At 43.7% G+C, this 144,179-nt stretch overlaps 1 protein-coding gene and 2 non-coding genes across 3 annotated transcripts; 2 read left to right on the forward strand and 1 right to left on the reverse strand.

The window, feature by feature from the left end:
* Positions 1-22,890: 22,890 nt before the first annotated feature.
* Positions 22,891-90,112, reverse strand: wnt11 (wingless-type MMTV integration site family, member 11). The gene is made up of 6 exons (XM_059963268.1): positions 89,945-90,112; positions 46,568-46,749; positions 42,377-42,612; positions 40,236-40,513; positions 37,062-37,354; positions 22,891-23,855 (listed from the first exon to the last, which is right to left on the reverse strand). The coding sequence occupies exons 2-6, from the start codon at positions 46,648-46,650 to the stop codon at positions 23,681-23,683; spliced, it is 1,065 nt and encodes a 354-aa protein (XP_059819251.1). The 5' UTR covers positions 46,651-46,749; positions 89,945-90,112; the 3' UTR covers positions 22,891-23,680.
* Positions 90,113-108,736: 18,624 nt separating this feature from the next.
* On the forward strand, positions 108,737-108,808 carry trnap-agg (transfer RNA proline (anticodon AGG)). The gene has a single exon. It is a non-coding gene; the product is annotated as a tRNA-Pro (tRNA).
* An 11,676-nt stretch (positions 108,809-120,484) lies between these two features.
* trnap-agg (transfer RNA proline (anticodon AGG)) lies at positions 120,485-120,556 on the forward strand. Its single transcript has one exon. It is a non-coding gene; the product is annotated as a tRNA-Pro (tRNA).
* Positions 120,557-144,179: the final 23,623 nt, after the last annotated feature.

Below are 144,179 nucleotides of genomic sequence, written 5' to 3' on the forward strand. Positions count from 1 at the left end.
TTGCCAAGATGGGAAAACAACTCAACCCAGTCTTAAGGAAACTCTGTTCCAATACCATCTCAATGTCTTAATTTCTCATTGGCTGAGAATCACTATATTACAAATGCTTCTTGGGTTAATTGGCAAAATGTTGCAAATTGGTAAATTAGTTTGTTATTGTCACATGTACGAGGTACAATGATACCCATTTTTTGTGTACTATCTGTACAGGTCATATCATCATATCAGAGCACTGAGGTAATACATGGGTAAACAATAACAGAATGCAGAATATATATTCTGTTTATTAGGGACACCTGTACACCTGCTCATTAATACAAGTATCTAATCAGCCAATCATGTGGCAACAACTCACATGACAGGCATGCAGACCAGGTATACAAAATATTGGGGGTATAGATAGGGTAAATACAAGCTGACTTTGGGTGGGGCCACAAGCAGGGGTCATGGGTTAAATGTGAAAGGTGAGATGTTCAAAGGGATCATGAGGGGAAACTTCTACATTTAGAGGGTGGTGAGAGGGTGAAATGAGCTGCCAGCACAAGAAGTTCATGCAAGCTCAATTTCAATGTTTAGGAGAATTTGGGAGAGGTACGTGGATGGAAGGGGTATAGAGGGCTATGATCCCGGTGCAGGTCAATGGGAGTAAGCTGTTTAACTGGCTTTGGCACGGACTAGATGGGCTGAAGGTCCTGTTTCTGTGCTGTATGACTCAGTGACTCTTTGGTCAAGAGACTCAGTTGTTGTTCAGATCAAACATCAGAACAAGGAAGAAATGTGACCTAAGTGAATTTGACCATGGAGCGATTGTTGGTGCCAGAAGGGGTGGTTTGAGTATCTCAGAAACTGTGATTTTCTGGGATTTTCAGGCACAACAGTCTCTAGAGTTTACAGAGAATGCTGTGAGAAACAAAAAAAATTCAGTGAGTGACAGTCTGTGGGTGCAAATGCCTTGTTAATGAGAGAGGTCAGAGGAGAATGGCCAGACTGGTTCATGCTGACAGGAAGGCAGCAGTAAATCCAGTAACCACATGTTATGGCAGTGATGCTTCTCTGAACACATGACACGTCCTTGAAGTGGACGGTCTGCAGCAGCACAGGGGTTAACGAATAAAGAGTCCCCCAAGCCCAGCATTGTAGTTACAGAGAAAGTGCAGTGTAGGCTGACAAGAAGGTGCCGGCGTAGATTGTGAGGTCAAGAGTTAGGTGGTTAACAAAAAATTATCAAAAATACATAATAAAAGACCAAGAGGTTCAAGATGATAAATACAAAAAATTCCAAGGGAAACCAGAAGCAATCCAACACTTTACAGGATCCTGCAGCAATTTAACTCAATCTGATTATTTAGGCACATTCAATTGACAAACATCATTCACCAATATCTTGCTTTAAAATACAAACTCATAAAAGACACCATTCCTTATGATAAATACAAGCCTGATCCAGTTTTGGAGTCAGATTCAGTATTACAACTGATCTATTAAAAATAATGAGTTCATCTTATTGTCTCATAACAAGATAGAAGCTGTCCTTGAACCTTGTGGTACGTGCTTTATGTTGGGTACTTTGGAAACATATTTAATTGCTGTAGAAACCACAAGAATGAAGGTATTATTCCTGCCAGTACATGTTTCTTGTTTGAAACACACACACGAGCTTGGGATATTCTTTGTTGCCATTAGAACTGCTTGTCATGTAAAAGCACAGACCCAGGGCTAATAAATGCCAGCACATTCCTTCCGATACATCCTAGAAATCCGGTGAAGTAATTTCCAGAGGTTTGAGAAGTGGTGATGTTGAGATTCACCAGTGTGCTGGGCAGGTTTCAGCTGTGACTGTGGATAATCTTCCTGGCCTCCCAATCAGGAGACCTTCAGTTCGACAGCACACAACAGTTGCTTCACAGGGCCAACCTTCATCGTCTTCTGCTCAATACCGGCTGATACCTGTAAGGAGTTTGTTCTCCCTGTTCCTCCATCTGCTCCATTTTTCTCCCACACTCCAAAGACGTATGGTTAGGGTTACATTGGCACTGGAAACTTGGCAACACTTGCCCAGTTCAATCCTCGCTGATTTGACCTGAAAACATCCCCATGAGCCTCTTCTGCACTCCTTCCAGTTTCAAAAGCTACCGTTACTCCTGCCCACCATAAATCCATTGGATTATCACAGTACTCAATCCTTTTCAGAATCAGAATCAGGTTTCTGATCACTGACATACAGTACTGCAAAAAAGTCTTAGGCATATTTCCAGTACGTAGCTAGGCTGCCTAAGACTTCTTGCACAGTACAGTACTGTATTTGTGAACATGGAGTGGAGAGCAAGTTTTAAAATTTAGCGGGAACAAAGGGTGTTTGGAATAGTGAGGGATGTGGGAGAAGGAGTGCCAAGGGTGGGATACAACCCAGGTGCAGATACACCAAACCCTGAGACACCAAGCAAGGCCATTTGATTCCAAACAATTGGTTTATTGATCATTACAGTATGTCTTTCGGGTGCTTCCCACACCCTCCCCTCTCCCTTCCCCTTTTCCCAACCATGATTCCCCTCTCCCTGCCCCCTTCCCACTCTCAGCTCACAATAGAGACCCAGATCAGAATCAGGTTTATTATCACTCACTGTCAGCATCTCCAGTTGAACCTTTTGTGTGTTTCCCCCTAGCTGTCAGTCTGTGGTTTTGTATTGCCATGTGCCCCTGTCCCCGCTCCTGCTCTACTCCGGCTCCTGTATCACTGAGTACTCCGTCTCTCATCTGTTTCTCATTATTACCTGTTTTCCTGCCTCTTCTATCTCATTGTGCTCCACCTATCATCTGCCTCTCTGGTTATTTCTCAGTGTATTTCAGTCCTGTGTTTTCACCTGTTTGTTGCCAGATTGTGCCAGTGAGTTTTCCTGAGTCTTTCCAGCATTTGTATCTGTTCTCTGTCTGTCTGAATATCGACTCTGCCTGTTCCCCGATTCTGGTTTTTGGATTTTTCTGGATGTTTTGATCTCTGCCTGAACTTTGATGCTGACTTTGCTCACACCCTGGGATTTGTTACTCAATTAATATCACTGTGTGCACAGGACTGGGTCTGTGATTGAATCCCTGCTCCAGTGTCCTGACACTCACATATGTCATGAAAATAGTTTTTTTTTGTGGTAGTAGTACAGTACAATACATAAAAGTACTACAGCACTGTGCACAAGTCTTATGTACTCTAGCTATATATATATATATCTATAGTGCCCAAAACTTTTGCACAGTACTGCAATGCATTGAAATGTGTTGTTTTTGCAGCAACAGTACAGAACAAAGATGTAAGATTGCTATACTTTACAAAATTATTAAATATTGTGGAAGAAAGAATAAGAAGGTACTGTTCATACACTCCTGGATCATTGGATAGTCTGATGGTGGAAGTGCCTAAGACAGTTTCCCTAAGTCTGTTTTTGAATGATAGTGTGTGTTTTCAGGTTTCGGTATCTCTTCCCTAGTAGTTGTAATGCGAAGATGGCACGTACCTTCAAGATGCCACACTGCACTGGAGCCCCCATAGCAGGTGGTGATGCAACCAAGCTGAATGCTCTCCGTAGTATATCTATAGAATATTGTCAGAGTCTTTGGTGATATGCCATGCTTCCTCATACTCTAAAGAGGTAGGGGAGTTCCTCAGGGTTCTTTTTACATTTTATGTCAATGATTTGGATGACAGAATTGATGGCTTTGTGGCCAAGCTTGCAGACGATAGGTGGAAGGCCGGGAGAATGGGCACAGAAGTGGCTGATGGAATACAGTGTTGGGAAGTGTATGGTCATGTACTTTTGTAGAAGAAATAAAAGCATGGACTATTTTCTAAATGGAAGAAAATTCAAAAAGTTGTAGTGGCACGGTCGTGTGGTGGTTAGCACAAAGCTTTACGGAACAAGTGACCCTGGTTCAATTGCCACCACTGTCTGTAAGGAGTTTCTATGTTCTCCCCGTTACTGTGTGGGTATCCTCTGGGTGTTCGGATTTCCTCCCACAGTCCAAAAGACGTGCCAGTTAGTTGGTTAATTGGTCATTGTAAATTGTCCTGTGATTAGGCTAGGGTTAAATCAGGGGTTTACTGTGCAGCACATCTCAAAGGGCCCAAAGGGCCTGTGTTGCGTTGTATCCCAATAAATAAATGGTCGGGTACAGTTGGAGTACAGGAAAGAATTGGTATTGGTTTGTATTAGTGTTGGTTTAACCCTAAAGGTAATTTGCATGTTGAATTGATGTGCATAAGGCAAATGTGATGTTTGCACTCATTTCCAGAAGTCTAGAAAATAAAAGTAAAGATGTAATGCTGAGGCTTTATAAGTCAGTGCTGAGGCCTCACTTGGAGTTCTGTGAGCAGTTTCATGACCCTCATCTAAAAATGGATATGTTGACATTGGAGAGGGTTTAAAGGATGAGGAAAAACTTCCACACAGAGTGGTGAATGACGAGGAAAAACTTCTTCACACAGAGAGTGGTGAATCTGTGGAATTCTCTGCCACAGGAAACAGTTGAGGCTGGTTCATTGGCTATATATAAGAGGGAGTTAGATATGGCCCTTGTGGCTAAAGGGATCAGGGGGTATGGAGAGAAAGCAGGTACAGGGTTCTGTGTTGGATGATCAGCCATGATTATACTGAATGGCGGTGCAGGCTTGAAGGGCCGTATGGCCTACTCCTGCACCTATTTTCTATGTTTCTATGTTAAAGGAGGTTTGCAGGAATGATTCTGGGATTGCAAGGTTTGTCATATGATGGCTCTGGTCCTGTACTCATTGGAATTTAGAAGAATGAGGGGGTCTCATTGAAATCTATCAAATGTTGAAAGGCCTAGAAAGAGTGAATGTGGAGAGGATGTTTCCTACAGGAGGGGAGTCTAGGACTGGGGGGGGGGAACAGCCTCAAATTAGAGGAACATCCATTTAAAATGGAGATGAGGAGGAATTTTTTTAACCATATGGTGGTGAATCTGTGGAACATGTTGCCACATGTGGTTGTGGAGGCCAAGTCATTGAGTGTATTTAAAGCAGAGATTGATAGATCCTTGATAAATTGGGGCTTGAAAGGTTAGAGAGAGAAGGCAGGAGACTGGTGTTGAGAGGGAAATGGATCAGCGATGATCAAATAGCAAAGTAGACTCAATGGCCTATTTCTGCTCCAATATCCCATAGTCTTATGACCTTCTAAAGCCCCTGCCATCTGCCTGATGGTATAAATGTGTTGGGTGCAGGACAGATCTTCTGAGATCTTCCTTGAAGGTGCTCACCCTTTCCACTGCTGACCTCTCAATAAGGACTAGTGTGTGTTCTCCAGACATTCCCTTCCTGAAGTCCAACCACATTGATATGGTAGCATAGTGGTTAGCATAATGCCTTACTGTGCCAGCGACCCAGGTTCACTACCATCTGTATGGAGTTTGTACAATCTCCCCGTGACCACATGGATTTCCTCCCACATTCCAAAGACATATAGACGGTAGGTTAATTGGTCATACGGGTATATTTGGGTGACATAGGATCTTTGGGCTGGAAGAAGTTGTTACCGTGCTGTGTCTCTGCCTGGGTTGGCCTATTGTCTCTGCCTGCTCCTGCCCCACTGAACTCATGTCCTTGTATCTCAATTCCAATCTATCCCCATTGGTTCAGTCCCTTCCCACCCATATCCACGATGCTTCTTATGCCCTTGATCTTCCCAGTAACTTTCAACTCCATGGCTGTGACCGCCTCACCTTCACCATGGATGTTCAGTCCTTATCCACTTCTATCCCCCATCAGGAAGGCCTTAAAGTTCTCCTCTTCTTTCCTAACAGAAGAACCAACCAATCCCCCTCCACCATCACCCTCCTTTGTCTGGTGAAACTGATTATCACGCTGAACAATTTTTCCTTTGGGTCCTCCCACTTTCTCTACTCCCAAGGGGCAGCCAGGGGCAGTCACATGGGCCCATGCTGTACCTGCCTCTTTGTTGGCTATGTAGAACAGTCTGTTTGACAGTCTGGCCTGGTTATATTCCCCAGTTCTTCCTCTGCCACATTGAGGACTACATTGGCACTGTTTCATGAACCCATGCTGAGCTCGTCAATTTTATCAACTTTGTCTCTAACTTCAACCCTACCCTTAAATTCACTTGGTCTTTCATTGACACCTCCCTTCCCTTTCTTAATCTCTCGGTCTCCTTCTTTGGAGACAAACTGTCAACTGACATCTTTTATAAATCCACTGATGCCCAAAGTTATCTCAATCTTAGCTCTTCCCACCCTATCTCCTGCAAAAAATCTATTCTCTCTTCTCAGTTTCCTCACCTCCACAGCATCTGTTCCTAGGATGCAGTTTCCGTTCCAGGACATCAGAAGTGTCTACCTTCTTTAAAGAAGTGGATTTCCCTCCCTCCACTGATGATGATGCTGCCCTCACCTGCATTTCCTCCATTTCCTGTACAGCTGTGCTCTCCCCATTTTCCCACTATTAAATATTGATAGAGTCCCTCTTGTCCTTAACTACCATCCCATCAGCCAACATAACCAACACGTTATCATCCGCAACTTCTGCCATCTCCAAAGGGATCCTACCACTAAACACGTCTTTACCTCCCCCCCCCCCCCACCGGCTTTCCATTGGATTCACTCCCTTCGCAAGTCCCTTGTCCAGTCGTCCCTCCCCACTAATCTCCCTCACGTCGCTTATCCTTGCAAGTGGCCCAAGTGCTACACCTGCCCGTTCACCTCCACTCAGGGCCCCAAACAGTCCTCCCAGGTGAGGCAACACTTCACCTGCAAATCTGCTGCGGTCACTTTATCAAGCACCGACATACCATCTGCCTCAAGCATGACTTCCCGGTGACCAAACATTTTAATTCTGAATCCCATTCTCATTTTAACATGTTGTTCCATAGCCTTCTCTTGAGCCAAAATGAGGCCACCCTCAGGGTGGAGGAGCAACACCTTATATTCCATCTGGGTACCCTCCAACCTGATGGTATTAATATCTAATTATCCTTCCAGTGAAAAAAATTCTGCCCCCACCCTTCCCTTATTCCCCTTTCTGACCATTTACTTCTCTCACTTGCCTATTACTTCTCCCTGGGTCTCCTCCTTCCTTTCCCTTTCCCCTATTGCCCACTCTCCTCTCCTTTCAGATTCTTTGTTCTTCAGTCCTTGACCTTTCCCACTCACCTGGCCTCACCTATCACCCTCCTGCTAACCTCTTTCCCCTCCCCTCACCTTTTAATTCTCCCCCCTTCCCTCTCAGTCCTGATGAAGGGTCTCAGCCTGAAACATCGACTGTTCACCCTTGAACTTCAATTTGAAATTGAATTGACTTTATTTCTCACATCCTTCAAATACATGAGGAGCAAAAATCTTCACATTATGTCTCTGTTCAAATGTGCAATTACAATAATTTATAATAAATGTTATGTACAACAGGATAGTCAATATACAGTTGCATCAGCATGAATTAAGCAGTCTGATGGCCTGGTGGAAGAAGCTGTCCCGGAGCCTGTTGGTCCTGGCTTTTATGCTGCAATACAGTTTCCCGATGGTAACAATTTGTGGTTGCGGTGACTCGTGTCCCTAATGATGCTTCAGGCCCTTTTTATACACCTGTCTCTGAAAACATCCTGAATAGTGGGAATTCACATCTACAGTTGTGCTGGGCTGTCCGCACCACTCTCTGCAGAGTCCTGCGATTGAGGGAAGTACAGTTCCCATACCAGGCAGTGATGCAGCCAGTCAGGACGCTCTCAATCGTGCTCCTATAGAAAGTTCTTAGAATCTGGGGGTCATACCAAACTTCTTCAACTGTCTGAGGTGAAAGTGGCATTGTTGTACCTTTTTCATAGAAGCTGCCTGACCTGCTGAGTTCCTCCTGCATGTTGTGTGTCCTGCATAAATAATTAATGTTTAATGAACAAAATCAATTCATTTATCAGCAGGGTATGTATATATATAAAACTATATTCACGTGGCACGTGGCCAAGTGGTTAAGGCTTTGGGCTGGTAATCTGAAGGTCGTTAGTTCGAGCCTCAGCCGAGGCAGTGTGTGTGTCCTTGAGCAAGGCACTTCACCACACACTGCTCCTGCACGTTTATAGCCCAGTGGCGGCGGTTAGTGCAGTATGGTCAAGACAAGACTACAGATGCATTAATGTAGTTGACTAAACTGCCCTCTGAGGTTCTCTGAGAAGACAGTTCGTTTTGAGAGCAGGCTAATAGGGGAAGGACAATAGTTAGTGACATTGACAGAAACATCAATCTTTGCAAATCAAGAAAACTTTCTAATATAACTCTACGTCCCTGGCTCTCACTGCCAATTGGTTTACAGATTAAACTCTATGGGGAAATCCTCATAAATGTTCAACGATGTGTCAAAATTTCTAAGCCCTGGCTGCTCTTCCAAGCCTTTCCCAATGTGCTGGATTCTTTGCTGTGATTTCTGTTTTATGAACAAACTTCCTGCAAATAAACAGTCCCCAGCTGTGTTGTGGCCAATATGCGAGAGAGAGAGAGATTCAAAGGCACATGCAATATAAATTGACATCGCCTTGCTAATATTCATGACTGCAGTCCTTGGCACGCATTTAGTTGCCAGACATTGATGGAGAGATCCAACGACTTTCTTAACACTATTGCAAAAAAATCTCTGCATTATCCCCTCAAGACTCTAGACCACACTTGAAATATCATGTTCATTTCTGATTGCTTCATTGTAGGAAGGATGTGGAATCTTTAGAGGGGGTGCAGAGGAGATTTATCAGCATGCTGACTGGATTAGAGAGCTGTCATATGAGAGTAGGTTGAGCGAGTGAGGGGTTTTCTCTTTGGAGTGAAGGAAGATGAGAGGTAGGAGATGATAAGAGGCATATGTTGAGCATTTTTTCCCAGGGCAGAAATTGCTAATATGAGAGGGCATAATTTTAAGGTGATTGGAAGGAGATATATATGTTGTAAAGTCATAGAATCATAGAGAAATACAGCACGGGAACAGGCCTTTCAGCCCAAATACCTTGAGCTGATCTGCCTTCTGCCATCAACCTGCACTGGCACCATAACCCTCCAAACTCCTACCATCCATGTACCTATCTAAACTTCTGTTAATGCTGAAATTGAGCTCATATACACCACTTGTGCAGGCAGCTCACTTCTCACTCTCACAACCCTCTGAGTGAAGAAATTTTCCCACATCCCCCTGAAACTTTTCACCTTTCACCCTTAACCCATGAGCCTCTAGCTGTAGGCCCACCCAACCTCAGTGGAAAAAGCCTGCTTGCATTTACCCTATCTATACCCCTCATAATTTTGAATATCTCAATCAAATCTCCCCTCAGTCTTTAATGTTCATAGGAATATGGTCCTAACCTATTCAATCTTTCCTTCTAACTCAGGTCCTCCAGTCCAGCCATATCCTTGTAAATGTTCTCTGTGCTTTTTCAACCTTGTTTACATCCTTCCTGTAGATGGGCAGCCAAAACTGCAAACAATACTTCAAATTAAGCCTCACCGATATCTTATACAACTTCAACATAACATCCCATCTCCTGTACTCAGTATGAAGGCCAATGTGCCAAAAGCTTTCTGTTTGACCCTATCTACCTGTGACATCACTTTCAATGGATCTGTATTCCCAGATCCCTTTGTTTTACCGCATTCCTCAGTGCCCTACCGTTCACTGTGTAAGACCTATCCTGGTTGGTCCTACCAAAGTGCAACACCTCTCACTTTTCTGCAATAAATTCCATCTTCCATTTATCAGCCCATTTTTCCAGCTGGTTCAAATCCCTCTGCAAGCTCCGATAGTCTTCCTTGTTGTCCACTACACCCACAGTCTTGGTGTCATCCGCAAACTGCTGATCCAGTTAACCACACTTTCATCCCGATCCTTGATATAGATGACAAACAACAAAGGACCCAGCACTGATCCCTGTGGCACACCGCTAGTCAAAGGTCCCCAGTCAGAGAGGCAACTGTCTACTACCACTCTCTTGCTTCTTCCACGAAGCTGATGTTTAATCCAATTTACTACCTCATCTTGACTGAATCTTCTTGACCAATCTCCCATGTGGGACCTTGTCAGATGCCTTATTAAACCCCATGCAGATATCTACTGGCTTGCCTTCATCTATTCTGCAGGTGGGTTCTGTGGTGAACTACATATACCTGTCTGGACACTCCCCCTGCTGACTGCTCCTGTGGCTCCTCCCACTGACCCCTGTACAAAGGCAATCAGAGCCTGGGCCCGGCCTCTCAGTCTCCAGGATGTAGTATGGTGGTCACTCACTAGTTCCTTCTTCCAGTCAATAAAAGCCGATATCTCGTCTTACGTCTCAGAGTGAGTTATTGACGGTGCATCAGGTTCAGAAGCCAAGTGGTTGAAGGGAAGTACTAGCTGTTCCTGGAGCTGGTGTTGTGAGACTCCAGGCTTCTGCTTGATGGTAGCAGCAAAATAATGGCATCTGGGGAGTGGGGAATCCCTGATAACAGGTGCCACCTTCTTAGGGCAGTGCCTCCAACGAACGCTGTCAGTGGTGGGGAAGGATGTGCCTGTGATGGACTGGACTGCGTCCATTACTCTCTGCAGCCGATCTGTTGGAACTGACAATCCCGTCTAGTGACGTGGACATAGTATGAAGACTTTGCATCTAACCCATGCTAAATTTGGCTTCAATTGGCCAAATACAAAATACAGGGAGAATTTTCTACAGCTTAGGTGGCATGGCTAGCGTTACGCTTTACGGAGCTAGAGAACTGGGTTCAGTTCCTGCCACTGTCTGTAAGGAGTTTGTACATTCTGCCTCTGACCGCATGGGTTTCATCCAGGCGCTCTGACGTCCTCACACATTCTAAAGACATACTGGTTAGGATCAATAAGTAGTAGGCATGCTACGTTGGCATGGCGACACTTGCAGGCTGCCCCCAGCACATCCTTGGACTGTGCTGGATGTTGATGCAATAACACATTGCACTGTATGTTTCAATGTTTTGATGTACATGTGACAAATAAAGCTAATCTTTAAACACGAAGTGCACTGCAGATGCTGTGGTCAGATCAAGACGTACAAAAAAGCTGGATGAACTCAGCAGGTCGGGCAGCATCCGTTGAAATGAGCAGTCAACGTTTTGGGCCGAGACCCTTCATCAGGACTAAAGAAGGAGGGGGCAGGGCACTATAAAGAAGGTGGGGGAGGGTGGGAAACCAGTCAGAGGAAAGATCAAGGGGTGGGGGAGGGGAAGCAGGGAGGGGATCGGCAGGAGAGGTGAAGAAGGAATCTAAGGGGAAAGCACAATGGGTAGTAGAAGAAGGCAGAAACATGAGAGGTGATAGGCAGCTAGAAGACGAGACAGAGTGAAGGTGGGATGGGGGAAGGGAGAGGGAGGGAATTACCGGAAGTTGGAGAATTCGATGTTCATACAATGGGGCTGGAGTCTACCCAGACGGTAGATGAGATGTTGTTCCTCCAACCGAAGTTTGGCCTCATCATGGCAGTAGAGGAGGCCATGTATGGACATATCCGAATGGGAATGAGGGAGAGTTGAAGTGAGTGGCAACTGGGAGATCCTGTCTGTTGTGGCAGACGGAGCAGAGGTGCTCGATGAAGCGGTCCCCCAATCTACGTCGGGTCTCGCTGATGTAGAGGAGGCCGCACCGGGAGCACCGGATGCAATAGATGACCCCAACAGACTCACAAGTGAAGTGTTGCCTCACCTGGAAGGACTGTTTGGGGCCTTGAATGGTGGTAAGAGAGGAGGTGTGTAGCATTTACGCTTGCAGGGATAAGTACCAGGTGGGAGATCTGTGGGGAGGGACGTGTGGACCAGGGAGTCGCGGAGGGAACAATCCCTGCAAGAAGTAGAGAGGGAAAGATGTCCTTAGTGGTGGGGTCATGTTGAAGGTGGCAGAAGTTGCGGAGGATAATATGCTGGATCCGGAGGCTGGTGGGGTGATAGGTGAGGACAAGGGGGATATGGTCCCTGGTGTGGTGACGGGAGGATGGGGTGAGGGCCGAAGTACAGGAAATGGAGGAGATGCCGATAAGGGCATCATTGATGACGGCAGAAGGGAAACCACGATTCTTAAAGAACGAGGACATTTGGGAAGTCCTGGAACAGAAAGCCTCATCCTTGGAGCAGATGCGGCGGAGACGGAGGAACTGGGAGTAGGGAATAGAATTTTTGCATTGGGCAGGGTGGGAAGAGGTATAATCAAGATAGTTATGGGACTCAGTGGGTTTGTAGAAGATGTCAGTGGACAGTCTATCTCCAGAGATGGAGACCGAGAGATCAAGAAAGGGGAGAGAAGTGACCGAGATGGTCCAAGTGAATTTGAGGGCTGGGTGAAAGTTAGAGGCAAAGTCAATGAAATTGATGAGCTCAGCATGGGTGCAGGAAGCAGCACCAATGTAGTCGTCAATGTATCGAAGGAAAAGTTGGGGAGCAGTACCAGTATAGATTTGGAGCATAGACTGTTCTAAAGCTAATCTTTAGATCTTTAAATCAAGTTCATTCTTATATGCACAAGTGTGCTGAGGTACAGGTAGAATGAAAAGCTTATTTGCAACACAATCACTGGCACATAGGGACAGAAAGCACACAGAACATCAATTGTCCTGAAGTTCTACAGTACTGTGCAAAAGGTTTAGGCACCCTTGACATTTTATACAGCTTCAGATAGAATGGCCTCCACAGATCCCTGATCTCAACATCATTGAGGCTGGCTGGGATTACCTGGAGACACAGAAGCAAGTGAGTCAGCAAAAGTCTGCAGCAAATTATCCAAGATACTTGGAACAATGGGTTTGCTTATAAAACTACACAACAGTGTACATAAGAGAATTAGTGCAGTTTTAAAGGCAAATGGTAATTACATCAAATATTCATTTGATTTAGACTTTTACTGTTTACTGCTCTTTGTAGTATAATTTTTGATATTTGGAAACTTTTCATTATTTTTAAAAGCATCTTCACTTTACAGAATTTTTTACATGAGCCTAAAACTTTTGCACAGTACATTACTGTACTTGTGGGAAAATACATACGTTTTACCAGACAGTGAAGTGAAATAAGAGAATATGCAAAACAAGATATTAGTGCAAACAAAAACACAATTGTAAGCAGGTCCACAGCAGTGCAAGAGGTGGTCTGTAGGCTTCCTGTTGAGGCAGGGTTAGGGTCGTGCAGGTCTGTTCAAGAATCTGGTGGTTGTAGGAAAGCAGCTGTTCCTGAACCTGGTGAAGTGGGAATTACGACTTTTTTAAGATGAGAGGGGTTATGTTCAAAGGAGATGTGAGGGGCAACTTTTTTTTTACGCAGAGGGTTGTGAGTGCCTGGAAAGAGCTGCCTGGGGTAGTGATAGAGTCAGAAAGATAGACACATGAATGTGAGGAAAATGGAAGGATATGGACATTGCATAGGCAGAAGGGATTGGTTTAGTTGGCCGTTTGATTACTAATTCAATTGATGAAGGGCCTATTCCGGTGCTTCACTGTTCTATGTTCTATGCATGATGTGCACAGGACCAGGTGGGAGGCTGCCATTAACAACATGACTTAGCGGAGGATGTACTTCTTGTGGCCGTCGGTAAAATTCCATTCACTCCAGAAGATACTGGTGCAATTCTAGATGGCCATCACGGAGAGCAACATCACATCAGGCATTACCGTCTGGTCTGATGGAGCATCCTCTCACAATACACAGGAACCAGTGAACTGTCAGGTCAGCAGGACTGGGGCGAAGAAGCAGGCAGGAAACGTCATTGTGGACAGCAAGCTACTTTTCCTGAAAGATCCCTTCTGGGAAGCACTACAGGATATTAAAAAATTACCACACCATCACCATCTTCCTACAGGCGTTAATTTGATCAAAGTTCAAAAGTTCAAAGTTCAAGGTAAATTTTATTATTTAAAGTACATAGATGTCACCATATACAACCCTGTGATTCATTTTCTTGTGGACATGCTGAATAAGTCTATAAAATAATAACTATAATGGAATCAATGAAAGACCACCCAATGAAGGCATACAACCGGAGTGCAGAAGACAACAAACTGTGTAAATCCAAATATAAATAAATAACAGTAAATATTGAACACATGAGATGAAGAGTCCTTGAAAGTGAGTCCATTGGTTGTGGGAGCATTTCAATGATGAGGCAAGTGAAGTTATCCCATTTTGTTCAAGAGCCTGTTGATTGAGAGGTGGTACCACATTCCTGAATGTGGTGGTGTGGATCCAGAGGCTCCTGTACCTCCTCCCGATGGCAGCAGCGAGAAGAGAGCATGACCTGGGTGGTCAGATCCCTGATGATGGATGCTGCTTTCCTGTAGGTATGCTCAGTGGTTGGGGGTGCATTATCAGTGATGGACTTAGCTGAATCCACTATCTTTTGTAGGATCTTCCATTCAAGGGCATTGGTCTTTCCATACCAGGCAATGTTGTGGCCAGTCAATGTACTCTCCACCTATACATGTATAGAAATTCGTCAAAGTTTTAGCTGAATCTCTGCAAACTCCTAAGGAAGTAGAGGCACTGCTGTGCTTTCTTTGCATTTGCACGTATGTGCTGGCCCCAGGACAGGTCCTCTGAAATAGTAGTATCTATGAATTTATAGTTACTGACCCTTTCCACCTCTGACCCTCCAATGCAGACTGGCTCAAGGGCCTTTAGTTTCCGTCTCCTGGTCAATAATCCGCTCCTTGGTCTTGCTGACATTGAGTGAGAGGATGTTATTATTATACCACTCCGCCGGATTTTCAATCTCCCTCCTGTGTGCTGGTTCATTACCACCTTCGATTCTGCCCATGACAGTGATGCCATCAGCAAACTTGTATACAGCATTGGAGCTGTGCTTAGCCTCACGGTCATAAGTGTAAACCAAGTAGAACAGGGCTAAACACACAGCCTGTGCTGATGGTGATTGTGAAGGGGATGTTGTTGTCCAAATTGACCGGGGTCTACAAGTGAGGAAATCCAGGATCCAGTTGCACAAAAAGGCATTGAGGCCCAGGTCTTGGAGCTTATTGATTAGATTTGAGGGGGAGATAGCATTGAATGCTGAGCTGTAATTGCTCAAGCACATCCTGATGTTTGCATCTTTGCTGTGCAGATGTTCCAGGGTTGAGTGAAGAGCCAATGAAATGGCATCTGCTGTGGACTTGTTGCTTTGGTAGGCAAATTGGAGCAGATCCACGGTGCCTCTCAGTTAGGAGTCAATATGTTTCATCACCAACCTCTCAAAACACTTCATCACTGTGGATGTAAGTGTAACTGGGCGATAGTCATTGAGGAAGCTTACCATGCTCTTCTGGGGCATTGGTATAATTGAAGCCTACTTGAAACAGGCGGATACCACACACTGCCAAAGTGAGAGGGTAAAACTCTCAATGAAGACATCAGCCAGTTGATCAGTCTTTAGTACATGGCCAGGTATCCCATCCGGTCCAGGTGCTTTTCATGGGTTTTCCTTCCTGAAGGCAGCCTGCGTGTCGGCTTCGGAGTCTGAAATGATAGCATGATTGGGCATTGTGGGAGATTACAGTGGTTCCTCCATGTTCTGATGGTCAAAGCGTGCATAGAAGGCATTGAGCACAACTAGAAGCAAAGCCCTGCTGTCTCCTACATCTCTTGATTTAACTTAATAATCGCTTGATTTAACCATTCTGGTTCATCTCCCACGGCCCCCTCTTTCTATTTCTCCCACTGCTGCACTGTACTGTGAACACCACTTTTTATAATGCTGTTTACACTGTAAATACATGTTGGTATTTACAGATTTATTCACTTTTTATTCCAAATCTGTACTTTAACCTCTAACCTTAATTTTTTATATAATTCTTCATAATTGTTGACTGCTGTTTTTATGTTGCACGTCGCACCAACACATCACAGCAAATTCCTAATACATGTAAACGCACAGTACTGTGCAAAAGTCTTGGGCACATATACAGTGCCTATGAAAAGTATTCCCCCCCCCCCCGGAAGTTTTCATGCTTTACTGTTTTACAATATTGAATCACAGTGGGTTTAATTTGGCTTCTTTGACACTAATCAACAGAAAAAGACTAATTGTGTCAAAGTGAAAACAGATCTCTACAAAGTGATCTAAATTAATTACAAATATAAAACACAAAATTATTGATTGCATATGTATTCCCCCCTTTAATATGACACACCAAATCATCACTGGTGCAGCCAATTGGTTTTAGAAATCACATAATTGGTTAAATGGATCAACAGAAAAGATTCTTTCATGTCAAATTGGTCTAAATTTATTTGAATTATTGACACAAAATAATTGATTGCATAATTACTCACCCCCTTCAAGTCAGTATTTAGTAGATGCACCTTTGGCAGCAATTACAACCTTGAGTCTGTGTGGACAGGTCTCTATCAGCTCAGCTTTACATATCAGGACACTGCAATTGTTTCCCATTCTTCTTTTCAGAACTGTTCAAGCTCTGTCAGATTGCAATGAGATCGTGAGTGAACAGCCTTTTTCAAGTCCAGCCACAAATTCTCAATTGGATTGAGGTCTGGACTCTGACTCCCCCAGCCCTTATGGGTCATGTGTATGTGTATCTATCTTGGATTATATAAGAATTATATAAATCCCTCAATCTCGGGTCCTCTACCATAGGCCTGGGAGCTTGAGGGTTTGGCACTGTATCCTTGCCGTTCCTACTAGAGCACTCTTCTAGACCGAGTTCTCAGATGTAGGGGAATTAAGGGTTTTGGGAAAAAGGCAGATCAGATCAGCCATCATCTTATAGATCATATATATATATGTGTGTGTATGTATGAACTATATACGTAGTTCAGAGCCACCTTCTATATGACATGCTGGAAGAGCCATCAACACATTTGCCCTACCAGTCATCAGATACCTGGCCACAATAGTGCTGGCCAAGGAACGAACTGGAAACCGCTGACATCAAGACTACTGAACTATGCCTCCAAAGTCCAATGTAGAGCAAATGTACACCCTCCACAGGAGGATGGGGACTTAGAAAGGTCAAGGCCACAGTCCTGGAACAAATGTGAAATATCCATGAGTATGCCAGAAGAATACCTCAGGCAGCAGGCAGGGGATGTGGAAATGGAAGTGGGTGAAGCAGAGCCAGAGGACCAGAGGCCATGGCAGGACAGGCCATTGCACGGGATGTACCATCGACAGATATCAGACGTGGCTGGCAATAAGAAAGTCCTACCAAAGGCCATTCAGCCCATCGAGCCTGCTCCATCATTCCATCATGGCCGATCCTGGATCCCCCTCAACCCCATACACCTAACTTCTCACCATATCCTTTGATACCCTGACTGATCAGGAAATAATCAATTTCTGCCTTAAATATACCCACGGACTTGGCCTCCACTACAATCAGTGACAGAGTATTCTACAGCTCCACTGATCTCCGGCTAAAAAAATTCCTCCTTACCTCTGTTCTGACGAGTCACCTCTCAATTTTGAGGCTGTGCTGTCTGGTTCTAGATACCCCCACCACTGGAAACATCCTCTCCACATCCACCCTATCTAGTCCTTTCAACATTCGGTAGGTTTTAATGAGATCTCTCACGTTCTTCTAAATTCCAGTGAGTGCAGGTCCAAAGCTGCCAAACGCTCCTCATATGTTAACCCCTTCATTCCTGGAATCATCCTTGTGAACCTCCTCTCTATTCTCTCCAATGACAACATATCCTTTCTGAGAAATGGGGCCCTAAATCATTGACAATACTCCAAGTGCAGCATGTATGTAAATCGGTATTTGGTAAATTCGTTTATTATTGTCGCAGGTTGCCGAGGTAGAGTGAAACACCTTGGATGTTTGCTTGATATCCATGCAGATCCTTTCAAAATGGAGTTGGTGCAAAAGGAAGACCAGTAACAGAATGCAGAGGATAGTTATGGAGTCATGAATCACTACAGCATGAAAACAGAACCTTCAGCCCATCTAGTCTATCCAGGCTTGGATTCCTGCCTATTTCCATCTTCCTGTATCTGGACCATAGTCATCCATACATATTCAAACTTCTTTTAAATGTTACAATTCAACCCCACCCCCATCTACCATGTCCATTGGCAACTCATTCCACAGTCGTACCACCCTCTTAGTGAAGTAGAATTCCCTCAGATTTCCCTTCCATATTTCACCTTTCACCCTAAACCCTTTGACCTCTAGTTCTAGTCTCACCCACCCTGAGAGAAAAAAGCCTGCATGCATTCACCTATGCCCCTCATTATCTCTTTAAGATCTCCCCTCATTCTCCTGTGCTCCAGGACAGAAAGTCCTAACTCATTCAACCTTTCCTTTTGACTCAGGACCAGAGGACCCAACAACATCCTTGTAGATGTTCTTTGTATTCTTTCAATGTTATTGAAATCTGTCCTGTAGGTAGCTGACCAGAACTGGACACAATACTCCAAATTAGGCCTCACCAACGTCTTATACAACTTATTCTACCACACTCAATGCCCTAACTCTGAGGAGTATGCCCTGTCCTGGTTTGTCCTCCCAAACCACACCTCACACTTGTCTGAATTAAATTCAATCTGCCATTTTTTTTTCAATCCATTTTTCCAGCTGGTCCAGATCCCACTGCGAGTTTTGATAGCCTTCCTCACTGTCCACTATGCCCTCAATCTTGGTGTCATGTGTAAATTTGCAGATTCAGTTCACAACATTATCATCTAAATCTTTAATACAGATTATGAACAACGGACCCAGGACCAGTCCCTGAGACACACCATTAGGTCTCCAATCGGAGAACCAACTTCTACAAATAGTGTTACAGTGTTAAGTTCTGAGCAAAGCTAGCACACTAGCTATATATATGTGATTAAGACTTTTGCACAGTATTGTAAATTATACACACTTTTTACAAAAGAAGAATATCACCTGACCCAAAAAAAATCCATTCAGCGGCCACTTTATTAGATACACCTGTACACCTGCTCATTAATGCAAGTACAGTACTGTGCAAAGGCCTTGGGCTCTCTGGCTATGTCTATTGCTGAAGACTTCTGCACATTACTGCAGTCACAGAGTCAGTGCAGTGTGAATAGACAACGAGGATCATGATAAGGTAGATTGTATTGTCAAAAGTTAGATAGATAGATAGATAGATACATAGATACTTTATTCATCCCCAAGGGGAAATTCAACATTTTTCCAGTGTCCCATACACTTATTGTAGCAAAACTAATTACATACAGTATTTAACTCAATATAGATATGATATGCATCTAAAATCACCCTCCCAAAAAGCATTAATAAATAGCTTTTAAAAAGTTCTTAAATAGTTTACTGAAGTGCATTGAGTGGTAACTTAAGCTCAGTCCTAACCCCGGCACTTTAACATGTCTTGCCCCTGGTGGTTGAATTGTAGAGCCGAATGGCGTTGGGGAGTAATGATCTCTTCATCCTGTCTGAGGAGCATTGCATTGACAGCAACCTGCCGCTGAAGCTGCTTCTCTGTCTCTGGATGGTGCTGTGCAGAGGATGTTCAGGGTTTTCCATGATTGACCGTAGCCTACTCAGCGCCCTCCGCTCTGCCACCGATGTCATACTCTCCAGTTCTGTGCCCACGACAGAGCCATCTGTAACGTACAAGAGGTCTGTCTGTGTCTGACAGCAGTGGGGTAGAAGCTGTCCTTGATTCTGGTGGTATGTGTTCTCAAGCTTTTGTATCCTCGCCTGATGGGAGAGGGGAAGAGAGAATGGCCAGGGTGAGATGGGTCCTTTATTCTGCTGGCTCCTTACCCAAGGCAGCAGGAAGGGTACTCAGAGTCCACGGAGGGGAGGCTGGTTCCCATAATGAGACGAGCTGTGTCCATGGCTCTCTGCAGTTTCTTGCACTCTCCCTGTCATTGACAACATCTGCAGTCGGTACTGCCTCAAGAAGGCAGCATCGATCATCAAAGCTCCCCACCATCTTCTCAAAGCGACTGTTGGGCAGGAGGCTCTGAAGCAGAGGTCCCACACCACCAAGCTCAGGAACAACTACTTCCCTTCAACTGTTCAGCCCTTGAATTGAACTGCACAATGTTAATTGTGGCCCAGCAACAGAACGCTACGGGCCACCACCTGCACTACAGTGGACTTGTCTCTGTTTGTGTCTTCGCTTTTTGCACTGAGGTATTCAAAACACATTTATTGTCAAAGAGTGTATAAATTGTACAGCTTGAGATTGGCCTGCTTACAGGCAGCCATAAAGCAAGAAACCCAAGTAACCCAATTAAAAATCGGAAGACCAAACACCACTGTGCAGAGAAAGAGAGGAAAAAAACACTAATCATGCAAACAGAGGCAAGGCAACAGCATTCCAAACCAGAATCAGATTGTCTTTTCTCTCTTCACTGACTTGTATATGAAGGCCTCCTTGATTGGGGTCAGATGTTGCATCCAAGCTGTCCAGATATGCAAGCCAGGGCTGTACAATATGGAGAGCAAGCTGCCACTGACTTATATAATTTATGTACAATTCATATTCTGTGTGTTACCTGTCTCTAAGTGCATGCCATACTGCTGAAGTTTTTCATTGTATTGTATCTCATCGCACGTGTGCACATGACAGCAAATTAATCTTGAAAATATCCTGACCGATTGCGTCATAGTCTGGTATGGCAATTCGAATCTGCAGGAATGTCTAGGTCCTGCTCTCCTCTCATAGCTGCCATCACTGGGGTGGCCCACTGGATAGCACAACGCTTGACAGTACCAGCACCCCCGGCTGTTGTCCGTGAGGAGTCTGAATGTTCTCCTTCAGATTGCATGGGCTTCCTCCAGGTCCTCTGGTTTCCTCCCACAGTCCAAAGACTTACCAGTTGGTGGGTTAATTGGTCATTGTAAATTGTCCTGTGATTAAGCTAGGGTTAAATCGGGGGATCGCTGGGTGGCGTGGCTCGATGGGGAGGAAGGGCCTATTCCACGCTGTGTCTTAATTTTTAAAAAGTGAGCAGGAGGTACAGAAGCCTTAAGTCACACAGTGCCTGTTTCAAAAACAGCTACTTTCCTTCAACCATTCAACCGGCAAAATCCTAATCAGCACAGTTTTGCAACAGCATGACCACTTTGATCGCTTGGCACTAAAGTGGATGTCATTTCTTTTTGAGCAACACGCAAAAAGCGCTGGAGGAACTCAGCAAGTCACGCAGCACCTGTGGAGGGTGGCAATGTATCAGAGAGCACTCCTTTTACACACACACACACACCCACCCTTACTCTTGTTATCCTGCTGTCCTTTCACTGAGTGTGCGCACTTCATTGTCTTCCCCGGTATGTTCTCATAATGGGTCCTAAACCGAGCTGATGAACTTGGGTCAGCTTTATGGTTCCTTTCCCACCACACACAGCAGAATATTCCTGTTTGTTTAGTAATGGGGATGTGTAAGTGGGTACACGTTGTATGAATATGTTACTAGAACTAGGGAACATAGCCTCAAGATTTGGGGGAGTAAATTTAGGACAGAGATGAAGAGGAACTGTTTTTCCCAAGGAGTGGTGAATCTGTGCCCTACAAAGCAGTGGCGGCCACCTCAGTAAATATATTTAAGACAAGGTTGGATAGATTTTTGCATAGTAGGGGGATTAAGGGAAAAGGCAGGTAGGTGGAGATGAGTCCATGGCCAGATCAGCCATGATCTTATTGAATGGCAGAGCAGGCTGATACCAGGTAAGTATCAGCAGTTTTCTTTTCTCCAATTTTCACAAATTTTTGTAAGTTTGATTTTTGACACACCTAATAAACACTCTTGCAGGAAAATGCTAAGCGACTCCAGCTGTTTTTCCTTTGGTCATAACCCATATATATAACAGAGGGGAACTTCAGGCCAAGAAGGATCTCAATATCTCCAGCATCTGCTAAACCTCTTGTGTTCATTATATTTTGTTCTAATTCTATCCATTATTGTAAAAAGTATGTATGATTTATGTGTAATTCATATTTTCCTTGTGAACGCTGCTTATAAGATAATGTGTGCCTGCAATGCTGCCCACGTATGGTTCTCACTGTGCCTGTGCACTTGTCCATGTGACAATAAGCTGCACTTTGACTTGACTTGAGCAGAATAGAACTAAGTCATTGAACCAGAGTGGATAAATTCACTCACCCCAACACTGAACTGATTCCACAACCTATTGACTCACTTTCAAGGACTACAACTCAAGTTATAAATAATATTGAGAGCATATTAATTTATTATTACTTTGCTTTTCTTTTTGTATTTGAACTCTTTGTTGTCTTTTACACGTTGCTTGATTGTCCATCTTTGGGCAGCATGGTAGTGTAGTGGCTAGCACAACGCTTCACAGTACCAGATACCCGGGTTCAATTCCTGCTGCTGTCTATCAGGAGTTTGTATGTTCTCTCCATGACCACATGGGCTTCTTCCAGCTGTTCTGATTCCCTCCCACATCCCAAAGGCATACTAGTTAGTAGGTTAATTGTTCATTGTAAATTTTCCCGTGATTAGGACTAAATCGGTAGGTTGCTGGATGGTGTGGTTCGAGGAGTCTATTCCACATTATATCTCAATAAATGAATACATTATGTTATTTTTCACTGATTCTCTTGTGTCTCTTTGTATTTACTGTGAATGCCCACAATAAAATAAATCTCAGGGTAATACATGGTGACATAAATGTACTTTGATAATAAATTTACTTTGACTTTAGAGCTGAGTTTAGTTAGAATTTCCTCTCTGTCGAAGAGTATTCATATGGGTCTGCTACTGCAGGCCCCACTGTAATGAATAACAATGCAGAAAGATTAAAGAGAATAGGTTTGCTTATTAAAGTAAACTTTGATGCAACAATCAGTTTTAATAGGAGGAATAATGTGAGATATTTTTAAAGATTTATTTATTTAAAAGTCTTTTGAAAAAAATAGGACATTGCTTTCACAAACACTTCTGTTTTTAAAGTCTCAAAAAGTACAATTCTAAAGTTCCATAAATAGTAATTTTTTTAAGATTTTGAAAAAATTATTTTGTAGCCAGTAATACAAAAAAATATATACAGTATATTTGTCACAGGGGGTGTGGGAAATCCCAAACAACATATTGCCAAAGTCTAGAAGCTCATCAAATACCTGTTTGCGGACTTCCAATTCCTGCATTTGGGAAAGTCTCCATGGAAACAGAAGGCAGCATGGGATTAAATTCCCATTTTCCTTTTCCTGATGTCAGGCATAAGTTTGCCAATCGGGGTCAGGAATGTGTATCTCCCCCAACTTTCCCCCACGCCAATCCCAAATGTCAATAGCTTCTGTCTCTCAGCAATCAGATGCAACCACTCACTCATCTCTTCGGGAAAAGCAACAGGATTTTGGATTTTGGATCTGAAAGATGGTCTTCGCAAGAGGGTGAGTGAGTAGGCAAGTGAGGGACTCGCCACAGAAGGACAAATGATGATCAATAAAAGCCACCTCCTCTATACTTCTCTTGAAGATCCAGTGAGAAGCGCAAGTAGATGTTCGAAGGAGAGATAACCATCCTTGGAGGAGCACAAGTATCTCCACACGTGCACAAGTCGCAGAGGTGGCATTGGAAGCTGATGCACGCTGAGCCGTCAAACGTGGACCGAACGCCCTCCTTCGGTTCTCCCGGTATCGCCGAGGGTTGTTCTCAAGGGGTGGTGGGGAGTGGGGGGGGGGGGAGAGGGGAGGGGGTGTCGGATGTGGGGAGGGGGCAGGCTCACTTGCAGACGTACCTCTCCACCATCCTCTCGCATTTCTTGCAGGTCACATAGCAGCACCAGTGGTACTTGCAGTGGCAACGCTCGACCACCTTCTCTGTGTAAGGGTTGTACCCGCGGCCACAGCACATCAGGGTGCAGCTGTCACTGCCGTTCGAGGTTTTGTTGCATTGTCTGCAGAGCGGATCAAGGAGAGAATGGTTTATTAGTTTTCTCAACCCCATTCTCCAGCCTTCTCCCCATAACCTTTGACGACTTGACTGCTTTAATGATGTGACAATAAGGACCAAAAATCCCAAAAAGAACAGATAGTGCCTTGACTTCTGATTTTTAAGCTCGTCGGGTGGTGTAATGCTCACTGCATACATGCATAACATTGACACGGAGTCAGCACAGGAATACATTAACCTCTTGGTTGGTTTAATTAATCACTGAGTTTAATAAAACTCATTCAAGATTCAAGCTTGTTTAATGACATTTCCTAAACAAGTGTAAAGGAGAATGAAACAAAGGCTACACCGTATCCAATACAGCACAATAAAAATACAATAAAATAAAGAACACAATAAATATAAATACGTAAGATAGCTTATATACACAGATTGATTGTACAGTTCCTATAAAAAGTATTCACCCCCCTTGGAAGTTTTCATAGTTTATTGTTTTACAACATTGAATCACAGTGGATAAAATTTGACTTTTGTGGCACTGATCAACAGAAAAAGACTCTTTCGTGCTAAAGTGAAAACAGATCTCTACAATGCGATCTAAATTAATTACAAATATAAAACATAAAATAATTGATTGCATAAGTGTTCACCCCCTTTAATATAACACACCAATTGGCTTTAGAAGTCACATAATTAGTTAAATTGAGATCACCTGTGTGCAGTTAAGGTGATTGTAGTAAAAATACCCGTATCTGTATCCTAGCAAAAAGAGAACCATAAAGAGAAAAGAACATTTCAAGCAACTCCACAAGAGGTTATTGAAAAGCACAAGGCAGGACAAGAAAATTTCCATGTCATTGCATATCCCTTGGAATATCCTGAGTCAGTCATCAAGAAATGTAAAGAAAATGGCACAGCTGTAAATCTGACTGGAGCAGGCTGTCCTTGAAAACTGAGTGACTGTGCAAGATGGGGACTAGTGAGGGAGGCCCCAAGAGACCTATGACAACTCTGGAGAAGTTACAAGCTTGAGTAGCTGAGATGGGAGAGACTGCACATACATCAGGTGTTCACCAGTCGCAACTTTTTTGGGAGAGTGGCAAAGTGAAAGTTACTGTTGGAAAAACTCACATGAAATCTCAGCTAGAGTTTGCCAGAAGGCATGTGGGAGACTCTCAAGTCAATTGGAAGATAGTTCTATGGTCTGATGAAACCAAAATTGAGTTTTAGGTCATCAGACTAAACACTATGTTTGGCATAAACCAAACACCACACATCATCAAAAACACACCATCCCTACCGTGAAGCACGGTGGTGGCTGCATCATGCTGTGGGGATGCTTCACTGCAGCAGGCCCTTGACGGCTTGTGAAGGTAGAGGGTAAAATGAACGCAGGGAAATCCTGGAAGAAAATCCATTGCAGTCTGCAAGAGGACTGCAATTTGGGAGGAGATTTGTTTTCCAGCAAGACAATGGCCTCAAGCATAAAGCCAAAGCTACACAGGAATGGCTTAAAAACAACAAAATTAATGTCCTGGAGTGGCCAAGTCAGAGTCCAGACCTCAATCCAATTGACAATTTGTGAATGGACCTGAAAGGGGCTGTTCCCTCACGATCCCCATGCAATCTGACAGAGCTTGAGCGATTTTGTAGAGAAGAATGGGGAAAAATTGCATTGTCCAGATGTGCAAAGCTGAAAGAGACCTATCCACACAGACTCAGGGCTGTAATTGCTGCCAAAGCTGCATCCACTAAATACTGACTTGCAGGGGGTGAATACTTATGCAATGCAATCAATAAGTTAGTGTTTTATATTTGTAATTAATTTAGATCACTTTGTAGAGATCTGTTTTCACTTTGACATAAAAGAGTCTTTTCTGTTACTCCGTATCAAAAGAAGCCAAATTAAATTCACTGTGATTCAATGTTGTAAAACAAAAAACATGAAAACTTCCAAGGGGTGTTAATATTTCTTACAGGCACCTTATGTCCATAAGGTGGCCCTGTGACCCTAGGCACAGGAGAGTCTTACATATGGTGATATTAACAGGAAATGGTAAAGTAGTGGTGGTTGGGGATGTGGTTGGTTGGGTTAGTGGGTAGAGGTGTTGATCAGCCTTACTGCTTGGGGGAAGTAATTGTTTCGGAGTCTACGAAAAAATGTGCTATTTTCTATATGTGGCTAATGATCAGACAAGATGGGGTTCTTGGAGTTCTTAGTTCTTGGTATTGGCTTATTATTGTGGCATGTACTGAGATACAGTGAAAAGCTTGCCTTGCATACAGATCAGATCATTAAGCTGTGCATTAAAATAGAACAATGTAAAGGAATAACAATGCAGGATGAAGTGAAAAAGAAGACGGAGTGTGTTCACCGCCCCCTTTCTGAAGTCAATGACCCGTTTTTGTTCCCTCACATTGAAACCGTGTTGTCACGACACTGTGTCACTAAGCTCTCGCTCCTTCCTGTTCTCCAGCTCATCACTATTTGAGATAGAACACAGAGCAGCACAACACAGGATGAGGCCCTTCAGCCCACAAAGTTGTGCCTAACCAATTACATTAGTGATTAACTATACTAATCCCTCCTGCCTATGCCATGTCCATATCCTTCCACTCTCCTCATATTCATGGGTCTATCTAAACAGCGTTTAAAAGACTTAAAATCAGAATCAAAATCATATTTAATATCACCAGCATTTGTGGTGAAATTTGTCATTATGCAGCCGTAGGACAGTGCTATATATAATAAAAACTGTAAATTACAGTGAGAAATATATATAAATAAGTAGGGCACAAAATTACAAGCACCTACCACTTTCTATAGGAAAAGAAAAACAACTTGCCCCTCATCTCTTTAGAAATTCCCCCCTCTCACCTTTAATGCATGCCATCTGGTATTAGACATTTCATCCCTGGGAAAAAGATTTCACCCCTGTCTACTTCTCTATGCCTCCCATAATCTTATATGCCTCCATCAGATCTCCTCTCAGCTCTGCTGCTCCAGAGAAGACAGCCCAAGTTTCTCCAGCCTCTCGTTTATAGCACACGCTCTCTAATCCAGGAGGCAACCTGGGTACACCTCTTCTGTCCCTTCTCCAATGCCTCGACATCCTCCATATAATAGAGCAGCCAGAACTGTATGCAATACTCCAGATGCGGTCTGACCAGAGTTATATAAAGGGGCAACATATCTTCCTGACTTTTGAACTCAATGCCTTGACTAATAAAGGGTAAGCATGCCATATGCCCACCAATGACCCACATGCAGCAACACTACTGACCCAGACACAAGGGGTAGTCCTGCCAGTGTTCGTGGAGTTCAAAATAACTTCATTATCAAAGTACATAACAACGTTGTGATTCATCTTTTTGCAGGCATTCACAGAAGAACAAAGAAAGACAATAGAATCGATGAAAAACTACGCACAAAGACGGGCACACAACCAATGTGCAAAAGAAGACAATCTGTGCAAATAGAAAAATACATTAATAATCATGTATTTAAAAAATGTAAATCAATAACACTGAGAACATTAATTGTAGAGTCCTTGAAAGTGAGTCCATAAGCTGTGGAATCAGCTCAGAGATGAGGTGAGTGAAGTTGTCCACGATGGTTCACGCGCCTGATGGTTGAATAGTAATAACTATTCCTGAACTTGCTGGAGTGGGATCTAAGGCTCCTGTACCTCCTTCCTAATGGCAGCAGTAAGAAGAGAGCATGGTCTGGATGGTGGAGCCTCCCTCTTAGCCTCCAACATATGTGCTAGTGAATAGTCTCTTCACCCTATCTTCTCTTAATGTCCCCTTGGGTAGCAAGATTTCCTTGAATTGTCACCTGTAAATTCTTGATGCAGTTTTACTGTCAGAAGACCATAAGACATAGGAGAAGAACTTGGCCATTTAGCCCATCAATTTTGCTTCTCCATTTCATCATGTTTCTGTGGTGTAATATTCTATGGTTCTATCACCCCTCTCAATCCCTTTCTCATATCTTCTCCCTGTAATCTTTAACCCTCTTACTAATCAAGAACCCATCCGGCTCCACTTTAAATATACACAATAACTTGGCCTCCACAGCCATCTGTGGCAATGAATTCCACAGACTCTACCTTCTGCATAAAGAAATTCCTTCTCATCTCTGTTCTAAATAGAAGTTCCTCTACTCTGAGGCTGTGACCCCAGGTTCTAGACTTACCCAGTTTAGGAAACATCCACTCCACATCTATTCTTCCTCAGACTTTCAATATTTGATAGGTTTCAACGAGATGCCCTTTCGTTCTACTAAATTCCGGTGAGTACAGGCCCAGAGCCATCAAATACTTGTTGTACATCAACCGTTTCATTCGTGGATCATTCTTGTGAACCTCCTCTGGACCCTCTCCAATATCAGCAGATCTTTTCTTAGAAAAGGGGCCCACAGCTGCTCACAGTACTCCAAGTGTGGTCTGACCAGTGCCTTATAAGGCTTCAGCATTACATCCTTGCTTTTATAGACTAGCCCTCTCGAAATGAACTCTAACATTGTATTTGACGTCCTCACCACTGACTCAACTTGCAAGTTTACCTTTAGAGAATCCTGCACAATGACTCCCAAGTCCCTTTGCACCTCAGATTTTAGAACAGAGCTGAGGAGGAATTTGTTTAGCCAGATATAGAGTGGCAAATCTGTGGAGTTCATTGCCAGAGGCAGCTGTGGAGGTCGAGTCATTGGGTATATTTAAGGCAGAAATTGATGGATTCTTGATTAGTCAGGGCATAAAGGGATACAGTGAGAAGGCAGGGGATTGGGGCTGAGAGGGTTGAAATGAAGGAACAGACTCGATGGGCCAAATAGCCTAATTCTGCTCCTATATCTAATGGTCTAATTGTCTTATAGTCTAAAGTTTCCACTTCTTTCAGTAATGAGGTGACCAGAACTGAGTATAACCGTACCCCTGGTATATATTGGCTCTCTCTTTTTCTGTAACCTGGTCCACCTGTACAACCCTGTGAGATATCAGTGTTCCTTCAACTCTGTTCTCATACGTTCCACCACTCAGGTGCTGGAAGGGGCACCAATTTAACGTTCAACACCTGAAGGTCTGGAATTCCTTTTCTAAACCCTTCTGCCTCTCTTCCCTCAGGAAGACCCTCAAAGCCAATTTCTGGCCAAGTGTGTGATGACCGATGTGATTTAATGTGTCTCTAATTGGATCCTGTGCAGAGGAGATTCACCAGAAAGCTTTTTGGATTAGAGAGCATGCCTTATGAGGATAGGTTGAACAAATTAGGGCTTTTCTCTTGGAGTGAAGGGGTATGAGCAGTGACTTGATAGATGTGTACATGATGGTAAGAGCAAAGATCAAGTGGACAGCAATCATCTTTTCCCCAGGGTAGAAATGGCTAATACAAGGGGCATAATTTTAAGGTGATTGGAGGAAAGTATAGGGGAGACATCTGGTAAGTCTTCACACAGAGAGTAGTGAGTACATAGAATGCCCTGTCAGGGGTGGTGGTAGAGGCAGGTACACTAGGGGCATCTGAGAAACTCTTAGATAGGCATGTGGATGATAGAAAAATGTGGAGTGTTCAGTGGGAGGGAAGGGTTAGATTGATCTTGGAGTAGGTTGAAAGGTTGGCACAACATCATGGGCCAAGGGGCCTATATTGTTCAACAGTATACTCTATCTTCTATGGGGGGGGGGGGACGTTATCAGGAAGGATGCACGGTATCCAGAGCATCTTTGAGGAGTGATGACTCAAAAAAGATGCATCCATCATTAAGGATCCCCATCACCCAACACATCCCCTGTCCTCGTTGCTACCATCAGCGAAGAGGTACAGGAGCCTGAAAACACACACTCTATGTTTTAGGAACAGTTTTTTGCCCTCTGCCATCAGGTTTCTGAATGGACATTGAACCCACAAACACTACTTTGTTACTTTTTAATTTATTTTTAATTTTGCACTACTTATTTAACTATAATATATAAAACAAATTTCATGATGAATGCCGGTGATATTAAACCTGATTCTGAGAAGGTGAAATATCTAGGTGCTGAAAAGTGAAATGCTCAGTTGCTGTCAACAGACAAAGATCTGAGAGCATTTTAAAGACATACAGGTTTCTCCTCTGACAAAGTAAGGATCAGAATATCCATTAGCACTTAGAGAAGTCTCTTGTTAATCACACAAAAGCTCTAATTAATGCATTATTCCCAATGAGTGATTTAGCAGCCATTGGGTATCAATGTAAAATTACCACTAAGTGACAAAGAGTTGCTAATGGCCTCCTCACACAAAAAACCTCTCTCGCAAACTGGTTTTTCCTGCTTGCCCTCTGAGTTTATTTACAAAGATGTATACCGTTGTTCCAACAAAGAAATGAGGCCAAGAGGGTCCTGAAGATGCGTCTTGGCCTGAAATGTTGACTGTTTACTCTTTTCCAGTGATCTTTTCTAAATGATGCAGCATTTTAGAAACATAGAAAAATAGAAATCTACAGCACATTACAGGCCCTTCGGCCCACAATGTTGTGACAACCATGTAACCTACTCTAAAGACTGCCTAGAATTTCCCTAGTGTATAGCCCTCTATTTTTCTAAGCTCCATGTACCTATTTAAGTCTCTTAAAAGACCCTATTGTATCCACCTCTACCACTGTCGCTGGCAGTGCTATCTCAGGAGACATAGAGACTGCAGATACAGGAATCTGGAGCAACACACAAGATGCTGGAGGAACTTAATGGTTCAGACAACATCAGAGTCAAGGTTCAAAGTAAATTTATTATCAAAGTATAGATATGTCACCCTATATTTCCACCAGGCCATCAGACAGCTTAATTAATGCTGATTTAATTCTATGTTATATTGTCTATCCTGGTGTACATAATATTTATTATAAATTACTATAAATTGCACATTGCATATTTAGACAGCGACGTAATGTAAAGATTTTTACTCCTCATGTAAATGAAGGATATAAGTAGTAAAGTCAATTCAATTCAATACTACATTGAGATTCACTTCCCTGTGGGCATTCATAGTAAATAGAAAACACTGAAACCCTACACCACAATACAGGCCCTTCGGCCCACAAAGCTGTGCCGACCATGTCCTTACCTTAGAACTACCTAGGCTTAACCATTGCCCTCTATTTTTTTAAGCTCCATGTACCTATCCAGGAGTATCTTAATAGATCCTATTGTTTCTGCCCCCACCACCACCACCGGCAGCCCATTCCACACACTCACCACTCTCTGAGTAAAAAATTTACCCCTGACATCTCCTCTGTACCTACTTCCAGCACCTTAAAACTATGCCCTCTTGTGCTAGCCATTTCAGCCCTGGGAAAAAGCTTCTGACAAACCACACGATCAATAGAAAGAAACAAAAATATAAATAATAATAAGAATAAATAAATAAATAGATAGATGGAGATAGATAGATAGATAGATAGATAGATAGATAGATAGATAGATAGATAGATAGATAGATAGATAAATAAATACATGGATGCAATGTTGGAAAATGCATGGTCGTGCACTTTGGTAATAGAAATAAATCTGCAGACTATTTTCTAAACTGGGAAAAAAATCCAAAAATCTGAGATGCAAGAGGACTTGGGAGTCCTTGTGCAGAACACCCTGAAGGTTAACTTGCAGGTTGAGTTGGTGGTGAGGAAGGCAAATGCCATGATAGCATTCATTTCAAGAGGTCTAGAATACAAGAGCAGGGATGTGATGCTGAGGCTTTATAAGGCACTGGTGAGGCCTCACCCTGAGTATTGTGAACAGTTTTGGGCCCCTCATCTTAGAAAAGATGTTTTGGCATTGGAGAGGGTCTAGAGAAGGTTCAAAAAGATGATTCCAGGAATGAAAGGGTTACCATATGAGGAATGTTTGATGGCTGTGGGTCTGTACTTGCTGAAATTCAGAAGGATGAGAGGGGATCTTATTGAAACCTTTCGAATGTTGAAAGAGCAGATGTGGAAGGGATGTTTCTATGATGGGAGAGTCTAGGACAAGAGGGCACAGTCTCAGGGTAGAGGGGCACCCTTTCAAAACAGAGATGCAGAGAAATTTCTTTAGCCAAAGGGTGGTGAATTTGTGGAATTTGTTGCCACATGCAGCTATGGAGGCCAGGTCATTGGGTGTATTTAGGGCAGAGATTGATAGGTTCTTGATTGGAAATGGCATCAAAGGTTATGGGGAGTAGGCCAGGAACTGAGGGTGAGGAGGAGAGAAAAAAAGTATCAGCCATGATTGATTGAATGGTGGATCAGACTCAATGGGCTGGATGGCCTAATTCTGCTCCTATGTCTTATGGTCTTATGGTCTAAATAAGCAATAAATATTGAGAACATGAGATGAGAAGTGCTTGAAAGTGAGTCCATAGTTTGTCTGAAGAGTTCAGTGTTGGGGTGAGTGAAGTTATCCTATCTGAGCAAGATTCTCATGGTAATGGAGTAATAACTGTTCCTGAACCTGATGGTGAGTGGCCAGAGACCCCAGTAACTCCTTCCCTCTGGTAGCAATGAGAAGAGAGCCTATCCTGCATGCTGAAGAGAAAAGCCCATGTAAAGAAATAGACAAAGTTTTGGGATGTGATCCTTCATCTGGTCTAATGAGGGTCATCAGTTGCTGCTCCAGATATCCCTTTAAGTATAGTTTTCAGTTCCTGCCGTTGCATTATAACTTACAGTATTTAATTTATTGTCTTCTCTAATATATGTATACTTTGCATGCTCTGTGTTCTCTGAATCTATGTTTCCAAGACACGCTGCAAGTCACTTCTCTTTGCACTTGTACCTCCCTTATCTTCAAGGTCAAGGTCAAGATTGTTCAATGTCATTTCCAGTACACAAGTGTAAAGGAGAATGAAATAATTATTACTCCAGATCTGACGCAGCACAAAAAAAACGCAATAAGATAAAGAATGCAATAACAAAAAACACAATAAATATAAGTACATAAGATAGATTGATTGTATGTCCATAAAGAGACACTAGGCACAGGAGTGTCTGTACATAAGGTGACTGACAGGAAATGATAAAGTAGTGGTGGTGGTGGAGGTGTTGATCAGCTTTACTGCCTGGTGAAAGTAGCTGTTTTTGAGTCTGGTGGACCTGCCGTGGATGTTACGCAGCCTCCTCCCTGATGGGAGTGGGGCAAACAGTCTGTGGGCAGGGTGGGTGGGATCCTTCACAATGTTACTGGCCCTTTTCTGCCACCTTTCTGTCTATATGTCCTTGATGGTGGGCAGGCTGGTGCCCGAGATGCGTCGGGCAGTTTTGACTATCCAATGTAGAGCTATCCTGTCCATATGAGAGTAAACTCAATTTGACTTGGACACCCAAGAAGTGTTTAGAAGGCTTAAAGAGGCTATGAAATCTATTAACTCAGTGTAAACACAAGAGATACTGGAAATATAGAGTAACACATGCAAATTCTGGAGCAACAGGCGAGGAATAAACACTAAATATTTTGAGCCAAGTGCCTTCATAAGGACTGGAAAGGAAGAGGGAAGAGGCCAGAATAAGAAACTGGAAGGGGGCGTTGGGGGGAAGGAGTACAAGCTTGCAGGTGATAGGTGAAACCAGGTGAGGGGGAAGCAGGGTGGTTGAGAGAGGTGGGGAATAGTATTCCACCCAATAGGGCATCTGAAAGAAGGATGCTGTCCAAGTTGCATGCCATCTTGGACAATAACTCTCATCCACTCCATAATGTACTGGTTAGGCACAGGAGTACATTCAGCCAGAGACTCATTCCACCGAGATGCAACACTGAGCGTCATAGGAAGTCATTCCTGCCTGTGGCCATCAAACTTTACAACTCCTCCCTCAGAGTGTCAGACACCCTGAGCCAATAGGCTGGTCCTGGACTTATTTCCACTTGGCGTGATTAACTTATTTTTATTTAATTATTTATGGTTTTATATTGCTATATTTCTTCACTATTCTTGGTTGGTGCGGCTGTAAGGAAACCCAATTTCCCTTGGGATCAATAAAGTATTTCTGTCTGTCTGTTATTCGGACTTTTCAATATTTGATGTTTCAAAGAGATCTCCCTCATTCTTCTACACTCCACTGAGTACAGGCCCAAAGTGATCAGATGCTCCTCGTATTCCTGGGATTCCAGGGATCGTTCTTTTGACTCTCCCCTGGACAGTCTCCAATCCTAGCACATCTTTTTTTTAGAAAAGGGGCCCAAAACCACTCACAAGACAGTCTGAACAAGGCCAATAAAGCCTCAGCATCACATCCTTGCTTTTGTATTCTAGTCCTATTGAAATGAATGCTAATATTGCACTTGACTTCTTTACCACCAACTCAACCTGCAAGTTAACCTTCAGAGAATCCTGTATGAAGACTCCCAAGTCCCCCTGCCCTTTTGATTTTTGAATTTTCTCCTCACTTAGAAAATAGTCTAACCTCTATTCCTTGTGTCAAAGTGCATGGCCATGCACTTCCCTACATTATATTTCATCTGCCACTTCTTTGTTCATTTCCCCAATCTGTCTAAGTTCTTCTGCAGATTCCCTGCTTCCTCAAAACTACCTGCCCCTCCACCTATCTTCTATTCATGCTGGGACCTTTCCTGTAATACCATCTGCTTTTATCCTCATTTGGGGCACCTTGTCAAAAGCCTTTGGAGAATCCAAATAAACAGCATGCACTGACTCTCCTTAGGCTGTCCTACCTGTTATTTCCTCAAAGTATCCAAACAGATTTGACAGGCAAGGTTTCCTCCTTAAGCTAACCATGTAGACCTTGGCCAATTTTATCTTGTCCCTCCAGGTACACAAAACCTTATTTATAATAATAGATTCCAACAGCTTTCCAACCACTGAAATCAGGCCAACTAGCCTATAATTTCCTTCCTTCTGCCACAGTCTCTTCTTAAAGAGTGGAGTGACACTGCAGTTTCCCTGTCCTCCAGAACCATTCCTGAACCTAGTGATTCTTGAAAGATCACTAATAATGCCTGCTCAACCTCTTTCAGAACCCTGGGGTGTGGTCTATCTGATCCAAGTGACTTATCCACCTTCACGGTTTTCAACTTCCCAAGGACCTACTCCTTAGTAACGGAAATGACACTCACTTCTGCTCCTTGGCACGCTCACATTTCTGGCATTCTGCTAGTGTCTTCCACAGCGAAGACTAAAGCAAAATTCCTCCGCCATTTCTTTACCCACCATTATACCTCTCCAGCATCATTTTCCTGGAGTCCAATATTCACTCTCGTCCTTCTGTTGCTCTTTATATATCTGAGAAAACTTTCTGTATCCACTTTTATATTATTGGCTAGCTTACCTTCATATTTCCTCTTTTCTCTCTTTCTGGCCTTTTAAGTTGCCTTCTGGTTGGTTTTTAAAAAAACTTTCCCACTAATTTTTGCAATTTATATGCCCTCTCTTTTGCTTTTACGCTGCTTTGACTTCCTCTGTCACTCACGGTTGTATCATCCTGCCTTCAGAATGCTTTTTTTTGGGATGTATCTTTCCTGAGCCTTCTGAATTTCCCGCAGAATCTGTTCTTGCATCATCACTGCTAGTGTTCCCTTCCAATCAATTCTGGCCAGCTCGTCTCTCATGCCTCTGTAATTCCCTATACTCCACTGTAATACTGACACATTTGATTTTATCTTCTCCTTCTCAAAATGTAGGGTGAATTCTATCATATTATGATCACTGCCTCCTAAGGGTTCCTTTATCTTAAGCTTCCTAATCAAGTCTAGTTCATTATACAACACCCAAAACAAAATTGCCTTTCCTCTAGTGGGCTCAATCAAAAGCTGCTCTAAAAAGCTATCTCATAGTCATTCTTTAAATTCCCTCCCTTGGGATCCAGTACCAAACGGATTTTCCCAATCTGCCTGCAATTTGAAATCTCGCATGGCTAATGTAACGTTTCCCTTTTGTCATACATTTTCTGTCTCCCATAGTAATCTGTAGGCCACATCTTTGCTACTGTTCAGAAGTCTATATGTAACTCCCATCAGGGTATTTTTATCCTCGCAGTTTCTTAACTCTGCCCACAAGGATTCAACATCTTCCGATCCTATGCCACACCTTTACAAGGATTTAATTTCATTTTTACCAATATAGCCACTCCATCCCCTTTGCCTACCTGCCTGTCCTTTTGATACAATGTGTATTCCTGGATGTTAAGCTCCCAACTATAGCTTTCTTTCAGGCACGACTCAGAGGTGCCCACATTCCCACAGAGATACCTAGCAATCTCTAACTGCACTACTATATCATCAGCCTTATTCCGTGTACTGCGTGCATTCAAGTATAACACCTTCAGTCTTGTGATCTTCACCCTTTTTGCTTTTGGCCCCTGTTATGCTGTAACTCATCCCGTTGACTGCAGTTTTTCCCTATCACCTGCCTGTCCTTTTTCACAGTCTCGCTACACACTGCATCTAACTCTACACCAATTGTCCCATCCTCAGTCCTAACACTCCAGTTCCCGTTCCCCTGCCAAATTAGTTTAAACCCTTTCCAACAACTCTAGCAAACCTGCCCATAAGGAGATTGGTCCCCCTCAGGTTCAGGGGTAACCTATCCCTTTTGTACAGGTCAAACCTTCCCCAGAAGCCATCCATAAATCTGAACCCCTGCTGCCTGCACCATTTTCTCAGGCACACATTCACCTCCTATTCTTACCCTCACTGGCATGAGGCACAGGCAGCAATCCAGAGATTGCTACCCTGGTGGTCCTGCTTTTCAGTTTACAGCCTAACTTGTTATATTCTCTCTTCAAGACCTCCTCCCTTTTCCTCCCTATGTTGTTGGTACCAATCTGTACCAAGACATCCGACTGTTTACCTTCTCCCTTTAGAAAGCCATGGACACGATCTGAGACATCTCTGACCCTGGTACCTGGGAGGCAACATACCACCCTGCTGTCCCTTTCACGTCCACAGAATCTCCTTTCTGCTCCTTTAATTATGGAATCCCCTATCCTGCTCTCCTCCCTTCCCTTCTGAACCTCAAGCCAGACTCAGTGTCAGAGACCTAGTCACTGCAGCTTCCCCTATAGTTTGTCTGTCCCAACAGTACCCAAAACAGTGTACTTATTATTGATGAGGAGTTCTCTGCACTGGCTGCCTATTTCCCTTTCCTGATGGTTGCAGATGGGTTGCAGGGCAACGCAGCTCACTGGATCAGAAACGCCTGTCTGCGCCATATCACTTAAATAGAATTAAATTCACGGCCTCACCTCTCCTGAGTCCCGTTGGAGCCCAGCTTCACATTCTTGGTGCAGAAGTCCGGCGAGCTCTGCAGGTACACCAGCTCGTTCTCCCGGATGGGCCGTATGTCAATGTCCTTGGGGACGAGCTGCTTCCGTGTGCCCACGGGTCGGTGTACCACCCTGGTGGCCGACAGATACTTCAGCTTCAGGTCCTGGGCGATGTTGCTGAGTTCCTGCAGACCCTTCCAGCAGGTCTTAACCGAGCAGGAGCCTGAAACTCCATGACACTTGCACTTCACCTCCACTGATGCCCTGAGGGCCTGGAGGCAGCAGAATAGAAAAGATTAATAACAATAATATAACTTCAGAGCACTTTTCATACAGACAACGTAGTTCAGAGGGCTTTACAATGGGATACGGTGCAAACATGGAAGTTAAAGATAAAAAGATATTAGTTTAAAGCAAGGTTAAATAAATAGGCTTGAGCTGTCAACTGAGTCTGCATCCTTTTTAGTTTTGGATATTGAATTCCACAGTTTAGGAGTGTAGTCCAAAAAAAGCTGAGCTGCCAATTATCTTTTGAGGGCGGCTGTTTAAATTTAAGAGACCAGCGGAAGAAGACTTGAGAGCTTGAGTAAGATTATAAAACAAAAGTGATCCTGTGATGTACTCCAGTCCCAGGCCATTAAGAGCTTTAAAACAAGTAACAGAACTTTAAAATCATTCTAAAAGATACAGGAAGCCAATGAAGAGGAGCTAAGATGGAGTAATATGCTCCTTCATCCTGGTTTTGGTTAAAAGTTAAGCAGTGGCATTCTGAATGGGTTGGTTTGTCAATAAATTGCTTTGGAAGACCAGTATCAAGTGCATTTCAGTAATCTAGTCTATTCGATATAAAGGCTGAATTCATTTTTCAACATCATTACGTGACAGAAATGAACATACCTTGTAATATTTCTCAAATGTAGAAATGCTGCTCTAATCACTTCCTTTATGTGGGATTATGATTAAAGATTATCTTTACTTGTCAAAACGTGCAGTTTGGCCTCATCATGGCAGTAGAGGAGGCCATGTATGGACATACCCGAATGGCGGATGGAGCGGAGGTGCTCGACGAAGCGGTCCTCTACGGCCATGATGAGGCCAAACTCAAGTTGGAGGAGCAACACCTCATCTACCGTCTGGGTAGTCTCCAGCTCCTTGGTATGAACATTGAATTCTCCAATTTCCAGTAATTCCCTCCCTCTCCTTTCCCCCATCCCACTTTCACTCTCTCCTCTTCTAGCTGCCTATCACCTCTCTCATGATTCTGCCTTCTTCTACTACCCATAGTGCTTTCCCCTTACATTCCTTCTTCACCTCTCCTGCCGATCCCCTCCCTGCTTCCCCTCCCCCACCCCTTGATCTTTCCTCTGATTGGCTTTCCACCCTCCCCCCACCTTCTTTATAGGGTCCCTGCCCCCTCCTTCTTTAGCCCTGACGAAGGGTCTCAGCCCAAAGCGTTGACTGCTCGTTTCCACGGATGCTGCCCGACCTGCTGAGTTCCTCCAGTGTGTTGTACATGTTGACCTGATCAACTATTGCTGGTGCTATAAAGCGATTGTGCTAACTCCCTCACAGGAGGGAGAGGGGTGACCCTACAGAGATTTATATAATCATGAGGGGCATAGATTGGTTGAACAGCCAAAGTCTTTTCCCCAGGTAGGAGGTCCAAAACCAAAGGGCATGAGTGAGAGGGAAAAGATTTAAAGAGGGTGTGAGGTGCGGGTTTTTCACACAGAGGGGGCTGGGTATATGGAATGAACTGCCAGAGGGAGTGGTTATAATAAATAACATTTGGACAGATACAGGGACAGGTAAGGCTTCTAAACCTTGAAAACATGGACAGATACCATTCAGTAAAGGATCCATGGACCCCAGGTTCGGAACCCTCGCCATAAAAGAAAGGTGTTTGGCCCGTATCTGTCTAAACTTTCAAGGGCTATGAGCCCAACACTGGCAAACAGGATTGTTAAAGGCAAATTTGTTGGCATTGGTGAATCGAGATAGAGTGCTGAACCTCCCAGCTCAGTGAGGACACCACCTGGCAACCCCCCCCTATTTAATGCTAGCCTAATGACAGGACAATTTACAATGACCAATTGACCTTCTAACCAGTACATCTTTGGACTGTTGGGGGAAACTGGAGCACCCAGAGGAAACCCACGTGCTCATGGGGAAAAAGCAAATTTTCTTACATAGGGCATTGGAACTCCAATTACCTCTCCCCCCAAGCTGTAATAGTGTTGCGCTAACCACTGCATATCGTGGTGCTGTTCTGCACTGTAACTCTAAATAAAATAAATAAAAATTAATGTATCCATCATCACTTTCCAATAAGTAGGATGAATCCAGAACCAATCCCAGTGAAGGGATTGATACCCAACCCGTCCTTCATTAATTACATTGGATAACAAAGATACTGCTTTCTGAATACTTTTGGGTGTACCTTACGGATTTTGGGCTGCTGATCATGAAAATCACCACGAAATTTCCCTATCACGCACTAGTTTTTAAGTCACCTATATTTGTTATCTCAATTCATAACTCAAGTCAGAATAACTGATGCCAAGAATAAGGAAGGCACTTTTGTTGGTCCACAAATCAGTGACAGGCAATTTGAAGAACTTCTAGTGGGGCTGGAGAAAATCACCTGGAAGGCATTTTCTTGGTATCGACAGAGCACCAGATTATGTGTAACTGATTGTCAGTGTGCTTTAAGCATAAGAAACCATGAAGTGCAACATGTCACTAGAGATACATTTTCTCCATTCCCATTTTGAGTTCTCCCCTGCCAATCTTGGTGCTCTGAGTGACGAGCACGGTGAAAGGTTTCACCAGGACATTGCGGTCATGAAGAAACAGTATCAGGGCAACCGGAATCTGTCAAAGCTGGCTGATTATTGTTGGGACACTTAAATAAGAAGCCTCAAACACCAAGTACGAATGAAAATCATGAACAAAAAATTTTAGCTTTGTTGAACTATTGCAAAGCATCAGCACCGTTATGGGATTAAATGCATTATATTCTACGAAAGTTAATTCCTACGTGATACAAGTAGTCTGAAATTATGTTTGTGTTCAGCTTCAAGTGTTCTATCATAATCACAAATAATTTCTGAGAAAGCAACACTTTTGAAAAATTTTCTTGTCCAGTTTTACCTGCCGTCCAACCTCACTGTTGTGTAGGTTCATCAGCTTGTTTGCTTGTGACCTGGTTTTCTTCATTTTCATTGGCGAGTCAGAAAACTTGGATCCCAGCAGGATCCCGTAGTTGAGGTTGTCGTTGCATCCGCCCCATCGGAATCCAGGCCCCGCAGCCTCGGAAGCAACCGGCCCACAGGAGCAGCCCGGGAGGTCCCCTGAGGTACAGGCCCTGGCTATCGTGTGACTGATAGCAGCTGCGGACAAAGCATGGACGAATGCGGACTCCCTGGTACCTGGGGTGAGAAGGTCAAGGTAATCACTTATAGAGAGACAGTCACAGAGCACCACAGCACAGAAACAGGCCCTTCAGCCCATCTAGTCCATGAAACCTGATCTTCTGTCTCGTCCCATCTGGAACATGACCCTCTAAACACCTCCCATCCATGTGCCTCTGCCATTGAACTCGCGTCTACCACTGGGCAGCTCATTGCACGCTTGCATCACCCTCTGAGAGAAGGAGTTCTCCTGTTTGAACAAAGAACAAGCAGCAGCACTGGCGACCTTGGATCAACTCCTGTCACTCAGTGTAAGGAGTTTGTACGTTCTCCCGGTAACCATGCGGGCTTCCACCGAGTACTCCGATTTCCTCCCACAGTCCAAAGACGTACAGGTCGCATGCGTGTAATTGGATGGTGTGGGCTCTTTGGGCCAGAAGGGCCTGTAACTGTGCTGCGTCTCTAAATAAAGAAATAAAATAGAACAGTACAGTGCTGGAACTTGCATTCATTGATGGCTATGCTGACCATGAGATCCAAACTGGATTCTGCCTATATGTGATCTGCCTACATCCACACATTCCCTACCTGTTCGTGAGTCTAAGTGCCTCTTAAACACATGTTTGATGGCTCTAGGCTTGTACTCACTGGGATTCAGAAGAATATGGGGGAATTACATTGAAACCTATCAAATACTGAAAGGTCTAGATAGAGTGGACTTGGAGAGGATGGTTCCTATAGTGGGGGAGTCTAGGACCAGAAGGTATAGCCTGAGAAAAAGGGGACGTCCATTTAGATCTGAAATGAGAAAAATCTCAGAAAGTGGTGAATCTGAGGAACTCATTGCCACAGACAGTTGTACAGGTCAAGTCATTGGGTATACTTAAGGCAGAGGCGTATTAATCAGGGCGTCAAAGGATACAGGGTCAAGGCAGGAGCGTGGAGTTGAGATGGACAATATATCAGCCATGCAGAAGTGGTGGAGTAGGTGATGGCACGATTGGCTCTTATCTGTTAAGTAGTCTCACATAGGACACCTTGTCAAAGGCCTTCTGAAAATCCAAGTACACAGCATCCCAGTTGGCTAATTGAGGGGTTGATGAGAGGATGTTTGAAGAGTTGGTGAAGAGGTAGTGAAAAGGTGGTGGAGATGCCAGTTGGAAGGGTTAATGGTTAATGATTGACGGAGAGTTGATGTTACTGATGGATGTATTTAACAATCGGTTAATAGATGTAGCATAAAAAGGTTTATAAGGCATTGGTCAGACCGTACTTGGAGTATTGTGAGCAGTTTTGGGCCACTTATTTAAGAAAGGATGTGCTGGCATCGGAGAGGGTCAAGAGAAGGCCAATGAGAATTATCCCGGGAATGAAAGGGTTAACACATGAGGAGTGCTTGATGGCTCTGGGCCTGTGCTTGCTGGAATTTAGAAGAATGATGGGAAATATCATTGATACATATAGAATATTGAAAGACCTAGATAGAATGAATGTGCAGACAATGTTTCCAATAGTAGAGTCTACGACAAAAGGGCAGCTTCAGAATAGAAGGACGTCACCTTCTGCTGCCTCACACCTCCAGCGATCTGGGTTCAATACTAATCTCCGACGCTGTCAATGTGGAGTTTGCATGCGCTACCATTGACCATGTGGGTTTCCTCTGGGGGCTCCAGCTTCCCCCCACATCCTAAAGTTATTTGGGTTGATAGGTTAATTAACCATAATAAGCATGGGAGAATGGTAAAATCCAGGGAGAGTTGATGGGAACATGGGGAGAATAAATTGGGATTAGTATTCGATTGGCATAGATGGATGGTTGACTCTGTTCCTGTGCTGAATGATTCCACAACATCCTTCAGCTAATTCAGCAATTATTCTTACCCCTCTCCAGGTCCGGTGGGAAGTAGGGAGCCAGTTCAATGGAAGAACAGTTCCACCTCATATCGGAGAAGGTTTTCCGGCAGGTCTTCTGGACCTCTCGAGCTGCCTGAACAATACTCTGCATAAGGTCCAGGTTACTTCGGCAGAGCTGTTGCTGTGCAGAGACCAGTCCCTCCAGGTGCTTACAGTTCTGTGTCTGGTTGAAGGGAATCGAGGAGCCAGTCCTGGCCAGTGCCCTATGTGGAAATAGAACATTTAACGCAAAACACAGAACACAACACATAGAATACAATAAGACCTAGGAGCAGAATTAGGCCTTTTGGTCAACTGAATCCACTCCACCATTCCATCATGGCTGATTTCTTTTCCCTCTCAACCCCGTTCTTTTGCCTTCTCCCTGTAACTTCTGACGTCCTTAATAAGAACATAGAATAATTTAAAAAAGAACGTAGAATAGTACAGCACACGAACCGACCCTTCGACCCACAATTCACAATTTCATGAACTTCTGTCAGGTCTCTGACTCTTCAGCCTCTGACACTCCGGAGAAAATGACCCAATTTGTCCGGCTTCTCCTTCCAAAAGATGCCCTCTGATCCAGGCAGCCTCCTGAATCAGAATCAGGTTTAGTATCACTGGCATATATCATGAAATTTCCTGGCTATATATTTATTTATTAAGATACAGCATGAATAGGCCCTCCGCGCCTTTCCGCCCAGCAATACCTGCGATTTAATCATAGCCCAGTCATGGGACAATTTACAATGACCAATTAACCGACCAACCGGTATGTATGGTCTTTAGACTGCGGGAGGAAACCAGAGCACCAGGAGGAAACCCACACGGTTATGGACAGAACGTACAAACTCCTTACAAGCAGTGGCGGGGATTGAACCCGGGTTGCTGGTGCTCTCGAGCACTACACTATGCGGCAGTAGCACTGAACAAAACATTTTTAAAAATCTAGGTAGTATTCATGGGTTTATTGCCCATTCAGAAATCTAATGGCAAAGGGGAAGCTAAAATGTTGAATGTGTGGCTTCAGGCACCTCCTCCCTGATGTGGTCATGAGAAGAGGGCAAGTCCTGGCTGATGGGTGAACCTTTTCTGCACCCTTTCTAAAGCCTCAACATCTTTCCTGTAAAGGGAAGACTAGAACAGCACACAATACTCCAAGTGGGGCCCCATCAAACATTAAATACAAAACGTCTTGGCTTTATGCCAAACATTAAAGTCAAGGCCATTAATAAGTAATCATTAATAAATCCCACAGAAAACGAGATAAACATATTTATCTAGCATTATGAGCATAAGAAACTGGATAACGGAGGGATTAGTTGTGGTGAACAGCAGAGACGGATGCAAAGAGAAGACAGAAAATATGAAATGGTATACTCCATGACTACTTTATTAGTGTACCTAATAAAATGGCCACTGAGTGTACATTCGTGATCTTCTGCTGCTGTAGCCCATCCACTTTAAGGTTCGATGTGCTGTGCATTCAAAGATGCTCTTCTGCACACCACTGTTGTAACGTGTGGGGTTATTTGAGTTACTGTCACTTTCCTGTCAGCTTGAACCAGTCTGGCCGTTCTCCCCTGAACTGTCTCATTAACAAAGCACTTCTGCCCACAGAACAGCTGCTTGCTGGATTTTTTTCTCTCTCTCTATTGGATACGATAGGGTCTTTTAAGAGCCTCTTAGATAGGTACATGGAACTTAGAAAAATAGAGGGCTATGCGGTAGGGAAATTCTAGAGCAGTCTCTAGAGTAGGTTACATGGTCAGCACAACATTGTGGGCCGAAGAGCCTGTAATGTGCTGTAGATTTCCGTGTTCTATGTTCTAACTCTAGAGACTGTTGTGCATGAAATTCCCAGGAGTTCACCAGTTTCTGAAACAGTCAAACCCTGTCTGGCATCAACAATCATTCCACAGTCAAAGTCACTTAGATCACATTTCTTTCCCACTCTGATGTTTGGCCTGAACAACTGAACCTCTTGACCACGTCTGCGTGCTTTTATGCATTGAGTTGCTCTCACATGATTGGCTGATTTGATATTTGCATTAATGAGCAGGTGTACATGTGTATCTAATAGAGTGGCCACTAAGTGTATAGTGTCATAGAGCATGGAAACAGGCTATTCTGCCCACCGAGTTCATACTGACCACCAGACACTCATTTACACGATTCCCATTTTATATTCTCCATATTCCCATCAATGACCCCTTAGATTCTATACTCAGCTACACACTAGGGATCACTTACAGAGGCCAGGCCATTAACCAATCAACCTAAATCCTTTTGACATATTGGCTATCACAAATCAAAGCAACAGATTTGGAGTATTATGTTGATGCAGTGTAAGGCATTGGGTGAGGCACCTACTATCCTTTGGAAGAGCACAGAGAAATTTGCCGGACTAGGGAAAGCTTGAGTAGGTTAGCACTTTTTCCCCAGAGCGTAGGAGAACGAGGGCAGGCTTGATAAAGGTATACAAAATAATGAGGGGTATAAATGGAAGCGGGCTTTTTTTCGCTGAGCTTGGAACAGACTTGAGTTAGTGGTCATAGGTTGAGGTTGAAAGGCAAAATGTTTAAGGGGAACATGAGTGGGAATTTCTTCACTTAGCAGGTGGTGAGAGTGTGGAATGAGCTGCCAGCACAAGTGTGATTGAGGGTTCAATTTCAACATTTTGAGAAATTTGGATAGGAGCTTGGATGGGTGGGGTATGGAGGGCAATGGGCCAGGTATAGTTGCAAATCAATGATATGCCTATCTAAGAATCTCTTAAATGTCCCTAATGTATCTTCCTCTACCACCACACCCAGCAGGTTGTTCCACACACCCACCATAAACTGTGAAAAACTTAATTCTGTCATCCTCCCTATATTTCCCGCCAAACACCTTAATGGCCCCTGGTATTTGCCATTTCCACCCTGGGAAAAAGTCTCTGGCTATCCATTCGATCTATCTATGAAGTTGCCTCTCATCCTCCTTTGCTCAAACTATCCTCATAAGATGTACTATCTAGTCCAGGCAGCATCCTGGTATATCTCCCCTGCATCCTTTCGAAAACTTCCACATCCTTCCTATAATGAGTTGATAAGAACTGAACACAATACACCAAGTGTGGTCTAGGCAGGTTTTTATACAGCTGCATTACCTTGTGGCTCTTGAACTCAATCCGCCGACCGAAGAAGGGCAGCACACCATATGCCTTCTGATCCACCCTATCGACTTGCATGGCAATTTTGAAGGATCTATGAACGTGGACCCCAAGATCCCACTGTTCCTCCACACTGCCAAGAATCCTGTCATTAACCCTGTTCTCAGCCTTCAGGGTTGACCTTCCAAAGTGAATCACTTCACACTTTTCCAGGTTGAACTCCATCTGCCACTCTTAGTCCAGCTCTGCATCCTCTCAATGTCCCGTTGTAACCTACAACAACCTTCTACATCATCCGAAACTCCACCAACCTTCATATCATGACCTTCATGTCATCTGCAAACTTACTAACCTTACCCTTCTGCTTCCTCAACCAAGCTACGTATAAAACCCACTAAGAACGGGTCTCAGAACAGATCCTTGCAGAACACCATTGGTCCATCTACAATACTTCATCTATCGCTTCTCTGGGTAGAAATTGCCCCTTCTGCCTTCTATGTGCAAATACATATGACAAATAGATCTTCAAAATTTCTTTAATATATGGGTATACAAATTTATGAGGGGTAATTGCAAACAAGCTTTTTCCAATGACGTTGGGTGTGACAAGAACTAGAGGTCATAGGTAAAGGGTGATAGGTGAAATGTTTAAAGGGAACATAAGAGGGGGCTTCTTCACAGGGGGTGGTGAGAGTGTAGAACGAGCTGCCAGCATAAGTGGTGGATGCAGTTTCGATTGCAGCATAGAAGTTAGGATGGATACATGGATGGAAGAGGTATGGAGGGCTATGATCCGGGTGCAGGTCAATGGGACTAGGCAGATGAATGGTTCAGCATGGACTAGGTGGGCCAAATCACCTTTTTCTGAGATGTAGAGTTCTATGATTCTATTACTTAAGCCACAAACTAAACTAAACAATGCACACACATCATACACGTTTCATGCAGGATGTATATCTTTTGAACATACATGTTCACACATGACATATGCGAGACGCATGCAATCACACAACAATACTCACAGCCATCGAATGGCATGACAGAACCTCGAGTTGAGCAGCAGGACGCAGACGGATGCGAGGACGCAGCCAACAGCCAGTCTCATTCCTCTGATGCTGTTTGAACCAACGAACAGAAGATGAATCGTCACAGGTCTGAACCAGCCCCTTGCCCCTTGCCCAGTGCCGGAAATGACGGGATAAATCTGTGGAGGGAATGAAATAATAAGCAATCCGAGGCTGGAGGAAAGTACTCATGTGCTGTTTTAAAAAAGGATGAATTCCTGTTTTTTTTCATCTTTAAGCACAGTCCTGGTCCAATTCCATATCTCAGTGTGGAGTAGAGACGTGCACACCACAGGAACATTTCTGAGATTCACTTTATATATTCAAGCGTGAGCCACACATCAAACATACAGATATTTCAGAGACTTCAAAGGGCACATGGATGAAAGAAGAATGGCCAACACACACAAAATGCTAGAGAAGCTCAGAAAGTTAGGCAGCATCAAGGGATAAGAACGTACAGTTGATGTTTCGGGCTGAGACCATTCATCAGAAATCTGTGGAGATTTGGCATGACATCTAAAACTTTGACAAACTTCTATTGATTTGTACTGGAGAGTGTATTAACTGACTGCATCTCTGCCTGGTACGGAAACTCAAGTGCCTTTGAAAGGAAATCATACAAAAGGTAGTGGATTAGGCCCAATCCATCCAGGGTAAAGCCCTTCCCACCATTGAGCACATCTATGTGAAATGCTGTCGTAAGAAAACAGCTTCCATCATCAGAGATCCCACTGCACAGGTCATGCTCTCTTCTCAGTGCTGCCATCAAGTAGAAATACAAGAGCCTCAGTACTCACACCACTTTAGTATATATATTTATTTCTTTCCCCAAATAACCAATTATTTTATCTTTGGAGCACCTATATATTTAATCCTGTCTTTTGTAAATAAGGGCACCAAATTTTCAAAAATGTTTCATATTTATCTTAAATTATAAGTAATTTTTTCAAGTGGAATACAGCTGGAAATTTCATTCTTCCAACGATCTATACTTAAGTATGAATCCGATTTCCAAGTAACTGCAATAGCCTAAAGTTATTACGAACTCCATGGAGCAAGTGGGGATCTTCCAATATCCAGGCACTCGCTCTTACTTTCTTTTTCTTTTTTTCTATAGGGATGTTGGGGGGGAGGATATATATTTCTTTTTCTTTCTGTAATCATTTGAAAACTCAATAAAAAAAAGTTTTTAAAAAAGGACTCACATCACCAGGTTCAAGAACAGTTACTACTCCTCAACTATCAGGCTCTTGTATAAAAGGGGACAACTACACTCACTTGCCCATCCATTGAGATGTTCCCTCAACCAATGATCTCACTTTAAGGACTCCTGATCTTATTATTTCATGTTCTATTATTTATTGCTATTTATATTTACATTTCCACAGTTTGTTGTCGTCTGCACTCTGGTTGATCTTTCATTGATCCTGTTACAGTTACTCTTCTATAGATTTGCCGAGTATGCCCACAAGAAAATGAATCTTGGAGTTGTACATGGTGACATATTTGTACTTTGATAATAAAATTTACTTTGAACTGAAAGGAAGGGGGAAGAAGCCACAATAAGAAGGTGCAGGGGAGGGGTAAGAGTCCAAGCTGGCAAGTGATAGGTGAGACCAGGTGAGGGAGAAGGTGGGTGGGTGGGGGAGAGGGGATGAAATAGGAAGCTGGCATTTAATAGGTGGAGGAGGTAAAGTGCTGAAGAAGAAGGAACCAGGTAGGAGAGGAGAGTGGACTGTGGGAGAAAGGGAAGGAGGAGGGGACCCAAAGGTACGTGCTGGGCAGGAGAGAAGAGAAGAGGTAAGAGGGGAGCCAGAATGGGGAATGGAAAAAAGAGAGAAAGGGGAGGAGGGGCTATACGGGATGGAAGTGTGAGATTGATTTTGGGGTAGGTTAAGAGGCCAGCACAAAGTCATAGGCCAAAGGTCTGTAGTGTCCCATAACTGTCCTGTGTTTTATCATTTCCAAAGGTTGAACGCAAGCTCTCTGATTTGGCAAACATGATCATTTACAGCCTGAGTGATCATGATTGCCAAATCAGTGAGCTTTTGTGCAAATGCCTCTGAAGTGGGACTTGAAATCATCAGCGGTCAGTGCAAATCAGAAATAACACCTCCTCCTCACTGACGATCAACAATGACACATCTCAAGGATACACGCTTATCCCACTGCTCTACTTTCTCTACACAAGGGGTTCCCAACCATTCTCATGCCATGGACCCCTACCAGTAACTGAGGGGTTTGCGGACCCCAGGTTGGGATGCCCTACCAACAATAAGTTCACCAATGACACAACTGTTGCTAGTAGCATCTCAGGTGGCAACGATGAGGCTGACAGGATTGAAATAGATGGGCTGGCTGAGTGGTGTCTCAACGACAACAACCTCTCACTCAACATCAACAAGAAGAAAGAATTGATTGTGGACTTCAGGAAGGGAAATTCAGCGAAACTCACACACATCTGCCCTCATCAGGGGGCTAGCAGTGGAAAGGGTGAGCCGTTTCAAGTACCTGGGCATCAACTTCTCGGAGAATCTATTCTGGGTCCAACATACTGATGGGAGCATGTAAAGGAAATGCCAGTGGCTCTACTTCGTTAAGATTTTGAGGAGATTTAATATGTCACCAAAGACTAGCAAATTTCTAAGGAGGTACTGTGGAGATCCTTCCCACTGGTTGCATCACTGTCTGGAATGAAGGCTGCAGAGGGAGGGTTGCAGAATCAGCCAGCTCCATGACAGGCACATCCTCCCTATTATTAAAGACATCTTCAAGAGGTGATGCCTCAAGAAGGCAGCATCCATCAAGGACCCTCACCATCCAGGATATTTTCCCTAATCATTGCCACCGTCAGGAGCATGAAGGCCCACGCTCAACACTTTAGGACAGCTTCTTACTCTCTGCCTTTAGATGTCTGAATGGTCCATGAATCCACTAACACACCCTCATCCATCCTTTTTGCACTATTTATTTCTGTAATTTATAATAACTTTATGTCGCAAAACAACAAATGTTACACTGTGTAAGTCAGTGATAATAAGCCTGATTCTGAATCTAATGTGACATGTTGTTGGAGATCTGTCAGTTGAGACCTATCAGCAGACACTGCATTTACTTTCCTAGGCAGAAACAGAAGAATCACGACTGCTCTCGGGGAGCTAGAAATATCCCTGGTGAAAATTGCAAGAATTAAAGGCTGCAGGTGCTGGAATTCTGACATCAAAGTAGAAAACACTGCAAACACTCCACAGACCAGGCAGCAACTGTAGGGAGAGAAACAGACTTAGTGATTCCGGTCAAAGAACCTGAATTGGAACACAACCTCCCTTGGTCTTCTAAGCCATAATGTATTATTCAATTAAAAACACTTTTTTCTAATGTATTCTTGGTGATATGTAGAACAAAATAAATATATTTTTGTTCTTTACCGACCTTGTGAGCACAGGGAGTGAATATTAAACACTGATGCTTTACTGGAGGCTAGCTTTGATCAGAATCAGGTTTATTGTTGCAAAAGTCCTAGACACATATTTATGAGTAGGCTGTCTAAGAGATTGCACCGCACTGTATCTGTCAACGTGGAGCAGACAGCAAGCTTGTAAATCCGGGGGGGGGGGGGGGGGGGGGGGAGCAAAAGATGTTGGGAATGGTGAGAGTGGAGAGTGGATTGCCATGGGAGGGGTGTGGCACAGGTTGCAGAGAAGGAGTGTCGGGGCGGGGTTGCTGACGCACCCAGCCCTGAGACACCAGACAAGGTAATTTGATTCCAAGCAATTGGTTAATTTATCTTTACAGACTGTCTGTTGGTGCTTCCTGCTCCCTCTCCTCTCCATTTCCCCTTTTCCCAACCATGATTCCCCTCTCCCTGCCCCCTTCCCACTCTCAGTCCACAATAGAGACCTAGATCAGAATCAGGTTTATCATCACTCACATATATTTTGAAATTTTTTTTATGTGGCAGCAGTACAGGGCAAAACATAAAATTACTACAGTACAACGCAAAAGTCTTGGGAGCCCTAGCTACTGGTATGGTATATGTGCCCATGACTTGTGCATCATACTGTAAAGTTGTAAAATTTATTGTTCTGTGGCAGCAGTACAAAGCGGGTGTGCCAAATTATTTGTTACAATAAAAATAAATAGATAAATAGGAATAGTGAAGATAGTTCATGGTCCATTCAGACATCTGATGACAGAAGCTGATCCTAAGTTGTTGAGTATTCTTTGCCACAGGCAGCTGAGCAGGCCAAGTCTTCGTGTATATTTAAGGCAGAAGTTGGTAGATTCGTGATTGGTCAGAGCATGAAGGGCTATGGGGAGGAGGCAGGAGACTGGGGCTGAGAGGGAAATGGATCAGCCATGATGAAATGGCAGAGCAGGCTCGACAGGCCAAATGGCCTAATTCTGCTCCTATATCTTATGATCTTATGGTCCTGTGGCCTTAAATTGTCACATACTGAGATACAGTGAAAAGCTTGTCTTGCATACTATTCATACAGATCACTTTATTACACAGTGCATTGAGGTAGAACAAGATAAAACAATACTGTGTTCAATTCTGGTCACCTCATTATAGGAAGGATGTGGAAGCAGAGGAGATTTACCAGGATGTTGCCTGGTTTGGAGAACAAGTCATATGAAGCAAGGTTAGCAGAGCTGGGACTTTTCCCTTTGGAGCGTAGAAGAATGAGATGGGACTTGATAGAGGTCTACAAGATTATGAGAGGCATAGATAGGGTGGATAGTCAGTACCTGTTTCCCAGGGCACCAATAGCAAACACCAGAGGGCATATGTACAAAATTAAGGGAGGGAAGTTTAGGGGAGACATCAGGGGTAAGTTTTTTACACAGAGAGTTGAGAGTGCCTGGAATGACTTGCCAGGGATGGTGGTGGAGGCCAAAACATTAGGGGTATTTAAGAGCCTGTTGGACAGGCACATGGATGAAAGAAAAATAGAAGGTTATGGGGTAGTGTGGGTTTAGTACTTTTTTTTAAGGATTATATGGGTCGGCACAACGTGGAGGGCTGAAGGGCCTATACTGTGCTGTAGTGTTCTATGGTTCTGATTCTATAGAATGAAGTGTGCAGAATGCAGAATGAAGTGTAACAGCTATAGAGAAAGGGTAGTGCAGGTAGACAATACGGAGCAAGATCACATGTCCTGTTGGTGCTCGAAGTGTGATGACACTTGGGCTTCTCCCAGTACAATCCTCAAACTGTGTTGGCCGTTTGACGCAAAATGACAAGTTTCGATGTAGATGTGACAAATAAAACTAATTTCTATAACAGCCTTGCATGTGGACCTGAACGGTAACATTTAGCGCAATGCTATTACAGCTCGGGGCATCAGAAGTTCAGAGTTCAATTCGGACCTCATCAGTGAAGAGACTACGTCCTCTCCATGGAATGTGTGAGCTTTCTCCGGTTGATCTGGTTGCTTCCCACAATCCAAAGACGTACCAGTTAGTAGGTCTTTGTAAATTGTCCTGTGAATAGGCTAGGGGTCAAATAGAGGTTTGATGGGTAGTGTGGCTCATTGGGCTGGAAGGGCCTGTTCTGCTCCGTATCCCTAAAGAAATAAAAGTAAGCAGTTGTATGGGACAAAGGGCAGTCTAGCTGAGCGGGCTGCTCACAGTGTTTGACATTGTCCTGCTGGACATTGACAGTTGAGCTCCTTGAGGAGGTAGTAATCCTGAGGAAGATAAAACTCCCTTCTCAGCAAGAACTTGGAAAAAGCTACTACCAAAATCACAGACATAAGACTCTGCAGATGCTGGAATCTAGAGCAAAGAAAAACTACCTTATTGTTCAAAGTTCAAGGTAAGTATACATCACCATATGCTACCCTGAGATTAAGTTTCTTTCAGGCATTCACAGTAGAACAAAAAAATACAATAGAGTCAATGAAAAACTACACCCAAAGAAAGACTAACAACCAATGAATGTGCAAAATACACAAAAAAACAAACCATAATAATAATAAATAAGTAAATGAATAATACAGAGAACATGAGTTGCAGAATCTTTGAAACTGAGTCCCAAGGTTGTGGAATCAGTTCAGAGTTGAGGCGAGTGAAGTTATCCAGTCTGGTTGAGGAGCCTGATGGTTGTAGGGTAGTAACTGTTCCTGAACCTGGAGGTGTAGGACCAATGTTCCTGTACCTCCTGCCTAATGGCAGGACCAAGAAGAAGGAATGGCCTGGATGGTGGAGGTCCTTGATGATGGATGCTTCTTCCCTGTGGCAGTGCTCTGTAGATGTAGCAAGTAACGTCGATTAAACACCCTCCGAGTACAGTTAACGCCAGTGAGCAATTACTGTTTCAGTACTGTATCTGCCACAGGTGGAAGGCTCCATAGTATAAGTCAGGGATCAAGATTCAAGACTCTGAGGGCAACCATTTAAAAAAGAAAATTCTTCACACAATTGATTGTAGAAATCTTGGGCTCTTCAGCTGGATAAAATCTCGAAGATTCTGGTGTTCAGGATTGGTTTAAAAACTGATCATGTGATTGGGGAGCTTCTCATTGGGGTGTCAAAGGAGCCATCAAAATTAAGAGGGGCATAGTTAGGGTAAATGCAAGCAGGCTTTTTCCATCAAGGTTCAATAAGACTAGAACTAGCAGTAACACACACTAAATGCTGGGGGAGCTCAGCAGGCCAGGCTGTATCTAGGACCAAAATGGCAACTGCACTCTTTTTCTAGATGCTGCCTGGCCTGCTGAGTTCTTCCAGCATTTTGCGTGTGCTGCTCAGATTTCCAGAATCTGCAGATGTTCTCTTGTGTGTGACTAGAGGTTAAAGGTGAAAGGTGAAATATTTCAGGGGAGCATTGGGGGGAACTTCTTCACTCGGTGGGTGGTGAGAGCATGAAACGAGCTGCCAGTGAAAGTGGTGGATGCGGGTTTGTTTTCAATATTTAAGAGAAGCTTGGACAGGTACATGGATTTGGAGAGGTATGGATAGTTGTGGTCCAGATGAGGGTCAATAGGACTAGGCAGAATAACAGTTCAGCAGGGACTGTTTCAATGATGTATCGCCCTGGCTCAATGATCCTCACCATCCCCACCAACAGGGGTATCTTTAAAAGAGTACCCACCCCATCCAGGTCATGCCCTCTTCTCATTACTACCATCAGGGAGGAGCAACAGGAGCCTGACGATGCACATTCAACCTTTTAGAAACAGCTCCTTCTCCTCTGCCATCAAATTTATAAACAGCCTGTGAGCACTCCCTTAATATACCCCTTTGCCACTATTTACCTATTTATTGTGCTGTTGTCACCAAGCAACAAATTTCATGACGTATGTCAGTGATAATAAACCTGATTCAGATTCTGAGATGATTGTAATGAGGTGGTGTGGAGATCTCTGTCTCTGCTGTTTGTCATGCCACTGGCAGCAATGAAGGTCATCCACCTATGGTGGTGTCCAGGACTTTCTTCAACGTGTCAAAAGCTCGGATTTTACTACAGTCAGTCATGTAAGTCCCGGGCGGAGACTCAGGAATACTATCACACTCAGAAGAATTCTTCATTGCTATATCTGTATATTTGTTTTACCAATCAGGATTGTTAGCCCTAAGCTGAACCCTTGAACTTGAAGGATGGGTGGTTCACTCTGAGCTTGACCTCTACCCTTTGACCTATTTGGCATGGGTGACCCTACCAAGAGCCTAAGCACAAAGCCCTGACTCCAGCCAACAGAACTCTCTGGGTCGCTGAGGCACATGAGCCTCCATACCCTGCGACAAGATTGTGGACCTCTTGGAGGTGTGTGGAGATCAGAATGGGTCTAATCCTGTACATGTTATTTGTGGATTGTAAGACAGACAGACATACTTTATTGGTCCCGAGGGAAATTTGGTTTCGTTACAGTTGCACCAACCAAGAATAGTGTAGAAATATAGCAATATAAAACCATAAATAATTCAATAATAATAAGTAAGTTATGCCGAGTGGAAATTAGTCCAGGACCAGCCTATTGGCTCAGGGTGTCTGATACTCCGAGGGAGGAGTTGTAAAGTTTGATGGCCACAGGCAGGAATGACTTCCTATGACGCTCAAGGGACTTAAATTAATATTTTGACTTGTGTAGTAGACTGAAACCTTGAGCTCTTGGTAGTTTGACATTCAGAGGTTGGATTTTTTGCTTTATTTTAACAGCAGGTCTTCCTTAAGGTTGTTATAGCCAGGGGGAGTAGGAGATAAGCTCCCACTCCCTATTCGTTGCTCCCAATAATGTGCACCTCAAACAGCCTCTGACAACTAAGTCCAGCTCCAGCAGATTGTATGTCGCTCTAGATTTCAGCAATAGCCTTCCCTGGGATTGAATGCCGTTGCCTGGGATTGAATGCCGTTGCCTGGGATTGAATGCCGTTGCCTGGGATTGAATGCCCATTCCACTGAGGACCATTTCTACTGACAGGAGAAGGGGCAAAGGCGGATTACTGGCACCTTAAAACCACAAGACCATAAGATGTAGGAGGAGAATTAGGCCATTTGGCCCATCAAGTCTGCTCTGCCATTTCATCATGGGTGATCCAATTTTCCTCTCAGCCCCAATCTCCTGCTTTCTCCCTGTATCCCTTCATACCCTGACCAATCAAGAATCTATCAACCTCTGCCTTAAACATACACAGAAACTTGGCCTCCATAATTGCCTGTGGCAAAGAATTCCACAGACTCACCACTCTCTGCCTAAGATTTTTGCACAGTGATGTATTGTGTGCGCAGGTTCAATGAAAACCCTGCTGCAGCAGCATCACAGGTTTAGGGCATCATGTAGGGAGCATTCTCATGTAAAGCTTAAGCATAAATTATACACAATTCTTCCAATAAAAAAAACGCAATTAAAGCAAAAATGTCTATGGTCACATTGTTGCATACCTGAGGTAGTGATTGGGGTTGTGCTGGTTGGTTCAAGAACTGAACGGTTGAAGGGAAGTACCTGTTCTTGAACCTGCTGGTGTGGGACTTCAGGCTTCTGTACCTCCTGCCTGATGGTCTCTGTGAGGTGATGGCTTGGCCGAGACGTTGGGGATCTTGGGTGACAGTTTTTCGATCACTAGTATGATTCTCTCACTCAGAACAGAAGCAGTGTTATCAGCATAGACTTCCACCTAGAGTGAGTGTGTATGGGTGCCATGGCGATGAGGCAGTTAGTGAGACACTACTACAGCTCGGGTCATTGAAGTTAGGAGTTCAATTCCAGCGTCCTCTGTATGAAAGTTTGTTCGTTCTTCCTGTGTGTGCAAGTGTTTCCTCTGGGTGCTCTGGTTTCCTCCCACAATCCAAAGATGTACTCTTTAGTAGGACAATTGGTCATTGTAAACTGTATTATGATTAGGCTAGAGTTAAATCTCTGGGTTGTTGGGTAGTGCAGCTTGGTAGGAGGGAAGACCATAAGACTATAGATAGAGGAGCAGAATTAGGCATTCGACCCATTGAATCTACTCCACCATTTATTTCATCATGGGTGATCCATTTTCCCTCTCAGGCCCAATCTCCCTTCGTGCCCTGACTAGTCAAGAATCCATCAACCTTTCTTATATAAGCTCATGACTTGGCCTCTACAGCCACCTGTGGCAATGAGTTCCACAGATTCACCGCTCTCTGGCTAGAATTCCTCCTCATCTCCATTCTGAAATGTCTCCCATCCATTCTGAGGCTGTGTCTTCTGGTCAGTAGAGACCCAGAGTCATCAAACGCTCCTCGTATGATAAGCCCCGAATCATAGGATTATAGACAATTATAAAGCAGTTGCAGTCCGTGTACGTAAACCCCTCCCCCCCCAGCACCACATTAGAGAGGTATTATATAAAGTTCAATTCCATACAATAACTTCTAGTGACACAAGGGCTCAGTCTGGTTCACTGTAAAATGCAGCCAAGTTGTAAGCTCAGCCAGCTCCATCATGGACACGTCTCCCCACCACAAAGGACATCTTCAAAATGAAGTAAATCAAAAAGGTGGCATCCATCATTAAGAACCCTCACCAGGTTACCTCTACTTTGTTTTATACAACTGCACAGACCAACCATTACTCTGAGCAGGAAATTTTTACACAGCCTAAAAACTGCGGGGCACTTTAAATGTGATTTTTGTAATATGCAAGCTATGAATATTTAGAATGAAAACTGAAGAATCATGTACTTTTGATCTTATTTATTAATTGAAGGGTATAATAAAATACAGCACAATAAAGAAAATCTTTCATGTTTCATAAATTTCTTTTCATCTGCCCTTTATTCCAGACGCGTGGCTACAAAGTCTATGCGCATGGGAGCATTTCAGTTACTGCGAAGCTCCACACCCACACAGCTCAGCGGGAACTGGACCCTCACATTCCAGTGCATGCCCTTTTCTCACTGCTATCATAAAGGAAGGGGTACAGGAGCTGCTTTCCCCTTCTCCATTAAACTTCTGAACAGACTGTGGACACCTGTTCATTCGTTACGTGCTATGTCATTTGACGTGGGCAATAAGGGTCTTTCCATGACCACGACTGCTCCTGGCAAATTTTTCTGCAGAAATGGTTTGCCGTTGCCTTCTTCCGGGCAGTTACAGGATGGGTGACCCCAGCCATTATCAATACTCTTCAGAGATTGTCTGCCTGGTGTCAGTGGTCACATAACCAGGACTTGTGATCTGCACCAGTTGCTCATACGACCATCCACCACCTGCTCCCATGGCTTTACGTGACCCTGATCGGGGGGTAAGCAGGTGCTGCACCTTGCCCAAGGGTGACCTGCAGGCTAGTGGAGGGAAAGAGCACATTACACCTCCTTTGGTAGAGACGTATCTCCACCTGCCAACCAATCACTATCTCACTTTTTGTTATTGTTTTGCACTGAGTATTTTTTCATTTATTTCTTATTGTAATTATAGTAAAACAAGAAATCTCACAACATAAGGCATTTTAGTGACAATAAAGGCCAATTTATACTTCTGCGAGAAGTCAACACTGTAGGTACGGTGTAGCCAGGTATTCTACGCTGTAGCCTGATGCGTACCTCCCCAAAAATGTAACTATGCATCGTGGCGACGCAGACCGCAACAACTGTGTTTGGTCCGCTTGGTAGCAATGCATTTCCTCCTACGCTGCAATAGCTTCCCATTGGGCGACTGAAGGGCAGGGAAAGAACTCTGGCTGCAACGCTTTCCATAAAGCTTTACAGACCTCCGAAATTATGCAGGACCCTGTGCTTGGTGCCAGTTTGCAGCTAGCTGCTACAGCCTGTTGACTTCCGCCTGAAGCTAAAACTCGAATGGCGATTGCCAGTCTCTGAGTAGACTGTGCGTACACTGACGCAAAATAAATGGTTGGAGATGATGAACCAAATTGTCAAATCGACCTGCCGACATCCGAAAGTATTTGAAATGCATTTCCTCGTCCATGTCTCCCAGTGGCCAGACAAGCACAGAAGATTCACCCTCCTTCAGTTTCAGTCGCCATTGTTTGAAGTTCGAGTTTCTTCCTGTTGAGTTTCAACACAGTGGCACAGAAACCCCATCGCCAACTAGCGGTTTGGCGGTGAATTTCAGAGTGACGCAGACACAGTAACGCACAAGTATAAACGCTCACAACAACGCAGGCCACTTACGAAGGCTATTACGCAGAAGTACAAATCAGCCGTAAACCTGATTCTGATTTTGGAGTTTTGTGAGTAGTTTTGGCCCCCCTAATCTAAGAAAGGATGTGCTGACATTAGAGAGGGTTCAAAGGAGGTTCACGAGAATGATTCTGGGATTGAAAGGCTTGTCATCTGAGGAGTGTTTACTGGCTCCGTGCCTCTAGTCTCCGGAGTTCAGAAGAATGAAGGGGGATCTCATTGAAACCTATCAAATGCTGAAAGGCCTCAGAAGGGTAGATTTGGAGAGGATGATTCCTATAGTGGGGGAGCCTGAGACCAGAGGATGCAGCCTCAGTCAAATTGTCAAGTCAAGTCACTTTTATTGTCATTTCGACCATAACTGCTGGTACAGTACACAGTAAAAATGAGACAACGTTTTTTCAGGACCATGGTGTTACATGACACAGTACAAAAAACTAGACTGAACTACGTAAAAAAAACAACACAGAGAAAAAAAACACAAGCAACAACTACACTAGACTATAGACCTACCCAGGTCTGCATAAAGTGCACAAAACAGTGCAGGCATTACAATAAATAATAAACAGGACAATAGGGCAAGGTGTCAGTCCAGGCTCTGGGTATTGAGGAGTCTGATAGCTTGGGGGAAGAAGCTGTTACTTAGTCCGGCCGTGAGAGCCCGAATGCTTCGGTGCCTTTTCCCAGACGGCAGGAGGGAGCAGAGTTTGCATGAGGGGTACATGGGGTCCTTCATAATGCTGTTTCCTTTGCGGATGCAGCGTGTAGTGTAAATGTCCATGATGGCGGGAAGAGAGACCCCGATGATCTTCTGAACCAGGCAGTGATGCAGCTGCTCAGGATGCTCTCAATACAACCCCAGTAGAATGTGCTGAGGATGGGGGAATAGAGGAATGTCCATTTAGAGTGGATATGAGGAGCAATTTCTTTAGCCAAAGAATGGTGAATCTGTGGAATTTGGTACTATGTGTGGCTGTGGAGGCCAAGTCATGGGGTATATTTAAGGCAGAGGTTGATAGGTTCTTGATTAGTCAGGGCCTGAAGGGATATGGGGAGAAGGCAGGAGATTGGAGCTGAGAGGGAAATAATCAGAACCTATACCTTATGGTTTTATGTTCTATATTAACTTCTATTTAAATTGGGAAATTGGTTTATTATTGTCACATGTACCGACTTACACTGAAAAAGTTGTTTGGTGTGGCACCTATACAGATCAGTTTATCACATCAGTGCCTTGAGGTAGCACAAGGGAAAACCAATAACAGAGAGCAGAATAGAGTGTTACAGTTACTGAGAAAGTGCAATGCAGGCAGACAATAAAGTGCAAGGTCTTAAAAAGGTATGATGTGAGGTCAAGAGTCCATCGTTTCATACGAGGGGATGATAACACTAGTTAATATATAATACTTTAAAGTCAAAAGAATAGAATAAAATAAAACTTTATTGTCATTGCTCAAGACAATGAGATTGTGCCGCTGCTCCAGTCTGTACAAATCAGATGTTTACAATGCATGCGCTATGGCGTAACTTTCTAACAATCCCCATATTTCCATGCAACGGATGACTTTGATAGTCAGAGACCATTGGCAAGCTGGGGTGCAGCATTATTCAGTCCTTGGGAAGAAGCAGATTTTCAGTGTTATAACAATGGGATTGAAGCTGTCCTTGAGTATGGTGGTATGTGCTTTCAGGCTTTTGTATCTTCTAAACAAGAAATTCTGCAGATGCTGGAAATCCAGAGCAACCAGCAGGTCTGGCAGCACAGATGGAAATGAATAAACAGTTGATGCTTCGGGTCGAGACCCTTCTTCAGGTCTGGAAAGGAAGGTGGGTGATGCCTGATGGGAGAGTGGAGAAGGGAGAATGTTCTTGGATGGGAAGGAGGTCTCCGTTTACAGTGAGAGAGTTCTAACAGCCATTCTCTCCTACCAGCTACAATTCTCCAGTTCTAGGTGGATCCCCCCATATCTCGTCCATCTATATTGGAGTTGGAGGCCTAGTTTTTGGAGTCCTTTCATCGGCAAATCAAGCGTTCGAGGCCCGGATTTCGGAACCTCACTCAGGGTCCACATTCGTCATCGCCTGCATGTCCTGGGTCATTGCCGATTCTGAAATCTGCATCTGAATCTCCTCTGAACTATCTCTCTCGTGATGATATGTCCTTCCTATATGGGGTGGTTAGAGCAGCACTCAGTTTGCCATCAACTGGCATTTAATGCACACCTGGTATGACATTCCTGATCTCCTCTATTCCCCCAGACAACAGAGGCAGGTGCAGCATGTCAACCAGTTTCTCCAAGATTCTCTAATACAGAAAACTGACCTGCCCTCCTTTCCTTTTATATCATAGAACACAGAACATAGAACGCTACAGCACAGTACAGGCCCTTCAGCCATAATGCTGTTTCAGCCTTTTAACCTATTCTAAGATCAATTTAACCTTTCCCTCCCATATAGCCCTTCATTTTTCATTCATCCATGTGCCTATCTAAGAGTTTCTTAAATGCCCCTAATGTAACTACCTTTACCACCACCCCTGGTAGGATATTCCATGCACCTACTTGTGTAAAGAACTTACCTCTGACTTCCTCCCTATATTCTCCTCCAACCACCTCGTATTCGCCATTTCCACGCCGGAAAAGTTGTCCACTCAGTCTATGCCTCTTATCACCTTGTACCATTATCAAGTCGCCTCTCATCCTCCTTCACTCCAAAGAGAAAAGTCCTAGCTTGCTCAACATTTCCTCATAAGACTTACTCTCTAATCCAGGCGGTGTCCTGGTAAATCTCCTCTGCACCCTCTCAAAAGCTTCCACATCCTTCCTATAATGAGGCGACCAGCACTGAACACAATATTCCAAGTGTGCTCTAACTGGAGTTTTATGGATTTGCAATGTTACCACACAAGTTCAAATTCATATTCAAGCTTAACGTCATCTGACTGTACTATACACAGCCATGTTTGGACTGACCATGGTGCACCACGATACATGTATCACACACAGAACATAAAACAATATGTTAACAAAATATAATGCAAAATGCATGTGAATTGTGCAGCACAGATAAACAGTAAACAGTGAATAGCTTGATGTCCTTGTGATGAGACCTTGGTGGTGGTAACATTCCTAGTATGACATTCCTGATCTCATCTATTCTCTCAGCCAACAGGGGCAGGTGTGGTTTCTTAACCACCTTCTCCAAGGTTCTCTATTCCAGGAAACCCACGTTCCCTCCAACACTGTCATTTTCTTTAATATCCTTTCATTTATTATGCACTTAGTCAATGTGCTTGTCCTCCCCAAGTGCCTTTGTGCATTGATGTGCCAACTTTCTGTCCACTCTATTAATGCCGTCATTGACAAGTTGCTCCCTATTAACCATATGGCCAAGGTTGTGTCATCTGCAAGTATCATTCCCCTATCATTTGTGTCTCAATCATTGACACATTGGCTACATAAAGAGATTTGGCTTTGAGCCCTGAATCACTTGCTGACATTGCAATTTCAATTCCTCCAGAGAGGCCAATTTTGTATCCAGCTAACCAGTTTCTCCTGGGTCTGATGGTTTCTATACTTTTGCAAACTGCTTTCCATGTGTGACATTGTCAAACAGATGCTGAACTCCAATTATTCCTCCTGAAACAATTTCACTTAAACCTCCACTTTACCTCAGCAGCTTTCAAAGTTCATAAGTTCAAAGTAAATTTATTATCAAAGTACATATACGTCACCATATACAACCCTGAGATTAACTTTCTTGTCGGCCTACTCAATTAATCTATATAATAATAGCCATAACAGAATCGATGAAAGACTGCCCAACTAGGGCATTCAACCAGAGTGCAGAAGAAGACAATCAGTGCAAACACAAAAAGAAGAAATAATAATAATAAATAAATAAGTAATAAATTTCAAGAACATGAGATGAAGAGTCCTTGAAAGTGAATTAATTGGTTCTGGGATCATTTCAATAATGGGGCAAGGGAAGATGTCAATTTTCTAGAATGTATGTTAATATTTGTTAATTTATTTGTGGTAATATCACTTTGAGTTTTCCGCGTGAGTTATATGTACTGTGTTGTGTACCTTGGTCCGGGGAAACATTGCTGTGTTTGGCGTGCACGTGTATACAATTTAATGACGATAAACTGAACCTGCACTTGAACGAGTAACCTTTGATGCCCTTTCTAATCAAGAACCTGTCAATTTCCATTTTAAATAGCATTGACTTGGCCATCTGTGACAAAGAGTTCCACAGATCCACTGCTAAATTCCTCCTCCACTCTGACACTTACTTTTGTTTGTCTCGTGTACGTTGAAGCATACAGTGAAATGCGTCATTTGTGTCAAGGCCCAACACGGTGCTGGGGGCAGCCCACAAGCGTTGCCACACTTCCAGTGCCGACCTAGCATGTCCACAATTTACTAAACCTGACCTGTAAGTCTTCGGATTGGGGGGGGGGGGTACTGGGGAACCCAGAGTGCTGTTTGCTTGGAGTGGCGTCGTTTTGGAAAACACAGAACAATGCTTTGAGAAAGTTAAGGGAGTGCAAGTCTACACAAAAGAGTGAAAGATGTTGAAAAAAACGTTTTTATGAGGAAAGCGAGTTCATTGTGCGGGCGCGGGTATCAAATGCATGGACAAGTACCAGTGAAGGGGTTTTGAAGGGTACAGAAAGGGACACCTTCTTGGTGCAAGGAGAGAGAGTTTTGTCTCAGTCTAGGTCACGGCTATGAGTGGTGCTAGCAAGACAGTATGTTGTGTCAGGGTTAGACTTAGAGAGAGAAGGGTAAACATAGAAAATAGGTGCAGGAGTAGGCCATTCAGCCTTTCGAGCCTGCACCAGCACATAAAAGTCTGTCATCGTTCTGCAGATCAGCTCGTTTAGAGGATGGTAAGTATTATTTTCATTTCTGTACTGCTACTGCTTACCTCACCTCCAAGAGGACCACAACCTTGTCATAGGGTTCGGAGGCCTGCATGCCTCAATGACTCGGAGAGCCATGCTGGCTGGAGTCAGGGCCTGTGCTTTGATTCTTAATAGGGTCACGTATGCCAAGCAGGTCAAGGGGTGGAGGCCAGACTAAGAGTGGTCCACCTGTCCTCCAGGTTTGGGGGTGCAGCTCAGGGCCAACATCCCTGACTGGTAAAACAAATTTGTTATGGAAACAGCAATGAAGAGACCCAAGTGTCAGCAAAAAATGGTGTAACGGATATACCATCCAACTACCTACTGCTATAGAGAATTATTTTTGTTTCTGTGTTGTATTTGTACTGGCTATAATAATGTTTTCTTGTGGTCTTGAACTTATGTGTCTTCTCCCATGTTTAGGAATACCCTGAGCTGAACCAGGAAAGAACTGAGAGAACTGAGCTGCGAAGTGGCAGATGGAGTTCAGCCCAGGTAATTGTCAGGTGGTTCATTTTGGTAGGTCAAATATGATGGCAGAATATAGTATTAATGGTAAGACTCTTGGCAGTGTGGAGGATCAGAGGGATCTTGGGGTCCGAGTCCATAGGACACTCAAAACTGCTGCACAGGTTGACTCTGTGGTTAAGAAGGCATACAGTGTATTGGCCTTCATCAACCATGGGATTGAGTTTAAGAGCCAAGGGGTATTGTTATTGCTGTATAGGACCCTGGTCAGAACCCACTTGGAGTACTGTGCTCAGTTCTGGTCGCCTCACTACAGGAAGGATGTGGAAACTATAGAAAGGATGCAGAGGAGATTTACAAGGATGTTCAAACAACAACACACACAAAATGCTGGTGGAACACAGCAGGCCAGGCAGCATCTATAGGAAGAAGCATTGTCGACATTTCGGGCTGAGACCCTTTGTCAGGACTGTTGCCTGGATGTTGCCTGGATTGGGGAGCATGCCTAATGAGAATAGGTTGAGTGAACTTGGCCTTTTTTCCTTGGTGAAAAGAAGAGGTAACTTGACAGAGGTGTATAAGATGATAAGAGGCATTGATTGTGTGGATAGTTGGAGGCTTTTTCCCAGGGCTGAAATGGCTAACACGAGAGGGCACAGTTTTAAGGTGCTGGGATGTGGGTACAGAGGAGATGTCAGGGGCAGGTTTTTTTATGCAGAGAGTGGTGAGTGCGTGGAATGGGCTGCCGGCGGTGGTGGCGGAGGCAGATACGATAGGGTGTTTAAGAGGCTCCTGGAGAGGTACATGGAGCCTAGAAAAATAGAGGGCTATGGGTAACCCTAGGTAATTTCTAAAGTAAGTACATGTTTGGCACAGCATTGTGGGCCAAAGGGCCTGTATTGTGCTGTAGGTTTTCTATGTTTCCATAACGCACAATAAATTTTAAAATAATTCATTCACGCTTGGTAAAGCAGGCAGTATAATCGAAGACCCTACCTACCCTGGGCCTTCTCTCTTCTGAATCAGAATCCCTTTACTGCCAATGTGTGAAACATACCTGAATTGACTGTGGTTCGGTGCCAAGCATAAAACATGGGACAATACCATAACAGACAACACAATAGCAACCAACTATTTACAAGACAATAGTACAAAGAGCCAGGAGTAATCTACAATTAATCAAATGCGCAAACCTCAATAATCAAGCTGAAATAATTGTGAACTTATGAACAGGCTCAGTAATTATTCACAGAGCAAGGAGCGCAGCAAAGACCTATTTAATGGATGTTGTGCAGGCACAGTCAGGGTATTACACATGGGGGAGTTTTGTTGAGAAGCTGGACAGCTGCAGGAAAGCTGCAAAAAACGTTTGGAGATAACGTGTAGCCCTGGTGCCATTGGGCAGACAATACAGAAGCTTGAATGGACACCCACCAGGCTGGAGGACAGCATCTACCGTGCTGTTATAAAACCACAGTATAGAATGGACCTTCTGTACAATTAGGTAGAGATTTGATCTTTACCTTTGATGTGGTCTCGCACCTTACTGTCTGCCAGCACTGCAGTTTCTCTGTAACACTCTATTCTGCATTCTGTTATTGCTTTCCTTGGACAACCTAGATGAACTGATGTGATAAAATGATCTGTATAGACAACTTGTAAAGTGAAGTTTACACTGAACCTCCGTATATGTAACGATGATGTACCGATTTGTAACCAAATGGTAGGTAATCATTCATACTGCCCTGAAGAAATATATTTAATAATTTCCTGTTTTCTTCAGTATGTCAGTCCCTGGTCTCCTCTACTGCATAATGCCAATCTCAGGTTTGAGGGCAACACCTCATATTCTGTCTGAAATGCCTCACAATGATGGGATGAATATCGATTTTTCAAACTTCCAGTCATTTTCCTGCTCCTCCTCCCCTTCCCTCTTCTTCCATTCCCCTCTTACCTCCTCTCTTCTCCTCACCTGCCCATCTTCCCACTGGTGACCCTCCTCCTTCCCTTTCCCCCATGGCCCACTCTCCTCTCCTGCCAGATTCATTTTATCTTTGGCCCTTTACCTTTTCCCACCTATCAACTCCCAGCTTCACACTTCATCATCCCCTCCCATACCCACCTTCCCCCTCACCTGGCTTCACCTATCACTTTCCAACTTGTCCTCCTTCTATTCCCCCCCCCCCACCACTTTCTTATTCTGGTTTCTTCCCTCTTCATTTCCAGACCTGATGAAGGGTCTCCACCCAAAGCATTAACTGTTTATTCCTCTCCATGGATGCTATCTGACCTGTTGAGTTCCTGCAGCATTTTTTAGATGCTTCTCTGGATTTCCATCACCTGCAGGATCTCTTGTGTTGCCTGTCCCCAGTATTAGGCTGACAAGCCTGTATTTCCTTGCCCTGCCAATTCTCTACTCTCAAATAGTGCAGTTGTACCATTATATAAATGTCTCAGCTTCCAGTACACTCAGTCACATTACCAGACAGACACGACAACAGCAAAACAAACAACACACTCAAAATGTTGGGGGATCCCAGCAGGTCAGGCAGAATATGTAGAAAGGGATGAAGAGCTGATATTTTGGGCCAAGACCCTTCGTACACCATCCACCCCCATCAGGGATCACCAACCATTGTCCTTGGATCCGCCAACTGCAGTACCTGACCACGGGGATCTTTCATTATCTAAGAAAGGATGTGCTGACATTGGAGAGGGTTCAAAGGAGGTTCACAAAAATGATTCCAAGATTGAAAAGCTTATATGAGTTTGATTACTCTGGACCTGTACTCACTGGAATTCAGAAGAAGTAGGGGAAATTCGTTGAAACCTATTGAATGTTGAAAGACCTTGACAAAGTGGATGTGGAGAAGATGTTGCCTATGATGGGGAGTCTAGGGCCAGAGTACACCTAGAGTGGTGTCCTTTTAGAACGGAGATGAGGAAGAATTTCTTCAGTGGTGAATCTGTGGAATTTGATGCTCCAGGCAGCTGTGGAGGCCAATTTTTATGTATATTTAAGGAAGAAGTTTATAGATTGTTGATTAGTTAGGGCATGAATGGATATGGGGAGAAGGCAGGAGATTGGGGCTGAAAGGGAAAATTGTGTCAACCATGATGAAATGGTGGAGCAGACTCAATAGGCCAAATGGCCTCGTTCTCCTCCTATATCTTATGGTCCACTTTCTCAGCATCAACCTTAGTTCTGTGGGTCAAAATGCTTTGTTAATGAAAGAGGTCAGAGGAGAATGGCCAGACCGGTTCAAGCTAACAGGAAGACGAGAATAACTCAAGTAACCACATGTTATAACAATAGCATGTAGAAGATATCTCAGAATGCTCAAAACGTTGAACCTTGAGGTGGATGGGGACCACTGGAGCCCAATGTCCACACTTACTAACCCAAATCTATGCCTTCTAGTTTTATCTGCCTATCACAATGGAGAAAAGCTCTCAAAGTAAATGTATTGTCAAACTGCACATATGTCACCACACACAATCCTGAAATTAATTTTCTCATGGGCATACTCAATAAATCTATAGAATAATAATAATAATAATAACCATAACAGGATCAATGAAAGACTGCCAATTAGGACAATCAATCAGAGTGCAGAAGATGACAAACGGTGCATTACAAAAGAAAGGAATAATAATAATCAATAAATAAGTAATAAATATCGAGGACATAAGGTGAAGAGTCTTTGAAAGTGAGTCTATAGTTTGTGGGACCATTTTAGTGATAGTGCAAGTGAAGCTGGATGAAGTTATACCCTTTGGTTCAAAAATCTGATGGTTGAGGGGTAACAACTGTTCCTGAACTTGGTGGTGTGAGTCTTGAGTCTACTGAACCTTCTTCCTGATGGCAGCAGTGAGTAGAGGGCATGCCCTGGGTGGTGGGCGTCCCTGGTGATGGATACTGCTTCCCTGCGTCAACGTTTCATGGAGATTTGCTCAAAGGTTGGGAGGGCTTCACCAGTGATGGGCTAAGTGGGTATCTACTACTTCTTTGTCAGATTTTTCATTCAAGGGCATTGGTTTTTCCATTCCAAGTTGTGATGCAGGAAGTTAATATACTCTCCACTACACATCTATGAAAATTTTCTTGTAGAAAACAATACCTATACTCCACATATTTTAACATACCTCATTTATATCCCCTCCTAACCTCCACTCTCCAGGGAGAACAGACTAAACTGACTAATAGCAAAGAGCTGGGAGATCTCATGTGGTCAAACAACATCTGTGGAAGGAAAAGAATGAGCAACATTTCTGCATTTTGAAACATTGACTATTAACCAATGAACCCATGAACTTTTTGCTCTCTTTTTGCACGGATTATTTTTTATATAGACAGTCAGTGGCCACTTTATTAGGCACACCACGTCTTCTGCAGCTGTAGCCCATCCACCTCAAGGTTAGACACGCTGTGCTTTCAGAGATGCTCTTCTGCACATCACTGTTGTAATGCATGGTGCTTGAGTCCTGTCACCTTCCTGTCAGCTTGAACCAGTCAGGCCATTCTCCTCTGACCTCTCTCATTAACAAGGCATTTTTGCCCGCTCTTTGCACCGTTCTCTGCAAACTCTAGAGACCGTTGTGCATGAAAACCCCGGGAGGGATACTCAATCCAGTGATCATTCCATGTTCAAGGTCACTAAGATCACATTTCTTTGATCTGAACAACAACTGAACCTCTTGACCACGTTTGCGTGCTTTTCTGTCTTGAGGTGCTGCCACATGATTGGCTGATTAGATATTTGCATTAACAAGGTGCACAGATGTTGTTTATTTATTGAGATACAACGCAGAGTAGGCCCTTCGATCCATGCCACCTAGCAATCCCCCGATTTAACCTGGCACAATTTATAATCATCAATTAACCAACCAACTAGCACATCTTTGGACTGTTGGAGGAAACCTGAGCACCCAAAGGAAACCCACACAGTCACAGGGAGAACTTACAAGCTCCTTACAGACAGTGGCAGGAATTGGACCTGGGTTGCTGGTACTGTAAAGTGTCATGCGAGCCACTACAGTATCGTTCTGCCCGAGTAAAGTGGCCACAGAAAGTTGTGAACCCAGTCAGGTCCATCAGGGGCACTCGCCTCCCCAGCATCCAGGACATCTTCAAGGAGAGATGCCTCAAAAAGGTGGCATCCATCATTAAGGTCCTCCATCACCCAGGACATGCCGGACTCTCATTGCTAACATCAGGGAGGAGGTACAGGAGCCTGAAGACACACGCTCAATGATTCAGGAGTAGTTTCTTCCCCTCTGTCATCAGATTTCAAAAGGACCATTGAACCTACGAACATTATCTCACAACTTTTTCCTCTCTTTTTGCCCTGCTTGTTTAATTTAACACCCATATACTTCTTACTGTGATTTACAGTTTTTATAGTTATGTCTTGCAATGTCCCTCTGCCTCATAATAACAAATTTCACGACATGTGGCAATGATGTTAAAGCTGATTCTGATTCTGAGTGTATATTTCTTATTGTAACTTGTAGAATATTTTATGCCTCGCATTGTACTGCTGCCACGAAGCAATCAGTTTCATGACATATGCCTATGTCTGAGTTCTTCCAGCTTTTTACTGCAGGTTCCAAAACCAGAATCAGGCCATTCAGCCCATTGTGCATGGCTGATTTACTATCCCTCTCAACCCCGTTTTCATGCCTACTTCCTGTAACCTTTGACACCCTGACTAATCAAGAACCCATCACATTGGTGATATATTTACTACTATTATTTTGTATTTTTTTGCTTTTTCTGTATGCATGCAGTTTGCTGGCTTTTGCACATTGATTGTTTGTCCATCTTTGTTGTGTGCAGTCTTTCATTGATTCTATTACGTTTCTTTGTATTTACTGTGAATCTCAGGGTTGTGTACGGTGACATGTACGTATTTTGATAATAAATTTACTCAGAGCTTTGAACTTTTGAAATAGGAGTACAGGCTGCTTGCATCTCCACTAATGGTCCCATTCTCTCCTGTCCTTTTCACTATATTCATAGAGAATGCGATTGTTTGGACATTTACAAAGTCAACAATCTCTATTTCCTCTGTGCTATTTTTAACCCACTCCAACAGAAGATCCCATTCACTTTTAATGCAATCATTAACATAATCATTAATGTAAATGAGATAACAGCCTGGTAAATTAGCACAGGCTTGAATGAATGTAAACTGGTCACACTCTGTGCTAAAAATAGCAACAAAAATGATTTGAAATGAAGCCTGGTATGGGGGCTTCAATTCACTGGGTCGCAAGAGGCTGGCTGCACAGGGTTGCAGATTCTGCCAGCTTCATCAAGGCACATCCCTCCCCACCATCGAGAACATCTTCAAAAGGCCATGCCTCAGGAAGGTGGTATCCATCACAAAGTACCCTCACCACCCTTTCCTTGTTGCTTTCATCAGGGAGAAGATACAGGAACCTGAAGACCCACATTCAATGCTTTGTCCTCTCTGCCATCGGATTTCTGAACAGACTATGAACCTGTGAACACCACCTCACTGTTTATTTTAGAATTTAAAGTTATTTTCATGTCCTGGCCTAGCACTACTGCTGCAAAACAACATATTTCAAAGATTCAAAAATTCAAGATTGTTTAATATCATTTCCAGTACCTTAGTGTAAAGGAGAACAAAATAATTTGTTACTCCAGATCTACTTCAGCACAAAAAAAATCACAATAAGGTAAGGAACACAATAATAATGTTCAGAATAAAAATCAGGTTTAATATGTTGTGAAATTTGTTAACTCAGCGGCAGCAGTACAAGGCATTATATGATAAATATAGAGAAAAAATTGCAATAAGTATGCATACAGAGGCTATAAAAAGTATTCCACCATTCCCCCCCCATAAGTTTTCATGTTTTATTGTGATGTCGTACAACATTGAATCACAGTAGAGTCAGTGGGGCTTTTTTGATACCGGTCAACAGAAAAATACTTTTTTTTTGTGTCAAAGCGAAATCAGATCCCTGCGAAGTGATGTAAGTTAGTTACAAATATAAAACACAAAATTATTGATTGCATAAGTATTCACCCCCCCCCCCTTTATATCACACAACTAATCATCACTGATGCAGCCAAGGTGTTTCAATTGATTGTCGTAAAAATATACCTGTATCTGAAAGGTCCGTTTAATGTGAATAAGTGTGAAGTTATCCACTTTGGGAGTAAGAACAGGAAGGCAGATTATTATCTGAAACTTTAGTAAACTATTTAAGAACTTTTTAAAAGCTATTTATTAATGCTTTTTGGGAGGGTGATTTTAGATGCATATCATATTTATACTGAGCTAAATACTGTATGTAATTAGTTTTGCTACAATAAGTGTATGGGACACTGGAAAAATGAATTTCCCCTTAGGGATGAATAAATTATCTATCTATCTATCTATCTATCTATCTATCTATCTGAATGGTGTAGAGTTAGGTAAGGGAGAAATACAAAGAGATCTAGGAGTCCTTGTTCATCAGTCACTGAAGGTGAATGAGCAAGTGCAGCAGGCAGTGAAGAAGGCTAAACGAATGTTGGCCTTTATTACAAAGGGAATTGAGTACAAGAGCAAGGAAATCCTTTTGCATTTGTACAGGGCCCTGGTGAAACCACACCTGGAGTATTGTGTACAGTTTTGGCCTCCAGGGTTAAGGAAGGACATCCTGGCTGCAGAGGAAGTGCAGCGTAGATTCACAAGGTTAATTTCTGGGATGTCCAGACTGTCTTACGCAGAGAGGTTAGAGAGACTGGGCTTGTAGATGCTGGAATTAAGGAAATTGAGAGGGGATCTGATTGCAACATGTAAGATTATTAAGGGATTGGACAAGATAGAGGCAGGAAGTATGTTCCAGATGCTGGGAGAGTCCAGTACCAGAGGGCATGGTTTGAGAATAAGGGGTAGGTCATTTAGGGCAGAATTAAGGAAAAACTTCTTCCCCCAGAGAGTTGTGGGGGTCTGGAATGCACTGCCTCAGAAGGCAGTGGAGGCCAATTCTCTGGATGCTTTCAAGAAGGAGCTAGATAGGTATCTTATGGATAGGGGAATCAAGGGATATGGGGACAAGGCAGGAACCGGGTATTGATAGTAGATGATCAGCCATGATCTCAGAATGGTGGTGCAGGCTCGAAGGGCCGAAAGGTCTACTTCTGCACCTATTGTCTATTGTCTATTATCCAACTGCTGGTGAGTCAGTATCCTGGCAAAATCTACACCATGAAGATGAAAGAACACTCCAAGCAATTCTGCAAAAAGGTCATTGAAAAGCACAAGTCAGGAGATGGATACAAGAAAATTTCCAAGTCACTGAATATCCCTTGGAGTACAGTTAAGTCAATCATCAAGAAATGGAAAGAATATGGCACAGCTGTAAACTGCCTACAGAGGGCCGTCCTCAAAAATTGAGTGCAAGAAGGAGACTAGTGAGAGAGGCCAACAAGAGACCTCTGACGTCTCTGGAGAAGTTACAAGCTTCGGTGGCTGAGATGGGAGAGACTGTGCATACAAACAATAACTGTTGCCCGGGTGTTTTATCAGTCACAGCTTTATGGGAGAGTGGCAAAAAGAAAACTGTTGAAAAAAAAACTCACATGAAATTTTGGCAAGAGTTTGCCAGAATGCACATGGGAGACTCTGAAGTCAGCTGGAAGAAGGTTCTGCAGTCTGATGAAACCAAAATTGAGCTTTTTGGCCATCTGACTAAACACATCATCAAAAACACACCATCCCTACCGTGATGCATGGTGCTGGCTGCATCATGCTGTGGAGATGCTTCACTGCAGCAGGCCCTGGAAGGCTTGTGAAGGTAGAAGGTAAAATGAATGCAGCACAATACAGGGAAATCCTGATGCAGTCTGCAAGAGAACTGCAACATGGGGGAAGATTTGTTTTCCAGCAAGACAATGACCCCAAGCATAAAGCCAAAGCTACACAGGAATGTTTTAAAAGCAACAAATGTAATGTCAAGTCAGAGTCCAGATCTCTATGCAATTTGGAATTCGTGGCTGGACTTGAAAAGGGCTGTTCACTCATAATCCCCATGCAATCTGACAGAGCTTGAGCCGTTTTGTAAAGAAGAATGGGGGAGAATTGCAGTGTGCAGATGTGCAAAGCTGATAGAGACCTATCCACACAGACCCAAGGCTGGAATTGATGCCAAAGGTGTGCCTACTAAATACAGACTTGCAGGGAGTAAGTTATTATGCAATCAATTACTTTGTGTTTAATAATAATAATAAATTTAGACCATTTAGTCTGTCAAAGTTTGTTTTCACTTTAATACGAAAGAGTCTTTTCTGTTAATCAGTGTCCAAAAAGCCAAATTAAATCCACTGTGATTCAACGTTGTAAATCAATAAAACATGAAAACTTCCGAGGGAGGTTGAATATGTTTAATGTGCATTGTATACGTGTATTAAACAGTTAAATTAAAAATAGTGCAAAATCAGAAATAATAAAAGTGAGGTAGTGTTCATGGGTTCAATGTCCATTTAGGAATCGGATGGCAGAGGGGAAGAAGCTGTTCCTGAATCGCTGAGTGTGTGCCTTCAGGCTTCTGTACCTCCTTCCTGACGGTAACAGTGAGAAGAGGACGTGTCCTGGGTGATGGAGGTCATTAATGATGAACGCCACCTTTGTTCTATATTCTATGTTCTAAAATCACCACTCACGATGCACACATTTGGATTTAGTCCTATCCAGTCCAACAGTGGCAGTGTCCTTGTACACTAACAATTGTCCTTGTACCTCACTACCATCAGGGAGGAGGTACAGAGAAACTGAAGACAAATGCTCAGTAATTTAAAAACAGCTTCTTCCTCTCCTGCCATCAGATTTCTGAATGATCCAATAATCTACTACCTCATTAATCCTTTTTCTGCACTCCAGAACTATTTTTTGTGATTTATATATTTTTCTACCTTGCACTATATAGTTTCCACAAAACAACAAATCTATTGCATCCGGTGCTCCCGGTGCGGGCTCCTCTACATCGGCAAGACCCGACGCAGATTGGGGACCCGCTTCGTCGAGCACCTCCGCTCCGTCCGCCACAACAGACAGGATCTCCCTGTTGCCACTCACTTCAACTCTGCCTCACATTCCCATTCGGATATGTCCATACATGGCCTCCTCCACTGCCATGATGAGGCCAAACTCAGATTGGAGGAGCAACATCTCATATACTGTCTGGGTAGTCTCCAGCCCCTTGGTATGAACATCGAATGCTCCAACTTCCGGTAATTCCCTCCCTCTCCCATCCCCCATCCCACCTTCACTCTGTCTCCTCTTCTAGTTGCCTATCACCTCTCATGACTCTGCCTTCTTCTACTACCCATAGTGCTTTCCCCTTAGATTCCTTCTTCACCTCTCCTGCCTATCCCCTCCTTGCTTCCCCTTGCTTTCCACCCAGCCTCCCTCCACCTTCTTTATAGGGCCCCTGCCCCCTTCTTCTTTAGTCCTGACGAAGGGTCTCGGCCCGAAACGTTGACTGCTTCTTTCAATGGATGCTGCCCGACCTGCTGAGTTCATCCAGCTTGTTTGTACGTGTTGATTTGACCATGGCATCTGCAGCGTACTTTGTGTTAACAAATTTCATAATGTATGTCGACCATAAAATTGATGTTGGAACACGAAGCAGTCCTGATGCAGGGTTTTGACCTGAAACATTGATGCATCCCTTCCACCAGCAGATGCTAATCGACCCACTGATTTCTTCCATCAGTTTATCCTTCTTTCTTCCTTTTTCAATCTTTTTATTAATATCAACGTGATAAGATTAGTACATAGATAATGGGATTACAAGCTTACAAAATTAAAATGAACATAACAGGATACAGAAGCAATAAGTACAATACAGTTAAGTCTTCCCAAATCATGAATGATACAAATGTCATATAAATGAAACAAAAAAAACTGAGTAATTCATGTTGAAAAAAAACAGAAAAGAGAAAAAGAAAAAAAATATTAATACCCTAAGAAAAACTAAACTAACAAACTAACCACTATTAAGAAAAAAAAGGAAAGAAGAAAAAAAATGGGCTGTTTATAGTATCTATAAAAAAAATTACAAAATCATCAGTGTCCCCAACTCCGATCCTCTCAACATATATATATATATAAATAATATATATATATATATATATATATATATATATATATAATACACATATAAATATAATCAAAACCGGAAAAGCAAATAGGATTGGGACAGGGTCAAATTACATCATGTGAAAATATTGAATAAATGGCCTCCAAATCTTTTCAAATTTAATAGAAGGGTCATTTACGACACTTCTAATTTTCTCCAAATTTAGACATAACATAGTTTGAGAAAACCAATGAAATACGGTAGGGGGATTAATTTCTTTCCAATTCAACAAAACAGATCTTCTAGCCATTAATGTAAGAAATGCAATCATCCGACAAGCAGAAGAAGATAAATGGATTGACTCCATCATTGGTAAACCAAAGATTGCAGTAATCAGTTTATCCTGGTCACAGGCCGAGATTCAAAGATTCAAAGTACATTTATTGTCAAAGTATCTATGCAGGGTACAACCCTGAGATTTACCCTCCCACAGCCACGAAACAAAGAAACACCATGGAACCCGCTCAAAGAAAAGCATCAAACCACCCCCTCCCAAACCATGCAGAAAAAAAATCACACAAATGTCAAAGAAAGTGAAAAACGCAGAATATAAAACGTAAAACCAAAAAGCCATTTTTGAACGGTCCAGCAATGTTCTTTACAGCTCAATTCAGTTCAATTAGTGCTGTGCCAACTGTTGATTCATTTCCACAGACGCTGCCCGACCTGCTGAGTACCTCCAGTAGATTGTTTGTTGCTTGCCAGCTATCACTGATAAGGATAAACCATGGTGATGTAGTGGCTAGCTCACTGCTCTTGGGGGGGTGGTCAGCATTCAGTTCCATCGCTGTCTGTAAGGTCTTCCCGTCACTTTCCAAAGATGAACGAGTTAGAGTTAGTAAGCTGTGACCATGCTATGTTGGCTCCAGAAGTATAGCAATACCTGCGGGCTCTTGGCACAATCCCCATTGAATTGATCTGGCACAAAACAACACATTTCAACATAGATATCGATATACATGAGACAAGTGAAGCTAATCTAATCTAAATACTCAAGGGCATGGGGTTAAGATGAGGCGGAGAGGGTTTAAAGGAGATTTATGAGGCAAGTTTTTTCACCCAGAGAGTCAGCTCTATTTCCTCTATGGAAATGTGGCTGCTCAGTAACTGAAAAGCTCTCGTGCACATAGCCTTTGTTGCCGCCCAGCTGGAATTTTATTTTATATAATATTAATATAATTTTGAAATCTGTTAACATAATTGTGAAATAGCCTGTAATTATGTGTTCATGAATATTATCCATAAATTTACAAATAATAAAATTTTTTGTTTCTTTCTATGCTGTAGAACCATAGAACCATAGGCCATTCGGCCCTTCTAGTCTGTGCTGAAACATTCCACCTTGCGGTGCATTGGGCAGCAACCTTGCCATTTCTTCAATATTTTTTCACAAGGTGAGTTGCTAGCTCAGTCCTCAACCCATGCATGCAAGGAGCCAGACAGATTTGAACTCAGGAACTTGCCTTGAAGTCTGGTGCCGATGCCACTACACCACCGGCGGGCTAAATAATAAACATACCACATCCTTTTGTGGCATGTGGCCAAGTGGTTAAGGTGTTGGACTAGCGATCTGAAGGTCATGAGTTCGCGCCCCAGCCAGGGTAGCGTGTTGTGTCCTTGAGCAAGGCACTTAATCACACATTGCTCCAGTCCACCCAGCTGAAAATGGGTACCGGCAAAAAAAATGCTGGGGGTTAACCTCGCGATAGACTGGCGTCCTATCTGGGGGAGAGTCTCGTACTCTCTGTTGCTTCACGCCACGGAAACCAGAAATAAGCACCGGCCTGATGAGCCTATATGGCTCGGGACAGACTTTAACCACATCCTTTATTTTGAAACATTTTACAGCTTCAAAACATTTACATCGTCATTGTTTCCAGTTACAACACCATTACAAATTGTAACAATGAACACAGAATGGAAGTTGGAGTTCATTGTTAATAAACTGTCAGCCCACTGAACGCCAATGCTGTCTAGTCAAAATATTTTACTTTTACCATCGTGCCTGTCAGTTGGACATCACTCACATGTGTTGAGAGCTGTGGTTTTTCTTTGTTAGATGTGCATATTACGATTTTTAAAAAAGCATTTAAAATACTGTGCAGTTTTCAGGCCATGTAAAAATTTCCAGCTCAGAGCAGTGGTTGTTCCACACAGCTACAAAAAAATTAGAGGGATTGTCGGCAGATGAGATTAGTTTAGATTGGTAGCATGGTTGGTACTTTAGTCAGTTGCTAGCATGATATATTGGCGGCAAAATCGTGGTGACATTTGCAGGCTGCCCCCAGCACGTTCTCCGACTGGCATAGGTTATTGCCACAAATGGCACATTTCACCTCATGTTTCAATTGCACGTAACAAAGTTAAGCTAATCTAAAAATGTGAATTCACCATCTTTTGAGTAAATAAATGCTTCCTCGTGTAAATGACCAATCATTACTGGAAGGATGTGGCAACTATGGAGAGGGTGTAGAAGAGGTTCACCAAGCAGGCTGCCTGCATTAGAGGGTATGATCTATAAACAAAGTTTGGACAAACTCAGGTTGTTGCATTCTTGGCCCAACATATCGAAGCAGTTACAAAGACGACAGGATGACATCTATATCAGGAGTCTGGTATGTCACCAAAAGCACTTGCAAATTTCTACAGATGTACCAAGGAGAGCATTCTGACTGGCTGCATCGCCGTCTGGTATGGGGAGAGGGGGCTCCTGCACAGGATTGAAATAGGTTGCAGAGAGTTGTAAACTTAGTCAGCTCCATCATGGGCACCAGCCTCCGCAGTATCCAGGTCAAGGAGCGACGGCTCTAAAAGGTGACATCCATTGTCACGGACCTCTAAAACCTAGGTGATACCTTGTTCTCATTGCTACTATCAGGAAGGAGGTACAGAAGCCTGAAGGCACACACTCAATGATTCAGGAACAACTTCTTCCTCTCTGCCATTAGATTTCTGAACGGACCCCAACCACAAACTGTTCCAGCTGCTACCATCCAGGAAGCGGTACCGCAGCATAAAAGCCAGGACCAACGGGTCCAGGACAGCTTCTTCCACCTGGCCATCAGACTGATTTTTCACACTGATACAATTATATTTCTATGTTATATTGACTGTCATGTTGTACATACCATTTATGACAAATTACTACACATTTCGCATTTAGACAGAAACATAACATAAAGATTTTTACTCCTCCTATATGCGAATGATGTAAGAAATAAAGTCGATTCAATTCATTGAACCCATGAACACTACCTACTTCTTCATTCCTATTTTTGAACCTTATTTAATTTAACTTTTTAAATATATATGCTTACAATTAATTTACAGATTTATTATTACGTATTGCAATGTACTGCTCCCACATAACATTTCACGACATATGCCAGTGATATTAAACCTGATTCTGATTCTTCCTAGAGCATTGGAGGCCGAGGAGAGGTCTGATTGAGATTTTTCAAACTATGAGATGCTAGTGTAGACGGTCAGAATCTTTTCTCCTGACAAACACCAGAGGAAGAGAAAGGCCCTTCTAAAAAGCATAGCAATTAAGATGTTATAATGAGCTTGATTTCTTGCTTGCCAAGACAAACTGATGAGAACTAAGCAGTGAGTTAAACAGAAGAGATTGTGCAGATGCTGGAAGACCAGAGGAACGCACACAAAATGCTGGAGGAACCCAACAAATCAGGCAGTCTTTATGGAGAGGAATGAACCAGTTGATAGTTTGGGCTAATACTCTTCATCAGGACTGGAGAAAGGGGGATGAAGCCAGAACAAGCAGGTGGAGGAGGGAAAGGAATACAAACTAATTTGGTGAGGTAAGTGACAGCAGGTGAGTGGGTGGGGGAATTAAGTAAGAAGCTGAGAGGTGATAGGTAGGAGAGGGAAGAGACTGAAGAAGAATAAATCTGATAGGAGAGGAGAATTAAATTGCTTGGATATTTTGCAATTCATGATAGGAAATATTTAATGGTCCAATCTGTCAGCTCAGCACCTTACTTAATGATGTGTAAAGTATCCTGCCTTTAAGCAATGGTTTGTTTATTGGAGATCCTGATCCCATTCCCATCTGAGGAAATGAACACCACTGAATAATAATGCAGGGCAGGGACAAAAGTAAGGATTGTCTTGTTAGCATAACAGGAATGAGTTCCTTCAGTAACTTCTCACATTACGTCAGCATAGGCTAGGAACGCATGGAAACCATGTCAAAGCTTTATATAGTTACTTGATGTAATGAGAAATTGGAGGTGGCTAGCACAGACTTAGTGGGCTGAAAGGCCCATTTCAGAGGACTCGAGGCATTGTTGAGGGTCCACAATCTCTGACCCAGTACCACCAGGAAGGAGGTACTGGAGCATCAGGACTAGGCCTGCCAGACTGGGGAAACAACTTCTTCAGAATCACATTTAATATCACTGACAACTGTCATGAACTTTGTTGTTATATGGCAGCAGTAAGTACATTACAATGCATGATAATAATAAAACTAAATTACGGAAAGTTAAAATTTCAACTCAATAAGTAGTGCAAAAAGAAAAAAAGTAGTGAGGTAGTGTTCATGGGTTCCGTGTCCATTCAGAAATCGATGGCAGAGAGGAAGATGTTATTCCTGAATCGTTGAGTGTGTGCCTTTAGGCTTCTGTACCTCCTTCCTTTTGGTAGCAATGAGAAGAGAACATGCACTGGATGACGGGGGTCCTTAACGATGGATGCCACCTTTTAGAGGCGTGGCTCCTTGAAGAAGTCCTGGATCCTGGAGAGGCTAGTGCTCATGATGGAGCTGACAGAGTTTACAATGTTCTGCAGCTTACTTCAATCCTGTGCAGTGGTCTTCCCAAACTGACGGTGATGCAGAAATTTGTGAGTGTCTTTGGTGATATACCACATCTCCTCAAACTCCTGATGAAGTACCGCCACTCTGTGCCCTCTTTGTAACTGCATGGATACGTTAAGCCCAGGATAGACCCTCAGAGTTGTTGACATTTAGGAACTTGAAATTGCTCACACTTTCCACTATTTATCCCTCGATGAAAGCTGGTGTGGGTGCCATTGTCTTACCCTTTCCGGTCCACAATCAATTTTTTGGTCTTACTATGCCTAGTCATGGGTGTAGAGAGAGTAGAGCAGTGGGCTAGGCACACATCGTTGAGGCGCAAGTGTGTTGATTAGCAGCAAGGTGGAAATATTTTTTCCAATCTGCAGACTGTGGTCTTCCAGTGAGGAAGTCAAGGATCCAGTTACCAAGGGAGGTACAGATGCTCAGATTGGGGAGCTTTTTGATCAGACTTGTAGGAATGATTGTGTTAAATGCTGGGCTGTGGTCAATGAACAGCACCCTGACGTAATATTAATATTGTCCAGGTGTTCCAAGGCCACGTGAGGAGCCGCTAAGATTGCATCCACTGAAGAACTATTGTGGTGATTGGCAAATTGCAGTGGGTCCAGGTCCTTGATCAGTCAGGTGTTGAATCTAGCCATAACCATCCTCTCAAAGTACTTTATCACCATAAATGTGAATGCTACTGGATGACAGTCATTAAGGCAGCTCACTCTGCTCCTCTTGGACACTCAGGCTAAGAAACCCCTGCTACCACCAAGGTCTTGTCACTAGGACAGTGAGCTGTTTACCATTTACCTGTGCTGCACACTACATGTATTTCAGATTGTATTTTATTAACTTATATTTGATAACATTTACGTTTATGTGCTGTGTGTGATATATGTTGTGTGGGTGCAACAGAGTCTGGAGGAACATCGTTTCATTTGGTTGTACATATGGACAGTCAGATAACAATAGCCTTGAACTCTTCGTGACTGTGAATATAAAGATGTTACGGAGGTAAATTGGTAATTGTTTCATTATTAGGACTTAATTCCCTAGGAGAATGAGGGGAAATTTAAGAGAGGTACACAGAATTATGAGGGTTATAGAAAAGGTAAATGTAAACACAAGAGATGCTGGAACTCCAGAGTAACACGTACAAAATAGTGGAGGAAAAGGATAGAGCTACACACAAAGTACGCTGCAGATGCTGTGGTCAAATCAACACGTACTAAAGCTGGATGAACTCAGCAGGTCGGGCAGCATCCGTTGAAAGGAGCAGTCAACGTTTCGGGCCGAGACCCTTCGTCAGGATAGAGCTGATGCTTTGGGTCAAGACATTTCATCAGGACTGGAAATAGACTATTGTGTTGGATCTAACTGTTTAATTGTCATTTTCTTTGTAGTTTAACAACTAATTGTCTGCTTATACTTTATATAATTACTCATATACAATAACTGCCTACCATGACCCCTAGTGGCTATAGTATGCATAACAGCTCAATATGCCTCCAAAGTGTAATTCTGGAAACAACGCACAAAATGCTGGTGGAACGCAGCAGGCCAGGCAGCATCTATAGGAAGAAGCACAGCCTGGCCTGCTGCATTCCACCAGCATTTTGTTTCCAGCATCTGCAGATTTCCTCGAGTTTGCATATAATTCTGGAAAGCTCTGGAAACTTTGCCTTAAGTGACAAAGTTGTTGCTGATTGGTCATTTTGTTATTGCAGTATTGACTAACTACTTTCTAATTGTATTATTATTAGCTACAAATTAGAATGTCCCTATGGGTATAAAATAGCTGTTTTGTGCAAGGTATCAACTTCTGTTCTTGGATCTTAGATCTTGGATCTTGGATTCCTGTCACTGTATGTTCAATTTCTTCAGTTCTATCAAATCTTGATAAAGTTATCATGAAGCAACACATTTTGTGCCTTGTTCCCTGACTTCTAAAAGAACTTTGGATTTTAAACACCAGAATCGAGCAGCCATGACTATGGAGAGTCACAGAGTCATAGAACACCACAGCACAGAAACAGGCCTTTTGGCCCATCTGGTCTGTGCTGAATTATTATTCTGACTAGTCCCATCAACCCGCACCTAAATCATAACCCTCTATGCCCTCCCATCCATGTACCTACCCAAACTTTGCGCTTAAGTGTTGAAATCGAACCTACATCCAACATGTCTGCTGGCAGCTTGTTCCACACTCTCACCATTCTCTGAGCGATGCACTATCAATAATTCCAAAAGACTGGAAGTAGAGTAAATACTGAAAGGCTTCTACTAGCAGTAAATTCCTAATCTATTGAACCTTTCCCTATAACTCAGGTTCTCAGTTTCCAGCAACATCCAGGCAAAACAATCGAGGTTCAATTCTTGCTGCTGCCTCTAAAGAGTTTGTAGATTCTCCCCATGACTGCAAGTTTACTCCAGGTCCTCCGGTTTCCTCCCACACTACAAAGGTGTAGGGGTTAGGTTCAGTTAGTTGTGGGCATCAGAAGTGTGGAGACACTTATGGGCTGCCCAGCACAACCCTCGCTGAATCGATCTGACACAAAATGATGCAGTTCACCGTGTTTCAACGTGCTTGTGACAAATAAGGCTAATCTCTTTTAAAGTTTTTCTCTGTGATCTTTCAATTATCTTGATGTCTTTTCCACATGTAGCTGACCAGAACCACACACAATATCCTGCATCTGGCCTCGCCAATGATCATACGTCCTGCTTGCTTGTTCTCTGGGTGTTTGCCTTAAACGTCTTTCTTGTGATTGCAAGACGCTGTCGGTAATACAAGTTCGGTTCACTGGTGAGACCAACGGCAGGGAAGCTGCATGGCCCAGGACCTCATCGCTGCGGCCGTCCAAGGAGGAGGTGCCGGAGGTGGTGTGGCAGTGTGGGAGGGAACAGAGGTGCCGGGATCTGCGCTGGGTCAGGGGCTGGCTGGCTTTCCCGCCAGGGCTGCTCTCCAGTGATCACTCCTGGATGACAAGCTGCGTTGTTTTAGTCTGTGGCTGACCCACTGCGAGATGAGGAACTGCTGCCAGCTTGTTCTTGCAGAAACATGGCTCCAGAACAACATCCCATGTACCATCAATCTTCAGGCCATGCCACTCAGGGACTTGTGTTAATATTATTTTGTGATTGTGTGTACTATTGATACCAGATGTACTGGGTGTGATTGCATGTACCATGTGTTGTACCTTGGCACCAGTGAAGTGCTGTTGTGTTTAGCTGTATACATATTGAACGACAATTAAACTTGAACTTATACAACTTCAACATAACATCCTGACTCTTGTACTCAATACATTGAGTTATTAATCTGGAGTAAGACACAAGAAACCAGAGGAACCCAATGGGCTAAGCAGCAGCTGTGAGGAAAGACAGATACTGCTGACATTTCAGTGTTTCAAACCCTGCATCAGGACTATGAGGAGTGATAACTCCAGATCAGAATCAACAGCAAAATGGTTTCCAGTTCTACATATCTTTGGCAACAAATGTAAAGATACTGTATAATTCTGTTAAGGACCAACATTATGTATTGTGAATTTGCTGTGGTGTGGTAGTGTGACGTACAACAACATTCAACAACCATAAAGAATTACGTATATATATATTAAAAAATATATAAAAGCCAGTGAAGTTAGACATTAAAGACCATAAGAGTTAGGAGCAAAATCAGGACATCTGGCCCATCGAGTCCACTCTGCCATTCCATCATGGCTGATTTATTATCTCTCTCAACCCCATTCCCCTGCCTTCTCCCTGTAACCTTTGACATCATTACTAATCAAAAACATATCAACCTCTGCTTTAAGTATACCCAACGACTTGACCGCCACAGCAATGGATTCCACAGAGTGAGGTGAACTACGTGTGCCTGTCTGGACACGCCCCCTGCTGACTGCTCCTGTGGCTCCTCCCACAGACCCCTGTATAAAGGCGATCAAGGCCTGAGCCCGGCCTCTCAGTCTCCAGGATGTAGTATGGTGGTCACTCACTGCTTGTTCCTTCTTCCAGTCAATAAAAGCCGATATCTCGCCTTTACGTCTCAGAGTGAGTTATTGATGTTGCATCACAGAGTCACCTCCCTCTGGCTAAAGAAATTCCTCCTCATCCCTGTTCTAAAGGGTCATCCTTCTATTCTGAGGCTGTGCCATCTGGTCCTTCACTATCAAAAAATAATTTTTGGAGGGATGTGTTTAGAATATTATCTAAAGTTATAGATGTGGATGTTCAACCTAATCCACTTACAGCAATTTTTGGGATTATTCCAGAGGAAGCAAGCAAAGTGTCTGCTTCTGCTCAACATGTGATAGCTTTTTCAACTTTACTGGCTAGGACAGCTATCTTGCTACACTGGAAAGAATTTAACCCACCTACTGTTTTTTATTGGCTCTCCTCCATTATGTCATGTCTAAGCTTGGAGAAAATTAGAAGTTTGACATTTGATACATCCTTTAATTTTGAACAAGTCTGGCGACCTTTTATTCAATATTTTCACATGATTTAATTTATTTTTATTTATTTATTTTTATTTATTCTCTTTGGGGAAAATCCTTATCCATGAGGGTTCAGAAATGACTGGAAGGATGTGGTTTTTCCTCTCTCTCTGTTTTTTCTAATTTTATCCTCAATTGGACTGCCGAATCTTTCTTTTTCTTTCCTTTTTTTCTCTTTCTTTTTTTTTGCTTTTTGTTTCAGTTTAGTTAGTGGGGTTTTTTTTCCCTTATCAATAAAATTTCCAATCTTTTTTTTATGATTCTTATGAGTTGTAGTTTTTTTTTACCATTGTATATATAACAGCGTAATATTTTACTTATTTGATTTTGATATTATATACTTTTTGTTTTTACTGTTGCTGTTTATATGCCTTTTATATTATCTACTTGTTAAACTCCTCTTCCGATTTGTATATTCTTTATTTGGAAATCAATGAAAAAGATTGAAAAATGAAATGAAATGAAATGAAATAGACTATCCCACTAAAGGAAACGTCCTCGGCACGTCCACTCTGTCTAGGCCTTTTCAAAATTCAACAGGTTTCATTCTAAACTCCAGCAAATACAGGCCAAAGAGCCAAGAAACCCTCAAAGCCATCAAAAGACAGACATGGAATAAAATGTGCATAAATAAATAAGTACTTTGTCCAACTTGCACAAAAATACATTAAAAAACACATAACACAGAGAAAAAGTTAATTTAGTACATTAAGCTGAATCCAAAGGCTTATCTTGAACAAGTCAGTCACGTTTCATTTACTTCAACTCTGCCTTGAAGCGTAGCTTCATTTTATATTCAGAACAGTTTTCAAATACATTTCATTGCATTCAAATGGTTAGAAAGTTAATGTAGTATAAATACATTGATTTCCTCTTTAAAACTTATCTCTTTATCTGAGGTTTTGGTTGTCTGCCCAATTAACTACCTATGTGGCTTAAAGCCAGTTTTTTTTTTGATAATGATCCTTTGAACATATGGTTTGACTTTTACAGTTGTGTACAAAGAGATGTGTTGCTATGTTGGGTAACATCGCTGACGGAGTAAAACAGAAACAAGACTAAGCCCAAGTGATTCTGCAGATGCTGGAAATCTTGAGTAACAAACACAAAATACTGGAGGAAATCAGCTGGTCTGCCAGCATCATCCATAGACTTGAATGGAAGATGATGCTTTAAGTGCCCCTAATGTATCTGTCTCTACCACCAACATGACAGCACATTTCACACACCCACCACTCACTGTGTAAAAATTACCTCAGGTGTCTTCCCAATACTTCCCTCCAAATATCTTAAAATTATGCCCCCTGGTATTAGCCATTTCCACCTTGGAAGAAAGTCTTTGGGTACCCACTCTATCCATGTCTCTTATACATCTCTGTTGTCACCTCTCATCCTCCTTCATGAGTGAAGGGGTGGAGATATGTCTCTAGCAAAGGAGTTGTAAGGCGCCAATTCCCTCTGCTAACCTGCAAGTCACCCTTGGGCAAGGTGTAGCACCTGCTTGGCCCCCAATCACGGTCACATGAAGCAGGTGGTGGATGGTCGTATGAGCAGCCGGTGAATATCACAAGTCCTGGTTATGTGACCATTGACACCAGGCAGACAATCTCTGAAGAGTATTGATAATGGCTGGGGTCAACCTTCTTGTAAAGACACAGCCCAGAAGAAGCCAATGGCAAACCATTTCTGTAGAAAAAATTGCCAAGAACAATCATGGTCACGAAAGGACCATGATCGCCCATGTCATATGACACAGCACATAATGAAGATGATGACCTTAGACTGTAAACCATAGGTTCAAAGTTCAAAGTAAATTTATTATCGAAGTACAAATAATGTATCATATACAACCCTGAGATTCTTCTTCTTGTGGGCATGCTCTATAAATCTATAACAGAATAATAATCAATGGGCATTCTCTATAAATCTATAATGGAAATATAATCAATGGAAGACCGCACCAATAGGGCATTCAATCAGTGTGCAAAAGCCAACAAACTGTGTAAATACAAAAAGAAGAAACAATAATAATAAATAAGTAATAAATATTGAGAATATGAAATGAAGAGTCCTTCAAAGCGAGTCCACAGATTGTGGGAACATTTCAGTGATGGGACAAGTGAAGTTGAGTGAAGTTGTCCCATTTGGTTCAAGATCCTGATTGTTGAGGGGTAATAACTATTCCTGAACCTGGTGGTGCGAGTCCTGAGGCTCCTGTTCTTTCATCCTGATGGCAGCAGTGAGAAGGGAGCATGTCCCAGGTGGTCAATGTCTCTGATGACTAATGCTGCTTTCTTGCATCAATGCTTTGTGTAGATGTGCTGAACTGCAGGAAGGGCTTTACCCGTGATGTACTGAGCTGTATACACTACTTTTTGTAGAACTTTCTGTTCAGGGGTACTGGTGTTTCCACACCAGGCCATGATGCAGCCAGACAATACACTCTGCACTACACATCTGTATAAATTTGTCAAAGTTTTACATGTTGTGCCACATCTTTGCAAACTCCAAAGGAAGCAGAGGCACTGCTGTGCTTTCTTCATAATTGCACTTACATGCTGGGCCCAAAGCAGATCCTCTGAAATAATTTACAGTTGCTGACCCTTTCCAGCTCTGATCCAGAGGTGGACAGGGTCAGCATGGGAGCAGAGTTAGAAGCAAAAGACATAGGAGCTGAATTAGGATATTCAGCCCATCGATTCTGTTCCACCAGTTCATCATTCTCCCATTCTCCTGCCCTCTCCCCATTACCCTCATCGTCCTTACTGGTTAAAATATGCACAATATTGAGACAGGAGGAACCAAAACCATATAATAAAGAGTATAGACAGGGCCTTGACTTAATTTCTCATCTATAATACTGTCTGGTCGTGCAGTGCTCAGTGCATACATGCACAACATTGGCACACCGTCGGCAAAGGAACTCATAAGCCTCTAGGCTGGGCTCAAATCCCCACCACCATGTTCAGGAACAGTTATTCTCCCCCCAGCCATCAGCCTCTTGAACCAGATAACTTCACTCACCCCTCTGGTGACATATATGTATTTTGATCATAACTTTACTTCGAAATTTTGAACTTTGAAGCACCTCACCCTAAACCTGTGACCTCCAGATTCAAGACTGTTTAATGCCATTTCCAGTACATAAATGTAAAGGAGAACGAAATAATTGCTAGTCTGTATCTGATGAAGCACAAAAGAAAACACAATAATAAATTAAAACCAATAAATAGCTCTTAATTCTGCAGCTCTGGATAAAAGACAGTGCACATTCACCTTGTCTATGCCCATTGAGATGGTCCCGCCCTGTTTAACCTCCCTCCAGTCCCAGCAACACCCTCACATCTCTCTGCTGTACTCTCCAGCTTTCCGGGTGGTCCCACACCACCAGGTTCAGGAGCAGTTCCCACCCTACAACCATCAGGCTCCTGACCCAGAGTGGGTAACTTCATTCACCTCGTCCCTGACCTGATTCCACAATCACAGAATAATTTCAAGCACCATACAACTCATGTTTTCAGTATTCTTTTTGTTTTGCACATTGGTTGTTTGTCAGTCCTTATTTAAATGTAGTTTTTAAAAAAAAAATTCATAGATACAGCACAGTAACAGGCCTATCTGCCCAGCAAGCCTGGGCCACCCATGTGAGTAATTAACCTACTAATCTGTATGTCTTTGAAATGCGGGAGGAAACCGGAGCTGCCGGAGGAAACCCATGTGGTGACGGGGAGAACGTTTGAACTCCCTACAGACAGAGAACCGGGCCACTGGCGCTGTAACACGGTTGTGCTATCCACTGTGCTGCCTCAGATTCATAAATTCCATTGGTATTTCTTTATTCTCCTGTAAATGCACCCAAGAAAACATTCTGTGACTTTGAGCTCAATGGAGATTTTCCTGCGTTCTCTGCTCTCCCGTTAGGATAAGTACCTGCTGGGTCACCTGGGGGAATTACCCTGCACTTGAGAGCAATCCCATGGATTTCCGCAATTCCCGGGCGAACAAGGAAGACATTGGGCCTTTGGCCGCGGTCAGGGCGCAGCTTTACGGTCCCACCGGAGAGAGCGAGAGGAATTGAGGGAGATAAGGGGGCAGGAAGGGAGAGAGTAAGAGATGGAGAGATGGTGGGACAGGGAGAGGGGGAGAGAAAAGGAGAGAGACAGAGAGAGGGGCAGACAGAGAAGAGAGGAAGAGAGAGAGATCATTAAACCCTGTGAGGGCGGCACCTTCCTCAGTGCGGCACAGGACGCGAACGCGTTAAAATGCCGATAATACCAGCAGAAAAATATACCGGAACTCTCAGCAGGTGAGGCGCTTCTCCTGACCAGCACTTTCCGGTTTTATTTCAGATTCCCAGCATCTGCACAAGTCCTGATGAAGGTCTCGGCCACAATCCGAGAGCCACAAGCAACTTCATAGTTTGCTGCCTGACATTCAGAGTCACCCTCGCATTTTGAGTGTGCTGCACTTTTGAAATATTTAGTTACAACACAGCTTGTGTTAGAGAGCGGAGAAATCGGGGAACTGGAGCCAGTCTCTGGAATGAGGCCAGCCCCTTCGTTCCCCGGCGTTGCACAGATCCGTCCCGGGCGGAATCTACCCCTTTCCCATCGCTCACAGCCCACGACGAGCCGAGGAGACGATTCCGCTCTGACATTTCAGCGGGATCCCCTGCGTCGTTCTTGTCGGGGCAAATGGAATACTTCCCGTAGTCTGCAATCGCTCACGGTCCCCGCCACAACGTCTTCAAAACCATCGCTAACTCTCCCAGCAAGGAATTTAAGGATCTGAGACATTCCGATAGTTCAACGTGCTCGAATATAGCTCTCCGTGCAGTTACCAAACAAAACGATTTCACCATCCCGGTCATGTCAATATATCATCGTAAACACAGGAGATTCTGCAGATGCTGGAAATCTGGAGCAACACACACAAAATGCTGGAGGAACTCGGCAAATCAGGCAGCATCTATTCACATCCTTCTACCCCGTTACTTTCCAAGGTCTCGGCCCGAAACGTCGGCTGATTATTCCCTTCCAGAGATGCCGCCTGACTTGCAGAGTTCCTCCAGCATTTTGTGAGTGTTGCTCGATACATATTGTCCCTCTGCCTGCCGCGTTTCTCGTGGAGGACTTTCAGTTCACGTACGTAATAGATCAGTAGATTAAAATCCCAACTGCAAAATGAACGGGAAAGCATTTGACCAACACAAACACACAAAATGCTGAAGGACGCGGCACATCAGGCAGCATCTACAAAGAGTCATTCCGAGTTCCTCCAGCATTTGCGCGTTTTACTCTGGATTTCCAGCATCTGCAGAAATCTCGTGTTTATGATCTGCGGAATCTCTTGTGTTTTGAGTACCTGAAGAATAGTTGTCCCTTTTTTAAGAAACATAGCTACGGCTCAGCGCCGTTGGACATCAGGGTACCGGGAACACACTAAGAGGGTTCTCCCCGTGTCCGCACACCAACTCAAGCAAGGCTGACTTCCCCGCAACTTCAAGATCTCAATGTTCTGTTTTAAGCCTAACCGAGTCGGAAATCGGGACACTCCGGTTTCGGAAGACCGGATTTGTGAGAGTCTTGGTTTCTAAGAGACTCCACTCTCTCGTCAAGCCTTCACCCAACCCCCTGCCCATTCTCGGTTAGTACAGCCAGGTCACTGGTCAATTACAGTCAAACTCGCAGACAAGCGCACCGGAACTGTAATCGATTGTCCTTCTCAAAGCAAGCGGCGAGTGATCGATACAGGCGCAATAAAAGACAGATGTAGCGATCTCAGCAGCCGGACAGAAAATAAAATCTTTGCAAATTCCTTCTAACTTTTTTTCTCCTTACCTGTTAGTTCCAGGGAACGTGCCTCGCAAAAGTTCGGAAAGGCGCAAAGACTCAGTTCTAACACAAATTAGTCCATCAATTGAGGATTATTGTTGAAATCCACAGCCGCGTTCTCCTCTCTCTCTCTGCGCTGTGATTTATACTGAATACCATCCCACTTAGAACCTCTCTCTCTCCCCCTCTCTCTCTCTACTGCCAGATCCCGGTTATATCGACTACACAAATTCCTTTGAAGTGGATGATGTCAGGCGATATTAGCATAACAAAGCGCTTTAGCGTTTAAAAAAGCGCCAGCCCTGTTCGTTTCCCTGCTTTTTTAAAATTAAACACAAATTCTGGGTGGAGTTAGTTAGTCGCACGGGCGGGTGGCGGCTCGGGACTGAGCGCTAGCCCGAATCCAGCCGCTAACTCTCCGGGATCCGCAAACTCACCGCAGTTACTTTAGTGAATTAAATACATTTTTTTTTAAAGATACCACCTTTTGTAAGGACATCACAGTTGAGAAACAAACTGCTTGAGGTCCTCGGTCAGGGTTGGGATTCATGCAAGAATTATCTTTATGAATGTGGAATTTGCCTGTTAGAATATTTCCTCTTGAGAATTCGGCATTTCGGTCACATAAATCACCCCTCATCTAATTCCACCTCTCTCTCGCTCTCTTCCGTGCTCTTTCTCTCTTTTCCCTTGTTCTCGCTTTTTTCTCTCTCTTTCTCCATTTCCTCCTCATTCTATCTCCCCCTCTCCCTTACTCTCTCTCTCTCTTACCCTCGCTCTCTCTCTCACTCACCCTCTCGGCCCCTTACTCTCTCATCTCTATTTTTTCCCTTCTCTCTATTTTTCTCCCTCACTGCCTGCCCCCTCTCTCTTTCTCCCCCTCTCTCTTTCTCCCCCCTCTCTCCCTCCCTTTCTCTCTCTCCTGCGATGTCCATTCTCCTCGTTTGTAACTCCTTTTGTCAGCCCCCACCCCTTTAACCGACGTGAGCATGAATTTCTGCCTTGGATATGTACCGGTCACTCTCATCCTTCTCTCTAACTTTCCCCCCTTCACCGCCCGCCCTCCCCCTTTAAAATAACCCGCATGGTAGAAACGTTTATAACTGCAACGCTAGTAAACGAAACTCCGAGATATGGATAGCGCCTCTCAGGACATCTAAGCCCATCTTAGAACGGATGGAGTTCAGACGCTGTGGTAAAGTAGCAGGAAAGGCGGCACAGCAAGATCCCACTCAGCGGATTCGGGGAGACGCCAGACTCTGGAATCCGGAGCATTAACAATCTACTCGGGCTCTTGTCCCCTCCACAGGAAAGAGGTGGAGAGAGGGTGCGGAGATTTACCAGGGTGCTGCCTGGGCTTGTCCTGTGGAGATATGTTGAGTGATCTAGGGCTTTCTTTTTTGGAGCTAATGAGGATAAGAGGTGAATTGACAGAGGAATAAGATGTGGACAGCCAGGAACTTTTCCCAGGGTTGGAAATAACTCATACAGGGAGTCATAATTTTCAAGATGATTGGAGGACAATATAGGTGGGATGTCAGAGGTAAGTTTATACAGTATCTTTATCCTTTTACAGAGAGCGGTGGGTGCAGGAACACGCTACATTAGAGGCAGATACAGTAGGAATATTTAAGAAACACTTAGAAAAATTATAGCACATTATAGAAAAATGGAGGGTATATAAGAGGGAAGGATTAGATTGGTCTTAGAGTAAGTTAAAACAGGGGTTCCTAAACTGGGGTCCACAGATTCCCAAGGGCTCTATGGATAGACTTCAGGGGTTCCATGAACTTGGATGGAAAAATGCCTTTATTTTCACTGACCTCTGACTAAAATCTAGCTTGCTTTCTTTCTTTCACTGCTTTAAAAATATTTTGATAACTTTATTTTAATGTAATTGATTGCTTTTGTAATCCTATGTATTTTATTTTATATATTTAAGCATATAATTCTGAGAAGGGGGTCCATAGGCTTCATTGGACTGCCAAAGGGCTCCATGGCCTTTGGGAACTCATTGACCACCCTCTGCCCCTCGTGTTCCTGTTTATTCTCTTCCCTTGCACCTTAATTTCTCTTTCCCAATTCTAGGGGAAAAAAATAAACTGCGCATCCACTCTGTCTAAGCCCCTATACGCAGCCTGATAAATTCACCTCTGTCACATACACCCTGAAGAAAACACTCCTATCCTGCTCAACCTCCCTCCATAACTCAGTCCCTTGAGTCCCAGCCACATCCTTATAAATCTCTTTTGCACTCTTTCCAGAGTGGCATCATTCCTGTAGCAACCTCACCGGCATCTTTCCAACTGCAACTGGATCTTGGGAGAGACGACGAGGGCACAAAGCTCACACCAATTTGTACTTTTTGTCCGTGACTGGGTTTCCACCCATTGCACCATCTGAAGGGTCTCGGCCTGAAACGTCTACCATTCATTCCCCTCCATAGACGCTGCCTGACCTGCTGAGTTCCTCCAGCATCTTGTGCGTGTTACTCTGGATTTCCAGCATCTGCAGAATCTCTTACATTCATCATACAGCTGACCAACTGTCTTTTAAAAGTTGTTCTTGTACCTGCCTCAGCTGCTTCCTCTGGCAGATCATTTCACATAGATAGCACGCTTCGGTAAAAAAAAAGTTGCCCCTCAAGTTCCTCTTAAATCTTACCCCTCTCACCTTAAACTTGTGCCCTCTGGTACTTGATTCCTCAACTCAGGGGAAAAGATTGAGTGTACTCATCCTATCTATGTCCCTCATGATTTTATGCACCTCTATGATTTATTTATTTATTGGGATACAGCTCACAATAGCCCCTTCCAGCCCTTCGAGCTGCATCGCCCACTAACCTCCAACTTAACCCTAGCCTAATCGTGGGACAACTTACAATGACCAATTAACCTACTAACCAATGCATCTTTGGACTGTGGGAGGAAACCAGAGCACCCGGAGAAAATCACAAAGTAAAATCTGCAGATGCTGGAAATCCGAACAACACACACAAAATGCTGAAGGAACTCAGTAGGTCAGGCAGCATCTATGTTTGCTGAAATATCAACTGTGCTTTTTTCCATAGATGCTGCCTGACCTGTTGAGTTCCTCCAGTATTTTGTGTATGTCATCCAGAGAAAATCCACATATTCCATGAAGCGGGCATACAGACTCCTCACAGATGACGTCAGAATTGAACACCAAACTCCAACAGTCCAAGTTGAAATAGCATTGTATTAACCACTACGCCACTGTGACCCCGATAGTGTAGATCACTCCTCAGTATCCTACATCTGAAGGAATAAAGTCCTAGCCTGCACAACTTCTCCCTATAAGTCAGTCCATCGAGTCCTGGTGATCTTTTCTGCATTATTTCTAGTTTAATAACATCTTTCATACAGCAGGGACCAAAACTGAACCCAATATTCCAAGTGCAGCCTCACCAGTGTCTTGTACAACCATCATCTCCTCATCTTTTATACTCAATGATAATTGAACGAGAAATGGAATTGGTTTATTGTTGTCTCATGTACCATGGTGAAGTGAAAAGGTTATTCATTACACATCAAATCATTACACAGTGCATTGAAGTAGAACAAGACAAAATAATAACAATTCAGAATAAAGTGGACAATCTACAGATAAAGTGCAGTGCAGGTAAATAACAAAGTGCAAGATCATAACAAATTCAAATTCAAATTCAAATCAAAGTCATTATCAAAGAACGTATATGTCACCATATGCTACCCCGAGATTCATTTTCTTGCAGGCATTCACAGTAGATACAAAGCAACACAACAGGATCGAAGAAAAACTGCACAGAACAAAGATGGACAAATCACCAATGTGTAAATGACAATAAATTGTGCAAATACAAAAAAGAAATAATAATAAATGAACAATGAATATTGAGAACATGAGTCCGTAGACTGTGGAATCAGTTCAGTGTTTGGGTTGTTCACTCTGGTTCAGGATCCTAATTAAAAGAAAGACTGCAGATGCTGGAAATCCAAAGCAACACACACAAAATGCTGAAGGAATTCAGCAGGTCAGGCAGCATCTGTGGAAAAGAGTAAATAGTCGACGCTTCGGGCCAAGACCATTCATCAGGGCTGCTGAAGGGTATCGGCCCAAAACGTTGACTGTACTCTTTTCCAGAGATGCTGCCTGGCCTGCTGAGTTCCTCCAGCACTTTGTGTGTGTTGCTCGGTACAGGAGCCCGATGGCTGAGGAGTAACAAGGTAGATCGTGAGGCCAAGAGTCCATCTTATTGTACAAGAGGTCTGTTCAAGAGTCTGAAGTAGTCCTTGAGGGCTGGTGGTATTTGCCTTTTGACCTTGATGTGAGGGGTGGAGAAGAGAGGATGTGTGGGATGGTGGGGTCTTTAATTATGCTGTCTGTTTTACAAAAGCAGCAAGGAAAGTAGACAGAATCCATGGAGGGAGGTCGGTTTCAAAATCAGAATCAGAATTAGAATTGTTTATTATCACTGACAGGAGTTGTGAAATTTATTTTGTGGCAGCTGTACAGTGCAAGACACAAAGCATTACTACAAGTTACAATAAGAAATATAAAAAAATAAATAAGTTGTGCAAAAAGAGCCGAAGAGCGAGGCAGCATTCAAGGGTTCATGGACTGTTCGTAAATCAATACTGGACAGGAAGAAGCTGTTCCTAAAAGAGGGAGAGTTGTTCTTCAGGCTCCTGTATCTCCTAATGAGAAGAGGGTACGTCCTGGTTGCTGACAGATAAGTGATGTGTTGACCTGTGTCTAGACCTCTCTGCAGTTTCTTGGCCGTCACAGACACGACTATCTACCCAGCCTTTTCCCTCCTCTTTGCTCTTTGGCACAATAGCTACAAAGACGAGTTCTGGGAATGCTAATAAAAAGCAAGCACTTAACTGTTGGGTTTGTAATGCCACTCTCTTTGCCTTTCATTAAACGGTTTAAGCTCATGATCCAAGGAATCTGGCTTCTGTAATAGTACCAGGGCACACAAAGAATGTTTATGAAATAGAAGGATTTAATTGCTGTTTTTGATGATGCAGGTACATTACTTATCTTTGAAATTTATTCCGCATCAAAGCAAGCTTCAGAATTTGAGCCTCTGGTTGTATTCTGAATCCTACAGTGCTTTAGATTTACATATCTCCCTTAAACTCATTCACAGTCTTGTCGTTGTGAGTTATTCGATATGTCTGGCTAATTCAGGTTACCTTCACAGAGTCTCGGCTGGCTGAAATGTTCGGCCTACGTTATCGACGCCAGTGATAGTTAACGCAGCTCTTGGTCTGTGGCCTTGCACGTAACAGCTCACCCACCTACTTTCTATGTCCACTACTCCTTTCAGGCAATGAATTCCAGACATACAGTTCCAAGATGGCGCTGAGCTGCAACCTCCGCTGATTGGCAGCTCAGACTTAGTTGCTTTAAAACCATAAAACACAGGAGCAGAATTAGGCCATTTGGCCCATTGAGTCTACTCCACAATTCTGTTATGACTGATTTACTATCTCTTTCAACTCCATTTTCCTGCCTTCTCACTGTAATCTTTGATGTCCTTTATTAATCTAGCAACCTCCATTTTAAATATACCCAATGACTTGGCCACCACAGTTGTCCATAGGAATAAATTCCACAGATACACCACCCTCTGGCTAACAAAATCTCTCCCCATCTCTTTCCTAAATGATGTCCCTCTATTCTGAGGCTATCCTCTGGTTCTAGACTCTCCCACTATAGCAAACATTCTCTCCACAACCACTCGATCTAGGCATTTTAACATTGATAGGTTTCAGTGAGATCCCTCCTCATTCTTCTAAACCCCAGTGAGTAATTTTTAGTTCTATAGGTTCATAAGGATGATTTTAGGGACAGAGAGGGATATTAGGGTTTAGGAACAGGGATGTGGAGAATTAGAAGTCAGACTGGAGTCTAAGTCTCCACTCTGGATTTAAAGACCAGTGACACAGACAAGGGACATCCGTGGCTGGATGTCAGATGCTGAATGAGCAGAGAGCGGATGAGAACCCTACGAGTTCCGATGACGCCCCCCCCCCCCCCCAACCACCCCCATGGATATATGAATCGATGAGACCAGGATTTGGATTTTCACCAAATCTGGATTTCGAGGCCTGGTGTTCGGTGGAATCGATGCCAAAGATCAAGGCCCAGGGATGAACTAGAAGTCCAGAAGTGGAGGCCCATTGGCTGAAGTGAATCTGATCATCTCTTCCAGTCTGTTGGTGAGTTTGAAGCCAAGTGTCTGCAGGCCTGAGTTCGCTGGAGGCCTATCCTGGGGTTGAGGTACCGTGTACATGCATGGGTGCGAGGGAGGATTGGGGCTTGTTTGGTTCTTTGTTGTGTTCTGTGTTGTTCTGCCGAGCACGATGGGCATGCTCTGTTGGTGCCGGCATGTGTGGCACCCCTTGGGTGTGTTGGTTGTAAACACAAATGACACATTTCACTGAATGCTTTGATGTACATATGATAAATAAACTTGAATAATCCCCCACCCAAACTGTCAGGCAGAAATGAAAATATTTCCACCATTTTAAAATTAAATTATAAAATTACTATCTAGAAATGGGCCTTTGCTATTTCATTCCATCTCTTTGCTCTCCATGCCTCCCCGATACTCCCCATTTGTCCATCACCCTCACATTCCTTCCACCCCCCCACCTACCAACTGCCCACTCCACCTTCTTCCCTTTATTCCATAGTCTACTGTTCTCTCCTATCAGATTCCATCCTCTTCAGCTCTTTGTCACTTCCACCTATCACCTCCCAGCTTTTTACATTATTCTCAATCTTCCTCCCTCCTTCATTTGCCTATCCCTACTCTCTCATCTGGATCCACCTATCACGTGCCAGCTCCTGCTCCAACCCTTCTCAGCACCTTTTTATCCTGCCTATTTCTTTTCATTCTTGTTGGTGGCCCTCATCCCAAAAAAATAGACTATCTGCTGTATTTCCCTCCAATAGATAACACATGCAAGATGCTGGAGAAACTCAGCAGGACAGGCAGCATCTATGGAGAGGGATTCTGCTCTCCTTCAGGCTTGTTCTCCTCCACCTTCCTCATTCTCTTATTCTCTGTTCCCCTTCCACTCCAGTCCTGATGAAGGGTCTCAGACCAACACGTCAGCTGCTTATTCCCTCCATAGAAGCTGCCTGACCATTTCAGTTCCTCCAGGAATTTGAGTTTCTAAAGACATCATGACTCTACTTTGAAGAAAATCCTGTTTTTTTTTGTAATTCAAATTTTTATTATTATTTATTCTTATTTGACAAAGCAGCACAGCATATCATAGAGCAGATACAGTACAGCGTATTTACACAGCCATCCCATGACAGGAAAACACATAAAACTAAGAAACAGAAAAAAACTTCTAATTTAAGTTTAAGAAAATCCTGTTTAAAAAAAACATATAACATAGGACGTACATCATTGTAGAGGCTCGTCATTCCAAATTGTTGTGCTAAGATTTTAACCTTCAATGAGATCGGTCTAACCCTTCCCCCCTACATAGCCCTCCATTTTCTCTTATCCATGTGCCTATATAAGAATGTCTCTTGTACCTCTGCCACCACCCCTGACAGAGCATTCAACACACTTGTCACTCACTGTGTAAAAAACTCACTTCTGGTATCCCTTATGCTTTCCTCCAGTCACCTTAAAATGATGCCTCCTCATATTAGGTACTTCCATCCTGGGAAAAAGTCTCTGGCTGCCCATTCAATCTATGCCTCTTCTCATCTTGTACACCCCTATCAAGCCACAATTTTCTGTGCAAATTGGCTTTCGCAATTCCTGAATTGCTGCAATAGAATTTAGTTGAGTGGAGAGCAGATTTCTGAAGGTTGTTAACATTGCTATATAAATGAAAAGCTTCCATCTGTGGATTTAAATATGTACAATGATTGACAAGTATAACCAATAAAACCTTTAAAGTGGTGTCAGTGTCATAGAGTCAAGTCTTAAAGTACTGGACCAGGCCCTTTGGTCCATTGTGTCCATACTGAACATCAAGTACCTATCTAATGTTCATTATATGTTGTGTTGTATGACATAGGTGATCAAGGACTTTCCATGACCATAATTGTTCTTGGCAAATTTTTCCACAGAACTGGTTTTCTGTTGTACCCTGGGCAATTTTCTGGGCAGTGTCTTTACAAGATGGGCGACCCTAGCCATTCTCAATCACCCTCAAAGATTGTCTGCCTGGTGTCAGTGGTCGCATAACCAGGACATGATATGCACCATCTATTCATATGACCACCTACCATCTGCTCCCAAGGCTTCACATGACCCTGATTGGGGGTCGAAGCAGGTGCTACCCAAGGGTGACCTGCAGGCTAGTGGAGGGAAGAAGTGTCTTGTACCTCCTTTGGTAGTGATATATCTCCACTCTGCACCCATCTATACTAATCCTATTTACCAGAACATAGATTCATAAGTTCATAAAACTAAAAGTTCAAAGGTTCATTTTGTTATCAAATATGCATGTACAATACGACTCTAACATTTGTCATACAGCACAGCAGAGAAACAGGTCCTTCAGCTCCAGTGGTGTTTTGGTGAAACACTAAGTGATGTTCCATCTGAGGAAGATTCCTCAGCATACTCTTGAGCAACAGCTGAGTGCTCCCTTGTGTCCTGGGATAATATTCATCATTCACACAATACCAGGGGACCATTCTCACTATTATCGCATTGCTGTCGGTGACACCTTTCCCTAAACATTTGCTACCACATATTCTGGGTTATAGTGGCGAATACACAGCACAATGACAAATAAACAAAAGAGTGGGTAATTCATTTCAGGTGGTTCACATGCTCCTGTTAACTTCCGAGTTTTCAAAAGCCAGTAGGGCCTGTTGGGACTTGTCCGAGGAGCAGAAATTCGTAGAGACAGTTCCTTGTGGAGTTTACGCACCGGTTTTCAAAGGTGAGCGGGGCCTGTCGGAACTTGTCTATGGAGCAGAGAGAGAGAGCGGGAGACAGTTCCTTGGGGAATTTACGCACCAATTTTAAAAAGCGAGCAGGGCCTGTTGGGACTAGTCTGCGGGGCGGGAAATGATGGGTCTTAGCAAGGGCCAATAAAAACAAGCAAAGTGTAGGCAGAGTGGCCATTGTGGGAGCAATTATTGTGTGAGAGGGCCAGGATTAGAGTAGGAGGCTTTGGCTCAGCAGGCTTCAGCAAGAACAGGCTTAGACTCGAAGTTAGCTTCTAGCAAGTTTTTTTTTCTCTTTCTTTGTCTATTAGTACATTGAAAATGGATCCCGGATGAGTGGAATTTTCTTTGTGTCGGATGTGGGAACTCTAAGAGTCCTTCAATTTCCCTGATAACCACATCTGCACAAAGCGCATTGAGCTTAAAATCCTCAGAGACTGTGTTAAGGAACTGGAGCCGCAGCTGGGTGACCTTTGGCTCATACGGGAGAATGAGGATCGGAATTAAGGGGGGGTAGTAACCCTGATGTTGCAGGAGGCAGGTAGCTGGGTGACTGTCAGGGGAGGGAAAGGGAAGGCAGCCAGTGCAGAGCACCCCTGTGACCATTCCCCTCAGTAATAAGTATACCCCTTTGGATACTGTTGGAGGGGATGACCTGCTAGGCTAGGGGGAAGCCACAGGTCTCTGGCACTGATTCTGGCTCAGAAAGGAAGAGGGGAGAAGAGTGTAGTAGTGATAAGGGATTCCACAATTAGAAGAGCAGACAGGAGATTCTGCGCCATGAAAGAGACAGCCCAACGGTAGCATCCGTGAGAAGAGAGTAGCCAACGTGTCCCTCTCTGTCTCTCTCCCTTTTCAACTTTCCACTTCTTTATCTCTACAGTTCTTTCATGCTTATCCCCTCCCCTCTCCCCTTTATCTTTCCTCTGATTGGTTTTCCACCTGGCGCCTCTAGGCCCTACCCCCTCCCCTATCTCTATTACTGGGCTTCGGCCCTCTCTCCCCCCACCCCACCATTCCTGATGAAGGGTCTTGGCCCGAAACGTTGGCTACTCTTTTCTCACGGATGCTGCCTGACCTGCTGAGTTCTTCCAGCGTTGTGTACATATTCTTTGATCCACAGCATCTGCAGTTGTATTTTTGTGTTTTACCCCAATGGTATGTTGCTTCCCAGGTGCCAGGGTCAGGGATGTCTCTGAACCCATGCACAGCCTTCTAAAGGAGGAGGATGAATAGTCGTAAGCTGTGGTACATATTGCTACCAATGACGTAATGGGGAAAAGGATGAGGTCCCAAAGAGTGAGTGAAAAGTAGGACTTCAAGGATGGTAATCTCTGGATTGCTGCATCAGCCATGTACCTGTGAAGATAGCTTGGCAGATGACTACATGACTGAGGAACTGGTGCATGGGGCAGGATCTCAGATCTCTCAATCATTGAGATCTCGGCTGAGGAAGGTATGACCTCTACAAAATGGACAAGTTGCTCCTGAAGTTGAGTGGCACCAATATCCTTGCAGGGAGGTTTGCTAGAGCTGTTGGGGAGAGTTTAAACTAATTTGACAGGGGGATGGAAAACTGAGTGATAGGGCTAAGGATGGGGCAGTCTTTAGTGAGAGTGTCTGTCAGGAAAGACAATGATAGGTAGATACTTCATTGATCTCAAAGGAAATTATAGTATCACAGTGGCATTACAAGTGCACAAATATGCAAGTAATCAAATATCAGAAGAGAAGCAAGAAAGAATAAAAAATAAATTACCTCAAACAGTCTAACAGGAGGGGGAGGGGGTCGTCACTTCCCTGGCTATAGGTTGACTCATTATCGAGTCTGATGGCCGAGGGTAAGAATGACCTCATTTCGCGCTCTTTGGAGCAGTACAGTTGTCTCAGTCTATGACTAAAAGTGCTCCTCTATTCAGCCAAGGTGGCATGCAGAGGGTGAGAAACATTGTCCAGAATTGCCAGGACTTTCCGTAGGGTCCTTTTTTCTACTACTGCTTCCAGTGTGTCCAGTTTGACTCCTATAACAGAGCCAGCCTTTCTAATCAGTTTATTGAGCCAGTTGGCATCACCTATGTTGATGCCATTGTCCCAGTACATCACTGCATAGGAGATTGTTCTGGTGACAACAGACGGGTAGAACATCTGAAGGAGAGACCTGCACATGCCATAGGACCTCAGTCTCCTCAGGAAGTAGAGGCGACTCTGGCCCTTCTTGTACACAGCCTCCGTGTTGGTGCTCCACTCAAGTCTGTCATCCAGGTGCGTCCCCAGGTACTTGTAGTTCCTCAGCACATCCAAGACCTCACCATCAATAGTAACAGGGAGCTTAGTCTTCCTAAAGCCCATCACCATCTCCTTTGTCTTTCTGATGTTGAGCTGCAGATGATTCAGCTTGCTCCATTGGACAAAGTCCTCCACCAGGGCCCTGTGTTCATCGTTCCATCCTCCGCTTATACACCCAACCATTGCTGATTCATCAGGGAATTTCTGCAAATGACATGAGTCTGTGTGGTATCTAAGGTCTGAGGTATACAGGGAGTACAGGAAGAGAGCCAATACAGGTAGGTGATAGGACAAAACTGCAGACCATATTGGGGCAAAATTGAAAACAAGACCGAAGATGTTATATTTTAATGCACACAGTATATGGAATAAGGAGAATGATCTTGTAGCTTAGATAAAGGTTAGGAGGTATAACGCTGTGGGCATTGCTGAGTCATGGCTGAAAGAAGATTAAAGTGGGGAGATTAATGGTAGTGTAGTAATTAACACATCACTGTTGGAGTTCAGAGGTCAATTCCAGCATCCTCTGTAAGAAGATGGCGCGTTCTCTCTATGACCATGTGGATTTGGAGCTCAGAATTCAATTCCAGTGTCCTCTGTAAGGAGATGGCACGTTCTCCCTGTGACCATGTGGATTTTCTTCGGGTGCTACGGTTTTATCCCTCAATCCAAAAATGTACTGATTAGTAGGTTAATTAGTCATTGTAAATTGCCTTGTGATTAGACCAGTGTTACAGTGGTGAGTTAGTCCTGACAAAGGGTCTCGGCCCGAAACGTCGACACTGCTTCTCCTTATAGACGCTGCCTGGCCTGCTGTGTTCCATCAGCATTTTGTGTGTGTTGTTTGAATTTCCAGCATCTGCAGATTTCCTCGTGTTTCCATTGGTGAGTTGCTGGGTGGTGTGGCTCATTGGGCCATCCTGTGTCTCTGAATAAATAAATACTCACCATATACAACACTGAGATTCTTTTTCTTTTGGGCATTCACAGTAAATATAAGAAACACAACAAAATCAGTGAAAGACCAGACAAACAGCCAGTGTACAAACACAAAAAGTAAATTATAATAAATAAATAAATAAATAAATAGATTGGTAGATAGATAAGCAATAAATATTGAACACATGAGATGCTTAGAAAGGAGTGAAAGGTATAGAATCCTTTTGGATAGAAATAAGGATCTGTAAGGATAGGTGATCTGATGGGAGTTATAAAAATGGCCTCTGAATAGTAGCCAGGATGTGGGGTACAAATTACAATGGGAGACAGAAAAGGCATATGAAAAGGGCAATGTTATGATAGTCATGGGGATTTCAATATGGAGGTTGATTGGGAAAATGAGGTTGGTGCTTGATTCCAAGAGGAGGAGTTTTTAGAATGCCTATGAGATGGTTTTTTAAAGCAGCTTGTGTGAAGCCCATGAGGGAAAAGGCAATTCTGCATTGGATGTTGTGTAATAAACCAAATTTGATTAGACAGCTTAAGCTAAAGGAATCCTAAAGGAGACAGTGATTATTTTTATGATAGAATTAATCCTGTAGGTTCAGAGGAAGAAGCTAATGTCAGATGAATTAATATTACCATGGAGTGAAGTGAATTATGGAGGCATGAGAGAGGAGCTGTCAAAAGTTCACTGAATGAGACACTAGCAGGGTTGACATCAAAACAGCAATGGCTGGATTTTCTGGTGCCAATTCGGATGGTGCGAGATAGATATATCCCAAAGAAGAAGTATTCTAAAGAGCAGATGAGGCAATCATGGCGGACAAGGGAAGTCAAATTAAGTATAAAATTTTAAAAAAGAGGGGGCATATAGTATAGCAAAATGTTGGGAAGGTAGAGGATTAGGAAGCTTTCAAAAACCAACAGAAAACAACAAAAAAGCCGTAAGGAGAGAAAATGGCTCTTTCCTTATGGCTTGCTTTGAAAGTAAGCTAGCCAATAATATAAAAGAGGATACAAAAAGTTTTTTTCTTTCAGATATATGAAGAGTAAAAGAGAGGCAAGAGTGGATATCGGACTGCCAGAAAGTGACGTGGAAAAGATAGTAACGGGGGACAACGAAATGGCAGATGAACTAAATAAGTACATTGCACCAGTCAAGAAATCCAAGAGTGTCAGGGGGCACAAGTGACTGTAGATGCTTTTACTAAGGACAAGGTGCTTGGGAAGCTGAAAGGTCTGAAGATAGAAGCCATCTGGACCAGATGGACCTCACCTCAGGGTTCTGAAAGCGGGGGCTGAAGAGATTGGGAGACATGAGTAGTGATCGTTCAAGAATCATTAGATTTTGGATTGGTTCTGGAAGACTGGAAAATTGCAAATGTTACTCCATTCTTCAAGAAGGAAGGGAGGCAGAAGAAAGGAGATTATAGGCCATTTAGCCAGACTTCAGTGGTTGGAAAGATGCTGGAGTCCATTATTAAGGAAGAGGTTTTGGATTACTTAAAGGCACATGGTTTTCCTAAGGGGAAACTTTGCCTGACAAATATGTTGGAATTCTTTGAGGGGATACAGGCAGGATAGTCAAAGGAGAATCAGTCGATGTTGTGAATGTTGACAAGGTTTCACACATGAGGCTGCATAACAAGTTAAGGGTCAATGGTATTACAGGCAAGATATTGACATGGATAGATTGGCTGACTGGCAGGAGGCAAAGTGTGAGTATAAAGGGAGCCTTTTCTGGTAGGCTGCCAGTGACTAGACAAGTTCCACAGGGGTCTGTGTAGGACCACTTCTTCTAATGTTAATAATTTGGATGACAGAATTGATGGTTTTGTGGCCAATTTTGCTGATGGTACATAGATTAGTGGAGGGGCAGATAGAACCAAGGAAACAGGGAGTCTGCAGAAGGACCAAGATGAGGTGAATGGGCAAAGAAATGGCAGATGGATTATAGTGTAGGGAATTACAGTACATGGTCATGCATTTTGGAAGAAGGAATAAAGATGTAGACTATTTTCTGAATGTGGAGAAATTCCAACTATCAGAGGTGTAAAGGGATTTGGGATTCCTCACAACACACACAAAACGCTGGTGAAACGCAGCAGGCCAGGCAGCATCTATAGGGAGAAGCTGGAAATTCAAACAACACACACAAAATGCTGGTGGAACGCAGCAGGCCAGGCAGCATCTATAAGGAGAAGCACTGTCGACATTTTGGGCCGAGACCCTTCGTCAGGACTCCACACAGAATGCTGGTGGAACGCAGCAGGCCAGGCAGCATCTATAAGGAGAAGCACTGTCAACATTTCGGGCCGAGACCCTTCGTCAGGACTAACTGAAAGGAAAGATAGTTAGTTAGTCTTGACGAAGGGTCTTGGCCCGAAATGTCGACAGTGCTTCTCCCTATAGATGCTGCCTGGCTTGCTGTGTTCCACCAGCATTTTGTGTGTGTTGCTTGAATTTCCAGCATCTGCAGATTTCCTCGTGTTTGGGAGTCCTTGTGCAGGATTCCCTAAAGGTTAACTTGCAGGTTGGGTCAGTGGTGAGGAAGGCAAATACAATGCTAGCATTCATTTCAAGAAGACAAGAACATAAGAGCAAGGATGAAATGCTGAGGCTTTATAGGCATTGGTCCAACAACACTTCGAGTATTGTGAGCAATTTTCGAGCCCTTATCTAAGAAATATTTGCTGACATTGGACGGGGTCCAGAGGAGGTTCACGAGAATGATTCTTGGAATGAAAGGGTTAATGTATGAGAAGCGTTTGATGACTCTGGGCCTGTAATCACTGGAATTCAGAAGAATGAGGTGGGGATCCTATTGAAACCTATCAAATGTTGAAAGGCCTAGATAGAGTGGATGTGGAGAGGATGTTTCCTATAGTATTTCCAGAGGGCACAGCCTCAGAAAAGAGGGACGTCCATTTAAGAAATGAGGAGGAATTTCTTCAGACAAAGGGTGGTGAATCTGAATCAGAATCAGGTTTAATATCACTGCCAAATGTAGTGACATTTGTTGCTATATGGCAGCAGTACATTGCAATGCATAGTAATGAAAGCTATAATTTACAATAAAAAGTATATGTAAATTAAATAAGTAGTGCAAAAAGAGAGGGAAAAGTAGTGAGGTAGTGTTCATGGGTTCATTGTCCATTCAGAAATCTGATGGACGAGGGGAAGAAACGGTTCCTGAAAATGTTGAGTGTGCATCTTCAGGCTCCTGCACCGCCTCCTTGATGGTAGCAATGGGAAGAGGGCATCTCCTGGATAGTATAGGTGCATAATTATGGATGCCCTCCTTTTCAAGGCATTGCCTTTTGAAGATGTCTGTGAAATTCATTGCCATGGACGACTGTGGAAACCAAGTCACTGAGTATATTTAAACCGGAGGTTGATAGTTTTTGATAGTTAGGGCATCATAGTTTATGGGGAGAAGTCAGGAGAATGGAATTGATTGGAGTAGTAAATCAGCCATGATGGAATGGCAGAGCACACTTGATGGACTGAATGGCCTAGTTTTTCTCCTATGTCTTATGGTCATATTGTTTTATGTGGTCAAGGAAATGTTGAGGGAGAGAAATGCTAGAGGGCATGCATTTAAAGTGAGAGGAGGTAACTTCAAAGATGTGATGGGCAAGTTGGTGTTCCCATACCAGGTCATAATGCAGCCAGTCAGCACACTTTCCACCACACCTCTGTAGAAGTTTCCCAAGGTTTTTGAAGACAGGCTGAACCTCTGCAGACTCCTGAGGAAGTAGAGGCGCAGTTATATTATATTTATATGTATATGATGGGTCCAGGACAGGTCCCCTGAGATAGTGACACCCAGAAATTGACCGCCTCTGATCGTCCAATGATTATTGGCTCATTGCTGTCCAACCTGAGAGTGGCCTCATCTTGGCAGTAAAGGGGGCCATGGGTCGACAGACTGAAATGGTAACAGGGATTGGAATTGTTGTTGTTCTGCTAAACGCTGCGGGCATGCTACGTTGGCACTGGAATGTGTGGCAACACTTGCGGGCTAACCCCAGCACATTCCTCGGATGTGTTGGTTGTTAACGCAACACCACATTTCACTGTATGTTTCACACATTCTGTACAAGTACATGATTAAATGAATCAGAATCTAATTATACTGTACGGACAGTATACCACGGGCACCACCACGGTGTAGCGGTTAGGGTGATGCCCTTACTGCTCAGCGACTCGGAGTTCGGAGTTTAATTCTGGTGCCATCTGCAAGGAGTCTGTACACCATCCTCGTGGAATGTGTGGGTTTCCCCCGGTTCCCTCCCACAGTCCAAAGATGTATGGGTTAGTAAGCTAATTGGTTATTGTAAATTGTCTGGTGGTTAGGTTAAATAGATGGGTCGAGGGGTGTTGCGGCTTGTTGGGCTGGAAGAACCTGTTCCACATTAAATAAAATAAACAAACAGATAGATATAAATAAATAACAGGTAGATAGACTTGTAAATAAATAAACATGCAAGACAAGTTTTTCACTGTGCATGTGACAATAATAAACCAATAACAGAAGTCAAATATTAACAATTGTTGCCCCCTTTCTCCTTCTCCTTCCCTTTGCCAAACGAAGACTAATTATCCTTCTGTCTCCCAGGCCCTCTTGAGTGTGTCCGGACTGAAATAGTCCACAGATAAGATGGCAATTAGCAGGCAGCTTGATCTATGACATGCATCCCTGTCGCTGGCACATGAGAGTCTGGGCAAACTATCCAGCCCATTATCATTTCCAGAAGGGGTGAAATTCAAATTCCTCAGTAATCTTTGGTATTGCATCTGTCTAATTATAGTGATTCAGCTGTCAGCTCAGAAGCAGGGTAAAGAGCACGATATCTTCACCACAGCAAGTGCAGCTACCAAGTCTGTTACCTCGTAACTCTATTGTCAAGATACTAAATTTCTTTGAAGGACAGGCACTGGGATGGAGCCCGTGCTTCTAACATGAGAATTAGACTTGTAGATTTAATTTTGTAGGTTTTGCTCATCAATCCCAGAAGAACTGGAACCAAACCCAGGTTAGTTATCCCTGAATTATGTATGTGTCGTGAAATCAGTTGTTTTGTGGCCCGAAGGTCAGCTGGAAGTCCGGACAAAGTCCAATGGCTGAAGCATGGAGACTGGAACCTAGAGATTCGGAGGACCGTCCCGAGGTTGGAGGCCTGTTTGCCCGTATGGGTGGGAGGGAGGAAAGGGGCTTGTTCTTCTGGCTTTGTTTTCTTCCTTGTTGTGTTCTATGTGGTTCTGCCGAGCATTGTGGGCATTTTTTTGAGGCACCAGAATGCGCGACAACACTTGCAGGCTGCCCCCAGCACAATCTTGGGTGTTGGTTGTTAACACAAATGACACATTCTACTGCGTGCTTCCAGGTAGATGTGGTAACGAAATCTGAATCCGAGCTAAGTTTATGGGGGGGGGGGGGGTCCTTACTGGTGTGTGCCACCTTTTTTAGGCATCGGCTTCTGAAGGTGCCCTCGTTGCCGGGGAGGCAAGTGACCATGATGGAGATGGCCGAGTTTAGAACTTCCTGCGGCCTTTGCCGATCCTGAGCAGTGGTCCCTCCCTCTTTACCAGTAGTGATGCAACCAATTACAGCAAGAGCCCAAGAGACAGGAGCAAATTAGGCCATTCAGCCCATCAAAAGTGGCCTGCCACTCCATCATGTCTGATTCATTATCCTTCTCAGGGCCATTCTGTTGTCTTCTCCTGTGACCTTTGACACACTAATGGAGGCTGTATCAACCTTCACTTTAAGTATACATGACTTAGCCTCCACAGCCATTTGTGGCATTAGATTCCACAGATTCACCACCGCAATGCTCATCCCTCACTAAGTAACTTATCCTTGGACCAGGGAGCAGGATAATTAACATTACCAAGATCCAGAGCTCTATATCTGGAGTTTCAATGGTAACCAAGAGGCAGGAGAAAGGGGTTGAGAGGGATAATAAATCAGCCATGATGGATCGCAGAGCAGCCTCGGTGGACGGAATGATCTGATACGATAGTGGAGGGAGTTAACACGGGGCTATTACAAATCAGAGTTTAATTCCGGCACTGTCTGTAAGGAGTTTGTACGTTCTTCCCACTTAATCTCCAAATAATAATTTTAAAATAAATGGTCTAATTCTGCTTCTAAGTCTAATGGACTGTGGTTTCATCAATCCCTCAATTCTGTCCTGCCTCCCTCCCCCGAGCGAAATATTCTGTAGTAGGAGGGCAGTGTATTAAATTGCGATAATGAGACAGCAATTTATTCTGTCTCTGAAAAGAAATGTTTTCTGTAACAAGAAGGAATTTCATTCAGACAGCTGGAAACACTTTTCCAGAGCCAGGACAAGCTGTTCCCGGGAGCCCACTGATGTATACCAGGGGGAGTGTGTCAGCATTTACTGGGGTCCCCAGGAGTAGGACAGTATTTACTCGGGTCATGGCAGTGAGTCAGTATTTTAGTGCGTCCCCAGGACCCTATCCTTTCAATATTTATTTAAGGGAGTCCCTACAAGTGTGCCACTATTCGAAGAAAGTCCCTGACAATTCTCAACATTGAAATAATCTGGTCTCAACAGAAACCTAAGTATTGAGACCAATCAGCCTAAATAAGTCGGCTCGTTGGTCTAGGGGTATGATTCTCGCTTAGGGTGCGAGAGGTCCCGGGTTCAAATCCCGGACGAGCCCTTATTTACGAGACACCAGAAGTGATTGTGGGTTGTTAATAAGCGTCAGTATACCTGTTTATAACCATCTGAGGTCCTGTTTGGGAGATGCTTATTCTGTGTCCATGAGACAGTGGACAAGCTAGATGTCCTATTTAAGCATTTGTGTGGTGGTGCTCTATGACTCCATTGTTTAATTAAACTGCACTTGGTAGCTTTTACACTTTTCTATGTGCAATGATTTGATTTGAATGATGCTGAGATCATTCTAGGGTATCCTAGGGTACATCATCAGTGACATAACCTTGGGACATCGGGTGTTTTGGGTCTTTACACTTCAGAAACTCTCGCCCAGGTGGTCCAGCCATAGATGATCAGGGCCCTGCTTGTGTCCCACCAGCACTGGTCCATTGCCATCTGGAGGCTCGCTCAGCAGCCTCTGGGACGGCCCTGATGGCTCTTTTCTTTGCATCAGCAGAGAGTAGGTTCTGCCCAGTGACCGGCCAGCGGATCCTCTACACTCCACCTCTGCAGGCTCACAAGATGCTGTCCATCCCTTCTCAGGCACTGCTCTACCAATTCCTGGTGTCTGGCTCTCTTATGCTCAAACGCCTCCTCAGTCTGGTGTTCCCAAGGAACTGTCAGTCCTACACCATGACAACTGCGAACAGTACAGGAAGGGTGTGGTAGCTTTGAACATGGTGCAGAAGAGGTTTACCATGACACTGCCTGGATTAGGGGGCATGTGCTATAAGGAGAGGTTGGACTAAGTTGGTCTGTTTTCTCTGGACTGGCAAGGCTGAGGGGAGATTGATAAGATCATGCAAGGCATAAATTGGCAGTCAGTATCTTCTCCCCAGAGTTGAGGTGTTGAATATTAAGAGGCATGCATTTAAGGTAAGAGAGGAAAAGTTCGAAGGAGATAAGTGGGAAATAAGCTCAAGAGATTCTGCAGATGCTGGAAATCTCAAGCAAAACACACACAATATGCTGGAGGAACTCAGCAGATCAGGCAGCATCTTTGGAGAGGAATAAAGAGTCAACATTTTGGGCTGAAGCCTTTCATCAGTACATGAGATGAGAGGGGCAAGTATTTAACACAGAATATGATGCCAGAGGTGGTGGTGGCAGTGAATACAGTAGAGGCAGTTCATCAGGCTCTGAGTTAGGCACATGAACATGCAGGAAAATGGGAGGATATGGACATTATGTAGGCCAAAGGGGCTCGATTAGTTGGACATTTTTGGGTGATATATGCTTTGTGGGTGTACCGTAGTCCAGAGTAATGTTGTTTCATTTGGTTTTATATGTACAGTCAGATTACTTGAACTTGAACGTGATTGGTTTGACACAGAGTTGTGAGCTGAAGGGCCAGTTCATGAGCTATACTGTTCCACATTCTAACCCTAATCAGCAACATGTGACAAACTTTGCACTAAAATACACTTTGTTATAGTTAGTTCTAATTATATTATTTCTTGTGTGTAATTTATATTTCTGATTTTATTGTGAACGTTGCCTATGTGATGCTGTCTTCCTGTGAAGTTGCGTCTGAGCATACTGTACTTGACCATAAACTCTGAACTTGACACTATCTTCTCTATCCGCATTGCAGGAATATTCCGTTGCTCAGCCATGGATAACATTAGCCAAGGCCAATGGAAGCTGATAGGAACAGTTCCAGTTCCGACTACTCGATAAGAGGATACTTGGCATAAGTGGAAAGGAGCCACAAATTAATTCTCCACATTTCCTTCCACTCTACTCTCAAGTGGGAGCTAATATCAACGCGCCTTGCGAATGGCACCTATGTTTCATATTGAATGCTTTTAGAGTCATAGTGCAGAGAAACAGGTGCTTCAGGCTCTTCAGCCCGTCTAGTCTGTGCTGTACTCTTACCCTGCCCAATCCCATCAACCTGCACCTGGACAACATCTTTCCATACATCTTCCACCCATGTACTTACCCAAGCTTCTCTTCAATGTTGCAGTCAAACCCAGATCCACCACTTCCACTAAGTCAGAATCAGAATCAGGTTTGTTATCACATTGTAAGTAATGAAATTTGTTGTTTTGTGGCAGCAGTACAGTGCAATATGTAAAATATACTATAAATTACAACAATAATAATATAAATTATAGTATGGAGGGTTCAAGCATCTGATGCCACTGGCAGCATGTTCCTTCATCGCACCGTCCTCTGGGGAGAACATCCCCCGCAGGTTTTACCTTTCACCCTTAGCCTATGACCTTCAATTCTACTCTCATCCAACCTCAGTGGAAAAAGCCTGTTTACATTTACCCCTCATCATTCTATGTACCTCTATCAAATCTCCTCTTATTACCCTACACTCCAGGGGTTAAAGTCCTAACCTATTCAACTGTTCCCTATAACCCAGGTCTTCAAGACCCAGCAACATCCCTGTAAATTTTCTCTGTTCTCTTTATAATCTTATTGCTATTTTTCCTGTAGGTAGGTGACCAAAACAGCACACAGTACTCCAAATTCGTCCTAGCCAGTGTCTTATACAACTTCAACATAACAACCCATCTCCTGTACTCAGTACTCTGATTTATCAAGGCCAATGTGCCAAAAGCTCTCTTTGCCCCCCTATCTAACTGTGACACCAGTTTCAAGGGATTATGGACTTGTATTCCAGGATCCATCAGTTTAGATTTGGCACAGTTTATAACAGTACCGCCTCACATCTCCAGCAACCTGTGTGGAGTTTGCACGTCCCCCTGTGAATTCTGGTCTCCTCTCATATCTCAAAGACCTACTGCTTAATTGGTGGCTATAGATTGCCCCTATTATGTAGATATGTTAACTATCTATTTACAGAAGAAGACAGGCTCTAAACATTCAGTAAATCCTTCAAGTTACACCCAGTTACAAATACTTATCTAAAGTGTGCGCTCAGGCCCTCTCTTACTGCAGCACCCTTCTCGTGGCACCGGTGACCACCCCAGTGAACCCCCGAAGCAAAAGAGACCTGGAGCTTTCAGTGCAGCAGATTTATACTCCATTGGGGCTGTGAGGTTATCAGCTGGAGCTGTAGCACCAAAATGCAGCTCATTAAATGGGCCAATCCCTTGTGAGCACGGGGGAGTGACTTTCGATGAAAAGGGAAGATGAACACTTAAGACCATAAGACACAGGAGCAGAATTAGGCCATCTGGTCCATCGAGTCTGCTCCGCCATTCAATCATGGCTGATCCTGTTTTTCTATCTCCTCCTCCTCCCCAATTCCCAGCCTTCTCCCTGTTACCTCTGATGCCATGTTCAAACAAGAACCTATCAATCTCTGCCTTAAATACGCCCGGCAACCTGGCCCCCACAGTGCATGTGGCAACAAATTCCACAAATTCACCACTCCTTGGCTCAAGAAATTTCTCCACATCTCTGTTTGAAAAGGTGCCCCTCTATCCTGAGGCTGTGCCCTCTTGTCCTAGGCTCTCCCGCCATGGGAAACATCCTTTTCACGTCTACTTGGTCTCGGCCTTTCAACATTTGAAAGGTTTCAATCAGATCCCCCCTCATCCTTCTGAATTCCAGTGAGTACTACTGATTTGATGCCATTCTTTACCAGCAGAGCCACACCACCCCCTCTGCCTACCTTCCTATCCCTCTGATACAACGTGTAACCTTGGACATTCAGCTCCCAACTACAACCATCCATCAGCCACGATTCAGTGATGGCCACAACATCATACCCGACAATCTGTAATAGTGCAACAAGATCATCACATTTCTTATACTCCGTGCATTTAGATTCAACACCTTGAGTACCGTATTTGCTGTCCTTTCTGATTCGCATCCCTAATGATTTGATACTCAGCCTGTTGGCTGCAGCTAAGTCCCTTCAGCTGCCAGCCCTTCCTGACAGCCTGACTGCACGCTATCTTTACTTTTTTACCATCCGTCCTTTCCTGAGTCTCTTCACTCCAGTTCCCACCCCCCTGCCAAGTTAGTTTAAACCCTCCCCAACAGCTCTAACACACCTGCCTGTGAAAATCTTGGTCCCCCTTGGGTTCAGGTGCAACCTGTCACTTTTGAGCAGGTCATACCTTCCCCCAGGTATGACCTGGTATAATACTTACTGAAATAAAGGTCAGCATGGAGCCAATGAGCTGAAGGGACTGTTTCTGTGGTTGGATCTCTGTATGACTGTGACACTTTACTCCCAATATTCAAGTTCACCAATGATACATACATCTTTGGCATCAGGTGGCATGGTGAGTGCAACATTAGACAGTGCCAACGATAGGGGCTCAATTGCCACCACTGTCTGTAAGGAGTTTGTATGCTCTCTCTGTGGTCTTGGGGGTCTCCCCTGGTTTCCTCCTACATTCCAAAGACCTACCGGTTAGGGTTAGTAAATTGTGGGCATGCTGTGTTGATGCCGGAAGCATGGTGACACTTGCGGGCTGCCCTCAGCACACCCTCAGACTGTGTTCATCGTCAATACAAATGATGCACTTTACTGTATGTTTCAATGTATACAGTGTGCGACAATCAAAGCTAATTTTACCTTTAAAAATATTGTTACAATGCTGTTAAATAAAAGAAAGATGCATTTATATAGCACCCGTCACACTATCCCCTTTTGAACTATATTAGAAGGTAGAGCATAGAACAGTCCAGTACAGTATGGACTCTTGACCCACCAGGTTGTGACACCATATATAAATTAAAAGTCAAAGCCAAGGTACATATCTGTTACTACCTTGAGATTCATACTCTGGCAGGCATTTACATGAAAATAAAGAAATGCAGTAGAATTTAGCCACGATGGAATGATGGAGCGGACTCAGAAGGCTGAATGGCCTAATTTTGCTCCTATCTCTTAAGGTAATATTGTGAAGGGTGCTATATAAATACATCTTTCTTTTATTTAACAGCATTGTAACAATACTTTTAAAGACAAACATTCGCTTTATTTGTCACATTCGTTGAAACATACAGTGAACGTCGTGGTGATTTTCGCAGGTTCATGGACTGTTCTGAAAAATATGCTAAGAGAGGGGAAGAAGCTATTGCTGAACATTCTAGAACGGGCCTCCCGTACAAACAGATATCAGTAGTGAAATGATGAGAATGAGGTGTGAGGGTGGGGGTGGGGAGGAGTGAAGGACCATAGGTGGAAGGTCGCAGACGTCCCTGAGTGATGGGTCAGTTGGCCAAGGAAGCATAGACAAGCGAGGCAATGTAGGTCAGGATATAGCCAATAGGCGTAGGTCAGTGTACAGCAATTAGCAGGACATCCTGCCCATTACACCGAGCAATCAGAAGATTACAATCCAACTATCCAGATTAAATCTTCTGAGGAACTCACCCTTGTCGTAGGGTTTGGAGGCTTGCGTGCCTCAATGACCCAGAGAGCTGTGTTGCTGGAGTCAGGGCCTTATGCTTTGGCTCTTGGTAGGGTCACCCATGCCAAACAGGTCAAAGAGGAGAGTCTAGACAATGAGTGGACCTCCGGTCCTCCTAGGGGACCGCTGAAAAGAAATTGTCATGGAAACAGCACTGAAGAATCCTTCTACATCTGTGTGCAATGGCATTCTTGAGTCTCCACCCGGGACTTGCATGACTGACAGCGGCGAAAACCAAGAGGACACTGTTGACACGATGGAGGAAGCCCTGGACACTGTCAGAGACGGAGGACCTTCGTTGCTCCCCTAGATGCCAGCAGCATGATGGGCAGTAAGTAAACACCGAGAGAAAATGAGCTTCAGTTTTCCGGGTGTCAACGTCTCTGAGTGTCTATCCTGGGAACAACATATTGATGCAATTATGAAAAAGACATGTCAGCAACTATATCTCATTAGGCGTTGAGGAGATTTGGTATGACACCAAAGGCTCGAGCAGATTGCTGCAGGCGTCCTGCCGAGAGCATTCCAACTGGTTACATCACTGTCTGGCACGGAAGGGTCACCGCACGGGATCAGAAAAAGCTGTGGAGGAGCAAACCCAGCCTGCTCTACCGTGGGCACTAGGCTCCCCACCATCGAGGGCATCTTCAAAAGGCGATGCCTCATGAAGGTGATACCCGTCATGAAGGACTCCTGCCATCCAGGGGAAGCCCCCTTCTCATTGTTACCATCACTGAGGAGGAACAGGAGAAACGCACTCAACATTTTAGGAACAGCTCCTGAACGGTCCATGAACACTACCTCACAATTTCCCTCTCTTTTTTCACTATTTGTTTTTTTTCTAACATACTCTTATTGTAACCTATAGTATTTTTTTTAATGTATTGCACTGTTCTGCTGCCTCAGAGCAACACAGCTTCCGACAAATGTCAGGGATAATAAATCTGACTCTGAAATGCGGTATCATTCTCGTCTTCTGAAAGGAGCGTTGAATGAAATCTCCCGCCAAGCCTCTCGCCGTTGCCTGAAGAATTTAACCAAACCATATTTCACGGCTCATTTGCCACCACACTAGACGACGAGGAACACTGGATAAATCAACAGATGAGTCAGAATCAGCTTCAATATCACTGGCATAGGCTGTGAGTTTTGTTGTTTCGAGGCAGTAGTACATTGTAATACATAATAATAAAAAACTTTAATTAACAATAAGAAATGTATATATAAATAAATTAAAAGAAGTAGTGCAAGAAGAGAATAATTATTGAGGTAGTGTACATGGGTTCGTTGCCCATTAGAAATCTGATGGTGGAGAGGAAGAAGCTGCTCCTGAAATGTGAGTCCTCAAGCTCTTGTAGCTGATGAGAATGAGGAGAGGACATGTCAGAGAAAATGATGGATGCCAGCATTTCCGTTCAATTCAAATTAAAATGCAATGCTGATCTGCTCTTCATATTGGATCAGTTATCTGAAGGTTTGCCAGGGTTGAGGTGTGAGAAACTGAATCTGGTGATGGGTCATTGGCAGTTCTCTCACCACTGCTAACTGTCATTTCCCTCCAATGCAACCAAGCTGCCCTTGTGCTCCAAGAACTTGCTGTTCTACAATAATCCCCATGGCCCCACTGTTCACTGTGAAAGTCCTATCCTGGTTTGACCTCCCTCTTTTATGTTGTAAGTCCCAATGCTTCAATCCCATGAAACAACTTTAAAACTGCTGATCGTGTGACCCTGCTACATGCAGATTGGCTTCAATTCCTTAATCACATAAAATAATAAAACCATAGGAGCAGAATTAGGCCATTCAGCCCATCGAGTCTGCTCTGCCATTCCTTAAGGGGTGATTTATTATCCCTCTCAACTCAACTCAACCCTCTTGAGCCTGCACCACCATTCAGTATGATCATGGCTGAGTTGGATGATCAGCCATGATCATACCGAATGGCGGTGCAGGCTCGAAGGGCCGAATGGCCTACTCCTGCACCTATTTTCTATGTTTCTATGTTTCCATACTCCTTCCTTCTCCCCTTAACGTTTGACACTGAAAAATCAAGAACCTATCAACCTCCACCTTAAATATACTCAATGATTTGGCCTCCACTGCCACCTGTGGCAATGAATTCCACAGATTCACCACTGTGTGGCTAAAGAAATTCCTCCTCATCTCTAAATGGACGTTCCTCTATTCTGAGACTCTGCCCACTGGTCCTAGACTTCCCCACCACAGAAAACATCCTCTATGAGGACGGAGGATATTTATAAGGACCTGACATAGGGAAAGCTTGAACGAGTTAGGACATCATTCTCTGGGGCTCAGGAGAATGACAGGAGATTTGATAGAGGTATACAAAGTTTTGAGGGGTATAGATAGGGTAGATGCAAGCAGGTTTTTTATCACGGAGGAGGACTGAAGCTACAAATAAAAGGTTAAAGGTGAAAAGTAACACATTTAAAGGGGAACACCTTCACTCAGCGGGTGGTGCAACTGTGGAATGAGCTGCCAACGGAAGTGGTGGATGTGACATCGAAAAGAAGTTTGGATAGGTACATGGATGGGAGGGTATGAAGGGCTGTTGTCTAGGTGCAGATCAACTGGACAGAATAACAACAGACTAGATGGGCCAAAGGGCCTGGTTATGTGCTCTAAGACTCTATAGCTCTAAATGTTGAATTGGTTTTGGCCATTCCAAGCCTGTGGCAGTTGCTGCAGAAGTAGATATCACTGTCTCCAGCACACCCCAGACGGAGAACTGAGTCTGGGGGCGCCTCAGCCATGTAGCAGCTCCAAATGAGCATGGAAGATTTAATTCAACCAGGCTGCACAAAACCTAAACGCATAGCCAACAAATAGGACGGCACACCGGAAGCTGTAGAGTGGATTATTGTCTTCACTCTACAATGGAGATTTGTGTACCTCTCTGAACGTACTTCCTTGATTTGGGAATAAGCACTGTATTTAACAGCTTCCTGAATATCCCCGCTAGGGCTGACTCCCATAAAAGGAAGGCTTATCATTCTCTCTGTTTCTGGAATTAGGCACTTTACCCACTCCGTTATTCAGCAAACCAATATACAATAGGCCCCTATGACAATTATTTTCACCATGGGATTTTGGAGAGACTTACTTGGAACAGCAGACCACAAGGCCAGATTGGGGTGAATGAACAGGTTCAATGCTGGTACAGGGAATATAATTGCTGAATGGTAACTGGTTTATTATTGTCACATGTATGCAGTACAGTGCTCTGCTTGTACAGAACCTTGTTCTGCTTGCTGTCCATCCAGATCACTGCAAGACGTAAATTTACTGAATATACAAAGGGAGTGCAGAGCGAAGTGTTACAGAGGAAGTGTAGTGCAGACAGTCGATAAGGTGCAAGGGGTAACTGTGAAGCCAAGACTACATTTTTAGTGTGAAGAAGGCTCATTTAAGAGTTTATAACAGTGGGATAGAAGCTGACCTTGACCCTGGTGGAAAATGTTTACTGTCAGGGAGGAGAAACAGGAGAATCAGGACTAGGACTGCAGACTGGGTAACAGCTTCTTCCCTCGGGCTGGGAGACTAATGAATACCCTGCCACCACCGAGCTCTCGTCACCAGGTGAGCGAGCTGTTTACTGTTTACCTGTGCACCATGGTCCTGAAAAACGTTCTATCGTTTTTACTGTGTATTGTACCAGCAGTTATGGTCAAAATGACAATAAAAAGTGACGACTTGACTTGACTTGCACATGTGATACATAAATGAATCTCAATTTGAACACCCTCCCGAACCCTTCCAGCTTCGCTCTCACCTGGTCTCATCTATCACCTGTCAGCTTGTACTCCTTCCCCTCTGCCCACTTTGTACCCTGGCTTCTTCCCACCTTTCCAGTCTTGATATTAGTAATAATAATAATAATAATTTTATTTATCGAGCACTTTCATACAAATGATGTAGTTCAAAGTGTCATACAATAGGATAAAGTGCAAACATTTAAAAAAAAGACAAAAAAGATGTTAATTAATTAAATGTAAGGTCAAACAAATAAATAAAGTCCAAAGTAAATTTATTATTAAAGTATATATATGTCACTATATATAACCAGAGATTCATTTTCTTGTGGGCATTCACAGTAAGTACCAGAAACACAACAGAATCAATGAAAGACTGCACCCAGCACAATGGACAAACTGCAAAAAGCAGCAAACTGTGTAAGTACAAAAAAAATTAATAATAATAAAAAAATCTCAAGAACTTGAGATGTCCACAGGTTGTGGCAACAGTTCAGTGATGGGAGAGAGCTAGTGAAGGTGAGTGATGTTATCCCCACTAATTCATGAACCTGATGCTTGAGGTAATAACCGTTCCTGAACCCGGTGGTGCGGGTCCTGAGGCTCTTGTGCCTCCTTACTGATGGCAGCAGCAAGAAGAGAACTTGGCCTGGGCGGTGGGGGTCTGTGACGATGGATGCCTCTTGGTATAGGTTCTGAGTTCAGCTGAGTCTGCATCCCTTATGGTTTCAGATATTGAATTCCACAGTTTGGGTGCGTAGTTAAAGAAAGCTGACTTGCCAATTATCTTTTGAGGGAGGTGGTATAACTTTAAGAGGCCGGCAGAAGTAGATCTTATAGCTGGAGCAGGATACCGTGATGCACTCCAGTCCCACAGCAGTGAGCGCTTCACCAACAAGAAAGATAAAACAATAAAAGGCTGGAGAAACTGAAAGCATTGAATCTTGGCCCAAAGCATTGAATGTTTATTATTCTCCACAATTGCCACCCCACCTGCTGAGTTCCCCCAGTATTTTGTGTGGGTTACTCTGGATTTCTAGCATCTGCAGAATCTCTTGTGTTTATTAAATGCAGTGACCTTATTGAGGACACTCTGTTGTTTGCGATTTGTTACAGGCAGCAGGTCAGGCTCTCACTGGAGGATGGAACCGGTGTGATGAGTCTCCTCCCTACACTTATCATTTGTTCCGGACACAGATCCTCCTCCTGGAGGAATCAGAATCAGGTTTAAAATCACTAGCATATGTCGTGACATTTGTTGTTTTGTGGCACCGGTGTTCGGCAATACATGATAATGAAAAATACAATGAAGAGCTTATATGAAATAAAATCAGGTAAAAAGGGAAGGGAAAGTACCGAGGTAGTGTTCTTAGGTTCATTGCCCATTCATAAATCTGATGGTGGAGGGGAAGAAGCTGTTCCTGAAACACTGAGTGTGTGTCTTCAGGTTCCTGCACCTCCACCTGGATGGTAGCAATGAGAAGAGGGCACATCCAGGGTGATGGTGGTCCTCAATGATGGATGCCACTTTTTGAACATTGCTTTTTGAAGCTGTTCTTTATCCTGGGGATTCTGGTACCCACGATGAAGCTAGCAGAGTCCACAACTTTCTGCAGCTTTTTCCCATCCTGTGCAGTCTCTCCCCACCCACCCCCCATACCAGACGATGATGCAACCAGTTAGAATGCTCTCCACAACACATCTGTAAAAATTTGGTGCCTTTATTGACTTACCGAGTCTCTTCAAACTGCCAATGAAATACAGCCGCTGCAGTTGTGCCCCCTTCATAATTGCATCAATATGTTGGGCCCAGGACAGATCTCCAGAGATGTCGACACCCAGAAACTTGAGAATGTTCACCTTTTCCCCTTCTGGAAGTCCACAATCAATTCCTTGGTCTTATTGACGTTGGCTGCAAGGTTGTTGCTGTGACACTATTCAAGCAGCTGATCTGATTCCTGCACCATCTGAGATTCTGCCAATAGTTGCACCCAGGACAAATTTAGAAATGGCATTTGAGCTGTGCCTAGTTGCACAATCAAAGTAAAATTATTATCAGTTGTCCCCATATACAACTCAGAGATTCATTTTCCTGTGGGCATACTCAGTAAATCTATAGAATAGTAGCTAATACAGGATCAATGAAAGATCAATCAGAGTGCAGAAGACAACAAACTGTACAAATGCAAATATAAATAAATTAGCAATAAAAAATGAGAACATGAGATAATGAGATAAAGAGCCCTTAAAGTGAGATCATTGGTTGTGGGAGCATCTCAGTGGATGGGCAAGTGAGGGTAGTTATCTGTACTGTAGAGAGAGTAGGATTCAGTAGGGCAGGTAGTATCTGTGGAGGGAAATAATCAGACGACGTTTCGGGCCGAGACCCTTCATCAGTTCCTCCGGCACGTGTGTTGCTTCGGCTTTCCAGCACCCGCAGAATCTGTTGTGTCTATGATTCTCACTCCGTTCCCATTCATTTCGCGGGTCAACTTTCTCACAATACGGATATAATTTTCTCCATAAGTACAGCCTTCATTTTCAGTGTCAGTCGGCTCGTTGGTCTAGGGGTATGATTCTCGCTTAGGGTGCGAGAGGTCCCGGGTTCAAATCCCGGACGAGCCCTCCTTTTGGTGCGGGCATTCGTTTTCATTATCATATAACATAGACAGCACGTATATGTATATGTACGGCACGTTCAGTCTTTCAAATAACTGCATTCAACCAACCACAGCCAAATTAAAAGGATTAGCGGTTTAGAAGAAGTAAAGATTTAAAAGTTCACTCCCGGGACCCGGTACCAACCGGAGCAGCGGGTCCGTGAGGGAACCGGCGAGTTGCGGGACGGGGCGACACGGCATCGGCCCGGAGGGTACTCTGCTAACAGCCGCTCCGTCCCGACCCCTTCCCTGAAACAACGTGGCGGCGAGGAAGATTCGACCCTTTACACGCTGTTTGGAAATTAGAACAGAGATCCTGATGTTTTATTTTCCAAACACTGTCCGTAACCATAATTCCACAGCTTCTGTGACCGTAGAATTTTTTAGCGACTGTCCTGAATTGTGAGGTTCGGTTTACTCCTGACCTGCTATTTATAAGATTCCACAACCATCTCCTCGCGTTTCTTAGAAGCTTTCGCAGACTCGGCGTGTCATTTAAGAAAATATAGATAGACAGTGGAGAGAATTCTGACTGGTTGCATCAAGGCTCGTTATGGAAACACCGACGCCCTTTAACGGGAAAACTTGCAAAAAGTCGTGAATAGAGCCCCGTCCATCACGGGTAAAGCTCTTCCCGCTGTTGATCTCATCTGTAGAGAACGCTGCCATAAGAAAGCAGCATTCATCATCTGAGCCTATTGTCTCGTTAATTAATTATTGAGCATATTGTCTTGTTAATTAATTAATTATTGTACTGCCCTGCACTGTTTTGTGCACTTTATGTAGTCATGTGCAGGTCTGTAGTCTAGTGTAGTTTTTGTGTTGTTATACCTAGTCTAGTGTCTCACATGGTCTAGTGTAGCTTTGTGTTGTTTCATGTAGCACCAGGGTCCTGGAGGAATGTTGTTTCATTTTTACTGTGTACTGTATGGTCAAAATGACAATAAAAGCTACTTGAACTTGATCTTGATCAAGGACCCCCACTTTCCAGGCCACGCTGCTACCATTGGGAACAGGTCCCACACCACCAAGTTCAGGAACCTTAAACCATCAGGCTCCTGAACCAGTGCAGATACCTTCACCAGACTGACTCCACAACCTCTGCACGCACTTTCCAGAACACTACAAATCATGTTTCCAATATTATCAATTACTTAATTACTTTTTTTAAAGTGATTCCACACATTGATAGTAATTTGTATTTCTTTGCTTATTTGTCAGAATCAGAATCAGGTTCAGTATCACTGGCATATGTCATGAAATTTGTTGTTACGCGGCAGCAGTACATCACAATACATAATAATGGGAACCGTGAATGACAGTAAATTAAAAAAGTAGTGAAACAAAAGAAGTAGTGAGGGAGTGTTCATGCATTCATTATCCATTTAGAAAGGGAGGAAGCTGTTCCTGAGCCGTTGACTCTGTGTCTTCAGGCTCCTGTAGCTCCACTAGGAGCACCAAATTTCTTGGTGTTCACCTGACGGAGAATCTCACCTGGTCCCTCAACACCAGCTCCATAGCAAAGAAAGCCCAACAGCGTCTCTACTTTCTGCGAAGGCTGAGGAAAGTCCATCTCCCACCCCTCCACCCCCATCCTCATCACATTCTACTGGGGTTGTATTGAGAGCATCCTGAGCAGCTGAATCACTGCCTGGTTGGGAAATTGCACCATCTCGGATCGCGAGAACCTGCAGCGGGTAGTGAGGTCAGCTGAGAAGATCATCAGGGTCTCTCTTCTTACCATCACGGACATTTACACTACACGCTGCAGCCGCAAAGGAAACAGCATTATGAAGGACCTCACGCACCCCTCATACAAACTCTTCTTCCTCCTGCCGTCTGGGAAAAGGCTCCAAAGCATTCGGGCTATCACAACCAGACTATGTAACAGTTTCTTCCCCCAAGCTATCAGACTCCTCAATACCTGAAGCCTGGACTGACACCTTGCCCTACTGTCCCATTTATTATTTATTGTAAATGCCTGCGCTGTTTTTGTGCACTTTATGCAGTCCTGTGTAGGTCTGTAGTCTAGTGTAGCTTTCTTTGTGTTTTTTCTATTATGTAGTTCAGTCTGTTTTTTTTGTACTGTGTCTATGTTTTGTCCTGTAACTATGAAAATGGACAAGGGATAGCCAGTGGATGTAGTGCACCTGGACTTCCAGAAAGCTTTTGATAAAGTCCCACATAGGTGATTAGTGGGCAAAATTAGGGCACATGGTGTTGGGGGCAGAGTACTGACATGGATTGAAAATTGGCTGGCTGACAGGAAACAAAGAGTAGCAATTAACAGGTCCCTTTCGGAATGGCAGGCTGTGACCAGAGGGGTACCGCAAGGTTTGGTGCTGGGACCGCAGCTGTTTACAATATACGTTAATGATTTAGATGAAGGGATTAAAAGTAACATTAGCAAATTTGCTGATGACACAAAGCTGGGTGGCAGTGTGAAATGTCAGGAGGATGTTATGAAAATGAAGGGTGGCTTGGACAGGTTGGGTGAGTGGGCAAATGAATGGCAGATGCAGTTTAATGTGGATAAATGTGAGGTTATCTACTTTGGTGGCAAGAACAGGAAGGCAAATTACTATCTAAATGGAGTCAAGTTAGGAAAAGGGGAAGTACAACGAGATCTAGGTGTTCTTGTACATCAGTCAATGAAAGCAAGCATGCAGTTACAGCAGGCAGTGAAGAAAGCTAATGGCATGCTGGCCTTTATAACAAGAGGAATTGAGTATAGGAGTAAAGAGGTCCTTCTGCAGCTGTACAGGGCCCTGGTGAGACTCCTCCTAGAGTATTGTGTGCAGTTTTGGTCTCCAAATTTGAGGAAGGACATTCTTGCTATTGAGGGAGTGCAGCATAGGTTCTCAAGGTTAATTCCCGGAATGGCGGGACTGTCATGTGTTGAAAGATTGGAGTGACTGGGATTGTACACACTGGAATTTAGAAGGATGAGAGGGGATCTGATTGAAACATAGAAGATTATTAAGGGATTGGACACGCTGGAGGCAGGAAGCATGTTCCCGCTGATGGGTGAGTTCAGAATTAGAGGCCACAGTTTAAGAATAAGGGGTAGGCCATTTGGAACAGAGATGCGGAAAAACTTTTTCACCCAGAGAGTGGTGGATATGTGGAATGCTCTGCCCCAGAAGGCACTGGAGGCCAAGCATTCAAGAGAGAGTTAGATAGAGCTCTTATAGGTAGCGGGGTCAAGGGATATGAGGAGAGGGCAGGAACGGGGTACTGATTGTGTATGATCAGCCATGATCACAGTGAATGGCGGTGCAGGCTAGAAGGGCTGAATAGCCTACTCCTGCACCTATTGTCTATTGTCTATTGTGTCATGTAACACCATGGTCCTGAAAAACGTTGTCTCGTTTTTTTTCTGTGTACTGTACCAGCAGTTATGGTTGAAATTACAATAAAAGTGACTTGACTTGACTTGATACATCCTGGGTGATGGAGTCCTTAACAATTTGTGTGTAGTTCTTCATTGATTCTAATGTATTTTTTTGCTCTATTATAACTGCCCATAAGTAAATGAAACTCAGTGTGTTGTATAGTGGCATATACGTAATTTGATAATAAATTTATTTTGAACTTTTAGATCTTATATTTGCAAACCCAAGTAAAAACCAAACATTTTTAATGAACCTTGTTCAAAATCAGAGAAAGGAAATATGAAAGAGTGACCGGGTTGCAGTTAGAGGGAAGCACTGGACCCAAACAATGGCAACGCACTTCAAAACAAGAATTTTAATTTATAGGGACTTTGATGTTGAAGAGATATCTTAAGCCACTCCCTGGAAGTGCAAAATTGATAGCAGACTCCTGTGTTAGACATAGAATATAATTTCATGTTATTGGAACTTCTAACATAAAGTAAGGTCCACAATGAAAACAAAAAGGTTTTAACTTAAAGGGAGTGACTGCTCCTGGCGGGGTATAGACGGGATGACAAGCTGAAAGGTAATATGACTCTCCTTTAAGAGAAAGAAAAGTTTGGAAGTACAAAAAGACAAAGTCTTTGATAAAAATGTCTTTATGTTTATTGTTAATGTCTGATTTTCGAGTGTAAAAAAAAGTGCAATTATTCCTAGGTGGAATTTCCTTTACAGTTCTAAAGCTATTCAGTTGAAAACATACGATAGCAGTGGGAAACGTATACAATATACGTTGGTATTGTATCTTCATCTCTGTCACTGCCATGGGTCTTGCTGTCAATGTCAATGTCAAAGTCAAGTTTATTGTCATATGCACAAGTACATGTAGGCACAGGTGCAGCGACAACAATTGCTTGCGACACCTCACAGGAACCAGGCTCCCCTCGCTGGGCTCTGTCTACACTTCCTGTTGCCTCCGTAAAGCCTCCAGCATAATCACAGACCCACCCACCTCGGGCATTGTCTCTTCTCCCCTCGCCCATCAGGTAGGAGATTACCTTTATTTGTCACAGGCACATCAAAACATACAGTGCAGTGAAATGTGCTGTTTACACATCCACGACCAAAACAATTTCTGGATGTGACAGAAGATACAAAAGCCTGGAAGCACGCACCGTACCACTAGGCTCAAGGACGTGATGCTGAGGCTTTACAACCCACTGGTGAGGCCTCATTGTGAACCGTTTTTAGCCCCTCATCTTAGAAAAGATGTGCTGGCAATAGAGATGGTCCGGAGGAGGTTCACAAGGATGATTCCAGGAATGAAAGGGTTATCATATGAGGAACGTTTGATGGCTCTGGGTCTGTACTCAGTGGAATTCAGAAGGATGAGGGGGGGACTTTCATTGAAACCTTTCGAATGTTGAAAGGCCTAGACAGAGTAGATGTGGAAAGGATGCTTCCCATGGTGGGAGAGTCTAGGATAAGAGGACACAGCCTCAGGATAGAGGGGCACCCTTTCAAACAAGAGATACGGAGAGATTTCTGTAGCCAGAGGGTGGAGAATTTGTGGAATTTGTTGCCACATGCAGCTCTGGAGGCCAGGTCATTGGTGTGTTTAAGTCAGAGATTGATAGGTTCTTCATTGGACATGGCAACAAAGGCTGTGGGGAGACGGCCAGGAACTGGGGTTGAGGAGGAGATTAAAACAAAAGGATCAGCCATGATTGATGGGCTAGATGGCCTAATTCTGCTCCTACGTCTTATGGTCTTATCTTCCATCCCACTGCTAACAGATTCTTAAATGGACCTCTTGTATGATAAGATGGACTCTTGGCTTCACAATCTACCTTGTTATGATCTTCCACTTTTATTGTTTCCCTGCACTGCACTTTCTCAACAGCTTTTTCACTTTAGTTTGCATTATTATTGTTTTACAATACTGCACAAACATCTTGGGAGCATATTTATAGCCAGGGTGTCTAAGACCTTTGCACTGTACTGTAGTAATTTTATGTATTGCATTGTACTGCTACCACAAAAAAAAACAAATTTCATGACATACATGAGTGATGATAAACCTGATTCTGGTGTGGGTCTCTATTGTGGACTGAGAGTGGGAAGGGGACAGGGAGAGGGGAATCATGGTTGGGAAAACAGGAAGGGAGAGGGTAGGGAGTGGGAAGCACCAGAGAGACATTCTGTAATGATCAATAAACTAATCGTTTGGAATCAAGTGACCTTGCCTGGTGTCTCAGGGCTGGGTGTGTCTGCACCCACCCCCCCCCCCCCCCCCCCCGTCCCAGTGCTCCTTCTCCATCACCTGTCCCACCCCCCCTCCCATGACACTCTACTCTCGCCATTCCAAACATCCTTTGCTCCTGCCAGATTTACAAACTTGCTCTCTGCTCCATGTTGACAAATACAGCACTGTGCAAAAGTTTTAGGCACCCTAGCTATATACAGTATATGTGGTTAGGTCTTTTAAACAATACAGTACCTTATTCTATCTCAATGCACTGTGTAATGCTTTGATCTGTATGAACAATCTTTTCACTCTATCTTGGTATGTGACAATAATAAACACACACTAGCTGTGGGCAACATACAATGTACAGTTTGTGTTATCGCTGTTTATAGCTGTGGGTCTTGATGTCAACATCAATGTCAAAGATGAGTTCATTGTCATTTGCACAGGTGCAGTGAAAAACTTGCAGCAGCAGCCCCTCTCCGTGGGCTCTGCCCACACTTCTTCCTGCCACAGTAAAGCAGCCAGCATAATATCAGACCTCACCCAACCCAGACACTCTCTCTGCTGCCCTCCTCCAGCCTGGAAGCACTACCGTATCATCAGGCTGAAGGACAGCTTTCAGCCCGCTGTTATCAGACTCCTGAATCGACCTCTCAGACCCTTAAGATGGACTCTTGGCCTCACAAACACGAGATCCTGCAGACGCTGGAGATCCAGAGCAAGACACACAAAATGCTGGAAGAACTCAGCAGGTCAGGCAGCATCAATGGAGACGAATAAACAGTCGATGGTTCGGGCCAAAACTCTTCATCAGGACTTGGTCTCACAATTTAACTTGTTATGATCTGGTACATCATTATTTGCCTGCACTGCACTTTCTCCGTGACTGTTACACTTCATTCTACACTGTTATTGTTCCATCTCAATACACTGTGTAACGATCTGATCTGTAGGAACAGTGTGCAAGACAAGCTTTTCACTGTATCTCAGTATGTATGACAATAGTAAACAAAAATAAAACCCTGGGAGGTGTTATTGGTCAGAGGAACCTCCGGTACAAGTAGATAGTTCTGTGGAAGTGATGACAGTTGGTGAAGAAGATAACTGACAAACTTGCCTTCAACATATGAGCCTAGAGTCACTTTATGGACAATGTATGTATATAAGCCATTTAATGTATTTATATTTATGTGTTTTTAGATTATTATTGTGTTCTTGATCTTATTGAGTATTTTTTATGCTGCAATAGCTCTATAGTAACAAATACTTTGAGGATGTGATTAATCTAGAGAGGATGAAGAAAAGATTCACAAGGCTATTGACTGGATTGGAGGGCTTGAGGTATCGGGGTAGGGGGGCTCTGAGGCACAGATGTGACATGTAGCCAGTGTTGAGTTTAAAGTGAGAGGGAGGAGGTTAAAATGAGAATCTAAATGTTTCACACTCAGTGAAGTTGGTATCTTGAATGAGCTGCCAGAAGAGGTGATCAAGTCAAGTCAAGTCACTTTTTATTGTCATTTCGACCATAACTGCTGGTACGGTACACAGTAAAAATGAGAGAACGTTTTTCGGGACCATGGTGCTACATGAAGCAGTACAAAAACTGGGGGGGGTGGTTGTTGATGAAGGAAGAAACAGTAATAACATTCAAGGTGTATCTGGATGGGTACGTGAATTAGTGGGAATAACGGGATATGAAATTAATGCACACAAGTGCGATTACTGTGGATAGTTGTGATGGATAGCATTGATGCAGCAGGATCAAGGATCTGCAATTCTATGACTCTATGTCGTAGTGTAGTGGTATTTTTATAGCAATAGCTGTACTAGCCCCACTTCTGAATTAGAATCAGAATCGGTGGAGGAGGGGGGAAGGGGAGCAGGGGGGCTACACCTTGCCCCAGGATGACCTGCAGGCTAGCAAAGGGAAGGAGCACTTTACACCTCCTTTGGTGGAGACGTATCTCCAGCTTGCCACCCAAGTCCGGTGATTAGGCTAGGGCTAAATCGATGGGTGCTGGGTGGCGTGACTCGGTTGTCCAGATGGGCCTGTTCCGCGCGGAATCTCTAAATAAAAATAAGTAAATACTGAGAACGTGAGTTGTAGAGTCCTTGAAAGTGAGTCCAGAGGTTGTGTTCAGTGATGGGGTGAGTGATGTTATCCAAGAGCCGGCTGGTTCAGGAGGGGTAATAACTGCTGATCCTGGTGGTGTTGGACCTCAGGCTCCTGTTCCTCGAGAAGAGGACATGGCCTGGGTGGTGGAGGTTTGCTCTCGTTAACCCGCCATCTTTTCTCAATTGTTTATTCATTACTCACCCTTTGAAGTGCTTATTATGTTACAGGGAATGAGACCCCTACCTTCATGGGCCCTGTTAAAGCGATAACCAATCTTGTTTACAGGAAGAGATTAGTTTAGACTTTATGCTGCCATGATCAAAGCATTATAACACAAAAACATCGAGTAATCCCCGCACTCAGGTGGATCAAGTATTTTTTGTGAAGGAAAGGTTTACTCATTAACTCCTTCTTGCAAAGAGAGTGGAACAACTATATATTCATGTCACCAAATCAAATCAAATCAAATTTAATTATCATTCAGACTATAGCTGAACAAGACAACGTTCCTCTGGGGCCAAGGTGCAAAACATTCAAAATTAGCGAGTAACATAATTCAAGATATTGAGCAAAGAAGCATATGCACTCAAAATAAAACACATAGTCAAAGACTGTGAGTTACAATGTCCAGCAATTGATGATGGTACAGTCTCCCAGCAGTATACAGAAGTATGTAATCCAGCCTGTCATTCCACCACTTGAACACAGGAGGACAGCACTGAGGGGCAAGGCCAGGCTTCAGGCCCCTGAGATTTGTTTAGTAGCAGGCATACTCATTCAAGCTAATAACCATAATGTAATCAATGAAAGACCGCAACCAACATGGTGTACAACCAGTGTGCAAAAGAGAACAAACTGTGCAAATACAAAATAAATTATAATAAATACATAATTCATATGGAGAACATGTTATGAAGAATCCTTGAAAGTGAGCCCATTGATTGAGGTGATGGGGCAAGTGAAGTTGAGTGAAGTTGTCCCTTCTGGGTCAAGAACCTGATGGCTGAGTGGTAATAACTGCTCCTGAACCTGGTGACACGGGTCCCGAGGCTCCTGTACCTTCCTGTCACTGTCTGTAAGGAGTTTGCACATTCTGCCCATCACCACGTCAGTTTCCTCCCACTGTTCAAAGATGGTAGGTTGGTAGATTAATTGGTCATTGTAAATTGTCAGTGTGATTAGGCTAGAGTTAAATTGGGGGTTACTGGGAGGTGCAGTTTGAAGGGCTGGAAGGGCCCGTTTTGCAATAGATAAATAAATAACATTTCCTGATGCAGCAGCGAGAAGAGATTATGACCTGGGTGGGGGTTGCTTTCCTGCGACAACGTTTTACGTAAATGTGCTCAACGGTGGGAGGGCTTCACCCGTGATGGGCTGGGCCTTATCCATTACTTTTTGTAGGGCACTGGTGTTTCCACACCAGGCTGGGATGCAGCCAGTCAATATAGTCTCCACCACTGCACATCTATGGTAGTTTGTGATAATTGTGACATCTACATTGAAACAAGCAGTGAAATATGCCATTTGCCTCAACAACCAACAGAGTCTAAGTATTGTGCTGGGGGGACAGAATGATGCCCTTCACATTTTCATGTTGTGAAAGTAGAAAGATTTAAAAAGATTAGTTGTATATGTCACCTGTGCATTGAAACATACAGTTTGCATCAATGACCACCTCAGTCCGACGACGTGCTGGGGCAACCCGCAGGTGTCACTACACCTCCAATGCCAACATAGCATGCCTGCAACAAACTAATCCTACTTTTTATGTCTTTGGAATCTGGGAGGAAACAGGAGCACCCAGAGGAAACCCACAGGGTCATGGGACGAACGTTTAAATTCCTTACGGCCAGCTGTGGGTGATCACTGGGAAAAGCAATTGCTCTAACCACTACACTATCATACTATAGTCAAGATCATGAAACAGGAATTTTTTTAATGCCGGCTGTTGAATACCAGATTTTATCTGGAAGCAGATCAAGTCATCATCAACTGGACCAAGGCTATTTGCTCACGATTCTTGAGCATCGCACAAAATGCTGGAGAACCTTAGCAGGGTCAGTCATCAGCTATAGAGGAAAATGAACAGTTGGCATTTCAGGTCGAGACCTTTCATCAGGAATGGAAAGAAAGGGGGAGACTTAAACTAAAGGGGATAACTTCACTTGTCCATCACTGAAATGTTCCCACAACCTATAGACTCATTTTCAAGGCCTCTTCATCTTATGTTTTTTTATATTTATTATTCTTACATATTATTATTCTTTCTGTTTTGTAGTATTTGCACAGGTAGTTGTCTTTTGCACACTGATTGAACATCCAGATTGGCGTGGTCTTTCAATGATTCCATTATGGTTATTATTATATTATGGATTTATTGACTATGCTTACAAGAAGTTAAATCTCAGGGTTGTATGTACTTCAATAAAAAATTTATTTGAACTTTGAGATTGCCAGTTTGTTTCACCATCCTCCCCTCACCTCCCATCTCCACTGAAAGAAAGAGGAAGAGGTGGCAGAGGGAGATACCTTCATCTCACTTAAACAGCAATGGGACGCACAGTCACAAACCTGTGATCTGTAGGCCTATTTAAGACCATAAGAGATGGGAGCTAAATTAGACCCTTTGACCCATCAAGACTGCTTGGCCATTCCATCATGGCTGACTTATTTCCCCTGTTATCCCCATTCTTCTGCCTTCTCCCTGTAACCTTTGACACCGTGACTAATCAAGAGCCTATTAAAACCAGAGTTCAGGACTTGCCCAGATTTGAACCCTGGACCTCTCACATCCTAAACAAGAATTATGCCCCTAGACCAATAAGGAAGTTGAAATTAGGCTGGGGAGCTTCACATCAAGTTTATTGTTGTGTTCCCAAGTTTGGTGAGATATAGGTATAATGAAAAATCTGCTTACAGACAACACACAGAATGTGAATTATACATAAATGAATCATCGAATTATAGCATACTGACACAAAAGGACTTTGCAAAAGCAAGATCTGAGTGCAATGCACAAGCAATATATTGTGTTCAATATCTTTTACTTCTTTCTGCTTGAAGTTCAGGGATGCTTCCAGCTTGTCTTTTGTTTGAACAGGTTACCATGACTACAGGGGTCACGTTGCATTCCTGCTCTGACCTCTCCACCTTTGACCTCCTGCACTGCTAGATCGAGGCTAAAGGCAAATAGAGGAACAACACCTCACCCTCCAGATTCAGACTGAGATTTGCTCATTTATCACACGTACACTGATCACCTCACCACACGTGCTGGAGGCCACATAGCGTGCCCACCATTTTCAGCAGGACAACACAGAACACAACAAACCAGAACAACACCAGCAAAACAAGCCCCATTCCTCTCTTCCATCCACGTACATGGCCACTCCTCCAACCCCAGAACAGCACAGACCTCTGGGCTTCCAGTCTCTAACCTCCAGAATTCCAATCCACCTTCGGCCTTTGACCTTCAGTGTTGACTGCCGGACTCCGATCTCCAGTCTGCAGGCTTGCCGACTGACCAGCCCTGGTGCCTCCTGCTCACATGGACATCTGACCCCAACATCCACCGACCCGGAACAGCCCAACACCCATGGATGTCTTTCAACACCCGCATTTGAGTGCAGAGTGAAGGCCTGACCTCTAACTCCCCACATCCCTGTCCCTAAACCCTAATCTGACCTCTAACTCCCCACATCCCTGTCCCTAAACCCTAATCTGACCTCTAACTTCCCCACATCCCTGTCCCTAAACCCTAATCTGACCTCTAACTCCCCCACATCCCTGTCCCTAAACCCTAATCTGACCTCTAACTCCCCACATCCCTGTCCCTAAACCCTAATCTGACCTCTAACTCCCCCACATCCCTGTCCCTAAACCCTAATCTGACCTCTAACTTCCCCACATCCCTGTCCCTAAACCCTAATCTGACCTCTAACTCCCCACATCCCTGTCCCTAAACCCTAATCTGACCTCTAACTCCCCACATCCCTGTCCCTAAACCCTAATCTGACCTCTAACTCCCCACATCCCTGTCCCTAAACCCTAATCTGACCTCTAACTCCCCACATCCCTGTCCCTAAACCCTAATCTGACCTCTAACTCCCCACATCCCTGTCCCTAAACCCTAATCTGACCTCTACCTCCCCCACATCCCTGTCCCTAAACCCTAATCTGACCTCTAACTTCCCCACATCCCTGTCCCTAAACCCTAATCTGACCTCTAACTCCCCACATCCCTGTCCCTAAACCCTAATCTGACCTCTAACTCCCCCACATCCCTGTCCCTAAACCCTAATCTGACCTCTAACTTCCCCACATCCCTGTCCCTAAACCCTAATCTGACCTCTAACTCCCCACATCCCTGTCCCTAAACCCTAATCTGACCTCTAACTCCCCACATCCCTGTCCCTAAACCCTAATCTGACCTCTAACTCCCCACATCCCTGTCCCTAAACCCTAATCTGACCCCCAGCTCCCCTCCTGTCTCAAAAGCCATCCCCGTGAATGTAAAAAAGCAACGAGGCCTGAGCCACGGTCTTGATGGGAACTGCAGCTTGGCATCAATTGAGAGCATCCTGACTGGCTGCATCATTGCCTGGTACGGGAACTGTACTTCCCTCAATCACAGGACTCTGCGGACAGTAAGCGCATCTGTAAAGGTGAACTTCCCATGATTCAGGACATTTACAAAGACAGGTATGTAAAAAGTATCCAGAAGGATCATTGAGGAACCCAAGTCACCCCAACCACAAACTGTTTCACCTGCTACCATCCGGGAAACGGTACCACAGCATAAAAGCCAGGACCAACAAACTCAGGGACAGCTTCTTCCGCCAGGCCATCAGACTGATTAATTCATGCTGATACAATTGTATTTCTATGTTATGTTGACTGCTCTGTTGTATGTACTATTTATTATAAATTACTATAAATTGCACATTGCACATTTTGACAGGAGACGTAAAGGTTTTTAACATAAAGATTTTTACTCCCCAGGCATATGAAGGATGTAAGTAATAAAGTCAATTTAATTCTTGACCAGAAGATGGGTAGTTCTATAACCTGATGGTGTGAACATTCTCCAGCTTCTGGTATCTGCTGTACCCCCACCGCCCATCTTCTGGCCTTTGCTTTCACCTTCTTATCCACCAGGCCTCCACCTCCATCTTTTCCCTCCTCCACCCACTCCATCTGCCCCTTACTCACACACTGGTCCTCTTCCCACCTCCCTCCCTTTATCCATGCTCCACCTTCCTCTTCTCATCCGCAGCCCTTTGCTGCCTCCACCTACCTCCTCACAGCCTCTGTGGCTATTCCTGCTCTCCCCTCCTCATTTGCCTGTCATCCCTCCTCACCTGGATCCACCTATCACCTCCCGGCTCCTGCTTCACCCCTTCCTGGCCTCCTCTTTAAACTGACCACCACCCCTCCGCCTTTCAGCACGGATGAAGGGCCTCAACCCAGAAATGTTGGCAATCCACTTCCCTGCACGACCGCTGCTTGGCCCGCTGAGGTTCTCCAGCATCTTGTATGTTGTTCCAGATTCGAGCATCTGCAGTCTCTTAGAGCTGTAGAGTCACAGAGACATGGGAACAGGCTGTTCAGCCCAACTGCTCCATGCTGACCATCGAAGTTCAAAGTAAATTTATAGTCAAAGTACATATATGTCACCATATACTATCCTGAGATGCATTTTCTTGCAGGCATTCACAGTAGATCGAAGAAGTAAGTAGAATCAATGAAGAACTACACACAAAGACAGGCAAGCAGCTAAATGCAAAAGAAGGAAATTTGTGCAAATACAGATTTTTAAAAATAAATAAATAACTAGACAAGTAAACGAATTGATTAATAATATTGAGAAAATGAGTGGCAGGGTCCTTGAAAGTGAGTCAGTTCAGAGTTGGAGAGGTTCAGGAGCCTGATGGTTGAGGGGTGATAACTGTTCTTGAATCTGATGGTGTGAGTCCTGAGGCTCCTGTACCTCCTTCCTGATGGTTGAGGAATGATAACTGTTCTTGAATCTGATGGTGTGAGTCCTGAGGCTCCTGTACCTCCTTCCTGATGGTTGAGGGGTGATAACTGTTCTTGAATCTGATGGTGTGAGTCCTGAGGCTCCTGTACCTCCTTCCTGATGGTTGAGGGGTGATAACTGTTCTTGAATCTGATGGTGTGAGTCTTGAGGCTCCTGTACCTCCTTCCTGATGGTTGAGGGGTGATAACTGTTCTTGAATCTGATGGTGTGAGTCCTGAGGCTCCTGTACCTCCTTGCCAAAGGCCGCAGTGAGAAGAGAGCGTGGCCTGGGTGGTGGGGTCCTTGATGATGAATTCAGCTTTCACATAGCAGACATTAATGCAACGAAAAGGTGCAAAGAGAGACCATTCCCTGGTAGTGCAGGAGCTCTTCTTCCTGGTTAAGGGTGAAAGGTGAAATATTTATGGGGAACATGATGGGGAGCTTCTTCACTCGGGGGTGGTGAGAGTGTGGAACAAGCTGCCAGCAGAAGTGGTGGATGCAACATTGATAAGTTCATGGATGGGAGGGGTACAGGGGTCTATGGTCCAGGTGCGGGTCGATGGGACTAGACAGAATAACAGATTGCCATGGACTAGATTAACCGAAGGGCCTGTTTCTGTGCTGTAGTGTTACGTTTTCCATTATTGTCAGTCACATTTTTATCTCTACACAATTTCAGGTTGCATTGCGGTCTTTGTATCATGTTGTTGATTACACTCGTCGCTGTTTTTATTATCACCAAGTTTTCTCTGTGAACTTCATGGCTGCAAGGAATTTCATCGCACCCTGGTGTATCTCTCAATAAACCAAACCAAACCATTCCCTCCCTTTCACGTTCTGAGAACGTCTCAAAGGCAGGTCTGCTGGCCCACGGGAAGGTAACATGGTTAGGAAATAAGATCCACGATCATTCTGTCAGGTGCGGCGGGGGTCTCTAAGGTTAGCCAAGGGAAGTCAGAACAAGCCACCTGCTGATCTTCAACAAAGTTCTCCAGATTCCTCAACGTCCAACTAAGACTATCTACTCCTCTCCACGGATGCTGCCTGACCTTTTGAGTTCCTCCAGCATTTTGTGTGTTATCTATTGAATGCAGATATACCTATTGAATATTTTTTAAAAACCTAGTTAGTGGAGAGGATGTTTCCTATAGTGAGGGAGTCTAGGCCAGAGAGCACAGCCTCAGAATACAAGGAGACCTCTCTTTGGAAGAAAAAGATGGAGGAATTTCTTTAGCTAGAGGGTGGTGAATCTGTGGAATTCATTGCCACAGCTGGCTATGGAGGCCAAATCATTGGGTGTATTTAAAGCAGAGATTCATAGGTTCTTGACTGGTAGGGTGGCACAGGTTTCGAGGCCACGGCAGGAGAATAGGGATGAAAGAGCTATTAAATCAGCCATTATGGGGAATGGCAGAGCAGACTAGATGGGCTGAATGGCCTATTTCTGCTCCTTTGTCTTATGTTGTGTACCTGATCAGACAGCTGAGCTATTGACCAAAGTATGAGATACAATAGAACTGGGATTGATCTGAATGTGGAAACTCAATTCTGATGAAGGATACCAGATATGAAGCGTGAACTCTTCTTTTCACACCTGCTGCCTGACGTGCGGACTGTTTCCAGCATTATCTGCTTTTGTTTATCACTGAAGATGCTTATGTGTCAATTACATTCAGAGAAAGAGATTTCAAGAATGCAAACGACAAAGATAGCTTAATGTCACACGCATGAGATGAGAGGCATTGATCGTGTGGTTTGTCAGAGGCTTTTTCCCAGGGCTGAAATGGCTAGCACAAGAGGGCATAGTTTTAAGGTGCTGGAAGTAGGTACAGAGGAGATGTCAGGGGTAAGTTTTTTTTACAGAGTGCGAGTGCGTGGAATGGGCTACCTGCAACAGTGATGGAGGCGGACACAGTAGGGTCTTTTAAGAGACTCTTGGATAGGTACATGGAGCTTAGAAAAATAGAGGGCTATGAGTAACCCTAGGTAATTTCTAAGGTAAGCACATGTTTGGCACAGCAGTGTGGGCCGAAGGGCCTGTATTGTGCTGTAGGTTTTCTATGTTTCTATGCATTACAATCTGTCTATGCATTTAAGTTCAGTGGCCACTTTATTAGGTACACCTGTGTACATCTGCTCATTAATGTAAATATCTAATTAGCCAATCACATGGAAGTAACTCAATAAATAAAAAAACATGCAGACATGGTTGAGAGGTTCAGTTGCTGTTTAGAGCAGGCATTGGAATAGGGAATGGGGAATGGGAAATAATCTTGATTATACCTCCTCCTGCCCTGTTTCCTATAAAAATGGCTATTCACTTTTCTCAGTTTCTCTGCCTCCAATGCATCTGTCCCCAGGATATCAGAGTGTGCTCCTTCTTTAAAGAAAGGGGTTTCCTTATCTCTGCTATTGATGCTGCCCTCACCAGCATCTCCCCATTTCCCGTACATCCACGCTCACCCCATCTCCTTGCCGCAGTAACAGAGATAGGGTCCCTCTTGGCCTTACCTACCACCCCATCAGCCACTGCGTTCAACACATTATCCTCCACAACTTCCTCCATCTCTAAAGGGATCCTGCCACTAAACCTTTACCTCCCTCCCCCCTCTGCTTTCCCTAGGGATCGTTCACTCCATGATTTCCTTGTCCATTTGTCCCTCCCGGCACTAATCCCTGCAAATGGCCCAAGTGCTACACTTGCCCTTTCACCTCCTCCCTCACCTCCACTCAGGGCCCCAAATCATCCTGCCAGGTGAGGCAACACTTCACCTGCAAACCTGCTGGAGTCGTCTATACTCCCCAGCGCTCCCGGTGCAGCCTCCTCCACATCGGTGAGACCCAGCGTAAACTGGGGGGGGGGGGGCGACTTTGTCGACATCCTCCGCAACTAGGATTTCCTGGCGGCCAAGCATTTTAATTTCGATTCCCATTCCTGCTCTGACACGTCGATCCCTGGCCTCCTCTTGTGCCAAGATGAGGCCACCCTCAGGGTGGACGAGCAACACCTTACAGTCCATCTGGTACCCTCCAACCTGATGGCATGAACATCCATTTCTCTTTCTGGTAAACATTTTTCTCCCCCCACCTTCACCCACCCTTCCTCTATTCCCCACTCTGACCTTTAACTTCTCACCTGCCTATTACTTCCCCGCCCCCTTCCTTTTGTCCTATGGTCCACTCTCCTCTGCTATTAGATTCTTTCCTCTCCAGCCCTTTACCTTCCCCACTACCTGGCTTCGCCTATCACCTCACCTTTTTATTCTGGCATCTTCTCCTTCCTTCTCAGTCCTGAGCAAGGGCCTCGGCCCAAAATGTCGACAGTTTATTGTTTTCTATAGATGCTGCCTGACCTGCTGAGCTCCTCCAGCATTTTGTGTGTGTTGCTTTGAATTTCCAGCATCTGCAGACCTTCCTGTGTTTGAGAATGGGGTAGAAATGTGATCTTAGTGACCTTGACCATGGAATGATTGTTGGTGCCAGATGGGATGGTTCGAACATCCCAGAAACTGCTGATCTGGGATTTTCACGCACAATAGTCCCTAGAATTTACAGAAAATGGTACAAAAAAAACCCCAAAAAATTCAGTGAGTGGCAGTTCTGTGGGCAGAAACAACTTGTTAATGAGAGAGGTCAGAGGAGAATGGCCAGATTGGTTCAAGCTGACAGGAAGGTGACAGTAACTCAAATAATCACCAGTTACAAACCTTGGAGTTACGACAGAAGAACTACATACTTAATGATTCAGCAATGGTTTCTTTCCCACTGCCATCCAATTTCTGAATGGACATTGAACCCATGAACACTACCTCACTACTATTTTTCTCTCTTTTTGCACTGCTTATTTAATTTAACTTTTTAAATAACCAGCATATATGTGTATCCGGTGTAATTTAGAGTTCTTTATCATTACCTATCGCAATGTACTGCTGCCATATAAGAACAAATTTCAATATAAATGCCAGTGATATTAAACCTGATTCTGACATACACCCAGCAGCCACTTTATCAGATACAGGCGGTATTAATGAAGTGACCACTGAGTATATTTATCATGTTTTTTCTGTTATGTCTTTTTAATGCTGCATTGTATCTGGAGTAACAATTATTTTGTTCTTCTTCACACATGTACTGAAGAATGACAAACAATTTTCAATTTTGTATTATTACATTGGTACTAAATGTTTTCTGCTATCTGCTTTCCGTTAATAAGTGCCTTCCAGTTATATCGGACTTAGCACATAACTGATCGAGTTTATTAGCCAGTAAATCACCGTGTCTCCCTTGGAGATGCAGTGCATCCCCAAGTACTTTAATCCTAGGCTAGTGCTATATTAAAATGGCAAAGAATTGTGCGAATTACATCGGGAGACAGAAAAAGAGTGGCAAAAAATGGTAATGCTTCAACAGATACGGGGGATTTCAATGTAAAGGTGTCAGGCAGTCGATACATATAGGGAAGCTGGCACGTTGCAAACAGGCAGTAGAATAAGTGAGCCGGTGCGGTAACGGCAGCTGAGTTCTATCTCAGACACGCAGAGCAAAAGCGACCGGCTTGCCCGCTGTCAGACCGCCTTCTCTCACAGTCAATTCATTTCCCACTGCGTTTTCCTTACAACGCTCGCTTCTGGAGGTGCCTAGCTTACCCATGCCATGATAACTACCCCAGGGGCAGCAAGCCGTGGAAAGCAGTTCTCAGCTGGAGTGAGAATAGTTACCGGCAGCGGCGAAGGGCTAGCACGGCAACTTGCCACTATACAGAGACAGCAGTGAGATCGAGATTCCACTCCCGCCTCTGTAAGGCGTTTCAAACCAGAGAAAATCTGCAGATGCTGGAAATCCGAGTAACACACACAAAATGCTGGAGGATCTCAGCAGCATTTATGGGGAAAAAAGGTACAGTTGACGTTTCGGCCCGAAATGTAGACTGTATTTTCCCATAGATGCTGCCTGACCTGCTGAATTCCTCCAGCCTTGTGTGTGTTGCTCTGTAAGAAAATCCACATGCCCCGTGGAGCGTCCACATGTGGATTTCCTCTGGGTGCTCTGGTTTCCTCCCACAGTTCAAAGACCTGCAGGTTAGGGTTAGGGTTAGTGAGTTGCGGACTGCCCAGTGTGTCCTTGGGTTCAGAGTTCTAAGTAAAATCACCACATACAACCCTGAGATTCTTTTTTTCTGCTGGCATACTTAGCAAATGTAGGGAAGAGTAACTGTAAATAGAATCAACCAACTGAGCAAATGCAAATATAAATAAATAACGAGAGCATGACATAAAGAGTCTAGTTATCAGGGCCCTGGTGAGACCCTACCTGGAGTATTGTGTGCAGTTTTGGTCTCCAAATTTGAGGAAGGACATTCTTGCTATTGAGGGAGTGCAGCGTAGGTTCACGAGGTTAATTCCCAGAATGGCCGGATTGTCATATGTTGAAAGATTGGAGGGACTGGGCTTGTATACACTGGAATTTAGAAGGATGAGAGGGGATCTGATTGAAACATATAGGATTGTTAAGGGATTGGACATGCTGGAGGCAGGAAGTATGTTCCTGCTGATGGGTGAGTCCAGAACTAGAGGCCACAGTTTAAGAATAAGGGGTAGGCCATTTAGAACAGAGATGCGGAAAAACTTTTTCACCCAGAGAGTGGTGGATATGTGGAATGCTCTGCCCCAGAAGGCAGTGGAGACCAAGTCTCTGGATGCATTCAAGAGAGATTTAGATAGAGCTCTTATAGATAGCGGGGTCAAGGGATATGGGGAGAGGGCAGGAACGGGGTACTGATTGTGTATGATCAGCCATGATCACAGTGAATGGCGGTGCTGGCTAGAAGGGCCGAATGGCCTACTCCTGCACCTACTGTCTATTGTCTATTGTCTATTATCTTTTGTTCAAGAGTCTGATGGTTGAGGAGTAGTAACTCTTCCTGAACCTGGTGGTGTGAGCCCTGAGGCTCCTGTACCTTCTACCAAATGGCAGCAGTGAGAAGAGAGCGTGGCCTGGGTGGTGAGGGTCTTGGATGAAGATACATTTCACTGAATCTGAGTCTGCATCTCCCCAGTCTTCACATCTTCCTGTGAAAGGGGTACCAACCAGCCAAAGGGCCACCTGCTGTAACACTTCCTGTTCGATATGTAAGTCTTCAGGGGACTAACTAATAGTTGTCCCTTTCAGAGGGAAAATACAATCTAAATTTACCATGTTAATGTTTATCTGTGTAACCATATTTTCTAAACAAGATCATTTGGAAGGGTTTGGTTGTCTGGGATCTTAGTGTGTGAATGGTATTGTATGTGAGCTTGTTTAAGCTGCTCTATTCAGATCCACCCATTTCTCTTGCTACCGTGATTCAGATCTGACAGTTCTGAGCTCCAATTAATGACCAACTTCAATCAACTGCTGCTGCGCAGCGTGTGTTAGATTTCCATCTCCCCCATTGACCCCCACCCTTGTTGTCTCCCCTACCTCCACCCACAGTCTCAAAGAGTCTGCTGCTGAGAAATTCTCTCAAGGTGTTCCCCTTTTGTCCAGGAATAATCCCATTTATATGTTCATTTGTTCAAAGACTAAATTTTCCTTGCATTAGTTTCTATGGAAACATGTCCTGGTTAATACAGACACACAATATATTGTTTTCTAACAGCCCATTTTTGTGAGCCTAATGTCTTAATGGTTTATCAAAATGAGCAATTCAGCATTACAGATTACGCAGGTGAGATACCTTTCACTTTATCCCCACCTGCCCTCCCACCACACTTTATCCATTCCCATACTGAATAGATCCCTCACCAGTAAGTAATACTTGGTGGTCTCAAGGCTTTCCATCAATTCTTCTTTCTTTTTGAACTTTTCTCTTCACCCCTCCTCTGGCATGTCACCGAAGACCCTCACCATTTTTTACAGAGGCACCTAACTGGATGAATTTCAGCTTTGTGTGGCAACAGCCCCTTGTGTGACTGCAGGAAACTGCAGAGAGTTGTGGACGCAGCTCGAAGTTCAAAGGAAATTTATTATCAAAGTTCATATATATCACCATATACAATCCCTGGATTCAGTTTCCTGTGGACATACTCAATTAACCCATAGTACAATGATAATCATAACAGAATCACTGTAAGTCCGCACCAACCTGGGTGTTCAACCAGTGTGCAAAAGACAACAAACTGTGCAAATAGAAAAAGAAAGAATAATAATAATAATAATAATAATAATAATAATAACAATAATAATAATAATAATAATAATAATAAATAAAAAGCATAAATATCAAGGACGTGAGATGAAGGGTTCTTCAAAATGAGTCTTTTGGCTGTGGGAACATTTCAATGAGGCAGCAAGTGAAATTGAGAGAAGTTATCCCCACTGGTTAAGAGCCTGATGGTTGAGGGGTAATAACTGTTCCTGAACCTGGTGGTGTGGGACCTGATGGTTGAGGAGTAATAACTGTTCCTGAATGTGGTGGTGTGGGACCTGATGGGTGAGGGGTAATAACTGTTCCTGAACCTGGTGGTGTGGGACCTGATGGTTGAGGGGTAATAACTGTTCCTGAACCTGGTGGTGTGGGACCTGATGGTTGAGGGGTAATAACTGTTCCTGAACCTGGTGGTGTGGGTCCTGGTGCTTCTGAACCTTCTTCCTGATGGCTGCAGTGAGAAGAGAGCATGTTCTGGGTGGTGGGGAATCTCTGATGATGGATACTGCTTTCCCACGAGTATTTTGTGTACATTGTTTGTACAGAAAGTGCTCTATACATAAGTTATTATTTATTATAGTATCTTTGACACCAAGCTATGTGGTAGGTCAGAAAGAATTTTCACCTTTCAATGTGACGGCCCAAGTGAGAGCCATTATGTGGACACAGTGTGGTGGCCTTGTGTCTGACTGCTTTCTTCCCTCCTGTTTATACATTCCAATCCACACTGTCTGGTTTTCTCACACCGTGGCTCTCCCTCCCATTAACAGCCCATCACGGAGGTGTGGGGCATTTCCCACCCTTTGACACTCACTGCAGTTTGGTTCAGCACTCTAACCTCTCCACTGAGCCAGGAGCAGAATCAGATTTGCTAAAACTGATAAGGGGCAAAATTGGTTGTTTTGCTGCAGCAGTACAGCGCAATACCTATGTAACGTGCTGTAAGGATTCACTGCTAATGTAATGGCTTCTCTGTAATGTTCACTGCTGAGGTAACGGTTTCCCTGTAGCAGCAAAGTCTGGGTTATGGCTGGACATAACAGGACTGTGGTATGCATGTTAGCCTATCAGAGATTGTTGCTCTGTCTTGTGAATCTGGAAGGATGTTTTTCATGGTCTTTTGCCAAGGAGAGTTGAAGAGGGAAGACCCGTGTGGAGAGAGCTGGTAGACCACTGGACGAAGTGGACTGGGATCTGAGGGTCCGAAGGTTGGTGACACTCGGAGACCAATAGTAGAAGAATGACGACTGAGTGAGCTCCAACATGAACTTTTGACTTTTCCTTGAATTGGGCCCTTTTTTATTTCCATTACTAACCCTATAGTCAGATTAAGATTCATAAAGTTCAATCATTTAATTGCATATGGTCTACTGTCTGATATTTTGTGTTGTGGGTTTGTAACTAGGGGTACATTACACAGCATCCACACAAATGTGATTTCTCAGTTTGGCGGGGCCAGAGGCTGTTTCCCCTAGACAAACACGAGCTGGGTGAGCCTGAGGGTTACCCATAAACAGTTACAAAAGAAGTTAAATACATGGTGCGAAAGAGGAACAATGAAGCAGTGTTCATAGGTCCATGCACAGTTTAGAAAACTGATGGCGAAGAGGAAGAAACTCTTCCTAAATCGTTGAGTGTAGGTCTTCAGGTTCTTGTACCTCCTCCCTAACGCTAGTAACGAGAAGAGGGCATGCCCTGTGCTGTCAGCGTGCTTCATGAGGCACCATCTTTTGCAGTTGTCCTCAAAGGTGGGGATGTTCATGCTCATTTTGGAACTGACTGAGTCCGCAACCCTCTGCTGCTTCTTGTGATCCCCTGCATTGGAGCCTCCATACCGGCAAGTTCGCAGGAGAGAAAGAAAGAGGGAGGGGAAAGGAGAAAGAAAGAAAGAAAGAAAGAAAGAAAGAAAGAAAGAAAGAAAGAAAGAAAGAAAGAAAGAAAGAAAGAAAGAAAGAAAGAAAGAAAGAAAGAAAGAAAGAAAAAGAAAGAAAGAAAGAAAGAAAGAAAGAAAGAAAGAAAGAAAGAAAGAAAGAAAGAAAGAAAGAAAGAAAGAAAGAAAGAAAGAAAGAAAGAAAGAAAGAAAGAAAGAAAGAAAGAAAGAAAAACTGCATGGGAATGTGTCTACCTCATATACCAAGTCCCAAATGGTTATAGAAAACTTACATTCAGCAGTGTCGCAGGCAGAGAAGCAGCATTCCGCAAGGAAAACATAAATATAAAATATAAATTTAATCACAAGAGATAACACAATTAGAACAAACAATCCTTTTTAGTGCAAAGTTGCCAAAATAGTCATAGTGTTGTTACACTGAGGTTCCCACAGAAGATGGATGTTGCCTTCTTGCCACCTCTTTCTGATACTACTGGTGGTGGAGCGGGACGTGCATGTGATGTACTGGGCTCAGTCTACCACAAAGTCAAAGGTCAAGGTCAAAGTTGAGTTTTGTTTTCCGATGCACAAGTGCATACACGCACAGTTGCAGGGAAAAACTTACTGGCAGCAGTACCTGTGAAGCCGAATGGAGGAATTCTCCTCAATGTTTTGACCTCGATCAATGTCACTTAACATAGTGTTCAACTGAGCGGCAATCGGTCCGTGCTCTACACTGCTGCTACACTGCCTTGACCTGCTCTGA

The sequence above is a fragment of the Hypanus sabinus genome, chromosome 3 (assembly GCF_030144855.1).
Source record: "Hypanus sabinus isolate sHypSab1 chromosome 3, sHypSab1.hap1, whole genome shotgun sequence".
NCBI lineage: Eukaryota > Metazoa > Chordata > Chondrichthyes > Myliobatiformes > Dasyatidae > Hypanus > Hypanus sabinus.

What these genes read in the sequence shown, in the direction of transcription:
- wnt11 (XM_059963268.1), bottom strand. Translation starts at nt 46,650, where the DNA reads ATGAGACTGGCTGTTGGCTGCGTCCTCGCATCCGTCTGCGTCCTGCTG. An exon ending in TGTCATGCCATTCGATGGCT is followed by an intron (nt 42,613 to 46,567) that starts GTGAGTATTGTT and finishes ATTTCCACATAG; the next exon opens with GGCACTGGCCAGGACTGGCT. An exon ending in TCCAACGGGACTCAGGAGAG is followed by an intron (nt 23,856 to 37,061) that starts GTGAGGCCGTGA and finishes TCCGCTCTGCAG; the next exon opens with ACAATGCAACAAAACCTCGA.